Source organism: Primulina eburnea, chromosome 12 (assembly GCF_022965805.1).
Source record: "Primulina eburnea isolate SZY01 chromosome 12, ASM2296580v1, whole genome shotgun sequence".
NCBI classification, from domain to species: domain Eukaryota; kingdom Viridiplantae; phylum Streptophyta; class Magnoliopsida; order Lamiales; family Gesneriaceae; genus Primulina; species Primulina eburnea.
In genome coordinates, this window is record NC_133112.1 from 35,316,377 (window position 1) to 35,460,555 (window position 144,179).

Genomic DNA, 144,179 nt, shown 5'->3' on the forward strand with positions numbered 1-144,179 from the left:
TTGAGTTCGCGTACAACAACAGCTATCATCGTAGTATTGGTATGGCACCATTTGAGGCGTTGTACGGGCGACGTTGTCGTACTCCATTATTCTGGGATGAAGTCGGGGAACGACAGGTAGAGGGACCGGAGTTAGTCCAGCAGGCTATAGATAAGGTTGCAGTAATCAAGAAGCGGATTAAGACTGCTCAGGATCGACAGGCTAGTTATGCGAACACAAAGCGTCGACCTCTTCATTTTCAGCCAGGTGAGAAGGTGTTTCTCCGAGTTTCGCCTTTTCGCAGGATTTTGAGATTTGGTCTCAAGGGTAAGCTGTCTCCGAGATTTATTGGTCCATTCGAGATACTGGAATGTGTGGGAGATTTAGCTTACAGACTTGCGTTGCCGCCGTACCTATCAAGTATTCATGATGTGTTCCACGTATCCTTGTTGAGACGTTATGTAGCAGATGAGTCGCACATCTTACATCCATCTGAAGTTCAACTTGATACGGATTTGTCTTACGTGGAGCGACCAGTTCAGATTCTAGATCGCAAAGATAAGGTGTTGCGGAATAAGATCATTCCTCTTGTCTTAGTGCAGTGGCAGCGTCGAGGCACTGAAGAAGCCACTTGGGAGTTAGAGAGTCGTATGCGTTCGGAGCATCCAGAGCTCTTTTGAGTTGTGCTTTGTATAAGTTTGTGTTTTCAGTTGTAATCATAGTATCAGTTGTATTCAACAACAATTGAGATGTATTAATGATGTTGTTATTTCATTTTGTTCATTCTCTAAGCCTGATTTCGAGGACGAAATCTTTTGAGGGGGGGAGAATGTAGTAGCCCGAATTCTAAATTGGGTAATTAACGGAGTAATGGTGATTAAGAAGGTTTAAGGTGTAATTTTGGCTATGGTCATGATCGGACGGACCGAAGAGGGTTCGGAAGCACCGAAGAGTTCGGACGATCCGAAGTGTAGTTCGGTGAATCCGATCATAGGTGTCAAGTGTTGATCGACACGTCATTTTCCATGCATGTTCGGACGGTCCGAAGTGTATGATCGGAGGATCCGATCATGAGCTGTCAAGAGCCAATGGACACGTAGCGTTCGGACGTTCCGAAGTGTTGTTCGGAGGATCCGAACATGGCCTATAAATAGTGATCGGATTTCCTCATTTTGACTTGCCAATTTCTTGAGTTTTGCCTCATAGTTGAGAGGATTTGGAAGGTTTCTAGGGTTAGTTGTTGGTCGAGCGATAGCCAAGAGCTGCCAGGAGTAGTAGCGTAGCGGCGCCTGAGTTTCAAGGCAATCGACATCAAAGGGCTGTCGACGGACGAAGGTAAACCCTAAACCTTTGGTAGTACTAGGGAGTACTGGTTTTGCTAGTCGAGCATGGTAGTATTGATTGAGTATGCTTTTGATGCGTAGGCTTGTGCTAGACTTGATTAGCGGTGTTGCGTAAGGCTAGGCTTGCTGTGATAGAGGTACGAAAGTACTATCCGAGATATCCTGGTTGAGTATACATTCTTATATGTGTTGCATGAGTATTTGCTGCATTGTTATATGTCATATGATGCATGCTATTATGTCACGAGTTATGATGCATATTGCATATCATGTTGAGCCGTATCTCCTTCGAGATAGCCTTTACTGTTGAGCTGTATCTCTTTCGAGATAAGCTATATCTTGGGGCCGCTCAGCCCTGTCTTGTGGACGCATGGACACCGAGAGTACACAGTGGCCGACGGGTCGGGAGGGCTTCGGTGGTCCGGGACATTTTAGGTCCACGTCTGTCTTGTAGTGGATGCAGTGACCCAGAGGTTGGACCGCGCGGCACTATCCACTTGGCGCCTCTAGACTGAGCATTTTGAGATCCTTTGTGATTCCTGTTTCTTGACTACCCTGGTATCATATCATAGCATGTGCATTTCATATAGGTTTGTATACTCATACTTTTGTACTGGGCGTTCTTATCGCTCACGTCCTCGGTTTTGTTTATTCTTGGACACCCCATTCCCGCGGGGCAGGCCTCAGGTTGGATGGCTCAGGAGGAGCAGGAGGAGGACGTTGAGTAGCTGGTTGGTTTAGTTTTCAGTGTTTTCCATTTGATTCGATATGGTTGTACTGGATATTTCATTTTGAGTTAGTCTAGACTTCGATTTCGATTGGGTTGTATAACTATTGTTGTTGGCCATATTTCCGCTGTTATCTCTGATTATAATTGATTAGGTTAATTGCATGCTTAGTTTTTGATTAGTAGGTGATTCTGGAACGGGTCACTACAGTTACTCAAGTCTCCTGGCTACCCGGGCTCTAAAGCGGTGATAACCCGAGAGAATACATGATATCTTCCGGGGTATCACCACTTAACATGGCGAATACCGATGAAAAAAATGGTGCGGGCCCTTAACTTGCCCATGGTGAAGGAAGATGATCGTGCTAGAAATATAACATAATATTGAACTAAATTCGATCTTGATATGAACAACATAATATGTAAAGATTGATATGAAATTAAAGGCAGGGACGTGTTCTAACTTCTAGCAATCGATATTGAATTTAAGATTGCAATTAAATAGATCAACAAATACGGAAAACATGAATATTCTAAACATTTATCCAATTGCATAGATTGTGTGTTTTTGAATAAATGCATAGATTTAGATACCACGTGTGTCACTATTTATAGATGTTCTATGACAATTATCGAGAGAGTTTGAATTGATTGCTACTAAATTGAGATAACTTGATGGTATTTATCCGAGATATAAAAAATCAAATTTCAAAATATTTATCATCTTAATCCACATAATATTCTCGATTTATCTTTTTTAAACACGAGACGTCTCTTATATTTATTTTAATGAAATATGTTTACGACAATTAAATTATTTTAAATACTTTAATAAAATAATCTAACAGATCAAGTACTTTGGGCCGATTGTGGACAAGGAGGGATTCTAACCCCCGAGACATTGGTTCGTAGCCACGTGTTCTAATCCTCTTAATTACAGGCCCCACCTCGTCTCCATAAGATCTGTTCCTGAGAGTAACATAAAAAAAAAGAAGAACTTTTCCTCTACCCATTTATTTCGGGTTAAGAAGATGTGAAAGATTGTTAATCACTATAAGAACGTGTGTTTCGAGGTGTGAAGGCAATATTCACTAAGAAGCCATGAAAGAAGATATCGAAAAAGTGATTGTAAGTACAGTATTTTATGTAATAAGAGTTTTAAAATGTTAATTATTATGTCAAAAGTATATTTTTTAATATATGTTTATTTGAATGAAATTTTTTTTAATGTCAAAAAAATATTATTTTTCAATGTATGGATAAATTGAGTCGACTTGTCACATAGATATTGAGTCCGTTGAACATGAGATCTCCTCTACTAAATGTTTAGGAGGGAGTCTCATGTGAGACCGTCTCACGGATCATAATCTGTGAGACGGGTCAACCCCACCCATATTCACAATAAAAAGTAATATCTTTAGCATAAAAAGTAATACTTTTGTATGGGTGACCCAAATAAGAGATCCATCTCACAGATACGACCCATGAGACCGTCTCACACAAGTTTTTGCCAATGTTTAGACAATATATGAATATCATAATATATAATTACAATAGATTTACTTGACTTTTTGTTGAAATGTGGTAGATTTTCTTTATTTTGACCATTAATGCATTTGACAATCTTTTAAATTGTGATAATTATTATAAATAAAAATTATCATAATCCAAAAGAAAATATATATTAATTCTTTGGGATGGGCAGTGTGCATCACATAATTTATGGGGGAAATAACAATTAACACCACTATGAAAAGCCAAAAAAACATAAAATTAATTTATATGAAATTACTAATCTTTTAAAATCCTTTAAAAAAAAATCAAGCATAAAATCTCTTACAAAATTATGCCTGATTTTTAAAAATAGAGTAAAAGACGTTCAGTTTCACATGAGTTTATGTATTTTGATACTTCATATGATTTTAGATAGTTATTCCAACTATATAAACACATGACGCGTAAAAATAGACACTTACTATATATTTTAAATTTAGGTGAAATCTCGAGTTTGAAATCCAATTTTAACAAACTTATCCACCTAATAGAAAACAATAAAAATTATTTTTCATTTATAAATATCATAAAATATATTTTAATAAATTTATAACTTATCCACCAAAATTACTATATTTTAATCACTTTGGAAAATTTAAAAATTATCATATTATCTATATAAATTACAAATATGTTTAATATTGTTGTATCATTATTTTTCTTTTAAAAAAAACTCACATTATCTTAGCAATATTACAAATAATAACAAAATAATCACATGTTCTTAATACAATTATCTGTAGTTTTGTTCGAGAATGAACTAAAATCTAAAAAAAATTGCCCACAAAAAATAAATAGTGAGTCTCATGTGAGACCGTCTCACGGATCCTAATCTCTGAGACAGGTCAACCTTACCCATATTCACGATAAGAGTAATACTATTAGTATAAAAAATAATATTTTTTCATGGATGACCCAAATAAGAGATCCGTCTCACAAATACGATCCGTGAGACCGTCTCACACAAGTTTTTGCCAAAAATCAACTATATAATCGCACAATGCAACTATATAATCACACAATGCTTGCAATGTAACATTAATATAAAATATTTAGCAGATATATCAAAATCATGAGATATTATTATCATAGATTTACGTGATTTCTTTTAAATGGTAGGTCCACTTAATTTTTTTTGTTGGGACCAAAGCATTAAATGATTTTATAATGAGTATTACGACAATCTCTTAAATTGTTGTAATAAACAAAGATTACGAGAATCGAAAACAGCTATAAATTCTTCGGATTGAAGGTGTTCTCTCACAAAAAATTATTCTAAACACAAGTTAGAGATTTATATTAGATTATTTTTCCAATCGTTATCGATTTTAAATTACGATGACTCGACTTGGGAGATCATACACACAACGTTAAAGGACGATGCTAACTAGATCCGTTCGTGTCCACGTGTTCAATCGATCATCATCTGATTGAAAAAAATTGTTAACGGTAATTTCATGATTCACGATTCAGCTTCATTAGCATATTTATCAATGTATTTAATCCACGATCAGATAACGCATTTTATAATTCGTACCAAAGGGTCGTCAACCACGTCAGCAGGGACACGATCAGGCACTGAAAGGCAGAGAAAAGCGGACGTGGGGACTCGGTTGATAATAATTGTTAACGATAATTTCATGATTTTTCACTACTTCGACAAAGGTCGAGATAAAAATTATATAGACATATTGTAAAATAGCATCACCTAATTTATGAAATCACTAATTGTGTGATCCTCCCATAACAAAAATGGCAGATTAACATATTTGCATGACCTAACGCTGTCACAGCAGCAGTTGAGCCAAGAAGTGAAATGGCAACTGCTGCGTTGTACGGTGAAATGTGAAATTTACCCTCGTAGATTCTCAAACTGACGCAAGAAAAAAAAGGTCAATTTTGCGAACGAAAAAAACCTCAATTTTCTGTGGGAATCCATGGCATTTTCGAGTAGTGGTGCTCCTTTTCACAAGCTCAGAGACCCACCACCCACCAACTCCAACCGTTGGATCCATCGAATCTCGAAATCTTGACCATCCGCTTCTTCCGGCGCGACTTCCAACGACCTTTTTTCCAACCACCTGCTGCATCTCTTTCCGGGTTTTAATGCAGAAAGCCAGGCAAAATCCAGAGACTCCAAGAAACTCTTTACTGTCTTTTTCTTCTTTACTTTTTACTGAATCCTTTTACTGCCCCCATCATTCATTTTTGCATCATCAGTCAGTGGTTGCCTGCTTGGGTCACTCTCGTTGTTATTGAGCCAATTTACTCACATTTCGGTGGATACATCTGATGTTTTCTGGGTTTCATTTATGGCTACTCGATATACTGTAAACCTCCTCCATAGCTGGAATTGGTTTTCTTCCCGGGATTTTCAGTTTTCAGTTACGATTTGATGGACCCATTAATCTATTTTTTATGATTACTGGTTATGATTTTACTGATTTTTTTTCTGATCAAGGATCATTGGATTTTTCATGATTATTTTGTTTTTTATTTTGTAGGGGAAGGTGAGAAAAACTGGGATTGAGCACTGGTTTTTTTTCTTCTGAATTTGGTAATTTTTTGTTCTGCTTTCCTGTTTGGGAGCGTATTTTCCCCAGTTGGTAATCCAGGGAAAACGCAGGGATGAAAATGCTGCTATTTCTCTTTAAAGGGAAAGTTTAATTAATAATTTGCCTTTTATTAATGTCAGCATTCATCAGCATATATATATGGTCTGAATTCATATGTTTTCACTTATTTCTAGTCAAAAAAATATTAGTGTCCATCTCTATACTCTTGTTTCAACACTTTTTTTCTGTGACTTCTGTTTAAGAAAAAACAGAATACGTGATGTCTAAATATGAGAGCCATTGGTTCTTGAAATACATGTATTTGTAGGAATGGTGTCAGTGCATAGAATTCGGACCAGAGGGCAGGGGTGACCCGGGCGGAGTAGGAGCAATTTAATGTAATGGGGTGACAAGATTGAATTTTCAGAAAACTTACATTATTACTTTGGATATAGTTAAGAGACAGTGTGGACGCAAGATTTGATAGGGCGATGAAACTTGAATTTATTTTTTCCATGTGTGCATTCATCAGTTTTGAGTTAGTTCTAAGGTCCTAATAAATATTGTCTGAATTCTGAATTTGGTAAAATAGAATTTTACCTTTTATTTTTCATGGTGAATGGTCCTTCGATAGCTGGTGTTTCTATAATGCTTGGCTTTCACTTAAAGGACCACAAGTTTTTAAAACGTGTAATCAGATACCTATAAAAGGAATCTGCTTGATAAGCAATTAGTTTACTTGTGTCACTCTGCAGGCCAAAAACTGCAGGTGGATAGTGCTGAAATCGCAGTTCTTTCGTTATGGAGATTGTGATGCACAGTGACGAAGGAATCTCGAAGAGGAAGAACATATATGAAAGCAACCATCCATTTGATCCAAATCGTATGTCTCTTTTCTAGCCTATTTTTCCTTTGATATCTAATTCCCTACTCCATGATTTTTAATTATTTTTTCAAAATTGACGTCTTTGTGATTCTATAGCTTTTGAGGCATTTTGGTGTGATTCATGGCACCCTGTGGAGCGTTTGAAAGTTAGGGATGGAACTTTTTCAACGCATATTGTTTTCAATGGAAATGTAGTGGAAGATGACATTCCAATGTCACATCTTCGTGTAAAGTCAAGAAAAGCGACAATGTTCGATTGCATGGCATTTTTAAGACAAGGAGTTGATATATGCGTGATCTGGACTCCTGGCAACTCAAATAATGAAGACGACAAAAAAGATGTCGAGCCCGTAAGTACAATTTTTTCAATAGACAAGTTGTTTTCTGGTGTTATATTGTTATCCTGATGTATATGTCATAGTCTAGAATTCAAATGTGCTTAGCTTTTTCAGAACGTGCAATATCATGGCAATGTTTGGTTTTATTTCTTGCAATTTCGAGTTTTGTATATAAATGCTGTTTTGGAGTTTGTACAGAAGAATGGAATGTATTTTTCGTTTTGTTTTTTCAATGTGATATCTATTTTAAGTTGGTAATGTGGAATGTAAGGATATATGAGTTGATCGACGTGACAATCATATTTATTTTGTTTCTTGATTGTTTGTGAGGTACTTTCAAATCATAAAATATAATGTATAGACTTGTAGAATATAATATAACAATAGAAAAATTATGAGGTAGGATAAAAATTTGAATTGTATGTTCGAATATATGAAAATTCGATGAACTTATATTTTTGGAAGGTTATATAGAAGGATACATCTCTTGCCTCGGGGATATTTTTCGTGAAAATAGCTAGTCTCTTTGCTCTATTCAAGTCACTATTCTCTTTGTGGTGTAGGTCTGGATTGATGCGAAAATAAGGTCTATCCAGAGGAAGCCTCATGATACTGAGTGTACTTGCCAGTTTTATGTCAGCTTCTACGTCGACCAAGGCCCGGATATCATTCTGGGAAAAAAACTTAGTAAAGAAACAAGGTTGTTGAATATTGATCAGATCTACGTTCTTCAGAAACTCGAACAGAAACCCTGCGATGTTAACTATTTTCGGTGGAGCTACACTGAGGACTGTTTTTCACTGCAGAGGGCTAAACTGTTTATAGGGAGATTCTTGACCGATATTTCATGGTTCCTTGTTACATCTATTCTTAAGCGAACGGCGTTTGACATAAGGTCTTTACTGAACCGCATTGTATACGAAATTTCTGAACATAACCGGGAGAAAGATGAAAAGAATCCTCAGAGTCATTTTTATGTCTTGAATTTCAATGTGGACAATGAGATCTTGACCCCCGTAATTTTAAAATTTGATCCAGAAGCCCTTGATGACGGGTCCGATGGACATGAAAATGAATCATTGTCTTTATATGATTTAACGGAGTTACGGAGGTCGAAACGTCGAATCATACAGCCAGATCGGTATATGGGGCCTGGTGATCTTGATTATGACTTTGTGGGGACTAGCTTAGGCAAAAGCAAGAGGAAAAAGTATGATGTTTTCTCGGACGAAGACGAGTATGATGACATACCCCTAGCACTTTCGGTTCAGGCTGATGATGAATTTCAAAAACATGGTGGTGATGAAGATTGGGTTAGGTCTTATAAACGAAAGATGTATGGCAGTATGAAATCGAGTTTGTCTAAGCATCCTCGAAAAGAATTTGTAACTGTAAATAAGGGAGCTCAACGAGACCAACATGCCTTCACGTCCTCTGGCACAGCTGCAGAAAATGATTCAGATTTTGATGATCAAGATTTTCCAAATTTCAAATTCCCTGAACACCAGACGAAAAATATAGGAGAAATGGTATCAAAATACTTTGCAATGACTGATTCGGCATCTGCACGTAAGAAGAACACATTTGATTTTAACTTCAAGGAGGTGGAAAGTAGTCGTCGTGGGGGAGGGAAGGGCTCTCGTAAGCACTACCACAGGAGAAATAGTGATGCTGTTAGTTTAACGAAGGACTGTGTTTATGTAAGAGAAAGTATATATGATGTGAGAAGTTTTAGAAAGGGTTCGGCAAGTGCACAAATATGCCGAGAGTTGATCCGTAGATGCATGATCAACATAGATGAAACTCTCAAAAATGAACCAGAGCAGGTCCCTGTGGTTGATCAGTGGAAAGAGTGTCAGTCGATGAAAGTACCGAATAACATAGAAAGAGTGGAGGAACCTGTAGCCAATAATGAAGAAGAAATCTCGGAAATCGACATGTTGTGGAAGGAAATGGAACTTGCGCTGGCATCATGGTTTCTCCTTGATGATAACGAGGTATAGTTTTACAACCTTGATTGGTGCTTGTACTAAACACATGTAAGTTGCTGTCAATGTTCGTGAAATTTTTTTACAGGATACTAATGCACGATCTGGTCCTGAAGATAAAAAGTCGAGTGAGAAAAGCGAACACATCTGTGAACATGATTTCCGGCTTAATGAGCAAATCGGAACTGTTTGCCAATTGTGCGGATTTGTGGAGACTGAAATAAAGGATTTCTTACCACCATTTGTGAGTCAAGTTTGGATTTCGCATACCGCCTTGATGCCAACTTATTTATTACTGCCCTAGATTTGTTATAACATGTGTATGATGATTGGCTAATTGAAGCCGAATCATACAAAATTGCTGTTTTAAAAATACTGCATGGTAAATTTCGTTTCAAGCAATTGTATCGAAACTTATTTCACATCCTCACTATTTGTTTTCCTCTTGCAGTCATCCACTGTACCCTTGAATTCAAACAAGGATCAAACTGCAGGTGACGACGATTTAGAATGTAAAAGAAGTGAACATGGTGAACTAGATAATTTTTGCATTCCCGCTTCCTCGGTCACTCCTTCGGTTGAATGCCAAGGAGAAAACAATGTGTGGGCCTTGATACCCGAGCTCCAACCTAAATTAAGGTTCCACCAAAAGAAAGCATTTGAATTCCTGTGGCGAAACATTGCTGGTTCTTTGGTGCCATCCCAAATGGAAAAGAAGAAAAAGAAAAGGGGCGGTTGTGTCATTTCCCACACACCCGGAGCTGGTAAAACTTTGCTCATTATTGCTTTTCTTGTAAGCTACCTGAAATTGTTTCCAGGATCTCGGCCACTCGTCCTTGCACCAAAAACAACACTATATACATGGTATAAAGAAATAATAAAGTGGAAGGTACCGATCCCGGTTTATCAGATCCATGGTGGTCAAACATATAAAGGCGAAGTTTTGAAGCAGAGACTGAAGTTAGCTCCGGGCCTTCCTCACAATCAAGATGTGTTGCATGTTCTCGACTGCTTGGAAAAGATGCAGAAATGGCTTTCTCATCCGAGCATTCTACTAATGGGTTATACGTCTTTCTTAACATTGACTCGTGAAGATTCGCATTACGCCCATAGGAAATATATGGCTCAATTACTGAAGCAATGTCCTGGAATCTTGATACTTGACGAAGGGCATAATCCAAGGAGCACAAAATCGAGACTTAGGAAAGGGTTGATGAAGGTTAATACGAGGCTTCGTGTTTTGCTTTCGGGTACGCTGTTTCAGAATAATTTCGGTGAATATTTCAACACCCTTTGTTTGGCTAGACCGGTTTTTGTGAATGAGGTTTTGAGGGAGCTGGATCCCAAGTACGAGAAGAGAAACAAAGAGCGACAAACACAGTATTCTCTCGAAAACCGGGGAAGAAAGCTTCTGATCGATAAAATATCCAAGAAAATCGATTCAAATAAGGGAGAAGAAAGGGCACAAGCTTTGAAGACTTTAAAGAAACTGACGAGTAAATTCATAGATGTTTATGAGGGAGGAAGCTCGGATGGACTCCCTGGTTTACAATGCTACACATTGATGATGAAATCCACCAGTCTTCAACAAGACATCTTGTTAAAACTTCAGAATCAAAGACCAGTGTACAAGGGATTTCCGTTGGAACTCGAGTTGTTAATAACTCTCGCAGCAATCCATCCTTGGTTGATAAAAACTACATTGTGCTCTCGTAAATATTGTAGCTCGGACGAGCTGGACGACCTTGAGCAATATAAGTTTGATATGAAGTCAGGTTCAAAGGTCCGATTTGTCATGAACCTCATTCCGCGATGCATAATGAGAAACGAAAAGGTGCTGATATTTTGCCACAACATTGCCCCAATCAACTTGTTTCTACAGATATTCGAGAGGTTTTACGGGTGGCGTAAGGGTCGAGAAGTGCTAGTTCTCCAAGGTGACATCGAACTCTTTGAACGTGGTCGAGTAATGGACAAATTTGAAGAGCCAGGAGGGCCATCAAAAGTCATGCTCGCCTCGATAACAGCTTGTGCTGAAGGCATCAGTTTGACAGCTGCATCTCGGGTTATTTTACTTGATTCTGAATGGAACCCTTCGAAGAGCAAGCAAGCAATTGCTCGTGCTTTCCGACCCGGTCAGAATAAGGTCGTTTACGTATACCAGCTGCTGGCAACGGGGACGTTGGAAGAAGAAAAACACAGCCGGACGACTTGGAAGGAGTGGGTTTCAGATATGATCTTTAGTGAAGAACATGTCGAGGATCCATCCCATTGGCAAGCCCCGAAAATCGAGGATGAATTGCTGAGAGAAATCGTTGAGGAAGATAGAGCTGCTTTGTTTCATCGGATCATGAAGAATGAGAAAGCTTCGAATTTGATTAGAGGGAAAGATAAGCTCAAGAAAATGTCAAAATTCAGTGACTGAGAGATTTATCATTTTACAATAAAAGGAACCCTTTATTAGTTTATCTAATGTTTTTTTTATGGGAAAAGATTGGAGAAATAACTCTTCTTTAAATTGTTTTTAAAAATATAAAATATATTTATGTTTTTTTTAGAAACTTTTCTTCATTAACTATATCTTATATTTAGAAATATTTATTTTGTTGAAAAATAGTAAAACTAAACTTATCATAAACATTAACAAACATTAACAAATAATCTTATATTATATCATGAGAATTGGTATAATTGAGTCTTGAATTCAAGACTTAAATCAAAACTCGAGGAGTTGATATTGTTTAATTTTATGATAGACGGCGTTTATGTCAATATCAGATCGATCAAAAAAATAGTTTTGAATATTGTTTTTTAAGGTTCGTTTTTTCGAACGTAAAACAAATAACAAGTTTTTCGATTTTGATTCTAATTTCGAGACCAAATTAAGGCGAGTCTAACAATATATATGAACATTGAATGTGGTATTTGTCTGGATTAAAGGTGGATTTTATATATTTACATTATTTATATTTATTAGAAAAAGAAAAATTAAAATTTAGACGAATTAATTCAATGTTATGAACGTATAACCCACATGAATTGTACAAAAAATATCAAAAAACACAAAATTTTATACCTAAAAATCTATGAAATAAGAATTATTTAAAATTCCATGTTATTAATATGCTTGTATAAAAACTAAAATTTTGCATATATTAATTAAATTGAAAAATACTCCATTTAAATTTTGTAATAATATAGTTTTTTAATAAATGTTTTAGTATTACTACCTCTTGAGTTAAATGTATATCACTTAAATTGAGTTGTATATTTCTCTAACTAGGAATGATTACGTGCGATGCACGTAGGTGACTAATAATGAAAAATATAATAACGAGATTTAGATAATTTTTCAAATCGTTTGAATAACATATTGTTTATAAGTATTTATTAATCTAAATATATCAAAACACAAAAAATAAAAATACATGATGACGATAAATCAAATATATTCATTTATTTATGTAACATTTTTCAATTCGCGTGATTATAACATATTGACAGTTCTATCAAATTAATAAAGATATTTTTCATCCAAATATTATTCACAATGAAAAAACAATAAAAATATAATTAATAGAATAGTGAATATTACTAAAACCAAAATCACAATATATTTAAATGAAGTGCATATAGCATTGAAAAGTCACATAAATAAATAAATAAAACGTTAATGAAGCAATGGTGAATGAAAGAGTAACTAAGTAAATTAACAATCAAACTCATATCTCACTTAAATAAATAAATAATTAATTAATGAAGTAATGGTGAGTGAAAGGGTAACTAAGTAAATCATTAATGAAGTAACGATGAGTGAAAGAGTAACTAAGTAAATTCATAATTCAAACTCATATATTTATAGATAGTATAGAAGTATAGATATAGATATAGATATAGATACAATTCTTTTATTTTTAAATTAAAAAATTTCCAGAAAACATTACAAAAAAAATCCGTAAAATCCGAGGTATAATACGTCGGAGACTCGGAGTCGAAAGTGAATCCGGGGGAGTTTTCCTGGATTGTTATAAATATATAATTTCTCACTTTTTGTGGTAGTTTCGATTTTTTTTTTTCATTTTTGTAATATTTAATTTAATATATCTAATTTTCTTTATAAATAAACCCTTAAAAGTTGAATCCTCACATATTTTTTTCACACACACACATATATATATATATATATATATATATATATATATATATATATATATATGTGTGTGTGTGTATTGGATATGTATTTTAAATGATTTTTTAGTTAAAGTGTTCTTACACACAGATTAAAGTGTGTTTGGAAGTACCATCAGGGACGGACTCATCCCAAAGACTGGGTTGAGCTCCAGCCCAAACTTGATTTTTGGTCTTATTTAAAAATTTAGATGGTTTTTTTTTTAAAAAAATTTTAGCCCATTTTAGCCCATAAATTTAAAAAATAAAATAACATTGAGTACAGCACAAATTTTAGCTCACATTTTAATCCAAGAGTGAGTCTCATGTGAGACCGTCTCACGGATTATAATCTGTGAGACGGGTCAACCCTACCCATATTCACAATAAAAAGTAATACTCTTAGCATAAAAAGTGATACTTTTTCATGGGTGATCCAAATAAGAGATCCGTCTCAGAAATAATACCCGTGAGACCGTCTCACATAAATTTTTACCTTAATCCAAATTTTAGCCCACATTTTAATCCACAAATTTGTAGCCCAATATCGAAAATTTTTCTGGCTAGATACCTGAGTACCATAATTCTATGTATGTCAAGTTATCGTTGATCTTCCCGCCAGAACAATTCTTGCACAGCTTCATGTCCAGCATCTCCAATTATTACTGTACATTACTGAAGCAATGCTGCGAAATTCAGAATGTAAAACAAGCGAAAAGACTCCATGGTCGAATGATCAAATCCCTGAAAAACCCAGAAACCTTTTTGCTGAACAACCTCATCAATGCTTATTATAAGCTCAAAGAGATCAAGTATGCCCGCCACGTGTTTGATAAAATTTCCAGGCCAAACCTATTCTCGTGGAACACCATTCTTTCCGCTTACTCGAAGTCTGGGGACATTCGAAAAATGGAAGAGATATTTGGTTTGATCCCAAGAAAAGATGGGGTTTCCTGGAACTTAATTATTTCGGGGTATATAAAGTGTGGATTGAGTGAGAAAGCGTTGGAGACTTATAAACTGATGCTAAGACACGGGTTTGAGTATCTGAATAGAATTACATTTTCCACAGTTATCGTAATGCTGTCGAACAAGGGCTGGTTTGGTTTGGGCGGGGTTGTTCACGGGCAGGTAGTGAAATGCGGATTCAATTCGTACGTATTTTTGGGGAGTCCATTGGTGGATATGTATGCAAAATGTGGTTTAATCTGTGAGGCAAAACGTGTGTTTGATGAGATACAAGAGAGGAATGTGGTCTTGTATAATACAATGCTTATGGGTTTTTTAAGGTGTGGATTGTTGGAAGAGTCAGAAGTTATATTCCGATGTATGCCTGAGAAGGATTCGATTTCCTGGACAACAATGATTACGGGATTAACACAGAATGGGATGGACAGAGAAGCCATGGATTTATTCCGAGAAATGAGGTTGACGGGATTCGACATGGATCAGTTTACTTTTGGAAGCATTTTAACTGCTTGTGGAGGTCTTTCGGCTTCAAGAGAAGGGAAACAGATTCATGCTTATGTGAATAGAACTGATCATCTGGATAATGTTTTTGTTGCCAGTGCCCTTCTTGATATGTATTCAAAGTGTAGAAACATCAAATATGCAGAGCTATTGTTTAGGAAGATGGGATCCAAGAATGTTGTTTCTTGGACTGCTATGTTGGTAGGATATGGTCAGAATGGATACAGTGAGGATGCTCTTCGGATATTTTGTGAGATGCAAAGAAATAACATTGAACCAGATGATTTCACTTTAGGCAGTGTGATAAGTTCTTGTGCCAGCCTTGCCAGCTTGGAAGAAGGAGCTCAGTTTCATGTTCAAGCACTAGTCTCAGGATTGATTTCCTTTACTACAGTCTCCAATGCTCTTGTGACGCTGTATGGCAAATGTGGGAACATAGAAGAGTCCAAACAATTGTTTGATGAAATGAAATGGAGGGATGAAGTATCTTGGACTGCCTTGGTATCAGGCTATGCGCAGTTTGGGAAAGCCACTGAAACGATTGATTTGTTTGAGAATATGTTGACTCATGGTCTGCAACCAGATGGAGTTACTTTTATTGGAGTTCTTTCTGCATGTGCTAGGGCAGGATCTGTGGAGAAAGGTCTCCAATATTTTTCATTAATGACAGAAAAGTATGGGATTAGGCCCTTTCTTGATCATTATACTTGTATGATCGATCTATACAGTCGAGCTGGACGATTAGAAGAGGCAAAGAACTTTATTCTTAAAATGCCTTGCTCTCCTGATGCGATTGGTTGGGCTACATTACTGAGCTCATGCAGAAATCGTGGAAATTTGGAAATAGGTAAATGGTCAGCGGAATCTCTTCTCAAACTAGATCCACAGAACCCCGCTGGATATGTATTGCTCGCCAGCATATATGCAGCTAAAGGCAAATGGGATGAGGTGTCGCAGATTAGAAAAGGAATGAGAGATAAAGGTGTTAGAAAGGAGCCAGGATGTAGTTGGATCAAATATAACAAGAAGGTGCACATTTTTTCTGCTGATGACAAGTCAAGCCCGTTTTCTAATCAGATATATGAAAAGCTGGAAAATTTGAATGATAGGATGACAGAGGAAGGATACGTGCCAGATATGAGGTCTGTTTTGCACGATGTAGAGGAATCCGAGAAATTAAAGATGCTGAACCATCATAGTGAAAAGCTTGCTATTGCATTTGGTTTAATTTTTATCCCTCCTGGACTACCCATAAAAGTAGTAAAAAACCTTCGCGTGTGTAATGACTGCCACAACGCGACTAAAATCATATCAAAGATCACAGAAAGAGAAATACTTGTAAGAGATGCTGTACGGTTCCATTTATTCAAAGATGGAAAATGTTCTTGTGGAGACTTTTGGTAGTGGAACTTAATCGTATTTCAAAAGGTGGCAGTGATCATATGTGCAATAGTTATCCGCATCATTTAAGTCAGAACAAGAAAAGGTAGCCTTTTCTGAACTGATGTTGGGGTTGGAGATACAGGTGTGTTATTATTAGTATTAACGTTTTGGTCATTGATCGCCGTTTCTTTTAAATTTATCATGTTTCTTAGTACTTATTCGGATTTTGATTTAGTAATGTGGGGTCTGGTAGATTACTGCTTTGGGGGCATGGCTTGATGAAGGACATATAAAACTCAACAACTATATTTGTTTCTTATTTTAAATGTTTATATACCTGTTTTCATCTGGTGTATAATTTTTAGCTGTTTGGTACACATTCATTTGGTTTTTGTTTATTTGGTCTAGACAAAACATCTTAATGTTTAATGAAAACTTTGTTCTTAAAATCAAGATTGATTATCTGGGAAGAGAGGAAAAGAGTAGGGGGAAAAGGAAAGGAGGTAATTTCCTGATCCATACCAATGTACTTTCTGATGCAAGATCTTTTTCTCCCCTATGAAATCTTCACTTGGAATGTAGTCCTGCAATTTATTGGTTACGTACGGTGTTTTATGCTCTTAAACTATAAATTAGATTTTTTGGGTGGATTCCATGATTGAGTCTTGTGCTGCAAGATTCTAATGGCTAGTTTTGTTCCTGCAGATTCATTATGATTCAACTGGGCTGGTGCTCTAACTATCTCCGAGATACCTGCAGTTGACAAGCAAACGTAGAGAGAGCGCTGAAAGTATTGCCAAATGAGAATTTTCCGATGATCAAGTAAAAAAACTGGATTTTCTAAGATAAGGGGTTTTTGCAAGTATGCTGATTAATGTAAATGAGACATATCTATCTATATAAACAAACTGGTAGGAATATCTCAGATTTTCTGGGATATTAACTACCTATGTCAGGTGGCGATCAGTTGAGCAATGAGTTGTCCCTCTCAGTCAACCTATTGATTCCCCTTTGGTGTAGGATATTTTCTGCGGTCTCAGCAAGTCAGCTGCCATCTTTTATTGTTAGGAATTTGGTGACTCTTTGGCAAGATCGGCACTTGGGGATCGGGTAGAAGGAGCCTGCTAGGTGCCAGGTCGACTGGTCATTAACCATACTCCATTCTTAACGGATCGGTGATCCATCCCCAGGTGTCGAGAAAAGAGAGAAGGAGATGACCTAGCTGACGCGTTATGTGGGGGCACCCAGCCGTGTCAGGGTATCAGCTGGCATTTCTGTTTCTTTCTGCCTATAACCATAGGCATTGTTGCTGTTATTGATCAAAGGGCTCCATTACAGTGCTCACACTAGTTCAGTCAGCAATCTGAATGGTAAATCTTAGCATAAACAAGTCGTTTTACAAACTTTTTAGACCCACTGATATAGGCAGAAAGGTTGTTCGTTGTGCTTGCAATATGATATCATTCCAACTCATTTATGTTGTTTTCGGATGTGTAAATTTTGTTCCCAGCTTTTAGAGTTCGTTTGGTTGGAAAAGGGACGGACCAACAAAAGTTATTTTAAAATAAACCTTAAAAAAGTACTTTTTGAGAAGCTAGAAATTATGAATTTTACGATCCATTTCTACTTCTGTTTAAAAATAAAAACAAAATCACGACATTTATTTAATTATAATTATAAATTATAATATCTGCTCTACTTTTTTAAAATAAAAACACCGGCAAAAGCTGAATCAAACTGACTCCAAAGATTGTCTGCTTTTCAAAAATTAAAATCCCAACTACCAAACAGGTAGAATTTTTTATACCAAATTAAATCGGATTGGTTTACTAGGTTTATCTCAATATTGCTTGACTATAGTTTGTCCATGCAAATGTGAGATGCGCAAACCGCTGAAAATTTAGCCAAAATTGATGGTACAATCATCTGTTCCGGTAGTACCTTGATTGATTTATTCTGATTGTCCAGTGTTCAAATGTAACATTCGCCTCCGTTCATGTTCTTGATAGTGGATGCACGCCGTTCCCGTTCCCGTCCTCGGATAATGTTATAACAGTAATATAACATAAGAACCTCAAGGATGATATTTTTTTAGGGTATTTTGTTAATCATTCTGTGATGTATTTCAAATATACTTGCGGAGGTTTTTTTATATAAAAAAAAATGGTTTACCAAGCCGATATTCCCAAATACCCCTATTTAAAAAAAGAAATGACTAGCCGGAAGTAAATCAAATCTACGATCCACTGAAGATAAACATGCTGGTAGCATTCTCAAAGTCTAAATGTTACTGCATTCGCTACAAAGAATGCAATCATCTTATCCAAGAACTTGACCACCTTCTTTGACATGGGTAACAAATTAGAACCAATTCTACAGTTGTCTCACAAGCATGAAGCCAGGACCCAAAAAACATACTATGGACTAAAGAATATGCATCGCATAGTGGCCAATGCTCATCCATCGAATTGATCTGTGAAGCTCGTATCATTTCCATCCTTAGCAAGTTTTCAGATTTTTGTAACTAATCAAAAATTGACTGGAGAATAAGAGCTCCTGTAACCCACTGAAGGTCCTCTGAATCTTCGAACCAATGAGAAATACAAACTCTGGAAAAAGGGATAAGAAAATTTAAGCATGTAGGTATGTGTGTGTATAAACATAAAGTGATAATACATAATTTTAAGACAGAAGTCTCATAGCAGAAGTACCTGTACTCTCTGCGGTAAGCTAGACCAAAATTCCAAGTTGGGAATGACCTGTCGAACAAGTTATATTAATTTCAACAGAAGCGGTGTATCGACTCAAACTGGCTACGTGCAAAACTAATTTTTTATATCACGAGAATATGTGCTCCTGCAATTGGTAGAAAGGCTATGTTTTATACACACAACATCGAGCATAAAGAATGCTGCCCCACAAGATGATGTTCAAAAGGTGAAAAACAGGAAGCCTACTTTCCCTTGGTAGGCACAAAATATAAATCCAGAAAACGATGAACGAGAAATGAGAAAAACTATAAAAAAAATATAGAGAAACTATACTTCACCTAAAGGGCGTAGTAAAACAAAACAGATGCATGCCAATAATCAACATACCGTTCTCCTCGGATAACATCATTAAAAGCAATCATTTTGGCATGCTCTTACAGATATTTTGAGACTCGTGAAAAAAATAATAATATGATACTCAGGAAAAACAGAGTCCGCAATAATAGAAAGTTATGGAGATGCCACGTACATCTATACCACGAATTCGCAGGAAGTAGTACCGGTAAACTGCACCAGCCAGCAGGTAAACTCCAAAGAGACATAAGACTCTGAAAATTAAATTAAAAAGGCTACACAAACTTTTATTGAAAGTACAAAACTTAAAAGATTTTACACTCAAAAGCAATACATGATCATTAAGGTACCAAACCAGCCCAATCCACTACCATGAGACGATATAATCTTGGCACAGCCCGATGGATGTTTCAGTTCTGCAGTCTGTCAAATAAAGGAGTAAAAAACTTGGAAACTACAATTATTCATGCATGCATCAGGAATAATTTACCCAAAATTAATCCTCTAAAATACTGCCGTCCTTTTATATGAAAAAAAATCAAACTACTTGACAAAAAACAGTGTCGAGTTGTAAAGTTTTAGAGTATGAATTTCCTAATAAAGGAGGTGTTGTGAACATATAGAACTGTAATCACAATCCTAAAAATCTGGATATCATTATGATATTGGTCCACTGATATTCTCAATATGGAGAATAATAAGAAAAGACAACTGTTCCTTCCCAACAGTTATAGTAGAGAAGGGACAATATTAGAAAGTGAGGCTATAGTGAGAAACGATTGGGTCCACGGGATTTTTTAAATGCTCTCTTCAATTAAATGACAATCTATATCTCCCACAACTATTATTAGCTCATCTACTACTTCTCAACCTTCATTTAAGCATCCATATTCTCAGAGAATTTTTAACACGAGGGACATGTTTATTCTAGGAGAATTTAGTCTTAGGGACAATGTTTGTTGCTTTTAAAGGTATGTGACAAACTTGTGCTACCAATTCCACCCTTCCACAGTCACACTTTGCAGTTTGAGTCACCCGAGTTTGAAGTGAAGATTGAAGGGTTATATCTGCGCATTACAGTAAAAAAGTTCAAGCCAATGGCATTTTAAAAGGACAATGTTATGTGTCGGATACTTACCATAAGCACAAAATAAACACTTGGCGTTGTGGAGTTTCCAATTCACCAAAAATGAATTATGCAGAATTAACATAAAGTAACATATGCTCCTATCGAACTAAGTCATTACTGTTGCAAAAGAATTTAACTGAACAAGTAAAGATGCATTAGGGAAATCAGCAACTGCACAATTACTGAATGAAACTCCACATTATATTCAGAAGCTTACATAATCACAAAACCCAACAGTTTCAAATGTCTGTGGAGCCTGCGAAATACCAATTTGAGGGCCAGAAAGCCAAATTAGTTTGGATAGAATATAAAGATCTCAGACAATGTAATAACAGAAAAATACCATACTTGGACTCCATTTGATTTACATATGACAGATACCGAGAGAGAACAGTTATGCTTCGGGCCATTATTCGTCATCTTAACAGTGATCCCCGTATGAGGGTTCTTTCTATCTGTTACAAATCAGTAATTGGGGAAATAAGTTGTTATGTAATGAATTTTCTCAACAACATCAGTGAAGACAACATTCAGTTCAAGTGTTCAACCAATAAGTAAACATATAGCCATGTTGGCCGTGAAATCGCCACTCTAAAAAGGCTAGAAAGCATTCAATCAAATCAAGAAAATTGGGTTCCTCTCTTATTTCTATTAGGAAGGATGAGAATACGAACTGACCGATGACATCCATGAGCATGGTCGATGAAAGACCAAGAGTTGTACATACTGGATAACCTACAGGAAAAGTATCAATCTGAAATCAAATTTCTAATAATAATTAAATAGTTTAAGTCTTGGCATAAGGAATTATAAATTTCATTGCATACTTCTTGTCAGAGTGTATCTTAGAAATTGCAAGCTCAAAGTATGAAATCAAGCGCGTGAATCTTTAGATTCCATGCTTGCACCATATTAATATAGCATTTTTTCACAATGCAACCTTACATTATTTTCTACGGCAGATTTCCACAGCCGAAAATACATTCTTTGCAAATCACACACTTCTACAGAATCTTGTATCTAATTCTAATATCCCAGTCCTTTTTCAAGAGCAATCTCACCATTTTTTATGAAAATACCAATTTCTAGACAAATTTTTTTAAATCAATGACAATTTTATTTTATATATTAAAGAAGTAAAGAATTAGAAAATTTACTAGAACCCAAACAAAAATATTTTAAAAACAAAAAAAAACCGCATTAGTTTTTTTTGCCTCTAAAAAACTCATTTTTTTATCGCAATAAAATATCCCATTATAGCAGATTTTGGCAATAGTTTTTCTAAATTTCCCTTGATTAAAAAACAAGAGTTTAATTAAAAAAAATGTGATTGTTAGCAATAAATATTTAAATAATAATAAATTTTACATGATTAATTGTATGTAAAATAATATATAGTTAAATTAAAATAAATAGATTTGAATATATAGCCTATTAAAATCAAACTTCAAAAAAGTAAACTATAATTGATTCAAAATAATAATAAAATTTTATCATTCCACACCAAAATGTAATAACATTTTAGAGTCAATTACTTGATTTTTATTGTATTGTTAAGTTTTTAATAACTAAAGAAAATAGACTGTATTTATATAACTTAGCAAGCATACAATTACATCTTTTCAGTGTAAATATTATGACAACAGTGTTTTTCTTTTCCAAATAGTCATGCATAGCTTGTGACCAATTGCCACCATATCGTTTTCAACTAAATAAATAGATTGTAAAGTCTTTTATAGGGTTTTAGGTAATATTTCAAAATATTTAAATATATATAAGATTTAGTCCTTGATTTATTTATTTATTGAAATTGTGAGTCAAATAGAAATTCATGAAATTGAGGGGCTAAAAATTGAGGTTTAGATGCATGATTATGCGAGAGGTTGTAATGCACAAAGGATATAAATTTTCACGGGGGAATCTGCCCAAATGAATAATCTGATCAGATGATTTATTGTGAAAAAACGCTCTATTTATATGGTGCAAGTTCCAAAAACCCATTTACCTTTTCAACTAAAGATCAAGTCAATATCAGGGAAAATGGTGTCATATATGAAATGAGGACGGGTATATAACCATTTTGACATGACATGAATTAACTGTTTGTGCTTCTATAAATATAGAGAAATAACTAAGTCGGGGCATTAAAACACTTGTATTATTTTTCATTTCTATTTCAGGGATCACCACAAGAGATAAAGAAAGTATAGACCACCCAACTTTAGAAGTCAGGGATATTATAAGTGGATCTCGAAAAATATTTGCTGCCTTGGCACAAATTTGAGTGGCCTCTTTCAATTGTTAAAACATTATTTTATTCGCAAACCCAGTGTACAAGTTCAATGTCATCTAGTAGTCAGATTTTCCTACAATTAATAAGATTAACATGCTAAAGTAGAACTTGATTTATAAGTGTTTACCTTCTATTTTGTTAGACACAAGTGCACTGCAGCCCATGCCACAGCGTGATGAACCACCGCAGTCCTACACAAGTAAAGATTGTACTTTCAGCAGATACTCACTTTTCTGTCTTCTACGCCTAAATTGGAATGATAAAAACACATGCCCAATTTGGTGACGCTGGAATAACTTATAAGGTTAAGACAAACAGGGAGAATAACAATAATTTATAGTAAAGTGTTTCAAGAAAATTATGACATTCCAAGTAATATATTCCATATTTAGTTGAGCTTTTATATCTGGTGATTACCACAATTTCAGTAGAATAATCAGTTCCTTGAAGCACTGATTTCTATGCATTTGAAAATTTGATTCTTCAGTGGTCTCTCACCAGATTGCCATAAGTGACCCAATGCATATCCAATCAAAATGAGCTCTGTTCGTCAATTTTGTTACTATTCCCTTCAACTCAGTCAGACATGAAATTTACAGTGGAAAAACTTTCCAAATTGGTCTTGTTTTCAAAAAAGCACACCAAAAGAGCAGAAACAATGACGCAGTTCAACCAGGGCGTGGCAAATCTCGGGTCAAAAGAAAGAAAATATAATCCAATTAAACCAAAACTATCGGCACAAAGGAGTATAATAAAACAACTATATTTTTAGAAAGTTCTCACCTTACAACCAACACACATAGGAGGATCATGGTTGAATATCATCGAACCGCAAAGCTGCTCCAAATAGATGACAAAAATTGCATCAAATGCCAGAAGTATCAAATTCAAAACTCAATCATTATCAAGCTATTCTTCTATTGTTGGGGCAACCAAATACCAATCTACTGGATTTAGCACATAAAACCATTGTAAATCACAGCTAAATCGTGCAGGATAAAACATGAATATTTCTAACGAAAGCAGCAGAAAATTTCATAGAATAAACATATAAAAACCATATAGAGACCTGATAGAGCAAACCTGAAACCAGAGCACAGTCCCATTAGCTGACACTTTATAAAACCTGACATACAAAATTACCAAATAGGTAAATCAATAGCTGAACAAATTTTAATGGATAGCCCCTTTTCTCACCCATTTAAGGTGTTATTTAGCACTCAATGCGCCAGAAAAAAGGTTATCTTTGAACAAAATCCTCCACCCATCTGACTCCAAATTCCAAACAAGTTTCCGAGTATGATTATATGGGCTTATACAAATATGCAAGTACATCATACACAGATTCAGGAATTACCCATCTTCGCTGAGGATTCCATGGGGAAATTTACGGAGAGGAGCGGCCAAGCTGTAATTGTACAGTTTTTTCTTATCCTTAACACTAAATTCACACAGAGCTGACACCGAATCGAGGCAGATTCCGTTAAGAATCGTTGTCACTAAGACCAAAATGAGAAACTGCGGATTCAGAGAAATGCTACCAATTTTCATTTCTGCTCCAAGAATCTCATACTAATTTTGATGATTTACTCCCTAATACAATCTTGCTAAATAATCATTTGCTGAGCGAAACGAATCCAGAAAAAATTTCATCCTGAAGCAAGATCAAGATTTTGAAGATGCCATTTTGGTGCCCCATTACGCGAGGATCCCAACGGGCTTGCAATATCTCACAAAAAGGCCCAAATCGGTTTTTGAAGATGCCATTGTGGTCGAAGTGCATTGATCTCGGTCGAATCAAATCGGTTTTTGAACAACTGTATTCAAGCTCCAATATTCGAAGATGCTTAAAAATTATTTGGACAATCACATGAAAATAAAAGTCTAAATGGTTCTAAATATATTCATTTAATATGAAGCATATCGTATTAATAAATATTAAAACTCACGGACTACTAATAAATTATCGAACCAAACAATTTGGGTTTGGATTATGTTTAAAAAAAGTCGGGTGTATAAGATTTTGGCTCGAATTCAATTATTTCTAGTACAAATTAAATAATTTTGTAACCAGTCCGATTTGTTTACTCCCTATAAGATCCATCAAATTTTCGATTCGACATTTTTCTCGTGACCATAAAAGTAGGTAGGTTGAATTACAATTTTAGTTACTCGTTTGAACCCTGTTCAAAACGGTCCAGCTCGTTTCGGTTGCGGGGCGAGGCCGAGTTTTTTAAAAAAATATATATATAATCTAATTTTTATTATTTTTTGTGAACAGTTTATCAAGACACTTACTTTTAAAGTATGCATTTTGAAAATTTAAAACTAGTATTTGATTTTTTAAAAAATTTTACATTTTATTTTTCATATAATTAAATTTCTATTTATGTTAATCATATTACTTGGACATATGAGTTTTTATTCACAATATAATAAGAGACATTAAAATCTTATAGAATTTGTTTCATTCTATTTTGATTATTTATTATCATATAACATTGCTAATATTTTTATTTGAAACCTCCTTAACCCGCCAAATTGATGAGTCGGGCTGGACTAACTCATTTGACAGTTCTACCATCAATTTGATGGTTGACATACCTTCTTAAAGATTTTCGATATTAAGTCTAACAGTATGAGAACTGCAACATTGTCAAAAAACATCGGAAAATCTTTAAAATATAATCCATATTCCTCTAATATTAAATATATTAATTGTAAAGTATTTTCGATCATACATCAATCACTAAAATCTCTACAAACAAACAATCTTTTATGTCTAGTCCAAGATTGATGAATGTAATGATGAATAAGACCCATATAAAGGCGGATGTTTTATTCGAGTATCGATTACCCGACCCAGCCCCACATGGTAGTAGGATCGAGTTCGAATATTATAATGGGGTTGGTATCGGGTTATCGGGTATCGGGTACCAGACAATTTCGTTTTAGGAAAAATAGAGAACGTCTCTTAAATTCCAAATCCGTAACGTGTGGGGGGTTTATTCAAGCAATTTTTCTCTCCGCCTCGCCCACTCCACAGCTGGACGCCTGGACGGGTAGCATAGCCCCCTTTCCTTTCTTCCATGCTTCATAGTGGCTAGGGTTTTTAATTGAATTTCAATCTTTGCCTCTCCCACTCCACGGCTGGACGCAAACCAGCACTGAAGCAGAGGAAGACGGACGCGAACCAGCAGAGCTGTCTCGCGGTCTCCCGTTAGCATCTGGGTTTGCTTCTTCCTCTAATTTTGTCATGAAATTTATCTGATTTCTACTGTGTATAAAAAAATAATATAGGGCAAATGTTATATATAAATATGAATTTGCATATATAATATATTGTGGTAATGGATGAGTGGAATTATTTAAAGTGGTTACACCGTTGCTGTAGGAAGTAAATTTAGAGAAAGGGTATTGGTAAGATGAAAACGAAACGCGAGGACCTAGAAATTGCTGTGGATGAAGAGGGAGCTGCAAAGAAGCAGAAGCTAATTGAGCAGCCCTCCTTCCAACTTGCATTTGAAAATCCGCTCCTCCCGCTTGCTTCTTATGATGACGATTATGAAGATGAAGAGGATTATAGACGAGGTCGTGGTGGCATAGAAGATGATCAAAATGGACGCAATAATAATGAGGTGGGGGATGAGGAGGAAGAGGATGAAGAGGAAGGAGATGCTAAAGGAGGCCATATAAAGCGCAATCGCACTGTTGAAGTAAGAAGGGACTGTCCCTATCTTGACACTGTTAATAGACAGGTAATAACTAATAATAGATTGGTTGTCGCTCTGGTTATCAAGCATATTCTGTTTTGGTATAATTTGGAATAAGTACCCGTGGTTGCGATTGATTTTCAAAGTCATAGCTGTAACGGGGTGAAATTGATTATTATTAAAACTATCAGTATTTAAGTATCTGCAGGCATAAATTTCTGTTTACGGTGAGTTTGTCCGGTTCACAATACTTTATCATATTGCATTTTATATTCTACCTTCTTAGTGTGTTTATTGTGCATCAACACAGTAAAATAAATGAAAAAATCATGTGAATCCCCTTTAAATGTCTGATTCCTTTGTTCTTCAAACAAAGATGTTGATTTTTTATTTTTGTGAGAATTAGCTTTCAGGCAGTAAACTGGTGTTTTGTGGTTTTAATTCTAAAATTTTATGCCCTTAAAGTAGTTTGTAAGTTCTTTCATTGTTTAAATACATACTCTTAAGAATTTGCTGTTGGGACCTAGATTTGGTTCAGGTTTTAAGAAAAAGATATTCTTGATCAAAAGGTTTCTCAAATCCTACATTGTTTAAGTTGAGTTGGAAACTTTTTTATCTGTGAAAGCAAATAAAGTACTTGGCCATTGACTCCAAACCTTGAAAACTGGTCGCTGTTGAAATTTTGGTAGAGTTAGAATACATTGTTCTGTTAGTTTTGCCTTCTGCCAGGCATGAATTCAATTTTGGATTGAATGGATCTTGTTTTGTTCTCAGGATTGTTGCTTCTGACCAAACTAAGATCATCTTCATTTCCTTGAGTTCAGAAAAGAGTGTGCCAAACTATACTTTAGTCGTGTGGTTTTCTTTTATTGGCTTGTAAAATGCCAGAGTGTACTTGAGTATGCATGGATTATTGACCTTTCGAGGATTCTAACAAAAATGACTATGCAGCATTGGTCCGATGAACTAAGAAATTGAAGTACAAACAAAGTACTTGAGTATGCATCGATTATTGGCCTTTCGAGGTTTCTAATAGAAATGACCATGCAGTATTGCCCTAAGTACTTTGTTTGTACATCAATTTCTTAGTATTTCGTCACATTCAATAAATGCATCATTTAATGGTATGATTTACCATATAACTTCTGTAGTTTGCTGTCTGTGGGCAATTTTTGTTTCTGAAATCAAATTCTTTTTATATCTCCAGGTTTTAGATTTTGACTTCGAGAAGTTTTGTTCGGTGTCTCTTTCAAACTTGAATGTTTATGCATGTTTGGTTTGTGGGAAGTATTACCAAGGAAGGGGACAAAAGTCTCATGCATATACTCATAGTCTTGAAGCTGGACATCATGTATACATCAATCTTCGAACAGAGAAAGTTTTCTGTCTTCCTGATGGATATGAAGTTATTGACACATCGCTGGATGATATTCGGCATGTTCTCAACCCAAGGCATGTTAGTTACATGATAGATTTCTTTGATTATACTTATTCTATTCTTTCTATGGGGCTTCATACCACCCTAGTGTGTTTCTCCAACTAAAGGGTGGTGAAATTTTTTGGAGCAAATTTACATTTAAAAATATGGAGGTTGAAGTTTTATGTCCAATTGTTTTTTTCCTATTTTATTTGGAATTGCAATTCTTTCGCCTGTCATTTTGTATTTTCTTGAATTCATCTTTTGATTTTCCTGTATGATTTAACAGGTTTACAAGAGAGCAAGTTGAGCAGATTGACAGGAATAGGCTGTGGTCAAGGGCACTTGATGGTTCTGATTATCTTCCTGGAATGGTATTTAGCTTCCCTTTTGTCTGTGTTTTTACCTAATCATTTTTTTGCTGTCCTGCAATAGATTTTTTTTTTGGTAGTTTTGAACTTAATCTTTATTAATTTGTGAGTTATTTGTAGGTGGGGTTAAATAACATCAAAGAGACCGATTTTGTCAATGTTACCATTCAATCTTTGATGCGTGTTACTCCACTGAGGAACTTCTTTCTTATCCCGGAGAACTATCAGAACAGCAAATCACAACTTGTTCATCGATTTGGAGAGCTGACGCGAAAGATCTGGCATGCAAGGAACTTCAAAGGGCAGGTTTGATTGTGCATTCATATTTGACAAATTTTGTCAACGGCCTGCATTTCCTTATTATGCATGGATTTCCTAGGTGAGTCCACATGAGTTTCTCCAGGCAGTTATGAAAGCTAGTAAAAAACGATTCCGCATAGGTGCTCAGTCTGATCCAGTTGAATTTATGTCATGGCTTCTTAATACAATGCATGGAGATCTTAAAAGTTCAAAAAAGAATAGCAGCATCATTCACCAGTGCTTTCAGGTTTATTTTGACATTTTTGGCTTTTTTTCTTCGAATGAAATATATGTCCTTTTCCTTTTTCTTGTTTACCCTAAATATTTGTTGCATGAATGTTTCGTGTAGGGGGAACTGGAGGTTATCAAGCAGATCCCCACTAAGTTTATTGCAGGGAGGAGAGATAATGAGAACAGGCAGAATAATGAGAGTGGACAATATGGTGGGAATGACGTGGATAGAGTAAACCTGGAGACAAGCAGAATGCCTTTCTTAATGCTTGGGTTGGACTTGCCTCCTCCTCCTCTGTTTAAGGACGTAATGGAGAAAAACATTATTCCACAGGTTTTATATTTAAATTGATTTTGTTGCTTGAGCATTTTTTATATGGTCCTGAACTAGAGGCAGTATAATTATTGAGATAAACATTTAGGAATTGAAAATTGAATTAAATTCTTTGTTTTTCAAGTTACTCTTTGATCTGTCGCATTGCTTTTTTGACACAAATGCTAGAATTTACTTTTGTATTCCTTTTAGCATGCCATCTGCTTGAGCTATATCCCCTTTGCATATTTTAACTGCACCAAAGCAATATTGGGGTCTTTACTTCGTCTAATTTGACTTTGTTTTTTGAACAAATTGTCTAATTTGACTTTTGACGTTAATATAAGGCCTAAGGGACAGATTGGGTGTCTTTTCTTTTTCAATCAATGAAAATATGCTTGATTTCTCTACTGTTGTATAGTGATGCATCTTTTTCTATGGACTTGTTACTATAACATCTCATCTTGATTGGATTGTGTAATCTTGCATATTGACTTATATTTCCTTCGACAACTTGTGGAATTTGAACTAACCTGTCATTTAAATTATGGTGTCTAGGTTCCACTTTTCAACATACTCAAGAAATTCGATGGCGAGACTGTGACAGAAGTTGTCCGGCCTCGTATAGCTAGGATGAGATACCGTGTCACGAAATTACCACAATATATCATACTGCACATGCGTCGATTTACGAAGAACAACTTCTTCGTAGAGAAAAATCCTACCCTTGGTAAGTATTTATGTCCCGTCCTATCAATGAAGCTACTTTTCAAGTAGTGTGTCTGGATTTATGATCACTGGCTAACTAATACGATGCTAATTGTATAAATTTTGCATCTATCCTGTCGGCTGGCCTATACTTCTGCCTCCATATTACTAGTACAAGTTCCTTGTATTTCTGCAAGCCTTTTGTTTCTTTTTTTTCTTCTTGTGATTTAATTCGTTGGAAGAGAATATGCCCTCCATCTATATTTTTGGATGTTTGGTCATCAAGCGGATTCCTAACTTGTTTGTGCTGGTTTCTTAGTTAATTTCCCTGTGAAGAATCTCGAGCTAAAGGATTACATCCCTCTACCCGCCCCCAATGAGAATGAAAGGCTACGCTCCAAGTACGATTTGATTGGGAACATTGTTCACGATGGCAAGCCAGGTGAAGGATCCTATAGAGTGTTTGTGCAGCGGAAGTCAGAAGAACTATGGTACTATTTTGATTGCTTTTTGCTTTTTGTTTCGTAATATAGAGAGAACACTCGGCATATCTAGTCTTTAACTCATCTCCTGCCTCATCAGGTATGAGATGCAAGATCTTCATGTTTCTGAAACTTTGCCCCAAATGGTTGCACTTTCTGAGGCATACATGCAGATATATGAGCAACAACAATGATCTCTATGGTGGCCCAAATTTTTTCTTTTTTTGGGTTGTTTTGTCCCATCGACGGATATAAGACGCTACTATTCGCTAAAAAATGTCTAAATCCTCGTAACCTTATCTATTATTAATGTTTCTAGTTACATGCCTATGTATGGATTCTTCTTTCGTCATTTTTCTTTTTTTAAGTTTATATGGCAATCGAACCTGTATACCTTGTCTTTTTGTACACACTGAGGTAATTTTTCAAGTAAATGCAATAACCTGCAAATCAGGACGTGAGTCATTTTATGTTATATGTTTACTCAATAATGTGTTGGTAAGGAGAATCTAACACGTGATCAATAATCAAACATTATCTATTTCATCAACTCGAATGTCTCACATTACAATTTTAATTGAGATAATACGCGGCCGTTATCTTTTGTGTAAATGTCAATGTAGTAATCTGTAAGTCACGTTGATCGCTTAAACTTTACTGAGCAAGTTCACGTTGATCGTTTAAACTTTACTGAGCAAGTTCTGTCAAGCAGGTTCAAGTGAAAAGACAGAAGTTAGAGAATTCGAACACGAAATCTTTCTGTAAGTGTACATATGGTTTTAATGTAACATGTGTGGTGTGTTGGTCATGGTCGAACATTTTAATTAGGGACATCGGGGCAACATTGAAGTCCTGTGAGCGAGAATGTCATAGGCAACTGCAGAATGGTTCATATTAAATTGAGTCAATTAGTAGCAGCATAATTAGTGTTATTAAGAATAGTAATAATTTTTTTTCTATTATTTATATGATTAATATTATTACTTCATTAATTTAATATTATTACTAATTAATTAAGGAATTAAATGAATGAGATGTTCTAGTCTATTATTTGAATATAAAAATATGATTGTTAATAATTAATAGAGCTGAATCATCGTCCAATCCTTGAATGCCTGCCACATTTAACCCACTTGCTTGACCAACATTCCAGATCCTATCACTAAAACGACATCGTATTATCAGAAAAAGCTCACGACGTCGTATCTTCACCTCCTCTTTTTTGGAAAAAGTAATCCACTGTTCAGTTTATATAAACAAACGGAATCGACTTTTGTCTCTGTATTACCCGCTCTTTCGAGAATTCATGTGAATGGCGATTGCTCCCTTTTTTGTATTCATTGTTGTGCTTCTGTTGATCTCCGCCGCTGATTCCGGTGCAAATGCGGAAGGAGATTTCGATGTTCGACGACATTTGTCAACTGCCACCAGGTAGCTTGCTGGAATTATGACATTGCATGATTGTGGAGTTTTCAGTTTGGTATTTTCTGATTTTGGCATTTTTTACCTGGAGAAGATCGTGCTTTTTTGTGTGAAAAAGTAATGATGTTGGTCAGTGGATTTGTTAGTGTAATCCTATGGTAAGGCGGACTCATCTGGCTTTCTGGAGAACGTTTTTCAAATGTCGATTACGTTGTCTCGTAATTGGGATTATTTGTTTTGGTGTTAAAATTTGAATTAAAGGAGTGGTTTTGTTATTTTGATTTGACTTTTTGGGGTGGGGATGTTTCTTGAAGCAGCTTCTGATCTGGAAACTTTCACTTTTTTCTATTCTGTTCTGGAATATTTTTTTTTTTTTGTACATTGATTGACTTTGGTAACTTCTATGCAGATATCACGTAGCTAAGGAGATTTCTAAGAATTCATTTGTGCCATCAAATTCTCTTGATCAGTGCCAACCTATTCACTTGAACCTTGTGGTAATTCTCCTTCAGCTTTTTCAACCATTTTTTCAATTAGGATATATTTTACCTAATTGACGATGTCTGCATGCTGCAAAATATGTGCATTTTCTTCATTTTTTAAAAAAAAATAAATAAATATGCACACATTTTCAAGTTTTAGCTTTTGTTACGATTACATTCTTTTATAGTACATTATCTGCTAAATGTATTGGGCCAGCACATTGCTGTGATGACCCTAGTTTGGTTATTTAGGTGTTATGCTAGATACGCCAAATGCAGTGGTTTGGCTAGAGTATTATATTACCTTATTTGACTTACCCTTCGAAAGGATTATGTTGTACTATGTGATACTGCTTGCTTTATAGATTAATATTGAGAAATGTACTGGTGAAACCACTTTGATGAGTGGATGTGTGCTTTTTAGCACTCGTATTCTTGCACTTTTACATCAGCGTGTGATTCCATGGTTGGGTTGGCAGGCAAGACATGGGACCCGTGCTCCTACGAAGAAAAGATTGAAACAGTTGGAGGCTTTTGCCACTCGTATAGAAGCCCTTTTGGGAAAACTGAAGCAGGAGAAATCATCTGTTCAGTATATTCCCACGTGGTTATGGGGATGGAAATCTCCTTGGACAGGAAAGCACAAGGGTGGAGAGTTGATCGGTAAAGGAGAAGAGGAAATGTATGAGTTCGGTGGTAGAACCCGAGATAAATTTCCGGAACTGTTTCATGAGGATTACCACCCTGATCTATATCCAATTAAAGCCTCTCAGGTTTGTCATTAATAACTCATTTAATTATGCCACTGGCACATGAAACTTGTAGTTGTAATTCAGTTGTGCCATTTGCAATGTATTTTAGTTTCTGCTGCTTGCAGACAGGTGGAGAATCACATGAAATTATTTTAGTACTATTTAAACTCATCCCTCCAGTCTTGTTTTGTTTTCCCGGCGTACCATTCCATTTAGTTTTCTGAATAGCATCTGCTATGAGTATGTTTTCAGTGCCTTTTCATTTAGTGGATTGTTTGTGTAGGTTACCATTCATGTGTTCTGTTTATAGGTTTCCCGAGCCTCAGCTAGTGCTGTAGCATTTGGAATGGGGCTGTTTAGTGGGAAAGGAAATCTTGGTGCAGGACGCCATCGAGCTTTTGCTGTAACCAGTGAAAGCCGTGCTAGTGATAGAGTTCTGAGATTTCATGATTGCTGTCAAAACTACAAGGTACAGATTATTTCATTTAATGAAAAGTTTTACATTCAACCATTAGAATATGTGGATAGTACAACTACCCTTTCCAAGGTCTAGCATGTAAATCTAGATATTTCCATGCTTTTCAAAAATATTTTTGTTCAAAGACAGAGAACTATAGCTAATGTAATTGAAACGAAGGAAATTTTCAATGTTATCCATTATAGTCCTTTTCACCTCGTAGGTTTAGAAGTTCCCGATTCAACTTTGGGATATCGTGTGTTTCCTTTAAAGTTATCTGGTTTTACTCGAACCATGAGCCACATAACATTTCAGAAGACACTTTCTGTATTAGTGTTTTAAGCCAGCATGATAACTAAGGCTAATCACGGTCCGGTTAGACAGTATTTCAATTATTTTAAACCAAATTGCCATATATGGTTCTGTTTCAAATATTTTTTAATTGTGGTTCTTTAATTAAAATTCAATTCATGGTTTTGGTTGGTTTCGGGCGGTTTTGAGCTATTATTCGTTTTTTTTTTAAATAGAGGGGGAGATCAACAAGTAGAAACCAAGAAAAGATTAATTCATTTTTTCAGCATGCAATTAAACAATGTGAGTAGTAAATATGACTCATTTAATGAAATTTTTTTTCAGCCTTATTTAGCACCTAAAGTTAAATTTCCACTCATATTTCGTTTGTGCATATAAAGACGTAAATGAGATTTACTTCGGCCTCAATGGAGTTCAGGTCTTAAATAAGTTTTGCAAGAGTTGAGAAGCTATCAAAATTTGAAAGTTGGGAGGAAATGAGGACTAATAAAAGATGTAGAAACAAGTGGAAAGTAAGTTTTGTTTAGTAACTTAGATTTATGTTAAATATAAAATTACAAACATGCTAGGATCATTATTAATAAAATAACTAAATTTATTGAATTATATGGGCTTTTCTTCTTCAAATTACCACCACACAATTGCATGTGGTGCGGTTTGAGAATTTTTTTGAAATTGCAGTTTTTCAATTTGAAAAAAATGGATATAATGGTGTGATTTGGTTTGGTTCGGTCGATTTGAGCAGGTTTTTGAGAAACTTTTATAACCCCTAATGGTAACAATGAATTTTAACTTAGTTGATTGATGATTTGACCACATCATGAAGTAGATTTTGAGCTGTAGGTGTCATCAAAAGCATAGGATGGGATTATGAAGGCAAACTTTGTAAATTATTTATAATCCTAGGTTCGTTTTGGATGAGGTTTTGTATTTAAAAGATGGATCTCAAGTTACTTTATTTCGGGAAGATAAATTGTAAGCAAATGAGAAGGAGAGAAAAACATATGTTCCTTCATATCTTCCCTTCATACAATGTTCAGTCTTAAAAAGAAAGAAAAAAGTCTAAAAAGGTAAGAAATTACAATCCCACATGTACTGGGATTTAAATCAATCAATTCCCAAATTGATGCAATTATTAATGAGTAAAAGTCTCCTAGATTTATGAACAGAAATCCATTCTAATACTATGTATAATTATAAGTACATAAATGGTGGGAGAATAATTTGAAATCCATAATTCAGAAGTTCCCAAACAAACAGAATGAATTTGGAATAAATTTGAAATCATTTGGTTTCATATACCGCGGTCCGAACACATCCCTGGAGTATTTCTTTACAACAATGTCAGCAGTTGAACTTCTTTAATACTGCTTATGCTAAAATGTCTGCTTTTTTCTTGGACTTCATCTCACAAGATTATTGGCAATTTGTACTTTTGCCCCACCTAATATAGTTGATGATCAAGGGCTCAACACCTCATGGGACATGGATTGCTTTGATTTCATAGATTTGATGGTGAAATTATTGTCATCACTTTCAAACTCAGGAATCAATGCTCAATAGGAAATGATCAACTAGCTATTGTAGGGTTGTTTTGACATAAATTTTTACTGGTGTTTAAATGCTGTCATATGCTTTTACGTTCCAGGCTTATAGGAAGAGTCAGGAACCATTTGTTGAGAAGCTCAAGGAACCCATACTAAATGGAATAACTCAAGATCTAGTTACTCGTTGGGGTTTGAATTTCACAATACAAGATGTATCATCACTATGGTTTTTGTGCAAACAGGTAACAGTCTTTTTTTCTTCTTTTTTATGTTTAGGGGTCCACTAAGCCATTAAATAGTTGTTTTTCTAGAAGAATTCCATTGCAACTCTTTTATGGTTGATTTGAACCAGGAAGCATCCTTGCTAAATACAATTGATCAAGCCTGTGCACTTTTTAGTCCATCCGAGGTATTTACACTTTCTCCCGTTTTATCATGAGAGATTAATTTGGTTTGATATATGTACTTTCATTTAAGAATCTGGCTGCTTGACTTTATTATGTTTTTCTATCATTTGTATGTTTATCATAATTCCTCTAGAGCATTATCATGAAAAATCCGTAGTTTATCATGACGCTAATTTGTGCTTCTAGGTCGGTTTGTTGGAGTGGACAGATGATCTAGAGGCATTTATTCTGAAGGGCTACGGCAATTCATTAAATTACCGAATGGGAGTACCATTACTTGAAGATGTTATTCAGTCGATGGAGCAAGCCATCAAGGCTCATGAAGGTGCATTTTCTCCTTCTCTTTGACCTATTTTTACAATAGGAGGTGTGGGACTGGATTTTTAGATAATGTGCAAGGATCAATTCATCTAAAAATTATTGCGAACTAGTAAAATAATAATCTGTATCATCAACAAAAGTTAGGTGGCAGGCATTTGTGCACTTTGATTTGTTTGAGGAATTTGCTAATTGAGCCACTTTTTACCCATCAAGGTGTATGTATGGTCTTTTTTCATAAAAACACATCTTATTGTATCCAATCATCAGTTATACTGTCAGTCTCTGTGATTTATGGACAAGAATTGAAGGTATTAGCTTTTGTCATTACAATTGTTGCAGATAAAGTAGTATCTTAGCCAACATGTAGGATCTGTGGGCCATAAGAATGCGTGTGCTAGTGATTCACTGTTATTGTAAGTTAAGTTTGGAAAACAAAAGAAAGTTACATTACTCTAATCCTCATTTTTCTGTAATATTGGGAAGTTGAGAGTTCGAGTTATGATCAAGGAACTGGATTTTATATACAAGGTTGAAATATTCATTATGCATCCTGCCTTACCTTCATTCTTAATGGAGACTTTGTCGAAATAGTATCATTGAATGGCTTGTTTGTGGAACTGCATTTTTACCCAACGGTGGTACATATTGGAATTGGCTTACTTGAGTAGGATGCAGTTTCTTTGTCTGGAACTGGAAGGATGTAAGAGATCATGAAGATTCATTTTGCAAAATAGTGAATTGATTATGTAGGCATTTAAACAAATAATCCAAGTTCCATGCTTCTCGGGTATCCCCTCTAGAATGTGATTATAATCAGTTGCAACTTGCAACATTTCTGCTTTATGAAACAGTTTGATATCCGTACAGAGGTGGTCCCTGCATCCCTCTAGTCACATGTTTTTCATGTAATATTTCAAAATGCTGGATTAACGCAAGTAGCATGTGTTTTTCAGAACCCAGTTCCAGAATTCCATTTATACTTTTTTCTTGACACTATCGCTTAAGTTCTTTGTCAAATCAACAATATCCATCTATTGGAGAACAGTTTTATTTATTTTAGTGCCTTTCCTTGTATTAATTTTAGCCCTTTTCTTCTACTTCGTAGATGGGATTGCTCATGGAAACTATGAAATGGCTCGACTGCGCTTTGCTCATGCAGAAACTTTGCTTCCATTTTCCTGTTTGATTGGGCTATTTCTCGATGAATCTGGTGAGAATGTCCTGTAATTTTTTACATGTTTAACCTTTCTTTGGGGTTATTTATTCTTGAGTTACCTGATTATCTGTCATATTTTCAGAGTTTGAACAAATACAAAGGGAACAACCTCTACAACTCCCTCAACCCCCACAGAAGAGAACCTGGCGTGGCAGTACAGCTGCCCCTTTTGCTGGAAATAACATGCTAGTTCTGTACAGCTGCCCATCCAACAACTCAAGCAAATACTTTGTGCAAGTACTGCACAATGAACACCCTATTCCAGTGCCGGTAAGGTTGTCTATATCCTATGAAATGGCATTTTAAAAAGGTCCACTATTTTCAAAGTGTACATTTGTGCTTTTTTGTGAACACGATACAAATCGCATCTTGAAATAATTCTTATTTGACCATTATTTTCACTCCTCTATTGATGGAATGATGCAGCCTTTATAGTCTTGCCTTCAACTTAATTGCTTCTACTTGTCTTGAGCATTGGAGTGATCCATCTTTTTCTTTTTGTGCAAGGGTTGTGACAATTCTGACATTTGCCCTTTCGAGATGTTTAAGGTATGATTTCTTTGACTTCTAAATTTAGATTTTGCTCCAAAGAATGATCATAGCAGCCAGACTTTCGGTTCTAGTTTCACGCACTGAGCATTTTCTATTTTATGCATGTAGATGAATGATAAGTATTCCTACGCAAACGTGGGATGTAAGATCTGAAAATTACTTGTAGTTCTCAATCCATTCACAAAATATAACCTTCTATGTGCGCAGGAAAGGATAGCTGCTCCTCATTTAAAGCACGACTACAATTCTCTTTGCAGCATGGACTCGACGCAACCAGAAAAAATCGTCCCAACCAGTAAGTTTACACATATACTAAGTTGGATTTATCCTTCTAAAAAAGATGAGCTGTAAATTTCTGAGTAGATCCAGTTTTGTTATTTCTGTCCTAGACTCATAGGCAACAGTTCCCACCAACCATACATTGTATAGACAGTCTTGTTTGAGAAATTCCAGTTCCTAACTAGTTGTGAACTCTTTGTTTTTCTATGCACTATAGTCATGATGAGAAAATAATTTATTGTAATAAATTTTTAAATTTTTAAAACTTTTATTATTTTAACATCTTACTTTATATAAAAATATGGAAAATCAATAATTAAGGATTAAAAATCTTTATGTATAGTAACACTAATTAAATATGGTAAACCAGATTATTGAATCAACTGACTTGATTTAATATATGTTAGAAGTAAATATTTTTATTCCAAATCAATTGGCGTGAAGCAATGGGTTAAATAATATTAACTCGGTTATATTCTTTTCTAATTCGGACTAGGACAATCATTCGATAAAATCCTGCGTAACCATTTCATTTTGACAAAACCTCAGTCCAGAAAATCTGAAACTGATTAAATCCGGTCTGATAACATGTCTAATTTTGTAGTCGATATTACATCCTGTATTTTTTTAACAAATATTTCATTTGTTCGAATTCACAGTTTGATGTAAAGAATTAGTCCATGTCTCTAGACGTTCATTAACTCAACTCATTTTTTTCTCACTTTTTCAAAAACTCGGATAATTAATTAAACATTAATTCGTCAGTTTCTGGTGGACACTATGGTATACAACAATACATGATACAGTAAACGCTGGTTAAATTTTTTAACAAAACCAATGATTCAAAATACCTCCTTACTTTAGAACAGATCTGATTACTCAAAAAAAATTTTACACTACTCCGAAAACCCAAGAATTTGGAAATCCAAGCAGGGAAGGGAATGCGGATGCTGAAATGAAAGTATACAGATTCCCATAATCTAAAATTAAGAAGTTCCATAATAATCCTCAGTGTACGTCTAATATCTCCTTCAAGAATTTGTTAACAATAAAAAGCCTCAACTTTCTCATACGGGTGGTGCAGTTCTCAGTCGCCTGCAGTCATGTTCAAAGCTTCACTGGCAAGTTGGATACAGTTGAAAGATCTATTTAGTCTATTTACAAAATTAAAATCTTGCTTACAAGAAAGAGTTTCACCCATCTAGCTTCATACTTCCTCAAAATGGTTGCCAAGGCCCGCAAAAGTCGGTTCAAGCCTTTTGTTGTTCATCTTTTGTTTCGTGTGAGTAGAGTCATGTCATCTATCTACATCCATGAAGAGGATCAGGCATGGTTGCTGACCATTTCTAACCACTCCAGAGAAGCAATTCCATTGACTGAGAAGTTACAGTGTGCTCATGGAATGGTTGCAGATATTCCAAGAATATTTATACCTTCAAAAGAATCATTTTACATCTTGACCATTCGAGCATCAGCGACGGAAGAATTAAGATCTTCTCGAGACTGGGATCTTCTACTTTGGAGACGCATTTGGCTACCGTGGGGAGTTCGGTATGAACTAAGATTGGTGTTATCGAATTGCATCTGTCCTAAACTGCCGGATGAAAAACTATGCCCTACACTGCTGGACGAAGAGTATAGTGATGGCTCAGTAAACTGGATGCCACCACCTTCACCACCATTGAAACCAAGTCCAAAATTTAATGGTCGTTGTTGAGAGCTGGCAACTGTTGGACTCAATGGCATCTTAACCCTTCCATCCCCTGAAACATTTTTTTTAGGAAAACATACAGAAGAAAAATATAGGCCAACTCACAAATGACTTTTTTGCCAATTTAAAATGAAAGGAGGAAAATCTAGTTCGAATTAAATTCAATTGATGTCTGATGATATACTTACCTTAGATAACTTAGATAAACTTAAATTAAATTCATGAAGGACAAAACTTAAAACAAATAAAATTTTAATTTATTAAATTTCCGGACAGAAGTTGCACCAACACGGTCAAGTACAGTTGGATGTAAACTTCTGCTACGCATGCATTGCAGTGTTTCACATGTCACTCACTATTTCCCAATAAGACTTTAAAGTGCGTACCACGCGGTCGGCATTTAATCAATATAGCAAAATTCAGTATCAAGTGCAACACGAGTTTTTGAATGATTTAAGTATTTGCATAGGCTTGTTGGAAGTTGAAACTGGGTTTGGATCTAGAGATTTTGTGGAAACAGACTTCTAATCTATATTCAATTTGAGTCAATTTGAGTAAAATTAAATATCAACTAGCAAAATATCTTGAGCAGAGTTGGATAGCATGAATAAAACAAGCGAATGGATATCTAATCAACAAAGAATATACACTTGAAGTATGGTTGGTAAGTATATTCTTGTTGTTTTCCTTCATAACCTAACAAAAGAAAAATGATTTTCTCCCTGTGTACATTAAAGAATAAAGATCCAAGAAAATCATAACTGCTGGACAAAGTATCAAGAATAGTGGATTTACCTGTATTGATAGGACTCCAGCGCTGAAACCGGAACGGAGCTGGAAGATTAAGAACTGATGCGGTCGTCACGCTATTATGCCTGAAAAGTGGGAGATATGACTTCCGGAAAAACTTTGGCATCCACCAATTGCCAACACAGGAAAATGCACAAAGTAGGACAAGTAATGAAGCAATCAAAATAGCAGAAAAAATATATGGATTCATCTTCCCCCGCAATAATCCATAGCCAAGAAATTTTCCCCCATATGAAAATGCTTTTCCAGCTTCAAATAAAGCAACCCCAAGTGTCCAAGTAATACTTCCAGAATCAACAATTACATGGCTGTCAGTAATATGCAATCCTTCTCTCAAGAGGAGCACGACATAAGGTGCCCTGAAACAATATTGTTCGATAAAAGGCTGAGGAATGACGCTGTTTTTAGCAACATTCCATGTTTTTTCACAAAATTCATGGCCCTTCTCTAATACATCATCTAAAGAGGCATCCGTCTTCAAGTTGAAAAATCGGTACACCACATAGAAGCCAGATAGAGCATAAAACTGACCAATGGGGCGAGGCAGATTTTCCTCAAGTGCGCAAGGCTGCAGCTCACAATCCATTCCAGAACTATGATCTGACCATTCAGACAAATTGACAGAAACTTTAGCCAGTGCAGTACACTCGTCCCATTTTGGAGCTCCGATAAGCTTAATGGGAACCCCGGCCTTTCCTCCTTTACCTGATTTTTTACCTCCAATAGAAGGACTTCCATCTTCTGGGCGAAATGATAAACATCTTGAACAGGAGTACTGCTCTTTATAACCAGACTGCAAACAAGGATGCTTAATTTCAATCTTTCCACTAACCAAATCAGCATTGGTAATCTGAGGATGCTTCTTGAGAAGGTGAGCAACAGATTTGTCAAATGCATCGTTAAGCCCATACCCAGCGAGAGAATAGGCACTTAAATGATGTTTAACAGGGCCAATGCTCAATTTTAAGTTTGCATCATGGTCGTGTTTCTTTCCTTCAAAAGTGACCTGCAAGGATGAGCCACCCAAGTCAAGCGCACCGTATGTTTCCTTCTTAGGAATGGATCCTAGGACACCCGTGTGATAATTTAACGCTATCCACCCATAATAAGCTTCCTCCATGCCAGTGATAATTTTAACCCACTCCTTTTTGCACGAAAAGGGAGAACTCTTGAGAATCGACCAAGCATTATTAAGAATCCATTCGGAGTCTGAATTTGGCAGCCTGCGAACTCCGGCAGTGGCATAGAGGAAGAGAGAAGTGGTCTTATGTGATTCAGCAGGAACTTGTTTCTCAGCCCATTTGATAAGAGGATTTATTGCTTCTCTCAGCCCAGAGATATTATGCACCAGTTTGTCAAATCCAGGTTCAGTTTCCATTCTGTTGTAAGCTCGCCCTTTTTGTGTCCTTTGGAAACCTTCGGGCAATGATTTTAATAAAATAGGAGGATTGTTAAGTTTTTTGGGATTAACAGATGCCTCATATACATAAACACGGGTTCCAGTGCTACCAGAGTCCAGCACAACATAAAACTTGGATGTCCCTCTAGACCAGTTTGAGTAAAAAAAGTTAACAGAATAAGCAAGACAGCCAAACAACAATAAACACAAGGAAATCCAGATAACTCGCACCCACTTTTTTCGACCAAATGTGACTCCTGGTGCTGCCTTCTGTTTCGAGAAACTCAATCCACCATTTTCTCTGTTCAAGAAATATGGATGTAATGCGTGGCCTGAACTCTTTGCTTCTCCAGGGTTAATATCGCCACCTTCTAGATCAACTCGTCTATAAGCAGAAAAATCTTGAAGGGAAGATGAGAGTCTCATATTAGTTTTTGTCTCTGAACTGGATAAAGTATGGCCATGAGGGGAACCAGGAATAGGTGGCAATCCAGGTGATTTATATGAAACAGTAGAAGCCCTTGAGGCCGAGAAGTGAGTTGCTGCATATGAAAAAAAATCTGCAAATTTATTGAATACCATGTTGGGGGGAAATACAAGCAGCAATCCAACTCGACGATCTTTTGTTCCAGAAATGGTCGTGTTTCTCTCTAGCTAAAACACAATAGCAGACTTGTGTTCACTGTTTGGAAGTCAACAATACCAAGAACTAGTTGAAAAGAGGGCGAGTCCTGCAGAATTAAGTGGTAAGAAAAACCAAATTATTTGATGGGACAAAACATAAAAGATCAATGATTAAAACAATTCACACGCAAATGGTATTAATTTATGAATCAATTGCAAAATGCTGCTTTGGAGTAGGGAACATAGTAAGTAGCAAACTTATAGGATCAGGAGATCTTTTCTGCATCAAAAACACCACAGTAAAGTTAAATTTCGGTCCTTCAGAAATCCATTCCCTATCTCTCGTATCCAAATCTTAGACATGCTTGAGAATTTCTAAAATCATATACTCATAGAATAAAATGTATAAATTTTTTTAAGCCCGTCCTCAGGACCTCAACTAAATTCTTTAAGTTCCACCTGGTTGCAATCCCACTCCATTAACACCTTAATTTCATAATTTGTAAGAACAATAAACATCAGAATCCACACAGCAAATCACACATTCCCCCATCAATTTCCACAATGGAAAACAAATTGCACTCCAGTAATTCACCACAACTTCAACATCCAATCCGATTCCGAATCATAATCACCCAAATGGGACAGCCGACAGCAAAAAAAAAAAAAACCCGCATATCTTCAAAGCCAACCACGATAAATCACTCGACAAAACATGAACATAAATCAACGAAACAGTCGCCAGATTATATATAATAATCTGGGCAGCCAATATTTTCACTCACCGTCAGATCATAAGGAAGCTTGAACACAGATTAAAGACCGCGCCTTGTGAGAGAAAATCCATCCTTTGGATCCAAAATTGAAAATGGGATTTCTATTTTCAGACGAATCGAAGAAACAAAACCAGACAGCCTCTCTTGGGTTTGAATTTGTCGCACCGAACACAAAGTCTAAAACCTTTTCTCATCAGTTTTCTTGGTTTTGTTTCTGTTTTTGTGTTTTTGGTGATGAAGCACACCATCTATTATGTATGTACATATAATTTATTAAACTTAATAATAATATTTTTAAATTTTAAATTTAAATATATTTCATTGATTTAAGTGAGAATTTGATTATTTTAGATAGTTAAGAATCAATTAAACTAAGAGTGACTCTCATGTGATATCGTCTCACGGATCTTAATCTGTGAGACGGGTCAACCCTATCTATATTCACAATAAAAAGTAATACTCTTAGCATAAAAAATAATATTTTTTTATGGATGATCCAAATAAGAGATCCGTCTCACATATATGACCTGTGAGACCGTCTCACACAAGTTTTTGCATTAAACTAAATATCGATTTTTTTTTCTTTTACTTTATTTGAAACTCTGTCATTATATATATATATATATATATATATATATATATATATATATATATATATTTGTCTACATAATAATTAAATATCGATATTATAAAGTCCATTGAAATTATATTTGTAATTGAAAATTGAGATTTTTCATTTATGAGTTATGGTTTTGATTCAATTAATAATTTAATTTAAGATAAGAATTTGATGCTATACATTTATTGCATTTAAAATAGATATTTTTAACACTATTTTCTCATTGGTTGAATTGTATCTATCTATTATAAAATTAAATATGTAAAAAAAAAAAAAGGAGAGATTATAGGCCGAACATAATACAAGATTGAACTGATCAAAGTAATTTACAAATAATTAGTTATTATATTAATAATTTAATTGTGTGAGCGAAATTCTGTTTCATTGAAATTTTTTTTAGTAGGTATCTTGTGAGGCGGTATCACGAATCTTTATCTATGAGATTGGTCAACCCTACCAATATCCACAATAAAAAGTAATACTCTTTGCATAAAAAGTAATACTTTTTCATGGATTACCCAAATAAGAGATTCTACCCACGAAATTGATCCGTGAGACCGTCTCACAAGAGTTTTTGTATTTTTTTTTTTAATTTTCATCGAAAATATTAGTTGTATTTCAAATCAGCTAAATCATTTATGCATCATAATTAATATTATATCCTTACCAAAAAAAAAATATTATAAAATAACGTAATAATTGTATTTAAGTATTAAGGGAAAAGAAGGGAAAAAATGGAAATTTGGATGACGAAAAAATTAATTTGTATGATAAAAAAAATAAGTACGTTATTAAAATGTCTATATTTATTTAAAAAAAATTAATTTTGGTTGGTGTTAAGTTTTGGAGGAGAATTATTATAACTATTATTTTTTGTTAAATATTAAATTTTTACTCCAAAAAATATTGTTGTTTTGGAGGAGAATTATTATAACTATTATTTTTTGTTAAATATTAAATTTTTACTCCAAAAAAATATTGTTATATTACCTTTTAAAAGTGATTCCGGACAGGTAGCATCAACAAAATGTAGTTATCCTCTTCTTTTATTTATTTATTTATTTAAAAAATATAGTCAATACCCCAGCAAAGACGTTCCAAGTGGTGTGTCCTAAATTAATTATTTATCAAGAAAATTGAGTCAAGCAGACAATACATTGCTCAGTTGAACAAGTCTCCGCCTAAGTTTCAATAGTTTCAATTGCTATTGTTGTTTGCTCCCTCCTAAATCCTAATCTATCTAAATCGAATCGACATTGATTTCGATATCAATTGTAATATTCAGAAAGTGTCATTTTACTAAAATCATAACTAATGACGTTGATGTAACTTTTAGATCGATGAATTCGAATTCGTAATAACAAATCTAATTTTTTGTTTGTATAAATCAACTTAACAATGAATTTTGAATCTCAGTAAGTTATATTTTTAGTCATTGTGATGGATTTCAAATAATTTAGATAGATTAGGAGGGAGCAAACAACAATAACAATGGTAATATCGAGAGACTGTGATTTTCCTAAAATTATAATTAGTGACGTTGATACAACTTTTAGATCGATGAATTCGAATTCGTAATAACAAATCTAATTTTTTGTTTGTATAAATCAACTTAACAATGAGTTTTGAATCTCAGTAAGTTATATTTTTAGTAATTGTGATGGATTTCAAATAATTTTTCAACATAAAATCATTTCAAATTATATTCGATTACGCTATTGACAATAGTGATTATCAAGGAAAGTCCCAACTATACACGACCTAACTCACGAAAAATATTGAATCCGTCGAAAGTAGCAAATCAATGGCATTGCTCTGTACAAATTATGTAAAAACGATACAAGATAAACAAAGGTGGTAGATTTTTTTTTAGGTAGAGATATGATTACATTTAATTTTCAGAGGTCTAGGTCTCAAGCAAGTGGGAATTTTTATAAGTCTAAATCTTGATTTATTAGCCTTACCTTTTGGCATTAAAATATAGCATTGACCGTTTATGGTCTATAATTATGTTTTAAGTACCAAAATTGAGAATGTATATGCTAACTTGTCTACCTAAAACCAAGTTACCAATATTAATCACAAGGCTTGAGATTATCCTATCATATTCTATTATCTATTTTATTTATATTTATATATATATTATTAAACTCGAGCATATTATACTAACTTTGGTATATTCAAGTTATATCAAATTATTTTTTTTACAGTTTTACCCTTCATATTATATGTTAGCTAACTTTGTTGTGAGTTTATTAGTAATTTTTATAAGAGTGAGTCTCATGTGAGACCGTCTCACGGATCATAATCTGTGAGACGGGTCAACCATATCCATATTCACAATAAAAAGTAATACTCTTAGCATAAAAAGTAATACTTTTTCATGGGTGACCCAAATAAGAGATCTGTCTCACAAATACGACTCGTGAGACCGTCTCACACAAGTTTTTCTCTTTTTATAGATCTCTCTATCTTTTTTTCAATTTTTTCTCTAATTTATCTCTGATTTATCTAAAATTTCAAATGGTCTCATTAAATCTTATTGAATCTACAAGTATCATATCTTAATAAAATTATTTTTTTACACGTAAAAACTATCAAACACAAAAAAAATATATATATATATATATATATATATATATGTATCACGAAATGCTAGTATATATTGAATGTTGAACCACATCGACTCTAAACTAGTTAAATGAATAGTTCGAGACGGATATCGAAATTTAATGAGCCTAAATATGCATTTGGAAGTTTTAAAAGCTCTACTCAATCAAGGTCGAGTCATTTATAAATTATGGGCAATAATTATTAAGTAATAGGTGCTTATATCTTATTGTAATAGATATTTATATTGTTTAGTTTTAAAATTGATTTTTAAGAAGAAGCCCGTCTAGCTCAGTTGGTAGAGCGCAAGGCTCTTAACCTTGTGGTCGTGGGTTCGAGCCCCACGGTGGGCGAGTTTCACGTATATATATATTTTTATACTAATTTCTCAGTCTTTTAAATTTTGCTTGATGTTTATATGATATATTATATGATGTTTGATATGAGTTTAACTTGCTTGATTATTTTTGTTAATTATTTATTAAAATACCCTCATGATATATTAGTTAGTAATATATTCTTAAAATGATTGAATAAATAAATAAAATATCTAGAATTAATTGATTTAAAAAATTATAAATAAAATTTAAATATTATATTAATTATTAAATTTTCATTAATTCCAATTTTCGGAAAAAAAAATAAAAAACCGATTAATATTATAAAAAATAATTAAATTTTGATAATACTATAAATATGCATTTATTGTGATAATTAAAATATTAATACAAATTTGAATAATAAAAATGGTTAATAAAAATTATAATATTACAGTTAAAATAATATAATAATAAAAAATATGATCAATAATAATTAAATTATTTATAATATTAGTCAAATTAAAAATTACATTTAAATATTATTAAATTTTTTGAATCTATAATTATTTTAAACTTTAGAATATTAAAGAAAAATTTAAATTAATCAAATATAATCCCTTCTCCCCCAAAGGATTATATAATCATCCACATGAGAATAATAATGCATATAGTGCGGGCCGGGTGTGGGCTGAACGGACCTATCACAATCTTAATCATGCACACCAAACACATGATAAGTGAAGGATTAACAATCAATCCCCCTTGTCATGCACACCAAACAATGCCAAGAGATTTGACAGTATTATATATTAGTACATGTAATTATAATTATTTTTATATATTTACAAATTTAATAAATAATTATAGAATTCAACGATTAAAAGAGAAAATATAAAATAAATAATCAGACATGTATAAGTAAAATTAAATCTAGCCAACCATGCACCTCCATCCTTCCTCCATTGATCAACAATTATAGAATTCAATGATTTAACGGATGAACTTTCTACAATCCAATGAACCAACCAAGTATGAATGGGGATAGTCCGGTCCTCGAATTCCATCTTCATCCTCGTACTCATTCTGATTTCGGTTTTTTCACCCTCCCCGAACCCAAAATCACAAGGATCAAATCCTTATCTTCGCTTTCATTTCCATTTCAAAAATATTAATGCTTCAAGATGGAAACGAGTTTGGAGATTTTCCGAACCAAAACTTATTATTTATTTATTATTATAAGTGATAATATTAATATTAATATCTGTGGGGACCCGGACACTAATCAAGTTCTTAATCATCATTGGGACTAATTAATCAATTATAAAACAGGGTCTAAAATTTTTTTCCTTTTTAAAATGCGGAGCGTAGTGAAATCAAACCATATATACATATCAGTATATAAAATACAAGTCCTGTATCACAAACATTTATTCAAACTAGAGTTTGACAACTACTATCAAGTGTTCAACCCTATCTCTAGTCCAAGTCCGGTGCCACCACTCTAATCACGATCTCTCTCTTCATCTCCTGGACCCTGATCCTGTCCCACCTGTTGTCAAGTACACATACAGACACGACAACAGCCGGATAAACCGGTGAGAATATACTCCCAGTATAAATCAACGAAACATGCAATCATATAAACAATATAAAGCATGTAATCAGGTAACAGATATATGTAACAAAGTCTGAAACATAATCAATATCAACTGTCGACAATACTCGTAGCTACATCATTCAGACTAGACTCAATCCTAGTCTAGGGATCCCGATTCCAGAAGTTGGCATGCGTATATCGACTAGCAGTAATAGAAAAGACTCCAGTTCTATCCACGCCGATATAGTATCGATCAACAGTAATAGAAAAGACTCAAGTTCTATTCACATCGATACGGTATCGATTACCAGTAATAGAGGAAGCTATTATTCTATCCACATCAATATAGTACCGATTAACAGTAATAGAAGCAACTCTAATTCTATCCACATCGATATGACATCGATTACCAGTAATAGAAGAGCTACTAATCTATCCACATCGATACAATACTGATTAACAGTAATAGAAAAAGCCACCATCCTATCCACATCGATAACCAAACCTCCAGTGACAGTCTTTGGCACATCCGCCAATACACAATCTTATGACATCGTGCAATGTGCCCGTGGTGATCCCACCACTAACGGCACTTCTGTCATAAGATTACTCATCTAATACCCGTAATCTATAACTCAAGAACACAAGTATATCAATCAATCAATGCAAATATAAATGCAATAAAGTAAAGTATGTGATTTAGGGAAACCCAAGTCTAAACCGACTCGAGTCCATCTCCCAATACCACATTGACTTATACCTTTCTTTCGTCGGTTCCTGGCTCAGTCGATATCCTGAACTCACAATCTGTCTGGTATGGACAATATCAATAATCTCATATCAATATACGAGTCAATTCCATAACAATCTGATCAATCTGGATTTAATTCAAAATCAACGGTATAACGGTACAATTTTAATATCCCCGTCAATACCAATTCACCAGATAACAGTTACAATCTATAACCTATCTCCAATACATTCTATAATCAATCCATAATCCATATCTGTCTAAGATCAACTGATTAAACACTGAAAATTCATAACAATTCCATAATCAGTCTGTTTCTTAATCTGACTTCGATTCTACGATGTCTAACATATCAAGAACATCATATATGAATCCTATTCAATTCTGACAATAGCATAATTTCAAAGCATGTCAAAACGTAGCAAAACTTACGTCAAAGTGTAGCCTACGTTGATAGGATTACAGTACTGCAGTCAGATTTGAAATCAGACGGACATATATTGCACGGTAGAATTTTGAAATCAAAATCCCTCGGCTTCCAATTCTTTTCCTCTGAGATTTACAAATTCTGTATGTATACATATATATACTCGTGCATGCACATGAAACGTGTCAGCTTGAGAATTCGTGCATAGCCTCTCGCGTATATGCGCTCATTGTTGCCGCGCATATGCGCGAGACCATGTCTCTGCGCGTGCAACACAACTTCGCCTCGCGCATATGCGCGCATCTATCGGCGCATGTGCGCGAGGTGAATTGCATTTCGGGGGTGGCTACTGTCTCCTTCGCGGCGCGAAGCCTACTGCATGGTCCGCGCAGGTGCGCGCATTGGTCCGCGCATGTGCGTGAGTCCTTCGCACAAATACACACACTTTTCACACGTACTTGTATTTCATGTCTCGATTAATCCTTTCATAATCATATCAAATTATATTTCAATAATTACAGATTACTAGGATTAAATTTCCGGGCATTACATTTCTCCCCCCCTAAGATACGATTTCGTCCTCGAAATCACAAGCATTCAATCATATCAAAAAGGAGTATATATACATAGAAACTGTATCAGGAATTTACATCAGTGAAACAATGCGGGGAATTCCTGTCTCATATCAGATTCAGTCTCCCACGTAGCTTCTTCAGTGCCATGACGAGTCCATTGAATTTTCACCAAAGGAATCGTCTTTGTTCTGAGCTGTTTCTCTTTACGATCAATAATCCGGATCGGTTTCTCGACATAACTCAATGTCTCATCCAGCTCAGTCTCGTCTGGCTGAATAACGTGAGAATCATCAGGGAGATACTTCCGCAGCATCGATACATGAAAGACATCATGTATCTCAGACAATGAAGGCGGCAAGGCAAGTCGATAGGTACGATCTCCTATCTTCTCGAGAATCTCATAGGGTCCGACATATCGTGGAGACAATTTTCCTTTCTTGCCAAATCTGACAACACCTCTGAAAGGAGAAATCTTCAGGAATACTCGGTCTTCTGCCTCAAATACCAACGGTCGTCGTCTGAGGTTGGCATATTTGGCTTGTCTGTCCTGGGCTGCCTTCATTTTTTTCTGAATAAGTTTCACTTTTTCAGTCATATATCTGATCATGTCAGGTCCAGTCTCAGGAACTTCAGAGATATCATCCTAGTATAGAGGGGATCGACATTTCTTTCCGTACAATGCTTCAAATGGTGCCATCTCAATACTCGTTTGATAGCTGTTGTTATACGAAAATTCACAAAGTGGTAATGCATCTTGCCATCCAGTGCTAAAATCAAGCACTACAGCTCTCAGCATATCTTCCAATGTCTGAATCGTACGCTTTGACTGTCCGTCAGTCTGTGGATGATATGCGGTACTAAGATGTAACTTCGTACCAAGAGCTTGCTGCAAACTCTGCCAGAAGTGCGAAGTAAACCGAGGATCACGGTCTGAAACAATCGACTTCGGCACTCCGTGCAGTCTAACCACTTCTCGAACATAAATATCGGCCATCTGATCATATCTATAGGTCATCTTGTATGGAATAAAGCATGCTGATTTGGTCAATCGATCAATCACGACCCAAATTGCATCACAATTTCGGGAGGATCTCGGTAATTGTGTCACAAAATCCATGGAAATGTGATCCCATTTCCATTCAGGAATGGACAAACTCTGTAACAATCCTCCTGGTTTCTTTCTTTCAGCCTTTACCTGTTGGCAATTCAGACACTTGGCTACAAATTTAGTCACATCAGACTTCATTTGTTTCCACCAATACTGTGTCTTTAAATCATTATACATTTTTCTGCCACCAGGATGAATGCTAAAACGACTGTTGTGCGCTTCTGTCAGTATTCGCTGTCTCAAATCCGAAACATTCGGCACAATAAGACGATTATTCACATACAAAATACCATTTTGAACCTGGTATTCCGATCGATGTCCAGCTCTGACCATAGCAATCGACTTCTGTATATTCTGATCACCTTTTTGAGCTGCTTTAATTCTCAAAATCAGCTCTGGTTCAGCTTGAATAGTATATAATCTTATTGGTCTCCGATCTGTCTCAAATACTAATCCAGACAAACAGCAGTCTTCAATTAAATTCAAAACACCTATAGTCGACAAGGATAGTGCACATACCTTTCGACTCAGTGCATCAGCTGCTGCATTTGACTTTCCCGGATAGTATTTAATCTCACAATCAAAGTCCTTCAATAGATCTAGCCATCTCCGCTGTCTCATATTTAACTCTGATTGCGAAAACAGATATTTCAAGCTCTTATGATCAGAATAGATTTCAAATTTCTCACCGTATAAATAATGTCGCCATATCTTCAGTGCAAAGACTATGGCTGCCAATTCAAGATCATGAATTGGGTAACGAGTTTCATGGGGTTTCAGCTGTCTTGAGGCATAAGCAATCACATGCCCCCGCTGCATCAAAACACAACCCAATCCTTGGTAAGATGCATCACAATAAACTACAAAGTCACCAGTACCTGAAGGAATCGTCCACACAGGCGCACTGGTCAATCTCTTCTTTAACTCAAGAAAACTGGTCTCACATTCCTCAGATCAATTAAACGGAGCATTCTTCTGAGTTAACTGTATAATAGGCTTGGCAATACTCGAAAAATCTTGGATAAAACGTCGGTAATACCCTGCCAAACCCATAAAACTACGAATTTCTGGCACAGATGTAGGTCTTGGCCAACTAATCACGGCTTCAACCTTACTGGGATCAACTGATATACCGTCTCCCGATATAATGTGACCCAAAAACACTACCTGTTTCAACCAAAATTCGCATTTTGACAATTTCGCATACAACTTTTCAGTCCTCAGAATACTCAGCACAGTCCTCAGATGATTAGCATGTTCAATCATATTCTTTGAATAAATCAATATATCATCAATGAATATGATAACAAAATCATCCAAATATTTCTGGAAGACACGGTTCATCAATCCCATAAATACCGCCGGTGTATTCGTCAAACCAAATGGCATGACAATAAATTCATAGTGCCCATACCTGGTTCTAAATGCAGTCTTTGAGATATCAGAGTCCCTGACTCTCAGTTGATGGTATCCAGATCTCAAGTCGATCTTGGAATACACAGATGAACCCTGCAACTGATCAAACAGATCATCAATACGAGGCAAGGGATATTTATTCTTTACCGTTGCCTTGTTCAGTTGCCGGTAGTCGATACAAAGTCTCATCGACCCGTCTTTCTTCCTCACGAACAGTACTGGAGCACCCCAAGGAGATACACTCGGTCTGATATATCCCTTGGCCAGTAAATCCTCCAACTGTTATTTCAACTCTTTTAATTCGATCGGTGCCATCCGGTATGGAGCTCTCGAAATCGGAACTGTTCCTGGCATCAATTCTATGCTGAAGTCTATCTCTCGAATCGGAGGCAATCCAGGAATCTCGTCTGGAAAGACATCAGCAAATTCACACACCACTGGCAAGTCCGCCAATGATGGGCTCGACTTCAGTAAATCAACTGAATATACCAGGAATCCATCCGCTCTTTTCTGCAATAATCGTGTCATATTTATTGCAGATATCAAAGGGATTCTGGCTCGAGAACCCTTACCGTAAAATTTCCACTCTTCAGCCATTTCAGGTCTGAAGCGTACAATCTTGTGGAAACAATCAACTGTAGCTCTATACTTGGTTAACGTATCGATACCGATAATACAATCAAAATCAGATAAACCAAGCACAATACAGTCTAACTCAATCGTATGCCCATCGTACTGCAGTATACAAAATTTCACAGACTTCACTGATATCAAACATGTCCCTAACGGAGACGAGACAGATACTACAGTAGCTAAAGATTCAACAGGCAATGCATGTATCAATGCAAATCTTTCAGAAATAAACATATGGGATGCACCAGTATCAATCAATACATATGCAGGATAACCAGAAATAAAACAGTTACCTGCCACGACATCATCAGGTGCATCCTGAGCTTGCTCCTCAGTCAAAGCAAACAATCGGGCCTGCTGTTTAGGAGGCTGGCTCGCTGTCTGGCCCCCTCCTGGCCTCTGCTGTGACAGAGTAGACGGTGCTGGCTGAAAGGAATGCACGGCAGAGGGTCGTCTCCCTGTCTGAGCAACTGATCCAGATGACTCAGCTGCCTGTGATCCCTGGCCACCTCTCTGTGGACACACTCGAGCAAAGTGTCCATGCTGTTTACAGATGCGGCAGTTGCCGAACACTCCTCTGCACTGCTCTGTGGAATGCCTTCCTCCACAGGTGCTACAGTATGGTCCTATATAACTCTGGCCCTGACTAGTCTGTCTAGAGCCACTCGAACTAGAGGAGCTACTTCCAGCTTTCTTGAATTTCTTCCCCTTAGCCTTCAGGAAGTCTTTCTTCCCACTTCCACTACCACTTTCAAATCGAGGAAATGGTGGAGGCATCTGTGAACTCGGTACCGAAGGCACAAACGAAGCCTCTTTCTGTCTTATCAATCCAGCTTCGGCTCCCTTGGCTCGGTTCAAGGCATCGGTAAAATTGTTTGGCCTTCCGGTATTCACCAGGGTAAAGATTTCAGGATTTAGACCATTTATGAACTGGTCTGCAACGGCCTCATCACTCCCAGCCACATGAGGGGCAAATCGGAGCAGAGTAGAGAACTTAGCCACATAATCCTCAATGTTTAACTGGCCTTGTTTCAAGTTTGCAAACTCGGCTCCCTTGTCCTTCCTATATGAAACTGGAAAGAACCGTAGATAAAATTCAGTCTTAAACACGTTCCAGGTAATGGCCGTACCTCGTAATTCCAAAGCCCGTTTTGTCGTGTTCCACCAGTGTTTAGCCACGTCATGCATCTGGTGTCCGATCAGTTTCACCCTCTTTTCCTCAGTATATTCCAAAGATTCGAACAACGATTCAATATCGTCCAACCAACTTTCACATTCCACGGAATTCTCCGTCCCTTTCAAAGTCGGTGGATGGAATGACTGAAATCTTTTCAACAATTGCTCCATTGGAGTAGGGGTCACATCCATAGGAGGATTCGATGTACTTCCCTGTTCTGGTATCCTTCTCGGAGGCATATCTGATAATCGAAGAGGTTAGTAATTCCAAATACCACTTACCAGTTTCAATCCTCCTCGGATCATCTTACAGCTGATCCATTCCAATAATATACAATACCATATCAATATCAGATAATTCAGGTAGCATATATTAAAACAGGAATCATGCTAGCAATCAAAAGCAGGAAAGAAAATCAATCTACCCCGCTCACTAGCTTCTATCTCAGTCTAAGGGATCTATCGCTCTGATACCACCTGTTGTGGGGACCCAGACACTAATCAAGTTCTTAATCATCATTGGGACTAATTAATCAATTATAAAACAGGGTCTAAAATTTTTTTCCTTTTTAAAATGCGGAGCGTAGTGAAATCAAACCATATATACATATCAGTATATAAAATACAAGTCCTGTATCACAAACATTTATTCAAACTAGGGTTTGACAACTACTATCAAGTGTTCAACCCTATCTCTAGTCCAAGTCCGGTGCCACCACTCTAATCACGATCTCTCTCTTCATCTCCTGGACCCTGATCCTGTCCCACCTGTTGTCAAGTACACATACAGACACGACAACAGCCGGATAAACCGGTGAGAATATACTCCCAGTATAAATCAACGAAACATGCAATCATATAAACAATATAAAGCATGTAATCAGGTAACAGATATATGTAACAAAGTCTGAAACATAATCAATATCAACTGTCGACAATACTCGTAGCTACATCATTCAGACTAGACTCAATCCTAGTCTAGGGATCCCGATTCCAGAAGTTGGCATGCGTATATCGACTAGCAGTAATAGAAAAGACTCCAGTTCTATCCACGCCGATATAGTATCGATCAACAGTAATAGAAAAGACTCAAGTTCTATTCACATCGATACGGTATCGATTACCAGTAATAGAGGAAGCTATTATTCTATCCACATCAATATAGTACCGATTAACAGTAATAGAAGCAACTCTAATTCTATCCACATCGATATGACATCGATTACCAGTAATAGAAGAGCTACTAATCTATCCACATCGATACAATACTGATTAACAGTAATAGAAAAAGCCACCATCCTATTCACATCGATAACCAAACCTCCAGTTACAGTCTTTGGCACATCCGCCAATACACAATCTTATGACATCGTGCAATGTGCCCGTGGTGATCCCACCACTAACGGCACTTCTGTCATAAGATTACTCATCTAATACCCGTAATCTATAACTCAAGAACACAAGTATATCAATCAATCAATGCAAATATAAATGCAATAAAGTAAAGTATGTGATTTAGGGAAACCCAAGTCTAAACCGACTCGAGTCCATCTCCCAATACCACATTGACTTATACCTTTCTTTCGTCGGTTCCTGGCTCAGTCGATATCCTGAACTCACAATCTGTCTGGTATGGACAATATCAATAATCTCATATCAATATACGAGTCAATTCCATAACAATCTGATCAATCTGGATTTAATTCAAAATCAACGGTATAACGGTACAATTTTAATATCCCCGTCAATACCAATTCACCAGATAACAGTTACAATCTATAACCTATCTCCAATACATTCTATAATCAATCCATAATCCATATCTGTCCAAGATCAACTGATTAAACACTGAAAATTCATAACAATTCCATAATCAGTCTGTTTCTTAATCTGACTTCGATTCTACGATGTCTAACATATCAAGAACATCATATATGAATCCTATTCAATTCTGACAATAGCATAATTTCAAAGCATGTCAAAACGTAGCAAAACTTACGTCAAAGTGTAGCCTACGTTGATAGGATTACAGTACTGCAGTCAGATTCGAAATCAGACGGACAGATATTGCACGGTAGAATTTTGAAATCAAAATCCCTCGGCTTCCAATTCTTTTCCTCTGAGATTTACAAATTCTGTATGTATACATATATATACTCGTGCATGCACATGAAACGTGTCAGCTTGAGAATTCGTGCGTAGCCTCTCGCGCATATGCGCGCATTGTTGCCGCGCATATGCGCGAGACCATGTCTCTGCGCGTGCAACACAACTTCGCCTCGCGCATATGCGCGCATCTATTGGCGCATGTGCGCGAGGTGAATTGCATTTCGGGGGTGGCTACTGTCTCCTTCGCGCATATGCGCGCAGTCACTTCGCGCATATGCGCGAAGCCTACTGCATGGTCCGCGCAGGTGCGCGCATTGGTCCGCGCATGTGCGTGAGTCCTTCGCACAAATACACACACTTTTCACACGTACTTGTATTTCATGTCCCGATTAATCCTTTCATAATCATATCAAATTATATTTCAATAATTACAGATTACTAGGATTAAATTTCCGGGCATTACAATATCAGTATTAATATAATATTATTAATAATATTTTAAATAATTATAATAATATTTTTATTATTAATATTATTTTCGAAACGGGTGCAATGATAGAGATAATATTCTCATACTTGTCCAGAGCTATTTCGAGGATTATAACAAATCTCTAACTCGAACCCGAAATAATCAAGAATCCCCGTCTCTTTTTCGGGTTTTCCCATGAGACCTTGAACTCGTGGAAAAAATTGTAATCCTTAAATATGAATTACGAAGTGAAGCACCAAATGATAAGGAAGCTTGTTCGCGAAAGCTACTCTCCTCTAAAAATCATAAGAATTCAAGAAAGAAATAGAAGAAAAAAAATGAAATTCATATTAGAAGTTGTGAGTTTGGTGTTACAATATCCAAATGGGATGATATCAAGCAACCATTTCTAGTAAATAAAGTGGTTACCTGCTTGGCTCTCGATAACACTCAGTCGAATCATTACTTTTATAGGCCAAATTGAATTATTATTACTTTTTATATATTTTAGGTACACTAATTTTCCAAAAAATTTAATCAATCCCTTAATTAATTCCTGGCTCCGCCTCTACACACAAACGCAACAGAAGCAAGTTCTATGGTCAATTCAAGAAGCCACCAGAATCTTTGTTAAAATTCAAGCGAGTTTCTCCTTTGTTGAATTGAAAGTAAATATCACAGTGAATTGTTGAGAGACTGTAAGTCTGTAATTCTATACTTTGAATATAAAATCCGGTTGAGTGTTTCGTGTGGATGTAAAGTCCAATTCAGTGGCCGAATCACGTAAATTATACTATTATCATAAAAAAATTTGTGAGACGGTCTCATAAATCAATTTTGTGAGACATATCTTTATTCGAACCATCTATTAAAAAGTAATAATTTTATGCAAAAAGTATTATTTTTTATTATAAATATGAGCATGGTTGACCCGTATCACGAATAAAAATATACGAGACCCTCTTACAAAAGACCTAAAACGACTTGGAATACTCCTTCTCTCTTTTCGTTCCTTCTTGTATATTTTTTTTTTCTGTTTTTCCTAAAATAAGCTCTACCTTTTCTCCATTAGGGGTGAAACCCTTTCTACTTTCCCCAAACTCACCCCACTGGTTTTGACTTCTAATATTATTTTAAAAGAAAGTATTAGTGATTATTTTCAAAATTATTTAAATAATCTGCTACTTTTAAAATTTATATTTTAATTTCCTTATGATGACAATTTCTCCTTAGTTTATTACAAAAGTTAAGATATTAAACTTTTGCATATATAATTATAATTCACTCATTATTTTTACACATACACATTTTTTTAAAAGAGAAACACACCATTTCATCAAACATCAAATAAGTAAAAAAACTAACTTAGTAGATACCGAAGTAAATTGTGTCTAATAAGTTTTTTGACTCACTCTCTCTAAAATATTATATTAATTTTTATTTAATTTTTGAATTATGTTGTATCAAAATCGGATTTTGACGCCGGATTTTGTTTGATTAGATTCACTAGACAAAATCCAATCTAAACAGGATTTTGAAACAAAAATCACATTTTTTTGCTCAAATGTTGTAAATGATAGCCAATAAAACTAACGATCTAGCCGTCGTTATCTTCGAAGTTCTTCGAAATGATTTTTTGAACATCTGAGATTCATGTCTCGTACCCATCCAATCTCGAACCCGGACAATACTGAACTGACACTAAAAAATATTATATAATCAATCCATTGTCCGTGCTAACCCACCTAAATAATTAGAGATTAAAAGCAAAAAAAAAAAAAAAACAAAATTGCTTCAAAATAATGACGCACAATCTGGAAATTACAAATCTAATAAAGACAATCAATTATTGTCAGCAATGTTGGCCCCATAATTGACATTTCCACTTCTCTTTGTTTCTTCGTCGTTACCATCACGATTTATTTTCCATAATTACGCATAATTATCGTCAACATGAGATTATCTTCGACTCGAGAAGAAGCTTTCTCGAAAATTTAAAAACACTAATTTCAATTCACAAATATTCATGCAAATTGGATTCCCAAAAAACCCTTTTCACCATATTTAATTTTATTTGTTTGGTCTGATTTTGAAGGCAATCAAAAGTCATCATTCATGGAATTTGATCAGGTGTTCAGAGACCAGACAAAACAATTAAACCAAACCGAATCACATGGTTTGGATTGGTTTTAATATCATTTATACCAAAAAATTTACTTTGATCAAGTTTTGGATACACTAAATCGAACAAAATAATTTCAAACCGATTATACTAAAACAAATATTATGTAATAGTTTCTATTAGTTTTGCGTGATTTTTTTTGGATATAGAAATATATTGTTTGATTTTTAGTTCGTATATTATTAATGAGTATTGTAAGGGGGCGTTTGGTACGGATGATTAGGTGTGTTTATTTTTTTTAACCCACCTAATCACATGTTTGGTATGAGTGATTATTTAACCAAGTCGATCCCTCCTATAAATGATTAGGTTATATTAGGTAAGTTAAAATAATACTTCCTCACCCCCTAGGATTATTTATCCCACTCTTAATTCATCATATTTTTCCAATTTTACCCTTCTCCTAAATCCAAACTCACCACTACTTCCTTCTACCGACCGTCCACCGCCGCCGACCGACCGCCCCCGCCACTTCCGGCCGATCGTCACCACCTCCGGCCGACTGTCACCGCCTCTTGCGGCCGACCGCCGCCTCTTCCGGCCGATTGCAATAACCTCCGGCCGACCGCCGCCGCCCCTTACCGCCTACCGCCGCCATCGCTTCCGACCGACAGCCGCCACCGCTTCTGGCCGACCGCCGACACTTCCGATCGGCCGGCCGCCTCCGTCGACCGACCGCCGCCGCTCATCGCCGCCGCATAAATGGAAGGACAATTTTGTCAATTCATCTAAAAATTATTAATTATCACATTCTTATCCATCATACCAAACACAATATTATTTTATCATTATATATTATATTTCTACTCCAATCATTTTTTTTATCATTTATCTCTTAATCATTTCATTATCGTATCTTCCAAACCAAATGCAGCCTAACAATACAATTATATCGAAAATGTATTATTATAAATTTTAGCTCAAACATAAACATATCTCTTACAGAATTTTGTACGTTGTATAACTATTTTTATTTATAATATTTTACTTATTATCATTTTATATATTTTTTATGATTAAATACAATTTTCAATCAACTAATATCAATTATCAGTTGTTAACTATGAAACTCAAACTTTAAACTGAATAATCTAAACAAGATTTGGTTATAAAAAATTAAGAGTTTGGGTTGGTTTGAAATTTTATGAAGACAATATTTGATTCAAAGTTTATATACAACCGAACAAAACACAGGTTGAACACCTATGATTCGACTCATTTGCCAATTGACAAACCCGAAATTTATTTGTTTATGGTCGCGCGAGAACTCTTTCTTCCGCCCTGTGGTTCAACTCTGTAGTCGTTTTGCATTCGTGGGGTCGTGTTAGATTTCCCATGGAGTTTTTAAAAACATTAAAAAAACATAAAAAGTTGCTTTCCAATTCTAAAAATATATTTTTTCACTCCCAGTGAGTCAACATGGTTGGTTGGCGATTAGATGATCTTTTCGAGAAGCTAGCTCTGTTGCCTACAACTGGTACTTGATGCACAACATTTAAATGGAAAACAGTCGTTGGCTTAATTTATTTTGGTCTTTAATCAATGCAATGGAAGGGCTTCGGAGATCTCAAAGTTACCTGTTGGCGGCAATACCTATGTGCTTTCTTTTTCTGCTGAACTCAACTTTTTGTTGGTCTCTCAATGATGAAGGTTGCTTCAATTCTACTTGGTTTTTCATCTTTTCTTTCTGCAGAATGTATCAAAGATTGTATTTTTATTATGTTTTTATTTTGGGTTTTTAACTTGTGATTGTTTTTTTTTTGTTTGGCAAAATTAGGTGTGGCCTTGCTGAAGTTTAAAGAGAAAGTGGTGACTGATCCATATGGGGCCTTGTCGAATTGGAGATATGAAAAAGGAGTGGAAACCCCATGTTCTTGGGTTGGAGTTGGGTGTTCAGAAGGATATGTTGTTGTTCTGTAAGTGTAACTTTTCCATAGTACTCATCGTTTTTATTATTACGATGCAAGTCTCTGTCTTTTGGTGCAAATGAAATTATTCATAGATTTATATGCATATCTTTGGATTGCTTTTAGATGTTTTTTTTTATATCTGATCGTGATTTTCTTTCCTGATTTAATCGGGGATTCAAAAGATTTTCATGTATCATTGAAAAAGTGATGCAGAAGTTGGTTGCACACATTTTGTGTGCATGAAATGGGATAAAAAAACAAGCTTTTTCGTGAATTTGAAAATCCTTTAGTAATGCCTGTGAGGCTGTGACAGTTTCTAACCTTATTTCTCTTTTGTGGATTTGGCAATAATAAATGTAATACGAATTAGGCCTGGATTTTTTACCCAATTCACAGCTTAGTAAAAAATAGAATCATGGTTTTGAAAAGAATTTATTTGATGAGATTGGATTTGGATGTTGCAAATTCATTAGTGTTTTTAACGTGCTGTGGTTTTCTTGATACTAATCAATGGGGCATGCATAAAACATATAACACAAAAGTTGAAATGATTAGTTTTCAACTTTGCATGAAAAATATTAATATCCATTTGATATTGAAGCTACTGTGAAAGAAAATAGCAAAAAATAAAATCAATCATTGTAAACTAATTTTTAGTTGACAAGATTTTATATGGATATTTTGGTAAATTCAAAACACGACAAACCGAAAGACAAAAATCGATGGGTTTAAGGTCCTTCTGTTTGATATAGAGTAATGGATTCATGGGAAAAACTTAGGTGTAAAAACTGGATACTTAAGTGACCTAACTATTGTCTGCAGGAACCTGAAAGATCTCTGCTTGAATGGCACTCTATCTCCTGATATTGGGTACCTGATTCGCGTTAAATTCATGTAAGATAAAGCTGAATTTGTTCCTGGTCGAATATATCAAAGTTTTTTTGTAACTGCAAGTTCTCGGCAGAATTCTGCGCAACAATTCTTTTTCGGGTGCCATCCCAAGAGAGATTGTGGATTTAAAAGATTTGGAGGTACTAGACCTGAGTCATAATAACATCAGTGGACAGCTTCCATGCGGTCTTGGCCACAATCTTTGTACAGGAAAACTGTAAGTATTTTACAGAACTGACTCCTTTAGTGAAGCTGTTCATGATTAATAATATGTGTTTTTCATGTTACAGTTTACTGGACAACAATGAGCTCCTTGACAGAACACAAAATGAGATTTACGAACCTGAAAAGCTATCTAAAGTTCAAGCAGAGGATAGGTCCAGTACCACATGGATATTATCTCGCAATAGTCTCCTTGTCTCATGGTAGTTTTGTTCAGCACATCAAAGCTTTTATGCATTCCATAATTGATCAGTGTTCATATTTTTAAATTATCAATCTATTTCCTCCGACAAAATTGTTAAGGAAATTACTTGCTTATTGAATTGTCTGGGACATTTTCTTGACAATTTGATAATGAAATAGTGAGGAATATAGTTTTTTTTGTAAACTTCTACGAGCTTTTTTTATACTTAAACCATGTTTTTGCCGATGTTCGTTAGGCGCTAAGCTTATTACTTGTATAACATGCCACTACCTTATAAGAAATATTGCCAGCATCCTGGTGAAAATGTTGTATTTTATCTAGTCTGTTATGATCAAGTGCTTGCCACTAGGCCCACTAGGCCAAAAGCTATAGTTGTTACTCACGCACGCATAACCCGACATTTCTCTCCAAGAAGTATAAAAATACGCTTCTTGGGAGACTTGAACTTATAAACTTGCTCTATTACCATCTGTTAGGATTAAGCACTTGTCACTAAGGCAAAAACTAAGGCAAAAGCTATAATTATTAGCCAAGAAGCAACTTTATTTTCTTATACCCTTGTTAGTACAAATTGCACCTACTTGGATGCTAATGGGTCGGGCTATTAGGCCCATTAATCCGGAGAGATGCATGTCTGTCTGCAGGTGCTATATCATATCCCTTGGAGATCGGTATTCTCATTTCCTTACCGTTGGCCCTGTTCCCAGCTGAGACAATATTATCCGTTAAGATCTGGTGTCACTCTTTCACAACCCATCTAGCCAACTAGATCAAGCGGCACAAATTCACAATGTCAGCATCTTGAAACTCGAGAAATTCCCTGAAGGTCACTCATACTAGTATTAGTCTCATTCATTCACGCTTAACCCAACACAGTCATTCCCAAATATAGAACATACAATTATGATTTCTTTACATGCCTCATCGCGTTTAAGATACTTATATTTAGAAAGCTAGGAAAAAAGAACGATAAATATTGTTGGTTGTGTTCTAGAAATTGGCCTAGGCAGCCGCCTAGGTGCTAGGCGCCGGCTGACCACACCTAGAAAGTGCTAATCGACCAGCCTAGGCGGCTAGGTTGGACTTACGCGGACGAAAAGTCTTATTTTTTGGGTTTTTAATTTAAATTAAAATTTCAATTAAAAAAAATGAATTTTTTTTAATAGTTTCAACAAAAAATCCGATTTGTTGGCGTGCCCTAGCATACCAAATTTCATCTTATTATGTTGATACTGTGAAATCCTCCTAAAGACACTAGATGCTGGTCTTGCGCCCGACTAGCGTATAGTGAATTTTAGAACCTTGATTATTGGTTAGATATTAATACCTCCTTAACACGATGACATTGACTCTTCCAGTAATTTGGGTTAATCGTTTCCATAACGAGGATGGACACGGAACGTTTTCAAGCCTATTTTATAGAATCGGGCTTGTGGGGGTCAGTAGGTCCGGAGCATAACAAGCATCCGTCATGGTTGAGGTTCAATTATTTTCATATTTTTTAACACCATGTTAGCATTAATCATTGTAGGCATTCAAGGCAAATGGAGAATATGAACTGGCGAAAATTGTTACATGAGTCTCCTAAACGAAGGCTCGAATGGTTTCTTCCTTTTCCTGTTCCTCCACCTCCTCCACCAGAATTTGTGATAATCAGTGCACCTCCTCCCCCTATTTTTTCTTTGTCCCCACCTCCAATTCCTGTTCTGAATCCAGTTTCGCCGCCATCCCTGTTGCCTCATGACAGACATGTTTCTCCGCCATCATTCTATGTCCCAGCAGAAAGGCCCAGTGCATCAAACAGAACTTCCAGAGAATATCGCCATCAACTACTTATAGTTACTTCAGCCATTGGAGGGTCTCTATTGCTTGTAATTTTCATCACTGGCATACTGTTTTGCTCTTGTGGGAAAATGACTCCTGTCAAGCCATGGGCTACGGGAATAACTGGACAGCTGCAGAGAGCATTTGTCACCGGTAATTGTTATGATTTACGAATATGTCTCTGCATTACTCTACTTCCTACATCGAAGATTCACCATGTATATATAAACTCTCTTCTTTGGTGTTTCAGGGGTTCCGGAGCTCAAAAGATCTGAACTTGAGGCTGCTTGTGAAGATTTTAGCAATGTGATTGGTTCTTCATCGGTTTGTACCATGTATAAAGGTACATTATCGAATGGAGTTGAAATCGCAGTTGCCTCTATTGCAGTGGCATCTGCAAAGGAGTGGACAAGTAGTCAGGAAGCCCAGTTCAGGAAGAAGGTATCCTTGATTTCTTGGTTCAACTCCTTTTTAGTTCTTAAATTGTAATTCAGTTTTTTATTTCAAATGTCTATTACGTCTCTTCTCTAATTTGTAGTACAACACATTATTTTTAATATTTAAAACAATAAAATTATGATTTATTAAGCATACGCTCGTGTTCGGTTGTTAGTATTTACTATTTACTAATCAAGAGACTATTAACCTTTGTTTTCTATTGCATACGCACACCCTGTATTTACAAAACTACCGTCTACAAATGGTGTAAACCTTATACAAGCATGTCATTTAGAAATTTCATTACTTGGAAATACTCATCTTTCTCCTTTTTTGTTAACCGGGTTAAGGTTTTTCTTACACCGGACGACTTTGCATATTTTTGATGCTACGTGATGCATGATCTTTGTTTTATCTTTTTCAGATTGACACCCTATCGAAAGTGAATCACAAAAATTTCGTCAACCTTCTTGGATATTGCATGGAAGATGAGCCTTTCACCAGAATGTTGGTGTTTGAATATGCTCCCAATGGAACTCTCTTTGAGCATCTGCACAGTAAGCTGTCATTTCTTCAATTATAATTTTTGTAATGTCTAGGTTGGCAACTTTTTTCAATTGATTTCGAAATTTGATTCTCTTGCACACAAGAAGAAAACAAATGAACATTCTGCACGGCTTGATGGTGGCCCTGCCAACTTCGGTGGTTGGGAAAACCCCGATCCGCCAAAAATATAAAAAAAAATATCATACATAAATCATTAAAAATAATATAAATATTTCAAAATTCATCAACCGATAATCATACATAAAACACTTCATACAATTCAAAATCAATCGATCATGTATAAATCATTATAAATAATATAAATCTTTCAAATTTCATCAAATATACATACACCATTATAAATAACATAAACATTTACAAAACATGTCACCCATACATAAATCATTATAAATAATATCAAAACTTTTTTTAAAAAATTGGAAGGCGGTTCCACTCCCGCCCCAACCCGTAGCCAAAGGGGCTGGCTCATTTTGACCTGCCTTCAAACGGGCCATAACCTGCCTATTTTTCATGGCAGGACGAGCTGGCCCCATGGGGCCAACCCATTTTGATGACTCTAATTGTAAGTTGTAACAAAGAAGAAAACAATAGATAATTGAATCAAATTAGTTAATTTAATTGCTATGTTGTAAAAGCCATTCTCGACGGATATTCGATTTTCAAATGGCACCTAAAAATGGTGAATTCTAAGCTATACTTGCAGCAATAGTATCTAGAGCTAGTCCGATGCCGAGTAACATGTTCACAAGTGAGAGACACTTGGTGACCTTGCTTGAAAGCATGTGAGCCAACTCCCAAGGGTAGGAAGGTAGAGTCTGGACAATCGATGGATGGATTTCGAATTATATAGCACTTGAATGGGAAGTTACCTTCTAGAGGGGTGACCTCTATAGTTGTAGACTCCTTTTTGCATGAATCAGGGAAGAAAAAAAATTAGATCAATTTGTAATATTTGGTTATAGAATGTGAGTGAACCGTTGGTTGGAAATGCTGAATTTCTGCAGCACACGAATGGTCAACGAGCTTGTTAGCCATAGCCGCTGGTGGCACGTCAACTTTTACAACATCATGAAGATAGATTTAGTATTGGTGTAGCCTCATTCTTGATAAAATACCTTATATTTCCTAATTCTTTAAATTTAATCCAATTCTTGCGTCTTCTGCAGTAAAAGAAGCTGAACACCTGGACTGGGCGATGCGATTAAGAATCGCAATGGGTGTTGCATACTGTCTTGAGCACATGCACCAATTAACACCGGCATTAGTCCACAGGAACTTGACTTCCTCAACTGTATATTTGGCTGAAGATTATGCTGCTAAACTATCAGATTTCATCTACCAAGACGACGGAAGTGCAATTGACTATGAACCAACTACTCAGAACAATGTTTACATCTTTGGTGTTTTACTATTTGAGATGATAACCGGTAGGCTTCCCCACTCGGTTGGTGGTGATTTGCTTCCAAACTGGGCATCGGATTCTCTTAGAGTGCAAAATTTAAGGGAAATCTTAGACCCCACTTTAAGAACCTATGACGAAGAACAACTTCAGCAGATTGGTGATGTGATCAGATTGTGTACAAACCCGGACCCGAGGGGAAGACCGACGATGAAAGAAGTTTGTGCGATGTTGAGAGAGGTAACGACGGTTGGGCCAGATGAAGCGGTACCGAAATTGTCACCTCTTTGGTGGGCAGAGCTTGAGATCGTCAGCTGAGGCTGACTGAAAATGTGAAGTTGAATTTTGTTATTACATGCTTTTTTCTTGAATGTACAGGGATAATAGATGGTGGAAAGTGCGTAGAAATCTTCTTTTGTTTTTATTTTGCTAAGTTTTCTATATAGATCATGCCGAAATGTTCGCAGTGAAGGAAGGAATCAATCTTGCAAATCAGCTACATGTTTCAAATTGGACTATTGAATCTGATGCCAAGACTCTAGAAAATGCCATACATAATCTCTCTTTTTGCGATAGATGATCCGGTCGCTGCGGAACTTCGAATCCAGTGTAATCGTTCGGCAGGTGCTGTTGTTCGACATTGTCCATGGTATGCAAATCAAGTTGCACATGTGCTTGCTTATCAGTGCATGAGATTGAGACATAATATTGAATATCAGGAAGTCATTCCTTTTTTTGTAACTAAAGCTGTATATTTGGACTTATCTTGTTAATAGAACTTTGTTTTCAACATACATATAGTTTTGCGTCTATTAACTGTGTCCATTAATGATAACACAAACTTATTGAATATGATGAAGTATTTCAAAATTGTATATCCAATAGATGAATGTTACTTTTTTTTTATTGACACGACAACATATCAAATATATATATATATATATATATATATATATATATATATATATATATATATGATTATTATATTATAGTTTTTAAGTATTGTTTGAACAATGTTTAATTTATTTTAAGAAAAACAACAATACAATTATATAAAATATATTTATAATTTGTATAGATAATTAGTTAATTTTTTTAATATAAGAAAGTGTATGAGATATCTATATTAATTATATATATATACTATCATATTAAGTTTGAGACATCTAAAATAATTAACTTTGATATCATGGTGAATTTTTTTAAATCTAAAAAAAATACTCTTTTGCAATTATAAAAATACTTTATTTTCATTTAATAAACAGTATTATAAAAATATATTTTAGTAAATTTATGTATTTCTTTATCACTATCACATCTATTTTTCAAAGTTTAAAAATAGTAAAACATTTTCTTTAATCTTTATCTAAATTTTTGAAATTTTTAAATGATTGTATCATTCCTAATATAAAAAAACTATTATAAAAAAAATAAATTAAAAATGAGAAAAAATAACACAAAAGATTTCACATATATGCACGTAATACATGCAAATGATAAGTTGTAAATTTATCAAAATAAGTTTTTATAATAATTTTTATTAAATAAAGAATGATAATGATAGGATCAATTGTGTGATAATTATTGAGCTACAATAGTTCGGTTCTTAAAATACTGAATACTGATGATTAAATCGAATTTGGTTTTCAAACCAGACGGAATTAAGAAACTCAAAATAATTTTTCGTAAAAACTAATTAAATATTTTGGTAAAACATTTAACAGATATGTAAGTTGAATGTGTAAAAACGTTTTGGTTGAAGTATTTTATCAAAAATTTGATATATCATATTTGATATTTGAAGAATTAATAAGATGCTTCAATAATTCATCTTAAGTACAACAACAATAAATAAATATAACAAAATAAAGATGCAAAAATTTGTTTATGGTTGTTGGGAGAATAACAACTCCAACGTCATCCATTCTCCCGCTTAGAAAAATATCACTAGAAAACTTTAATTTATACAACTCTTTTACAAATTCATTTCAACGTATGACTTATTTCTTGTCTAATTGAAATTTTTAACATATTCGATCATAGATCGCAATCTCACAATACACATAATATTTAAAGTCTCTTATGTCAAGACTACAAACACAATCTTTAATGTCTTTGTGTGAATACTCACTCACCTAAACTTTGAAGCTCAACTATCATGTATGTGTGAGGATTTAATCTTTTACGGTGTGGGTATATATATATATATATATATATATATATATATATATATATATATATATATATATATATATAGACACACACACCTGAGCATGCTCTCATTCTAAGCAATTTCTTGATGTATGTTGCTCATGCTTTATCCTCTTCCAAAGCTTGTATTTAATATTCAAGTTATTGTATTTATAGTCTTTAACAATGATATGAATATTTGAAATAAGAATATGGTCGCCGAAAAAGTTTATGATATTTAAACAAAGAAATAATAGATTTATCAATAATCGATTCACCAAATAATGCATATGTATCTATGAAAAAGTGAAAGAAATAAATAGATTTAAGAAAGCAACAAAAGTCAATCACAAATTTACAATAATTATATTTTCTTATATGATAATCTAATATGTAACCTATATTTATATTCCTATTATTTTCTACAATAAATCCAACAAACTCATCGCTATTAAATACTGTAACAAGAAATACTGTATCGTTTATTGCACAAAGTTTTACTCCTATTTATTCGAGTATGTAGTTAAAAGATAAAATGAAATTTTACTTTTTTGATAATCTATTTTATCAAATTTAAGTCTTAATAATGTATCTTTTATACTTTTTTGGTAATTCTATTAGTTTTTCTCCAGGAGTATTACTGTGACACTGTATACGCTAGTGTCGCATCACTGTCATGTCAAAAACAAAATTGAAAATGAAAAAAAAATATAACAAACTAAAATTGAAATTTGCAAAGAAGAAAAACGACAAATATAAAAAAGTAAAAATAATGCAGATAAAAATATTCAAAAAGGTAAATGTTTTAATATATGTTAGAATGTGTATGTTATTATAAATATTGAATGTGGCCATCACGTTGTCAAGAATTGGGAAGCAAAATTCTTCACAATTTAGTAGCCCCCACGTATAATCCCACACACCAACTATATATATATTTGCCTCAAATACCAACATTCTTCACACATTCAAACACCAATCTTTGTTAGAGTCCACGCACCTACCTCAGGATTCTATACAAAATGGCAAGCGTCCATTTTCTTACAGCCTTCCCTTTTCTCATTCTCTCATTGGCTCTCGCATCAACCGCCGTCGCAACAGCCCCGTTGCCGCCCAAACGGGTCGAGAAACCGGTGGATGTGGTGGTGGAAGGCACGGTCTTTTGCCAGTCCTGCAGCGACTACGGAACGTGGAACCTCAACAAGGCCAAGCCCATCGAATCAGCCATAGTCAGCGTCATCTGCAAAGATCATAGGAACCGAGTAAGCTTCTACAAGGCGTTTCAGACCGGTAAAAACGGCTACTTCTACGCGGTGCTCAAAGGGTTCCGAATGAGCCGCTCTTTCTTGGATCATCCTTTGCATGCCTGCAAGGTGAGACTGGTGTCTTCGCCTGTTCCGAGCTGCAACCTTCTCACAAATGTGAACTATGGACTTTATGGCGCGCCCCTACGTTACGAGAATAAGAGATTGGTTGGGAGGAACTACCAGGCCGTGTTATACGCCGCGGGTCCGTTGGCGTTCCGCCCCGGTAAATGTGTTCCTAAGGCAGAACCTTGAGTTGATCATTGAAATTGATGAGGATGTTCTATTCCAATTTCCTGTCCTTTTTTCAAGCAATCCATTTATATAATTACTTAACATTGTGAATGTAATCTGTGAATCGGGCCACGCCTAGAATTCTTGTCGGAATGCTACTTCTTGAGTTCAATATCAAAATTTCCCGAATTTAAATATGTAAAAGAAGATAATGAAGAGAAATCTATGAAAACTTAAGATAATATATCATATTTGGTTAAATTATATATATAAAAAATAGACAATGCGATTTCCGTACTCTATATTATCAAATTTTAGCTTTAATACACTAAAGTTGCGAAGTTCGTACAATTCATTAAAAGGTTCCTAAAAAGTTTAGAGCGAGTCTAATGTGAGACCGTCTCACGGATCATAATCTGTGAGACGGTCAACCCTACCGATATTCACAATAAAAAGTAATACTTTTAGCATAAAAAGTAGTACTTTTTCATGGATGACCCAAATAAAAGATTCGTCTCACAAATACGACCCGAGAGACCGTCTCACACAAGCTTTCGCCAAAAGTTTAAAGTTGACTTTAAATTTCATTATAATTTTTTTGAATACATAATCTAAATTATATAATATTCAACAATCTAAAGTTTCCCATAGAAACCTATACAATTTTACATGGGCTTTTGGCATCTAAATGTTTACGGATGATTTTTACAATATAAATATAAATATAAATTTCCAAAAATAAATCTAAACTCAATATACGAGATGTGTATCTACGTATATTTAATCAAGCTAGTTCAGATTTAAAATGTCTAATATATGAGAACAAAGAAGTTTCAACTAATTGCCTACATTTTATATTGTGACTTTTTCTCATCACAAGACTAACAAGCAATTTTGAGACGAGATATCAAGTTCGAGAACTAATTATAACAAACACTTTTACCAACTAAGAAAAAAAGAAAAACTAACACATGGGATTAAATTCACTTTACTATAAAACAGATTTAGCTAAATCGAGACGTCAATTGAGACAGTATTTGAAACATCCGGAATCGCAAATGCTGAGTACATGTGAAATCTTTTTATAATTTCAATGGCGATTAGTCATTAATAATCATCTCATTCTTATGGATTTGGAGGACGAAGGTTAGAAGCTTTTAAGGGTGATATCTTCAAACAATAGTATGTTAAGAATATTGCGATAAAATCGAAAAAAGAAAATTATCAATGATATCTCACAAGTGGACCCATCACATGTTAAGCCCAACGGAAGCCCGTATCCATGAAACTGGGTCGGGTCCATTGGAGTTTCAATAGGCCCAGTGTGGGCCCAGAAAACCACAGGAAAAGCTTTTCTTTTTAATTTATATATTTGTGTTGAAATAATATATTTTAATATGGAAAAAGTAATAGTTGAATATTTGAATGTTGAAAATAAGAGTTGTAAAGTTAGAAATTTGTGTGTGATGATGTAGGTAATGATGTATTTTATTTTTGGATTATGTGTAATGAAACTCTATAAATAGATCTCTCATTTGTGAAAAAAATCACAATTGAGTAGAGAGAAAAATATTATAAAGTGTGTAGTTTGGTAATTTTGAGAGTTTGAGATTTTTACTTTTTACCATAAATTTTTACTTTTTCACAACACGTTATCAGCACGAAGCTCTAAAAGTCCTACATACTTTTCCAAGCTCCAAACAGAAGAAAAAGGTAACAAAAGTAATTATATTTATTTTACTGTTATTTATTTATTATGTATTTATTTAATATACATATAATGTTATTATTAGAAATAATAAAAATAAATTTTTAATAAACTTGTTATAAATCCTGGGAGGATGTTAAGACGACATCTCACACTCCCGGTAAGGGATACGACAAGTATAAAAGCCTATAAGGTTTTAAACAAAATAAATTATGACACTCATTATAATATTATGATATGATATACATAATTATTTAAACATGTATAATATTATATACATCATATTATTACCATAAAATTATACAAATACATACATTTATTTTTTTGTACACCAACGGTCATAAACGGTAACAAACGGCTAGTTTTTGGCCTATAAATATCATCTCACAAACACATTCAATCACTCCAACTTTCTCTTCTTCTCTAAAAATTATTCATCATCAAATTTTTCGAAGAAAAAAGAAGATGGCTTTCTCAAGGATATTTTTAATTATTTTGGTTATCATACTCACGAGTCTTGTATTTATCGGAGAATATCCTCCTCGTGCGTTTTCTTTATTTTTACAAATACTTGTACTTGTTGTTTATCCGTTACTTTGTATTGCAATATTTATTAACTAATAAAATGCATCGTAATTTTTTTTAGTACCACCATGTCAAATTTAACAAAGCTCGAATTTATTGCGCTCGACATCACGGGAAAGAATTATATGCCATGGACTCTAGATGTAGAAATGCATCTTGAGTCATTGGGTCTAAGCGAGACCATTAAAGAAAATGGCATATGCACGTCACAAGAAAAGGCAAGAGCCATGATATTTTTGCGTCGACATCTCGACGATGGATTGAAATGTGAATATCTGACTGAAAAAAATCTCATGACTTTGTGGAAGGGATTAAAAGAAAGATTTGAACATATAAGGGAAGTTATACTTCCGACCGCCCGGGATGAATGGAATACACTGAGATTCCAAGATTTTAAAAAGTCAGTGATTACAATTCGGCGATGTATAGAATAATCTCGCAATTAAATTTTGTGGACATGAGGTCACAGAATCTGAGATGCTTGAAAAAACATTTTCCACATTTCATGCATCAAATATTACTTTACAACAACAATATAGAGTACGTGGATTTGCGAGATATTCTGAGCTCATCGCCTGTCTTCTTGTGGCGGAAAAGAACAATGAGCTATTAATGAGAAATCATCAGTCCCGACCCACTGGATCAACAGCATTTCCCGAAGTAAATGCTGTAAGTAAAAATGAATTTAAACCTCGGAACCAAAATCAAATTCATAGACAAGATTTTGGTTGAGGTCGAGGTCGAGGTCGAGGTCGTGGACGTGGACGTGGAATTGGCCGTGGTCGTGGTCGAGGCCGTGGTTTTGAAAATGATAGAGATAGTTATTTTTATAACTCATCTCAAAAGAGCGTCCCAAACCATCCACAGAAAAGGCATCATGAGAATACAAGTATTAATGAGAATCACTCAAAAAGATATGAAAGTTCTTGTGACAGATGTGGTACTCCAGGACATTGGTCCAAAGTTTGTCGAGCCCCTGAGCATGCATCTTTGTAAACTTTATAAAGAATCATTAAAGGGGAAAGAAAAGGAGACCAACTTCATTGAACGCAGTGACCGTTTGAGTGATTCAACTCATTTTGATGCTGGTGATTTTATGAATGTTTTCTCTGGAAATGATCAACATGTTGGTGGGATAGAAATGAACAATTTTGATGCTACAGATTTTCTCAATGATTTCTCTGAAAATGAACAATTTAATGGTAGAATATAAATGTACAATAATTGATTTTTCATGTATTCATGTAATAATGTTTTATTGTATAATTATGATATGTGTTATATTTACATATGTATTTTCAGTAATTTTATTTCATTGCATATTTTTTTGAAGTTCAAATATGGAAAATGCTATGAGCAAAGCTGAAGTTTGCATACCCGATAGTGGTACAACGCACACTATCCTCCGAGATAAAAGATATTTCTTGGAACTAAAACCAACAAAAACAACGGTGAATACAATATCAGGTCCTGTAGACTTGATTAAAGGATGTGGTAAAGCACAATTTTTGTTACCTAATGGTACAAAATTTTTGATCAATGATGCTTTATATTCACCACAATCGAAAAGAAATTTGTTGAGTTTTAATGATATATATTCCCATGAGTATGATACTCAAACAATGAATGAAGAGAATGAGAAATATATGTGTCTTATCACATATAAATCAGGAAAGAAATATGTGATTGAAAAACTACCAATGCTCCCTACTGGATTGCATTATACACATATAAGTCCCATTGAATCAAACATGGTAGTTGATAATTCTTCGATATTAACCAATTGGCATGATCGATTGGGACATCCTGGTTCAACAATGATGCGAAGAATTATAGAAAATACACATGGTCATCCACTGAAAGACCAGAAGATCTTTCAGAATAATAAGTTTCAATGTAAAGCATGTTCTCTTGGAAAACTTATTATAAGACCATCACCAGTCAAAATCCAAACTGAATCACCAATGTTTTTTGAACGTATTCAGGGTGATATTTGTGGACCAATCCATCCACCATGTGGACCATTCAGATACTTTATGGTATTGATTGATGCCTCCAGCAGATGGTCACATGTATGTTTATTGTCAACTCGAAATGTTGCATTTGCAAGATTACTTGCTCAAATAATAAAATTGAGGAATCAATTTCCCGATTATACAATCAAGAAAATTAGACTTGATAATGCTGGTGAATTTACTTCCCAGACTTTCAATGATTATTGTATGTCTATGGGAATCATTGTTGAGCATCCTGTTGCTCATGTACATACACAGAATGGATTGGCTGAATCATTGATTAAACGTCTGCAAATTATTGCTAGACCAATGATTATGAAAACAAAGCTCCCTATTTCTATATGGGGACATGCAATTTTACATGCTGCTTCATTAATTCGCATCAGACCAAGTGCATATCATAAATACTCCCCATTGCAGCTTGCATTTGGTAAAGAACCAGACATTTCTCATCTGAGAATTTTTGGATGTATGGTGTATGTGCCTATTGCACCACCACAACGAAAGAAAATGGGACCTCAAAGAAAGGTTGGAATTTATATCGGTTATGATAGTCCATCAATCATTCGATATCTTGAACCTCAGACAGGAGATGTGTTCACAGCACGTTTTGCTGATTGTCATTTTAATGAGGAAATCTTCCCAATGTTAGGGGGAGAACAAAAACATACCGAAAAAGAAATTACATGGTATGTATCATCATTGTTACATCTGGATCCAAGAACAAAACAATGTGAAAAAGATGTACAACAAATTGTACACTTGCAAAGAATAGCAAATCAAATACCAGATGCATTTGCAGACACAAAAGGGGTAACTAAATCATATATACATGCTGCAAATGCCCCTGCTCGAATTGAAATTCCAAAGAAACAAATGGAAGATACTCATGATGTCATTAAACACCTGAAGCATGGAAGGCCATTCGGTTCCAAGGATAAAAATCTTTGAAAAAGAAAATTCATAGAGAAACACGATGATCACAAAATAAAGAATGATGTTTCTGAAGAAACACATGATGATCACAAAATAGAGAATGATGTTCCTGAAGAAACACATGATGATGCAAATGTTCTGTCAGAACCACAAACTGACGAGAATCATGAAATCTCTATCAATTACATTAATACTGGAAAAATATGGAACCAAAAAGATATAGATGAAATTGATGATATATTTTCTTATAATGTGGCAATCGACATCATAATTGATAACGAAGATCATGAACCAAAATCTTTTGGTGAATGTAAAAATCGGCAGGACTGGATAAAATGGAAAGAAGCCATCCAGGTTGAATTGGATTCGCTAAATAAACGTAATGTTTTTGGACCTATAGTCCTTACACCTGAAGGTGTAAAACCTGTTGGATACAAATGAGTTTTTATTCGAAAGCGAAATGAGAAAAATGAAATAGTAAGATATAAAGCTCGACTTGTTGCACAAGGTTTTTCTCAAAGGCCTGGAATTGATTATGAAGAAACGTATTCTCTTGTGATGGATGCAATTACGTTTCGGTATTTGATTAGCTTGGCGGTATCTGAAAATTTAGAAATGCGTCTTATGGATGTTGTTACAGCTTACTTATATGGATCACTTGATAGTAATATATATATGAAAATCCCTGAAGGATTTAAGATGCCTGAAGCACAAAGTTCAAAACCCAGGGAATGTTATTCTGTGAAATTACAAAGATCATTATATGGGTTAAAGCAATCAGGTCGAATGTGGTATAATCGACTAAGTGATCACTTGATGAAAAAGGGATATGTAAATAATTCAATATGTCCTTGTGTTTTCATTAAGAAAACAACATCCGGATGCGTAATTATTGCTGTATATGTTGATGATTTAAACATCATTGGAACGAATAAGGAAATTCAAGAAGTTGTGTCATACTTGAAGGAAGAATTTGAAATGAAGGATCTTTGAAAAACCAATTATTGTCTGGGTTTACAAATTGAACAAAAAGAATGTGGAATGTTTGTTCACCAGACAAATTATACAGAAAAGATCCTTAAACGTTTTAATATGGATAAAGCAAATCCTTTAAGTACTCCAATGGTTGTTAGATCATTAAACATAGAAAAGGATCCATTCCGTCCATGTGAAGATGATGAAGATATTGTTGGTCCAGAAGTACCATATCTAAGTGCCATCGGTGCCCTTATGTACCTTACAAATTGTACAAGGCCTGATATATCTTTTGCCGTGAATCTGTTGGCAAGATTTAGCTCATATCCCACAAAGAGACACTGGAACGGAATTAAACATATATTCCGTTATCTACGAGGAACGACAGACTTGGGACTTTTGTATTCAAAAGATGCTAATCCAAGTATAATTGGTTCTGCCGATGCTGGATACTTATCTGATCCACACAAGGCACGTTCCCAAACTGGATATGTATTTACTCGTGGAGGCACTGCAATATCTTGGCGTTCACAGAAACAAACGCTCGTAACAACTTCATCAAATCATGCCGAGATTATTGCACTACATGAAGCAAGTCGTGAATGTGTGTGGTTAAAATCAATGACCCAACATATCCAAATTTCATGCGGATTATCATTTGATGAGAAGCCTGTGATACTATATGAAGATAATGATGCATGTGTTGCTCAAATGAAAGAAGGATATATAAAAAGCGACAGAACTAAACATATTCCTCCTAAGTTCTTCGCATTCACCAAGGAGCTTGAGAAGAATAAATGTATTGATGTTCGTCACATTCAATCAAGTGAAAACTCATCAGATCTCTTCACAAAGGCACTACCTACGTCAATATTCAGAAAGCACATATATAATATTGGGATGCGCAATCTACGAAATTTGTGAAGAGTTGTTCGTGTCAACATGAGGGGGAGTTCACGTGACTGCACTCTTTTTCCCTTACTATGGTTTTTATCCCAACGGGTTTTTCCAAGTAAGGTTTTTAACGAGGCAGTACAAAACACGTAATGAAAACATCATCGTATCATGATTATCATCACAAGGGGGAGTGTTGAAATAATATATTTTAATATGGAAAAAGTAATAGTTGAATATTTGAATGTTGAAAATAAGAGTTGTAAAGTTAGAAATTTGTGTGTGATGATGTAGGTAATGATGTATTTTATTTTTGGATTATGTGTAATGAAACTCTATAAATAGATCTCTCATTTGTGAAGAAAATCACAATTGAATAGAGAGAAAAATATTATAAAGTGTGTAGTTTGGTAAATTTTGAGAGTTTGAGATTTTTACTTTTTACCATAAATTTTTACTTTTTCACAACAATTTGAGAATTATTTGACAAGTATTTGAGGTATTACATTTTCTCTCTCTTTAGAAAAAATTACCTCGAAATTTAAAGTGAGTGTCCCACATATGTTCATACAAGTTAACATAAACAAATAAGTGAACCTAATGCATGTTTTTTCCTTCTCTTGATTTTTTTCATAAGAAAATCAATATATATATATATATATATAATGTATAGAATTTTTAAAAGAAAAGATCTAGATCAGAAAAAAAATGCATTGGAGATGTTATGGTTGAAGATCTATAACCAGAAGATCCAAAAATAAATATATCATATATATTTTTGTTTTTAATTATATTATATTGTTGTCTACACTGAATAAAGATCCTAACTCCACTTCTAAGTCTGTTGAGAATCATTAGTGGGGAGCAGGGAAAGATGTTTGGGTGGAAGAGCTCACCCCATCGAATTAATTTTAATGAGCAAGAAAGTTATAATAATCTAAATGAACTATACCTAAGAGTGAGAAGTTAGGAGATGGATCAAATAGGTGGAGGTGCAACGGGTAAACCAAAGAAGAGTAAAGGTAGACTTAGAGGAGTATGGGTGGGGGGCTCGCCCATAGATGCCGGGCTCCTATCAGAGGCTTGGTCTAGGCAAGCCTTAATACGCGTGGTCCCCTACTTTCCATATATGGTCTCCTACTTTGTACTTGTGATCTAAAATATTTTCTGATTTAAATATCATATTTGAGAATTTCGTTATTCATTAACTATACTGATATCTTGGCAGTGTTCTTAGCTGTCTTCTCACATATATTGGATATCTGACTTGCGCGTCCGAGGGCTGCATAATGACAACCTCCGATTCTCATTCTAACGGTTTTGTATGTGATTAGAGGCCTAATCCAGGATCGAAATCTTGGCTCAGATCAATTTCAATCATGGGGAGCGGATCATGTTTAGTGAGTATCATTCAACGAATGGAATCATGTTTCATAAAATACGGCATTTTGGGCAGATAACATTGTCGCTTGTTTGATGTGCCAAAGCGGACAATATCACAAGTGGGTTGGACCATGACATTTGATATCAGAGTGAGGTTTGAGCAGTGTGTGGCGCCGCACGATGTGACACGTTTTAAACCCGTGAGAAAATCATCTCCAATCATCACTTTATTTTAGTATAGGTTTTATACTATTAATAGTGCAATTTCTGAATCAAACACAAAAGGCATCTCTAACCCATCTGTATCGAACTTTACCTAAAAGGAAATATTCTCATACTATGATAATTATTTCTTACAACAGTTCTTGATTTATTCTATCAATTATCTAATTTCAAATATGGTAAAAATAATTTACACATTCTCAAGAAAATCCTCATCATTTTATAATTTTAAATTGTTCCGATGTTTCTTCCCCATAATTTTTATTGGCTTGTTGAAAATATTTTACTAACGATTGTTTTTCCTTTCAATTGCTTATTTGGCTAAATCTTGCTCTAGGCTTTTTTTGTCTTGGTTTTTTGTTTTTTGTATATATATATATATATAATAAAATTAGCAAGTTGATTGTGTATGTATATATATACATACATAAAAGAAAGTTAGCAAGTTGATTGTTTATTTAATTTGAGACAAACCAACCAAAATGAGATGCCAAATGTTTTAAAAAGCATATAATATATGTTAAAATCTATAAATATCTTTGTTGAAAAGATTGTGCAGGTGTAGTCAATATCTTCATGGGTCTACTGTCATGTGCGACAAATTTACACACTACACAGGAAAATATATTTCATTATCTTTCTATAAATTTTTTTTTTGTTTTATAAATAATATGTTGTTTTCTTTATACATAAGCACACATTTCAATATCTAATGATAATTAAAAAATATGATTATTAAATTTTTCTTCATGTATTTTATATAATAAGCTTGTCAATATAATTAACTTCACAAAATTTCATCACTATAGCTTAAGTTAAATTTATCATATCGTTTTTTTATATAACTTTTGTCGAGGATGAACAATAACTCTAATGTATTTCTTTTTTTAAAAAAATTTTACTCTAATTATATATTTTTAAAATATTGCATTATATCTTTGAGGAAATAAGCGATTCATTAACACCCAAATTTGTCAAAATTTTGAAAGGAAGCTTAAAAAAAAGACGAAAAAATATTCATGAATATTTTGTGAGATTAGAAAACTATGATGATTCTATGGAAGATTTGAATTTGCACTTTTTTCTTTAATGCAAAACAAGTTGGAATTCTGATGTTTAATGAATGAAAATTAAGCAAATAAATCAATGTATTTGATTTTAAAAAATTCGAAACGAAGAACGAAGCTTAATGAACGAATATTAACTTCGGTGGTTCTGAATAAAACTCGAAAGGCGCGCACCTGCCGAGAGCGCTCGGCAGCGCGCGAGCGGGTGCGCCCAGCTTCGTGTCTCTTCGAATTTTCTGATGTTTTTTCATTTCCTTGGCATTATTTGATGATTGTGGTCAGTTACAATGGCCAAAGGACACCACTATGAATGAAAGATCATGTCCTTTCACATGAAAAACATTAAGTGTTGATTTATTGAAAATCAAAAAATACATACACATAATTTTTCAAGCATTTGCGTATTGTCTTCTTCCTTCTTCTTCAAGATAGAGTTCCATTCATTTGCTTGTGATAGAACTTGAATATTTGAGTGCTCATTATTCAAGAGTTGTAGTTGTATCTTGAGAGAAGATTGCCACTAACCTTAAGCACATTGTGAGAGCCATATTCTTCTTAAGGAAAAAGTGTTCACCACTTGCCTCTATAAAGCCATTTAATTTGTTTTCTTCTTGCTTCTCCTATCAAATTTGAATACCACAAAAACAAAACACACAGTTTCATAAGTCAATTTTGTGAGATAAATATTATATTTGAGTCAATCATAAAAAAATATTATTTTTTTTTATTGTAAATGTAATCAGAATTGACTTCTCAAGGATAAAGATCCGCGAAACCATCCCTCAAAAGACCTACTCTTATTTTTATATTTATCAATCAGGTCGGCTAATTCTAAAAAAATATTTATTTATTATTATAGTATTATTTGGTGTTGTTATCATTTGTTCATATATAATACCATCATTGTTATTAATACTATGAATATTAAGACCACTTATTATTTTTCTGAGTAATAATAAAAAATTATTGTAGTAAAAACAACAATATTATTAACAGTTATTGATAGTAATAAAAAATAGCTAAAAACAACAGCAGTAATAAAGAACAATACACATAATAATAACAATAAATAATATAACAATAGTAACTATAGTAATAATGATAAAAACAAAAATAATATAATATGCCAAATAATATACGAATCAAGTATTCTAGTATTTTTTAGAAAAGAAATTGGTTTTTTCGACCATGAAGACACATTTGATTGTTTAATTTGTATGTTTATTACAAGGAATTTATTATATTTACGTTTCCATGCAGAGTTTACTAATTTGATTTCAATATTTATTTAATTTGTATGTTTACGTTTCCATGCAGAGTTTACATATATAATTTGATTTCAATATTCCCCACTTATTTGTTTACTTGAGTCAAACATGAAGAAACTTGCCGAAAACCTTGCACAAATGTGTGAAAAATTGTCTACATTTGCTTCTAAAAGATGACAAACACCCAATGAATCTAGCACATATGGGATGAGCCCATATGAAAAATAAGAAAGACATGTCTTGTAGTAAGTTGATGCACAACAAGCCACGCTAAAAGAATACCAAAAAAAAAAAAGAAGAGAGTTACATAATTTTTTGGATATACGTTAAATTCAGTCAACTTGTAAAAACATCTGCGACATATTGAACAATCAGATCAATATGTAATTATGTCAGCTAGTTCCCAGGGAAGTGAACTAATTGTGAACGACGAGATCTGTTTTTAGGTCATTGAAACAATGTCTGGATGAAGAACAACAGCCGTTGTTTTCTAACGTACAATATGTGCAGTTTTCTCACGAAGATCGTGGTAGAATTCTAACCGTTGGATTGGACGAAAAATTGGATATAATATTTAGAACGTTATTGATACAATTCGAACGGTGTAGATATTATTTAGATTTTTTTCTCAACGGGAAAATATTCTGGACAATGGCTTTTAGATGTGTTCTTCAAATAATTGGACTACTATTTATAAGAAAATGCAAGGGTTGATTCAGCCATGATTATGGTCATAAAACATGTCTTTAATGATCACAAGTTTGTCATAATCCAGCGCCATAAATTAGCTCGCATGAATTAACTCTTTTACTTACAAGTTTGATGGCTGTCATTATTCTCCAAATTGAGGTCATGTAAAATCTGAAATCTTGATCTTAACAAAGTTTTTTTTTCCTCATCAAAACCTATTTAATCATATCATCATCTCTTTATATATATCTTCGTTTTATGAAAAATGATCACGCCGTAAAACGAGGCTGGCTCAAGTACTAATATATTTTTAATGTTTAATTAGATCGGGTGAACCCTAATTCTAATCCTTAGGAGACGTAAGTTTTAAAGTAATTTTGTCCTGAACGAACAAAGTTTTTTTTTGTATTTCAAAACCGATGTAATCATATCATCCTCACTTTAAATATATCATCTTTTTAAGAAAATAGTTAACTCAAATTAATATAGAAGTATATTCTAACTCATTATAAACTATTTTAAACTTTGATTTTTAACTCATGTGAGACAAATGCATTGCAATTTTGGAATGAGTGAGGAAAAGGAAAGTTTCTCAGTTGCGGATAAAGATCAAACTAAAAATGTCCATTTTGGTATGGTGAGGATATTCATCGAATCTGGATCGTTAAAGCTATGATATTTAAAAATAAAATAAACATTTATTAAAATATGTTTTTTCGATATTTTTTATTAAATAGAGGTGGAAATTTATATAATTAGAGAGGTGTATTTTAGATATAATAATGACTGGACTATGTCATGGACGTCGAGAATAATTTAATCAATGATTTTAATTGTAGGATGGATTAATAAATAAGAGTAGGTCTTTTGTGAGACGGTCTCACATATATTTATTCGTTAGACGAGTCAATCATGCTCATATTTACCGTAAAAATCAATACTTTTGACATAAAAAATAATATTTTTTAGATGTGGCCCAAATAGGATATCCGTCTCACAAAATTGACCCGTGAGACCGTCACACATGAGTTTTTGTGAATAAATAAATGAATATATCTTATGAGATAATCTTACATTTTTATATTCGAGAGATGAGTCGACTTGATCTATATCTAGAATAAAAATTAATATTTTTGGATTAAAAATAATACTTTTTCATAGAGCGAGTCGGTATGAAATCCATCTCAAAAAATGATCTATTAGAAGATTTCATAAGAGTTTTTGTGTAAATAAAATATATAAATATTATTAGTTTAAAAATTTATCAAATAGTCTTTAATTGATAAAACAAAATTTTCTTTAAATAAAAGTTTATCTAAAATAATATAAAAAAAACAAATTAGTTTATATGATTGAGCAAAAGAAAACAACAGACATGCTGTTTGACGATCATTCTCAAGGGATTATAGATCCGCATTAATAGCTTCACGAATTTCGAAGATAATTTAAAATTGGGATAAAAATAATAATAATTGGCAGAAGAAGAGTTGGGGGATTGAGTTTACAGGTTGTGTTTGGAAAGTGAATCTTGCTGACCAAACCCACCCTTTTTAATAATCTTCACAAGAACTCCCACAATCCACTTAATTATTGCAGCAGTCTCAACAAAAATCACAGATTTTCAAATATTTGTTTTATTATCTTTTTAAATTGGAGATTTAAAATTTTGAAAACTGTGGAAAAATACCCTTGTCTCCATGTCTCTCAACCTCGACTTTTTTTTTTCAATTATCGAATATGAGACTTGATTCGAGCGAAATATTTAAAATATATTATTGAAATTAGTGTGCTTGAAATTCATTATAATTATGTTCGCAAGAATTAATTTCATTCCAAATACAAAACCTGAGTGAGTTTATAAATTCGCGTCAATTTTTTTACACATCTGGAATACTTATCTCAAATAGTATAAAGTTAACTCTAACTTCAAAATAGATTAAATTACACATCATTGTTTAGACATGAGCTGCTAATACTGGTAAATATTTTACCTGTACTAGCATATGCATTAGCTATGCGCACACACATATATTATAATAAGAAAAATTATATTTTTAAAATTATTATAATATGTATGTTTGTCTTTTATGATTTGTGTCTTGCATAATCGTTGAATTCAGTCTACTATATCTTTCTATTTTTCACAATTTTATTCATTTTTCTAGGAGCATGTCGATATGACATTGCACATCTTATGCAATGATTTGCACCACTTAAGGAAAAAGACTAAACTTTTCAAAAAAAAAAAAATTATACTAAAACTGAAATTCGACGACGAGAAATTTAACCAAAATTATAAAGATAGAAATATATTGTAAGATTATAATGTTCGAATATATAGAATTACATCGACGTAGCATATACGAAATGTTTTTAAAGCTTCAAACCCCATTTTAACTCTATCCCTTTCGGCTCGTTGTCACAAGAGGAAAAGGGCCAATTTTTGTGTTGCCTTTTGATCGGACGGCAGTGAAATATTGGCAAGACGCTCGTGAAATAAAATTTTAAAAAAAGTTATATTTTTACAACTTGAACATGCAAACTTTTATGCTGTTTTTGCAGCCCACATTTATTTCAATCGACAACACACACGATCATAGAATTTTGCTTTGCATTAACTGGAATTGCATCACTTTTGTTGGTATTTTTTTATATATTACTGCGTACATTTGTGAATACCATAAATGCATATATTAATTGAATTATAATTTTTTTTTAATAAATAAATTTGGAAAAATGAGGATTACTTTTTACTATTTTATCCGTTATCTTCCTCCATCTATTTTTGATAATGTAAAGGTTAGTTCGGTGACTAACAATATATAGAAACATTAAGTGGGAGCTTTTTTAAGGGATTAAAAAATGTAAGAAAGTGATTGTTTATAAATTATTTTTATTTTTCCAGATATTTTGGTCCATTAACTTTTAATTTTCAAATATTTTGGTCAAATTATAAATGAGACATCTAGCAATTTCAACAATTTTAGATGTTATTTCAGCATTTTTCAATATCATATCAGTGTTTTCCGGGGCAACTTCAGTGTTTTCTGATATCATGTCAGCGATTTGATCAAAATAGTTGAAAATTAAAAGTTAATGTACCAAAACCAAAGTTTGAAAACTTAATTGACCAAAACTTGAAATTGAACAAGATAGTGAACGAAAAAAATTATTTTCCATGTATATTAAGGCGAAAATTTTGTTAAATTTCAAAACAATAGTAGAAAATACATATTATGACGACACCAAAAAATTAATCTGCTAGCAAGATGCTCGCCAACAACACGCAACCATTAATTTGTATCTCAATGAATTATTGAATTATTATATAATGGACAAAGTTAAAGTCATCGTGTGGTGTGGTGTATATTATTTTAATACCATTTTTAATAAGATTTTATAAATTTAAACTATAGTCAATTGAGCATCGTGGAATCTTTATAATGTTTAGTTTGTTTTTATTGATAAGAGTTTTCAGAAAATATTTTCGGGGAAATGCGTTGATGAAATGTTTTTCAAGGGATAAAAATGTGTTCAGCATTATTTTCCGATAAGATAGTATTTGCATTAAATGTTAAGATTAGGTTTCTTGTGAGACGGTTTTACAAATCTTTATCTGTGAGACGGGTCAACCCTACCGACATTAATAAAAAATAATATTTTTTCATAGATGACACAAATAAGAGATCCGTCTCATAAAATACAACTCGTGAGATCGTCTCACACAAGTTTTTGCCATATATTAATTCATATAATTTTTTATTTGTTATATACTTATTAAATTATATTTGAATTGATAGTTGTTTGGATAATGATTAGAAAGTGACACATATTAAAATAAAAGATTTTATAATAATAGAAATGTCTTCAGAAAAGTTAGAATTGACGATAAAATCTTGAGTATGTCTCTTGTGAGATAGTTTCACGAATTTATATATATAAGAAGGGTCAACCTGATCCGTATCTTCTATGAAAAACAATACTTTAGACATAAATATAATATTTTTTCATTAGTCGAGTCGGGTCGGATATCTGTCTCATAAATTGGACTCATGAAATAATTTTATATGAGTTTATGTGTAAAATTTTATTGAACATTGTGAAAATTGATTAAAGATGTATTATAAATTTAATATTTTATTATTTTTTTAAAAAAATGAAACGAGACAGAATCAAGTTTGGGTATTTGAGAGGAAATTTTCATATTGGGATCAGTGAGATTCTAGCATTTTGAATACTACCAAGTCCAAGAGAGGACAATTATCTTCACTTGACTGTTGTGACTTTTGTCATTTCTCCGTAGGTCAACGAAATCATGTTACCATGATTTAAAATAATACAAAATATCGCTGTGATAAATAGGAATATATACTATATTAACTGAAACATTAAGTCTACCAATATTTAATGATGTCTATTTAATAAAATATTTAAAAATTATTACTTCATGGATCTTGAATTAGTTCAATGCCCAATTCTTATTAATGCGTACTAGTTTAGAGAACTAACTTTTTCAGCCAGAAAAAAACTCAAAAATCGTTTAGACGCGCATATATTAGCTTTTTTTAGCACATTTAGTCCGACTTCTGCCATAGTGCTGATATATATGGCGTACAACGTTATTGATATGATGTCGAATATTACTGGTTACATCAACTTAAATTTAGAAGTTGATCAATATTAAATCAATATATATTGAAGAAGCCAATTAAAACCTCTATTATTCTTATTATTGTTGTTATTTTTGTTGCTTAACCTAAATAAAAAATGTGCAGCTTTCATGTAAAACCCTTGACATTAAATGCATTCACCTGCCATATATGTTCGCAAACCCCCTAAAAGAAAACTGCTAACTGTTCAAAACGTGAGCTAATAATATATATGCCCCATCTTTTGCTGTGAAAATCAAATTATATATTTATATTCATTCGAAACATTATATATGTATATATAAATTCGACATAAAATTTAATATTTTTTTCATTTATACTTCTATTTGTTAGCTAGGAGTAATTAATGGTATATATAGATTAAATTACGTTGCGATTTTTTTATGTTTATATTAAAAGCGATTTTAGGGAGAAATATTGTCCAACATTTTCGGTATCGGATGTATGTAAGACGTCGTCATTTTGACTTATAAGGCCTATACATACATGCATATATATAAAAATACAAGTAGAAAAGAATAGTGAGATGGAAAATTCTTGTTTACATTCCTAACCAAGGGATTTTTCATTCCCATTTCTAACTACTTTCCCTCAAATGTTATTCTTCTATCCTCTCAAGAATATACTTAAAGCTCCATCTACTCTCTTCCCATCTAAAACGAATTTGGATCAAATCAGATCATTTCTTGAAACTGAATAATTGAAGGGCTTAATTTTTTTATGGATTAAAGACCAAAATTCTTTGTGCATATGCAAAAACCTATATACCACAAATTCTGAAGATATCAAAATGGAGGATTCCAGGAAAAGTCCTCAATTCCAGACTGAAGGAGATCATGAGGATGAAGAGTATAAAAGAGATGAGTCAGTCTCCAATAGCAAGCCGACGAATGGCAACAGCTCGAGCAATAGTACGGTGGAGGAGAGTGGCAAGAAGGGTAACCGTGGATCTGTCAGGCAGTATGTCCGGTCGAAAACCCCTCGTCTCCGGTGGACACCCGAGCTCCATATTTGCTTTCTTCATGCTATTGAGAGACTAGGAGGACAAGAAAGTAAGATACCTAACCCTAGAATTAGAATTATATATTTCACTTTTATTGGAAGTTTGACTTAGTTCCGCTAATTTCGCTGTGTTTATTGTTATGATTTTCAAAGATTAAGAATGTAAATGACAACTATATGTGTGTTGTTTGATGATGCATGTTTTCTGGTGCAGGGGCAACACCTAAGTTGGTGCTTCAACTGATGAACGTTAAAGGCCTTAGTATTGCTCATGTCAAGAGCCATCTTCAGGTATTTTGAGCTCTTAATACTATTGCGTTCGGCGACCGGTGTCGGAGTAGGAATGTTCGTCTCTCAAATATTGAAATTCCAGTTAAATTCATACACAATATTTCTAAATTTGAAGTCTTTTTGATCACCCAACGCAATAAATCATACATCTTAATTACAAACTTCACGGATCTGGCTACATGAACTTCTCTTGACTAAATTAAATTTAGTATGATGCTGATTTTTTCAACATATCTTTTGGCTTTTGTGATTAGATGCACAGAAGCAAGAAGATTGATGATCCCAATCAAGGTACATAATATATATATTGCGCAGTGCAAGAATTAGGGTTTGAGCTCTTTGATTTATTGAACTTTAATTTTGAGGAAATTTTGTATTAGCAGTTTTATCGGAGCAAAGACTTTTACTTGATGCTGGTGATCGCCGTATCTACAAACTTAGCCAGCTTCCCATGCTACAAAGTTGCAACCAAACACCGATATCAAGCTTTCGGTATGTGAACCATCACTGTTTCTATTAAAACTTGGCTGTATTTTATCAATTGGTCTATTTGTTGTTATTTTATGTCGGCTTTAAATTCGGGTGTATTAATGAACTATATTCTTTTAGTGAATCATTTTAAAGTTTTTTAAGGATACAATATGTCACTTCTTTCATCAGAAACAGAAATTTGATATTCAAAACCCGACTAAGCCTTGTTTTCTTGCAGAAATTTGATATTCAAAACCAGATTAAGCCTTGTTTTCTTGAGATGTGATATAAGTATTTTCTACATGTTTGCAGATATAGGGATTGCATTTGGGGTAGCAATTCAATCTATAGCCCTAAAGGCTTGGCATCATCCAACAATATTATAAGAAATGGATCTTATGGATCATCTTCTTGGAAAGTTCTCGAAAAATACAAAAACAATATTGAAACCTTTATGAATCAAAGATCCTCGCAAACCCAAATGGTAACGAGCTCGACTAAGCAAGATTTCGCTCCAAGATGGCGAGGTGGAGGACGAGAACACGATGATGTCCATGTTCATAGTCCTCTTCCTTTACTCAAGAAAACACCAATGGCTCGAGATGAGATCAGCACCTTGAAGAGAAAGTTTTCGCCCGAGATAAATCTTGATCTCAACCTATCCCTAAAAACGACACAAGTAAACGAAGGAAAACATGGAAACGAGCTTGAACGATGATGAGGTTGATAGCACCTTAACTCTCTCCTTGTTTTCAACACCTTCAAAATACCAAATTAATGGAGACAAGAAGAATGCAAAGATGGCAAGTACTTTAGATCTGACTCTATGAATGAGACAAATTCTAAGTGAGATTTCAAGTACTTGTTAATGTCAACGGATAGATCATTTTCAAGGTAATGTTTGCTGTTTGTTATATGTTTGTTAACTATTCGTGATTTGTGTGCAGAGATCTATGGATATACAATTTAATTTAGACGATCGAGCAATTTTATTATTTAATAAACATTAATCTTTTGCATCTGCTACTGAAGTATAAAAAAGGGGCAATGCAGATCTTTGTCTACTGCATATTTTTCTACTTATTGCATGTTCTTGCAGGAAAGATGTTAGGATTTATTAAAATTTGAACTCCTTTTTTGCTCCATTTTTTGACAATATTTTACTTTTACTAACTCGCTAGCTAATCATATGTGTATTAGCCGCTAATTATATGTCCCGAATTATTTTCTCAATTAATTTAGTTTTTATCCTTTTGTTCCATTTTCATCAATGGAAAATGCTACGGGAACGTTTAGGAAGCACTTTTTTTTGTAGTGTTTTGTGGTTTTGAGAATGTTTAGGACAACTCCAACCGGACGCCATTCTATGGTTCAACACTAGATATGTATTGTGTTTGGTTCGGAAGTTAAGGGAAAATAGTTTTCTTTTCTGCTAACTTGTTCATTTTGGGTTTGGATCCACTAAATTTTCAAAGTTTTGTTTTGATACACTAACTTTTAGTTTTTAACTATTTTGGTTCAATTATGGATGCGACATCGAAAAATGCTGACGTTACTTTGTAATTAAATGTCGACATAACATTGAAAAAATCTAACGTGACATCGAAAATCGTTGACTTGTCAATTGTCACGTCAAGAATTGGACCAAAATAATTAAAAATTAAAATTTGATGTACCAAAACCAACATTGAAAAACTTAACTGACCAAAACCCAAAATTGAGCGAGTTAATTGACTATAAAAATCATTTTTCTGTAAATTAATGGCAAAATTTTATGTAAAACTTGGGCTAAACTAAGGTGTTGGTTGGAGATTATTATTATTATTATTATTATTATTATTAAGAAGGAATTCAAACACATATATGACAGTTTTATATATTGTGAATTCGTTAACTTTGTTGTTATTTTAATTCTTTAATCAAATCACACAATTATACTGAAATATTTGCAATATCGAGATTGATTTTGTAAGAAAAATGTGGAAAAAAAGAGGTGAAATCACATGCATTTGATCTCAGTGTTAACAACGTGTTTGTCATTTTGCTCTTCCTTAAGCAAGTTACGTAGGACGTTTTGAAAATGTAAAAAAAATTATTATCATACGTTATTTTATTTTTATTTTTTTTGTGACAATCGAAGGGCTTTTTTTCTTTGGGGGACAAAACCCTTAGACATAGTTTGGTACATGGGATAAGAGAGAGATTGATAAATAATCCTCCTTATCTCATGTTTGGTACATTTTTAAAAAGCCCATGATAATATCATAGGCCCTTGATAAATAATTTTTTAGAAGGATAACATATCCCTTCTATTAGGTGTGATAATTTTAGTTTAATGATAAAATACACTACAAATGACTTAATTACCCTCAATTTATAAATGATTTTTATAAATCTATGCTAGTTGGTATAAATTAAAATCAAATAAATATTTTATTTATTTTTATATATTATATAATATGATAATTATATAAATGAATTTGAGATAATTATATAAATAATTTTTATAAATCTCTATAAAATTATTAGTATCACTCGATTAACCTTAAAAATTGATATTTGACTTGACTCACAAAATCAAGAGCTCAATTATCATATTATATAATATATAAAATTAGGTAAAAATAAATAAATCGTGCAAGCACTATCGACGCATGAACATATAAAAAATATGAACTCAAGCAACAACTTTGAAATTATAAAATTTATTATGATAAGGTTAATTTTGTCATTACAATCTAATATATAAATTTAATCACTCTTATTAAAATCATACCAAACATTAAATATAATATCATACCTCTTTTTTATCCTTAACTTATCCTTATATTATATATCACATGTTTATCCTATCATGTGTACCAAACTAAGTATATCCAATATCGATAAAAGTATTATCGAGCTTAAATAAAAGTATTGGAAAATAGTATTTCATGTATAAACATGATAATTACTTGTTATAAACCTTTTAATAATTATTTTACATAATATAATAAAGCTTAAATTAATTTAACAAACTTTCAAATAGTTTTTTCTTGACTATTATACCTAGTATATTTTTATAATAACATATGTATTTGTTAAGATTGTCACTTGGACCTAACTCAACCCCAAAAGCTAGCTCAAGGAGGGAGGATTGTTCAAGCCCATATATACAACTCCAAGGTTATTTATCTAACCGATGTAGGACAATTAACATACCCCTCTCACGCCCATGAATGAACATCTGGAGTGTGGAGTTTACAAATGACCTAATTATGGGCAGAACGAGTGACCTAATTATAGGCATTCCAACACATAACGGTGGAATCCAGACTCTGATATCATGTTAAGATTGGCATTTGGACCTAACTCAACCCCAAAAGCTTGCTCAAGGGGGGAGGATGGTCCAAGCCCATATAGATAACTCCAAGATTATTTATCCAACCGATGTGGGACAATTAACTATATTGACATGAGATGATGAAGTGCACAATTATGAGTGTTTTTAAATTGTAGAACACATCGATTTTTGTGGATATACAGTTATGTAATTATTTAATTTACTTATCAAGTAAGTTAATAGATTTAGAAAGGAAAAAAACCTATATTTTGGACGTATAATGCTAGCAATTTCTTCTGCATTGAAAAAAGGAATCTTATGGAATTGGTTGCATGGAAAATTTTTCTTACTATTTTGTATGAATTTTCCTTGGTTTATTTATGCATTCATATTTTTGTGTCCACACAATCAAGATTAGAATAATATTTATAATGAGATGATATTAGAATAATATTTCTATAAGTTGATGAGCTATATTTTCAATTTAGTATAACATTCATAGCAAGATTGTAATAAAAATTGTGAATCATGACAAGATAATCAGAAATTAAAATATTTAGATGAAGATATCTGTTCAACAATAGCTGTTGGACTGAGAGCAAAGATCTCTGTCTAACAAAGAATTTTGCTGTAGTTAATTCTCAATTTAAACTATCAAATTAATATACAAAATTCCAACCAAATATAGATTTGTGGGAAATTTGTAATAATCATCATGTAACTTGTCTTCTTTTAGTTTTTTTTAATATTGTAAATAGTCAAATTTTGGCTCCTATAAATTGTTTTTTTTTCCTTTTTGGTCATGATATGACGTTGAATTTTCGTTTTAGTTTTTTTTATCTTGTAAATAGTTAAAAGTAATATTAGACTCCGATCGGACTTTGACCTTGTATGAGATTAAAAAACAAAATATGTTAAGTGCAGGATTGTTTTTTCAACTTGTCTGAGTCAAAGGAGTTAAAGTTCCGTGTAAGCAATATCAAAGCTTTGAATCTTATTAAGAGAGAGATCGGTGTTGGATGGGCTTATGTATTATGCATTCGACTTGACTTAGTTTTAGATTGATTTAGAATAATATGACTACAACGGGTTATTATTGTTGAGATTATGGACTAATGTCTAACTTTATCTCAAAAGCTAGCTCAACTGAGGATGATTTTTCAAGCTGATGCATACAATTCTCAATAACTCAATTCAACCGATGTAGGATATATAACACACAACTCATGTTAAAAAATGAACAATTGGAACTTGAATTTACAAAACGTTAGCAGATGGTCCATAAGACATTCTAACATATTGTATTTAGTCTGATTTCCGATACCATGTTAAGATTATGAATTTGACCCAACTCCACTCAAAAAACTAGCTCAATAGGGAGGTTTATCCAAGTTCATATTGTTGAAATACCGTTTTCTCACACACAAACCACATCGGAAGTTAAAAAAATTTCAAAGAAATTTTTTTTTGACAATCAAAATATTCTTAAGTATTATAAGATTCAAAACACACGTAGGATGTTTAAAATTATTTATCTTTGTGTTCTAAACGTTGGACACTAAATCATTCCGGATTTTAAGCGGAGATAATTTTCTTGTAAAACTCTAGAAACAATCAATTTAAAGTAATGTCATTCTTCAATCGTCTAAATAGGTCTATGACTGAAGAATGTGTTCTTTTTTTAATTCACACTACTGAATAAAAGAGATCATCAAAAGATGGGAGAACCCATGGCGGCAGCATAGTTAGGCGGCGGCGATGTACGGTGGTGGTGTAGAGGTGATCGGCAGAGAATTATTTGAAACAAAAGAGAGGGCCGATTTTATTTTGTGTTAAAAGAGAGAAGAAAAAAATTTAGCATCTTAATGTGACATGTATTGTCATATTTATAATTTTCTGCATTAAGTTAGAATTATATTAGGTTTATAAAGTTAGAATCCTAAGATACTCTTATTTGGGAGTCGTGATCTCATGTAGTATTTTTAAATTTTGATAGTAATAATATAATTAAATGAAGGATCGTGTGCTCGTACCTTGAGGTACTTCAAACACTATATTTTTCAATGAGCTGCAATAGCTCGTGTTCTAGGAATGTTAACACTCATGAATTAAATCGAGTTTGGTTAAAACACCAAGCGGAATACTCGAAGTAATCCTTCGTGAAGAAAGCTACTATATTTGAAAGCCTTTTAACTTGTGTAAACTGAATAATTGAAAAGCAGGGAATCAATTTTGATATATATCAGTTCAGTTATGGTGAAAACTGAAGTGATGGATGCACTAACTGATCAAATCAGTTTGAAAACAATAGTTAAACAATAAAATACACAAGATATGTTTATGGATGTTTGGAGACTTCAAATGCTCCTACGTCACCCCTTCTACTACCTCGGGTAGGATCCATTAGAATACTTTGATTTATACAACTACTTATACAAACTCACTCAGCTTAGGACTTACACTACTGCCTAGTCTGAATTTTTAGCCTAGGCTGAAGGTAGCACATTTCAGCAACACTTGTTTAACGTCTGTATGTCAAAGACTACTTACACAAGTTTTACTTCTTTGTGCAAGACAATATTTGAGTGGTGGTGTGTGTGCTTGTGTGTGAGAACTTGAACAACGAATACATAGGGAAGGTGTTCTCACACACTGAAGGAAAACGAGCTTCAAACTAAGCTGATATATCTTTTGTATTCCCTCTGGACTGATTGCTTCTTAAAAGCTGATGAGCAGTAAGCGTGCTCTTTTGTATCTTCACTCACTCTCTTCTTTTTACTCTCTTATGTTCGTCTTCACTGATCTTCTATTTATAGGCGAGAAATTGATTGTACAATGAGACTCAATAATTGTATCAGTTTTAGTTTGAATTCGTTCCTTGAGATTCGTGTCTCAACTTTTCCGACACCTATTCAGGATCCTCTCGACTTTAATCTTTGCTGCAACGTCCATTATTGTACTATTCATAGTACAAATGCTTTACTCAGTACGCACGCTGGATTACATTGAATAAGCTTGTCGTGTTCTGTAAACTGATTGATTCCTAACTGATGCTCTAAACTGGTCTTGAACTGGTTCGGTGAAATCAGTTGGCTCGTCAGCTGGACTGATTTCACTGATTCGGTTGAACTGGTCAGTTGGGCTCTTCATCAGTTGAGCTCTTTATATCAGCTGACCGGACTTCTGAAGGTCTTCTGTTGAATCACTTATCAACTGATCAATCAGTAGAACTGTTCTTTTATATAACAGTTGGGCTGATTCACTTTGGGCAATCAGTTGGCACATTCAGTTTGTTCTCCGAAAGCTTCAGTTTAGGCTTGATAACCGATCAGTTAGAAGCCTGATCAGTTTCAGCGTCCTGCGCATTTAGGTAAATCATTAGAAACAAAATAACAAGTTTTGTCATCAACAAAATTAAGATTGCAAACATGAAATGTTTCAACATTAAATAATTATGATTTAATTAATTAATTCTAAACTCATCTAGAATATTACAAGATAATTTCACATAGTAGTCAAAACTGTTTAATTAATATTAATTAGCATATTTATATTTACTAGTTAAATAATTGTGAAATTTTTATAATAATCTCGATCAACTGTTAGACATCACTGATGTGACTAGTATACAAATCTCGTTATTATAATGAAAAATAAAAATTTCAAAGATTAAATTTTTTCACGGACTCATTTTTTGCAGCTGCCTTATAAAATATTTTATATATTTTTAAAATTAATTAATATATTTTTTAATAAACCGCATAGACGCTGTCTAGGCGGCCGCTGAGGCACCTAAGCATTAAATGGTGGGTGGCCGTCGCATATCTCTAGTTGTCACGTCCCGAAATCGAGACGCTCCATTGACATTGTTTAACAATTTAAAATCGCCAAACAACAAGCTATGTAGTCATAAAATAGCGAAAATCCAGTTTATTACATAAATAAAAAATGTTTTTTTAGTGCAAAAACACAAATGCGGAAGAAATAATATAATGAAAAATAAAACTAAAACCGATGTTTGAAACTTCATGTCTCGACTCGATCGTAAACCTCAAAACATGTGTTGTTCATCTTCTTCCAATTGATTTTCATCCTTATCTGGAGAGAGAAGTAAGAAGGTAAGTGTTTGGCAAAACATTTAGCATGCACGGGCCAATCGTATGTAAGAATATCGAAATATACATATAATTTGAGTTCAAATGTGACACGTCGCAGAACGTGTCGCAACATTATTCAATACATGATACAAATAAAAATTGAAACATGACATCAAAAAACATATCATAATTGAAGCATAAACTTATACAAAACACTATTATTTATCCATGATATACTGATTAGTCTCTAATTGTTACTCCTTTAAGGAGACGAGACCATATATCAGTTATTATACTCCACCGTATCAGTGTCTTATCTTATCTATGCAGTTTACATGAGTATACACATAATTGGATAAACCGTAAGATATTATTAAAATAAAAATTATATAGAACATCTAATGATTACGAGTTATTTTTATTAAAGAATATAAAAATTCATCTTGAAATGAGACAATAAATGTGCATTTTGTATTATATCTCGACATTAGAGCATTTATGGGTCGTGGCACTTTTGGTCCTAAATATTAATTTCGTCAAAAGCCCAACTGATAATAAGAAAGGGCGACTCGAAAAGTCGTCATTCATTTTAACTAGTAGAAAAATTAACTATTATGACAATTACGTGGTTCACCGCAGATATCTTATCACTCATATGAAAACATTTTTTTGTCCACTTAGAAAAGTTATTAGACTCGTTGGTTTTCTTCCCCACATATACTTGATTCCCTTTGCACACATCCCTATCTTGCCTTCATTGCTAGTGGACACATTATCTTGAACAAAAAATCTTCAAATTTTACATACATTATTATAAAAAAAATTATCTTTGATCTCCCAAATTAAATACATTAATTATTAGATTATTTAATTAATTTGGTTTCCAATGGTCCACTATTTCTAGTAATTGTAAGTGTTAGTATAGCTATAATGATACATTTTCAACCTACCGTTGCCAACGGAAATAAAATCACGTGTTCTCTATTTATAGATGAGTAGGTCTCTTGTGAGACGGTCTTATGAATATTTATTTGTGAGACAAGTCAACTCTACCAATATTCACAATAAAAATAATACTCTTAACATAAAAAGTAATACTTTTTTATTGATGACCCAAATAAAAAATCCGTCTCACAAAATAGGACCCGTGAGACCGTCTCACATAAGTTTTTACTTTCATAGATTACCAAGATAATTGTTGGGATGAAAATTTTTTAGCTTGTAACTAATTGATCAATAATCAACTATGTTTTTTCTTATCGTTACCACCAATTACAATATTTAATGTATCAGAAAAACTATATCATAAAATTAACGAACTAAAATTCAAACTCCGAAAAATCCATAATCCTATCATCAGATAAGGTCGGAAGATATCTATCTAAGACTAAATGGAGGAATTGAGAATCTTTAAAGATCATATATGATCCATTGTCTCTTGGCGAAGGACAAGGTAACACCAATATAAGCAAGTGAAATGTCGAAACGTGCACACCCCATTTTTGGTGCAATCAAGACGTAGGAGACCAAATTCTATAATACGAGTCCTATTTCAAAACAATATATGAATAAATTATTTTTATATAATTATATATATTCTATAATATTAAAATCAAGAATTCTAAAGATGATTATTCATAATATTTCTTGATAATTAATAAGAGTGATTATTTATATAAGATAACTTTTTCTCTCTTTAAAACCTATGGTATGTTCAGAATAATGATGATATGGTAATTTTCTGACCACACACCATGATACCAAAATTCGTTATTCCGACCTCTCATTTATTAAAATATGAGTGAGTCTCATGTGAGACCGTCTCACGGGTCATAATCCGTGAGACGGGTCAAACCTACCCATATTCACAATAAAAAGTAATACTCTTAGCATAAAAAGTAATACTTTTTCATGGGTGACCCAAATAAGAGATCCGTCTCACAAATACGACCCGTGAGACCGTCTCACGTAAGTTTTTGCCTTAAAATATAGGCAAAAACTTGTGTGAGACGGTCTCACGGGTCGTATTTGTGAGACGGATCTCTTATTTGGATCATTCATGAAAAAATATTATTTTTTGGCAAAAACTTATGTGAGACGGTCTCACGGGTCATATTTGTGAGACAGATCCCTTATTTGGGTCATCCATAAAAAAATATTACTTTCTATGCTAAGAGTATTACTTTCTATTGTTAATATCCGTAGGGTTGACCCGTCTCACGAATTAATATCCGTGAGACGGTCTCGCATGAGACCTACTCTTATTTTTTATGCTAAGAGTGTTACTTTTTATTGTGAATATGAGTCGGGTTGACCCGTCTCACAGATTAGGATCCGTGAGACGGTCTCACATGAGACCCACTCTAAAATATATATATAATAAATCGTTGTTTATTTTAACGTCGTAGAAGATTTAACACCGTCTTTATGGTAAATTGAATTATAAATAACATTGATTTAATTAAAATCATTTAACCAGATCTTGTAACTAAATTTTACTATATTATTATTATTATTATTATATGTTTGGAGAAATAAACTTGATAGATGAGACACAATTTTGCACAGTTTTTCTCCATCTATAAGCAAGTAAAAGGTCGAAACGTGCTCACCTTATTTTTGGTGCAATCGAGATGTATGAGACCAAATCATTTTAATTTAAAGGCCTTTACTCTAACGTGACGTCCTAAAATCTTGATGTTGATCGAATGAACAGGACATTCAAACCCATAACATAGCAAAAAATATCAACTAGATCATACCGCAATTGCTATCGGATATAGTGAAGAGTATTTGAATTGATTAAGAATAGGTTACAATAGACTCTCGTAATAACACGTGATAATTATTTTTATTTCCGTATAAAGTGAACGAATACGAAGTTTTTGCTATAAATAGAAAGTAAAAGAAGTTATAAAATGTGGGATTTGATTGTTTAGGCAAGCAAGTGAAAGATCAAACGTGCTCACTGCATTTTTATTTTTATTATTATTATTTTGTGTGTGCAAAGGAGGTGGAGACTAAAACAAGCCAAGTCAATATATATATATATATATATATATATATATATATATATATATATATATATATATATATATTAGACAAACTAAATCGATAATATTTTTCTATTATGCATTGAACATTTTTTAATTATTTGTTTGGCTTATATATATTATCAAATTTAAGTTTTAGTATATTATATTCAATTTTGACAATTTTAGTCTTTTATTTGGCAGTTTCGAACATTGTTCCTCGTTATTGTTAACAAGACATTGTATACAACGCTAAATCGGTACCATACGGTGAAAATACTAAAATTGAAAAAAAAAAAAATCATAAACATACAAACATGCAAAATCACGCTTATAAAAAAAAAGCATGCAAAATCACAATTATAATTTTCCCATACATAATATAATATAATACTTTGCAGCCTAAAATGTAATCTCATATATAACAAACCAAATGATGGGTTAATGGTCAACAATCAAGTTTAATAAAATAATTTAATAATAATAATATATGTTCTTTTCGGGAAAATAAATAAGATAATAAAAAGCCTGATGATATTGTTATATTATATGAATAATAACCAACAAATTTTCAAACAATAAATTAAAAATTACTAAATGGGACTACATACTTATAGACGCTTTCAACATGAAAACCAAAAAATTAAGATATCCAAAGTATAGTTCACGTTTCAATAACTTTGCAATCAGGAAATTTTGAAAATATCGAGATTATTTGGCTAGTATAAGCGATGATAGGTTCATTTTTTAAAAAAAAAGTGATGACAGGTACAATTTTATACTTAAATGTTATGTGTTTTTAATTTGGATTTATGTTAGTTTTAAGCAGAGTTATGTGTTTGTTATTTGTTTTGTGTCATTTGCGGGAATTAAGAGAAATAGAAGTTTTATAGAGTGAAAGAATGTCCGAAAGCAATTTAGAGATGAAAAGGATTATAAAGGTGCGAGGAAAATGCAAAACAACAGTGAAAATACGAGGAATAGGCGCCCCAGCGCCAGAAGATCGTGAAAATAAAATTTAATTCGGGCACTTGACGCCTTTACGCCAGTGGTAAAAAAATGTAGGTACATCATGTTAAGATCAAACGCTTACCACTAGGCCAAAAACTATAGTTGTTAGTCAAGAGTCAAGACATAACTTTATTTCTATACAACCAGCCCGCCACCCGTCTTAACCCACCATTAAGCGGGGCAGGGCGGGGCGGGACCGCCCGCTTTTTTGCGGGCCTCTAAATGGAAAACCCAGCCCAACCCACTTTGGGCTGCGGGTTAGGCGGATCGAACTGCTTATTTTTTTAAGAAAAAAACGTTAAACAATATCGCAATAAACATAGACGAAAAATATAATTCAATCAAATAGTTTCATAAGATACTTAAAAACATCGAAATAAGAAATTAAGAAAGCATACAACATAGTCCATAAAAGTAAAGTGCTTAAACCAAACATGAAAAAATGAAACAAATACTACAATTGATGCAATTATAATGTGAGACAAGATTGAGACATGGAAGAGAACAAAAATTCGAGAAAAGAGACGATTATAAATTTTAGAAAATATTATGTGTTCAACAATACACATAATTAACAAAACTTCCGTCGGGTCCACAAAATTTCATTGCAACTCGTGGGACTTCAAATGAAACCGCTCTTGGGTTCACAAACAACTGCTATGCCTAAAGCTTTAAACTTTCACATTAAGCATGCATGATTCAAGAAAGCACATCTCAACAAAACGAATAAATTATCAACCTCCAAAGAAAAGAACCAAAAACTGCGGGTTTATACAATGCAAACGGAAATACCGGAGGGCGATGCAAACTTTAAGTTCATCAATCCTTATGTGAAAAATGCATTAAACCATTAACTATTTGATTGACTGGATTAATTTGAGTTAAACACTACAGAAAAGGGAGTAGAGCATAATATCTTCAAAAAAAAGAAGAAGCACGGAGATTCAGATTTTACCAGAGTGATGGAGGAGAGGCGCATGAGAAAAATAAGGAAAAAATAAGATAAGATATTGATGGAGGCACATGAGACTTATTTCAATTTTTATATAAAACTTGAAAATATAAAATTCTACCATAATTTTGCGGGCCAACATTGCTTGGCCCGCACCCGTCTTGGCCCGCAACCCAAACAGGCTCAGCCCTTTTGGCTCGCCTCCAAATGGGCTACTATTTTATCAACCTAACCCGCTCAATTTTTATAGCGGAGCAGGCCAGAAAGACGGGCTTGACCCAATTTGAAAAGTCTAGTTGCAAACACAACAAACAAATCTCTTTTTATCAAGCTAGAGTCAGGCGATGGGCAAAACACTGCATAATTTTTTATAATTTCAAGCAACCATCTCTTCTACGGAATCTGCAAGTGGGCTTATGGTTTTAAATATATACATGTGTATTTGAAAATTCGATTGATATGATATATTTTTCAATTCGATATATTTTAGTCATCATTTTGCTTCGCTTCGATGTGATCACTGGATTAGAAAACATGTTTGAAATTATTTGAATACACTTTAACATTTGCATTTGAGATGACAAAGAAATTTTTGATATTTGACAAGTTTGTTTAAGGTCCTGATGTGGTGGGATATAATAAATTTTATCATGGTATCGTCTTTAATAAAATTAAAAATTAGGACTGATCACTTAACCATGAAAATAATATGATTTTCAGTTCTATTTATTTCGTTTTATTCTAATTTTGACATACTTATATTTCGAATCATAGAAATATATATGTACTTTGTTATTCGTTATGATCGATTGGCTCTCACCTACTGAGTATTTCACAATACTAACACCTTACTATCCTTTCCTAGATCAGAACGAAGAACAACAAGACGCTGATGAACAAGAGATGTTCTTGGGCTGGTGACCAATCCCGAATTTATGTCTTAATTTCCGCTTTAGTTCTTATGTGATCATCTTCTGCATATTTCATATTATTATTTTTATCATTGTATAGACAATGTTTTTTTTAAATAAGAAAGACTTATTTGGTTAAATATTATACTACGATGTTTATTGTTTCAATGTTCAATTGTTAAACAATGTCAGATGTCAACATGTCTCGATCTCGGGTCACACACAACAAGTGATTATTCAACAAATCATCTATTAATTAATTCAAGTAATCATAATGAATAATCATGATTTTGTTGCATTAAACTTTTATATATCATCTAGTTTAATTAATTTAATTGAATTACAAACTAATATCAATTAAATACATATGGTAATATATTTTATATTTTGACCTTTGTTTTTGGACTCGCATTATGAAAACTAATCAAATGTTTAGTTTTCATCGCCGCCGTTTTGCATGAGCAGTTGGAAAAAATAAACCAGACTGTGGTTCTCTTTTTCGCCAACGAAAATATACAAGGAAAAATACCTATTTAGATTGAAACTGAGAAATAAAATCTCAAGATAAGAAATCAATATATGGGCAGAATCTGCAGCGACGGTGGCTGGTGAGCAAGGGGCGGAGCCACGCTGCTTTTCACCCGGGCTTCCAAATAAATTTTAAAAAATTGATATGTAAAATTTTGTATAATTTTAGATAAATTTGGTATTGGCCCGGGTACATAAATTTAAAATATTAAAGGATTTTAGAGTTTAAAATTCTAAACTGGATAGAATCAGATTTCTGGCTCCACCACTGCTTGTGAGTGCCGACAGCAATGCAATAGTGGCCCAATTAGGATTGGTAAAAATGTAAAAATTAACATAAATTGTTAATGGTAAAATGGAGTGATTAGTTTTAGACTTAGGAAATCTCCAACTCATTATTTTATCTAACATAACACTAAATTCAAAACAACGTAATTTCTGCGCTAAACATATTGTTATCCTATAGCTTTGCTCCAACTTAGGACAGAAAATAGCACTCGGTGGTAGCAAGAAACTGGACACAAAAATAACGTACGATTGGAGATGGTCTCATTGAGTGGATAATAAATTTTCGTTCAAACACCTAACCTACCCACACTCTGTACAATCTTATAGATGTTGATACTTACAGGAAATTTAGAGTCCGTTTCCAGCGAGTGTCACTAGTACAGACGCAAGATTTTGAAATTGTCCTGAGCCTGAAATCACGAAAAAGACCGTTAAAAGGGGGCCAGGAGGGTGTCCTGGCGTAGTCCCTCCGACGCTCAAGTCAGTGACTGAGGATATATAAGACGAGCAGCTAAGAGTACTGCTAAAAACAATATATTGAATGAATCAACCGTACACTCAAACCTATATTTATAGGAGAATACCTGGACTCTTGGTGGGCCTGTCCTCTGTTTGGGCTAGAGATGGGCCAGGAGTAGTGGGTCCATCCATAAGATATCATATGTGTACTGGGTATTCCTAAACATTGGTGCACAATGCATTGATGAATAATGTTTTAGTGGTGGTGCGGCAGGAGACATGGGCGGTGTCCACGGTGGCCCTCCGCCGTTTGTTGCATTTGGAAATAACAAACCCCAAGTGGCATTATTTTCTTTTATTTTTCCTGTCACTTTTCTACCTCTTACGTCTTGTTGAAGTGACAATTTAATTTATCCCGTTCCGTTTCAGTTCCTTTTTTTTTGCTTTTCGAATATAAATTTCTTGAATTTGTTGTTTTATATATGTTCCCTTTTTTCAATCGCAGCATCTTTGAATTATTATTTGCTTTTTCAGTATATATACAGTTCCCGCGATTGAATATACTGTTCTAAATCATTAACTATAATTTCATGCAAAATTTCAGTTTTGCTCCATTTGAGTGGGTGAGAGTTTCACTTTATCATTAACTTTAATTCCGGCACTGTTCTCCTCTCTTGTAAATTATTTTATTTTGCTTACATATAAATTACCACTTTTTACAGATAAAAACGAACTATTTGTAACAAGCGTGGTCGCAATTTATGTGATTTGTAAGCATACTTTTGCATTTCCTAGAAAAAAAATGTGTGTTTCCTAGCTTCTCGCAGTATTGATTCAGTTGGTATACATAGAAAAAAAATAATGGAAGAGAAATTAAATAATTTTTGTCCATGAACTTCTCTGTTTTAGGTTTTGGTTCACTCAATATTCAACTTTTGGTTTTAAAGCAGTAATTTTGATAATTTTTTTTGTTTTTAGTCATATTTTGTCAAGTGCTGGCATTGTACCGGAAGTTATCGATATGACACCAAAAAATACTAATGTGTTCAACGTCATATCAGTACTTGAACCAAAATAAACAGAAATTAAAAGTTAAATCACCAAGATCAAATTTTGACGAGTTAAGATTATAATAAAAAATGAAATAAGTTAATGTACAGAAAAAGTTGTTTTCCCATTCACAAAGAAAAATATACATATATTTATACTATATATTAGACCACATTTTTTACCGGTATGATATTATGAATAAATAATATCAAAATAATATTATTATCATACCACTTAGTGGTATGACCAAATTATACCAAATAATATTAATATAACTAATTAATAATTAAAAAAACATAATTATTTATGCAGTATAACATGTGCAGGCAGAGGATATATAACTTTTAAAGCTGAAACCGTGGTTCGGGGAAAAATGAACATATTTATGGTCACGCCTATGAGAGAAAAATAAATAGATAAATCAATTTATTTTGATCATACATTAGGCAATATAGGTAACTTAGGTTTCCATTTTGGGAATGGGAACAATTTTTTTTAATGTAATTTTATCATTATATAACAAATAGTGCCAATAATGATTCAACTTGATATTATTATTATAAAATTGTAGGTGTAATATAGGTTTCCATGTTATGCATATCCAGTTCTAAGTAGGGTTATCTTTTCTCGTGAAATAACTTTTCTCGAATCAATTTGATATATTGTGAAACATCTCATCTATACTTTGTGCATGAACTATCATTTCCCATCATGCAGCCTGATAAGGACAATTAATTGAATTCCTTAATTTTAATTTCCATCAATAATTAATGAAGTTGGATATATAAAATTTTGTGGCTTTGTGAGCCTTTGTGTTTGGGGTTTTAAATGAAAAACTAAAAATGGGATTTTGTGTTTTTATTTATTAAAATTAGTTTGTTTTAGAGAACGGAAATTTTTTTTCTTGTAAATTGTCTGATTTTATATTTTCATCGTCTAACTTCTCAAAGTCCTATAACTTGGTTTTTTTTTTTTTTTTTTGCAATTTTCCGCATGAGCCTTGACATTACACCGAAAAATACTGACATGTCCGGAACCACATCAATACTTCGACAAAACAAGACTTAAAACCAATAAAAATCAAAGTTTACTATTTAATCAAGAGGGCATGAGTTATTGAATCTTCTAGGTCTTCAATGATGACAAGGCCACAATCAAAATAGAATAAAAAAAATAGTATTATTATTATCAATATCCTACATCATCTTTTCACCAAAATGTTGTATAAATAACTTTTCAACGAAGTGTTGAGTATTTCATAAATTTGAGAAGTCCTCGTGTTCATACATTAATATTTTGGGATTGAATTCCCATTGAGTTCATACCCTAATTTTGATGCTCTCGTTGATAATCCACGTAGTAAAAGCACGAAAATCTCATAACAATCAGACATACGGGATCATGCATTTTTCGGCTCAATGATAGGAAAGGACTATCATCGAGTTAGTATCGATAATATATCAACAATCAACAACATTTATGTTTGAAAGATTTATCTTGTCACGCCTCGAGCTCGGGTCCGCGCCGTGACTGTACAATAGGCCCCTGTAGCAACTACTTCGTATTCGTACTCGCTTTACGAAAATGATTAACCCAAGTTGCTATAGAAGTCTATTGTAAGTCATTATAAACTCATTTTAAATCTTTAATTTTTGGGACAAGGGTATCACATATCTCACATAATCAATAAGATATTTTTTAATGTGGGCTCTAGTATTTATAAGTGATAAATTATATATGAACTAATGTATCAAAGAAAGGTGAAAAATGTAAATTCAGATTTTGATTTTTTTTTATAAAAAAAAAAGAAGGAAATAAATTTGATATAAGGTTTAGGCTATAAAAGTGGGGGACAAACATTATTATAAGCATATACAAAAAGAGCCTCCATCCACAATGAAGAGTCATGAACCTCGTTCAAGCTCTTCTTGTGCAGCCTGCAAATACTTGAAGAGAAGATGTAGCCCTAATTGTCAATTCGCCCCATATTTTCGCTCCGACGAGCCTAAGAAGTTCGCCAAGGTACACAAAGTTTTCGGGGCGAGCAACGTTAGCAAGATCCTCAATGAAGTGCCGGAGGATCAGCGAGAGGACACGGTGAATTCTCTTGCCTACGAGGCGGAGGTGAGATTGAGAGACCCCATATACGGTTGCATTGGGGCCATAGTCTCGTTGCAACGAAAGATGGCTGAGCTGCAACATGATCTGATCGTGGCTCGAGCTCGACTCGCTTGCTACTATGTTGAACAACAAAGTAGTTCATTTTTAGATGACGAGCATGCTAGTTTGCCTCCATGTTTCGATTTCCCCGAGTCGAATTTCGGCATCATGGAGACCTTCAACCATAGTTCTATGCCCGTCGTCGATCAATTTAGCCCATTTCAATTCCCTTAATGATAATATATGATGCTGATCATATTCAAATATGTATGTTATTTGGGTTTTATTAATAATATGTAAATTTAGGATGTTCTATATATTTATTCGCATGTATGGATGGAACTTGATTTTCAAATTTAAAATCAACAATATGTAATTAATACCTCCTAATTTTTTTTTTTATTTCTTTTTGGGTTTGTAACTCTTAAAATTCATAATAGTTACTAAAAACTGAATTTCTGAAGAAATATATGAGTTCAATTTTTAAACAATCTATCATTTACTCAACATTTTAAATTTGTAAATGAAATAAACTTTAAATATGCTATTTGTGGAATATAATGTTAGAAACCCTTTTTCTCCTTTTTTTTTCTACCATACATGTGCATTTGAAAAGGTGAGAAATGGGTTGAGTCGATGCTACATGTGGGGGCACTGCTCTCACATGGTTTAGATGGACAAGATTCACACACATATGTGATTTTAAAAAAATGAGTGGATTTCATGTATGTGTGACTAAGTTTGGGCCATTGATTCTATCATGTGGGTAGTAACCCTACATATAGGATGGAATCAACCTGAGAAAGGAAATCACTACGATATTTTTAATGTATTCAAGATATTTTAATCAATACCCACTACATAATATTTCAAGTAAATTAATTAATTAAATTTCCCTACATATTTTCCAAGTTGTACATTTAATGCATACAGCACAAGGGGATACAAGAACCTCATCTTTGTGGTACAAAACAAAAATTTCATTTCAAATCAAATCAACTCAAAAGAAAGCTTTATCGTATAACTATTTAAGGGTCCCTACATAGGGATGTTTTGCCTTTCATTTTTTTTTCCATCAAAGGTCATCTCTAAAGATTAAATTATATTTATATATCTATTAATTAATCAATTTCCTCTTCTTTCTTTCTTCTTTTTTTTTTAATCACCATCAAATTAAAATTAATTGTTTTAGCTAATTTAGTACCCGTTTTCATTTTGTTGGAAATTAAGTTCGAGCTTTTAGATAAACTTTTTAATGGCTTCAGCAAAGCTATATGTAGCCAGATATTTTGCTTAAACAGATGCAGTGAGACGGCCATCTCCAATGGTAGCACCACACCAACACCAATGTGGTGCAGTAAAAATGCTCCAACCCAACTCCATAATTCACACTACATTGGAGCAACTCTAAAGTTGCTCCTGAGTCCTAGCTGCTGCGCCAAATTTTACCTTTTTTTAAAATTTAAAAAAATAGTTTTAAAATTGTTTAGTTTAATTTATTTATTTTATATTTTAATTAAATAATAAATTTTGATTTTTAAATTTTTTAAAATTTAAATAAATATTAAATTAATTTTTAAATATTTTCGAAATATTAATTATAAAAATTCAAAATTTTAATTTTAAATCTACAAAAATAAAATTTTAATAAAAAATCGAATTAAAAAGAGTACAAATTACGGAAGATAAACAACAAATATGACAAACAACAAATCACAAAAATATCTTTTAGTAATAGGTAAATCGGATATCGATCCTCAAATATCTTCGAAATAAAAAAAAAATTGTCATTATCAGCTTCAACTCTTTTTCGCAAAATTTTTTTTGTTGAGTTTTAGTGTACTCAAGATCAATAATTTTGCTTAAATCTTTGTGTAAAATTCTATCTTCTCTTTTTTTTCTTTTCTTTTTCGTGTATATTTTTTTAAAGCTCATAGTTTTTGTTGTCTTTTGACAGCTCCATGTTTCAAAATATTCAAAAACCCATATTATTGTTCTTTCATTGTATGTTGAATTGGATATATATCTTTGTCTCTTTTCTTCTTTAATTTGGATTTTTCACTATTAATTGGTCTTTCAGAGCTGTCACCGAAAACAGTTATTAATAAATAGTTATTAGAAAATAGAAACATTAATATTGAAATAAAAAAGAATATCATGATAATATTCGATTGTATCACGAAATGTAGTGCAATATGTTGAAAATGATTTGATATAACCCTAATGTAGTTCAGAATGTGGTGTAATGAGTTGAGATACCTAATACCATATAGAAACAGTTTTGTTTCAAGTACATCTATCTAAGAAGATAAATAAAAGTTGCTTATACCACAAATCATTGACAAGCTCAACCAAAAATAATCACTCAAAAGAAAAAAGTGCTCAAAGAAAAGAGCTTTACATTACATTACAACTTGACAACAATTAAAACGCATGGTTGACTACTGAAACTCGATTAGGAATTATACAGCTAAGATATAACTACACATTTCAATAAATACAAAATAGATTATAAACTTTGGAAAAAATTTCACTTGAATCAGCCAAGTTTCAAAGCTGATCTGAGGGGAAGGGACGAATATCAGCAGATTTCATCTTCCATATCTTGACTGATGCAGTGATAGTTGCTGATGTAGCATTGTTGAACAAGAAAACTCGTGCTTCTGCATTAATCGCTTTCGTAGGATATAGTCTTGATGTAATCACTGTTCTTCCTCCTTGAGCAAAACTCTCCACGATGGAGTGATCGACCTGAAGACGTACGTATTTTCGTTAGTTCCTTGGATTTAAACTAGAGAAACGAGGGTAGTAGTAGTACGAGCACATACCAATGATCTCAGGGAGAATTTTTCACCATCAAGAACCGGCACTTTGCTTCCATAGACTATTTTATCGACATCGTGCGAAACAGATGATCTAAACACAACGTTGATCATGGTCAGTAAATGTGGTAAGGAATCGTGAATCATTCATTTGTGGTAACACTAGGCGCAGATAACTATACCTCAACTCATCAGCGCAAAAATGAGTCTCCAGCTTCCCATTAGTTCCTTTGCTAACATAGAAATAGATAGGTGTTAGTTCTGATAGCTTATCGTCTGCAAGAACCACGATCCCGAATGGTCCTAGCGTCCCCCGGTTAGCAGCACCACCACTTGTGGGGCAGTCATAGCTAACATCAGCTCCGTTCATCATTTCTAAAGTCTCATTGCTGATTTCAAATGTGGCAACAATGTCCAACTGCAACGTATCCAAACCGTTTTCCGCTAAGTTCTATAGTTTTTGGGAATGCATATATGTTGTAACACAATTCCTTGATCACTAGGACATTGTACAAACCTGTGATCCCGAGTCAATCTGGAGTGGCGTGATCGATCCCGGACCAAGATTCACGGTCGTTAAACTCAACACTGTCCGATCTCAAGCTCTCGACTTCTTTAACTGGCCACTGAAGTATGTTGCTTCCTGTCTTTTTGTCAAATACCACGGTCCTTGGAACAGACTAAGATAACAAAAAAACATATGATTCGAGATGGAAAATGTGTAAAAATAAAACATTAAAAAAGATGGAATGCTAAATGCATGTTACCTGAACACAGGCCCAACCTTTCAAAATATCAAGATCTTCAGCATCAGTTTCTCTAATCCATCCCCACAATATTCTTCTCTCTTTGTTTTGGTCAAAAAATGTCTTTGAGGCATAATATTTACCATAATCATATCTTAACCCAATACCCACATCCAATTCCGGGTCATCGGGTATCCACTTGTTCTTCAACGGATCATAGGTTCCAAGCGCATAATAATCATTCTTGTCATCATCCAAACTAGCTTTCATTACATGCTTCACACCCGGCCCGTTAGCCGACGTGTCCAGACCATTTGTCTCAGTTGTCGAAATCGGGTAAAAGTCGATGCACTCCCACATACCTGTACCGGGGACTTGATGCAAGTAACCACTCAACAACTCATAGTTTTTGAAGTCTTTTGTCTCATAAACAATTGAAATACCCGTTTTGTTCCTCATCGACCCAATCGTGATCCGCCACTTTTCGTTATCCGGGCTAAGCCAGGCAGTGGTTGGGTCTCTAAAGTCCTTCAAACCAATCCCTGGTGGAGGGACAAGGACCGGATTAGCCGGGTCCTTGATCCATCCAAGAAGTAGAGGATCTGATAAGTTGGCAGGGTATGCGAGACATTGCACCTGCACGAGGTCGTACGTGTCTCCGGTGTACAAGATTACGATCTGACCATCAGGTAGGATCGTGGCCGACCCGGTCCATACTCCGTTTATATCATACCATTGATCAGGGACCATTGCAAATGGTAGGTGCAACCAGTGAATTAGGTCCCTTGATACTGCATGGCCCCATGTGATATTGCCCCAAATAGCTGCGTCCGGGTTGTATTGGTAGAACAAGTGGTACCATCCTTTGTAGAATAGTGGACCTGTCATGCGAAAACAATATGTCACATTATGTAAATACAAGAAATGGCTTCCTATAACCCATGAACAAATTTAAGTTTACTATTCCTGCAGGGCTGGACCAGAGGCGAGGCCGTAGATATGCTCTCTTCGAACTCGATTTCGAAGAGGGCAGCAAAATATTTTAATCTTTAGCTAAATATGATAACTGGGCATTGAACCAATATAACATAGCACTAAAAGAAAGAAGTTATACGAGTTAAAAGTTGATCGAAGACTAATCCTGCTCAACTATGCCACAAAATTATAAAATAGATTGTATATGTGATCATCAATTGATAACAAAAAGATGGTTCCATTTCTTCTTTATTATGTATCATGATCTTTTATTTGTATCGATACTCCACGGATTAATTTAATTTTTGTTCAGATTAGAATTTGGGTTTAACTTCATCTCTAAAGATAGTTCGATGAGGAGGATTGTACAAATACATATATACAACTCTCAATAACTTAATACAGCGGAAGTGAGATATCTAACACATCCACCCACGTCCAAGAATGAACAACTGGAGTATGAAGTTTACAAGACATTAGCGGGTGGTTCATAAGACAGTTCTGTTGGAATTTTGATGCTTAATGAATGAAAATTAAGCAAGTAAATCAATGTGTTTGATTTGGAAAAATTCGAAAAGAAAAACGAAGCTTAATGAACGAATATTAAGTTCGATTGTTCTGAATAAAACTCGAAAAAGTTCATCATATGTTGAAAGAACATAAATCGAGTAGTCGGAACGTGTAAGGGACGGAAAAGAAAAAAAAAACTCGGCATGAACAGTAGCCGGCGCGCACATGCGCGCGGAGCGGCGCGCCTACCTGGTGCTCTCGGCAGGCGCTCCGAGCAGCGTGCGAGCGGGCGTGTGCCCCTGCGCGCACAGACGCGTCCCTTCGGGTTTTTTTGAATTTTCTGATGTTTTTTCATCTCCTTGGCATTGTTTGATGATTTTGATCAGTTACAATGGCCAAGGGACACTCCCTATGAATGAAAGATCATGTCTTTTGCATGAAAAACATAAAATGCTTGATATTTTGAAAATCAAACATAACATACACAACATACTCATCTTTTTGCATCTTCTTCTTCCTTCTTCAACAAGAGAGAGTTTCTTCATTTCCTTGTGATAGAACTTGAATATTTGAGTGTTCATTATTCAAGAGTTGTAGTTGTATCTTGGGAGAAGATTGCCACCAACCTCTAGCACATTGCGAGGGGCAAATTCTTCTTAAGGAGAAAGTGTTCAACACTTGCCTCTACAAAGTTTTATTCTTTGATTTCTTCTTGCATTTCTCTCACTTTTGAATACCCGAAACAACAAGTTCAACACATAACGGATGAGTCTGGTATCTGATATCGTTTTGATATTAGGATTTTGGTCTAACTCCACTCTAAAAGTTAGTGCAAATTACTAGAATTATTCAGTTCCATATATATCACTCTTAATACTTAATCCAGCTGATATAATAAATTTAACACACATCTCACATCCAAGAATGCATAATTGAAACGTAGAGTTCACATGACATTAGATTGTGACTCATTAGATAGTCTAACACATATCTATTCATGGATTGATCTATTATTATTGATATTATATTGAGAAAAAATTAAATTTAAATTATTTCGGAGGTGTGAATCTTACATATTTGATGTTTTGACATATGTATATGTGTGTGTCCTAAAGATGCCTTGATGCTAAAGGACAATAATAATTGTAGAAGTGCGCCTCAACTGTTTATCCAACAATAACGCAAATCAACATCAATCCCTCAATTGTGGCCCAATTCATGACACAATTGTTATTATACTATTAAAATTGTAAGAGTATTTTGAATATCATATATAAATTGACAAAGTTTTTTCCCCAGTAAAATGGGAGTCGGTGAGTTACAAATCAACTTCCATTCTATAAATAGACAAAATTGGACCAAAATTGAGATTAAATAAAATCGAAATCGAAATCGAAATCGAAATCGAAATCGGAACATAAAAAGTGCTTGTTGAAATAAAATCTATACCACATATAAATATTAATGAAATTATAACAGTTTTATCATTATCGAATTCGAGATTAAAATTAAAATAAAGTTTCTAGAAATGGAGTCATTAAGTCGTAACTCATTTTCCATTTCCAAAAATATATAGCCTAAACCTGACCGAATCACAGCTAAAGCAAAACTGGAATTAGATTAGAAAAAGAATAGCTCTATTGTGAAGACAGTGTCATGAATCTTTATACTGTGAGACGAGTCAAACCTACCGATATTCACAATAAAAAGTAATACTCTTAGCATAAAAAAATAATATTTTTCATGGATGACTCAAATAAGAGATATATCTCGCAAAATACGACCTGTGAGACCATCTCACACATAAAAAAATAATAATTTTCATGGATGACTCAAATAAGAGATATATCTCGTAAAATACGATCTGTGAGACCATCTCACACAAATTTTTGTCATAGAAAAAAAACTTATAATTAGCAACAAATATTGATATTGAAAAAAAAAATATATTGATGTTCTATACATATTTTCTATATATACATATTTTCTCATTATTTTATTTTATTACGTTTTTGTAATTATAACTAGTCATTTTCAATTTACAATCAAAATTCAGATGCCTATAAAGTATAAAACTATATTTTAAAGAATTCAAAAGTCTTCATTTTAAAAAATAAATAAAATGAGAGGCCTATGTTATTGCACTAAAACGTGTGGTTTTATTACTTGGACGTGTCGTAAATTAACTGACCAACCAGTCAATTTTAAGAATTATCCAAGTCAGAGGTAAAAATAATAATTAAATATTTGCAACTTCTTTATCAATAAGATATGGATATAGACTAACTAGGGTTAAATATACGGATAGAATTAGCTTCCAATCTACCTGGATTATTACTGTATATTCTATATCAGTTTATATTATCTTTTACTTTCATAATATATGGATTTTTTAACCTAGTGTATCAGTTTTTAAAAAAAACTTTTCAACTTCAAAAAAATCTTACTAGAAATTGTCTTAAGAGTTAATTTTATAAGATTGGTCTCTAATCTAAATCGATTCATGAAAAAATATTACATTTTATTATAAAAATATTATTTTTTATTTTAAATATGAATCAGATTGACTCATCTACGAAAATACATATGTGAGACTGTCTCATAAAAGACAATACTCTTTCGGCTTTAAACTTCCCAAAAGTATTTCATCAGTCTCAAACAAAAAATTAATTGTATTTGTGTACTTTTCATGATAATCATCGTTACTTTTTACAAATTTTAAAGTCGGACAGCAGAGTTTAGGCTTGTGTTTAGACAGATAGATAGAAATTTGATTTCGAAATGGAATTTAAATCAATCTAATTTTGAGGGTATTTAAAATGATGAAAATTGATAATAAAAATATCTAAATTAATAGAAAGTGAATCTGGAATTTATTTAAATTAGAGTTATATCCACAAAACTTAAATAGAATCCAAATAATGAATTTAAATCTGATTTCAAACAGACAAAGTTTTTTGCAATAACTTTGTTTAATAAACAAAACAAGTTGAAGAAATGAAGAAATTGAATAAAATAAGATTGAGTTTCTTGCAATAACTTACCATCAGGATCTGCCGGAGGAAACCACCAGATTCGTCAGAAGAATTAGCCAGAAAGATCGTCACAACCAAAAAAAAAATGAATACTTGAATTAGAATCATATGCTGTTGATTTTTATTTTTTAATTTATTTTAAAAATAAAAGAGAGTAGACCGTACCATTCATCCAATTCTTCTCTGGTTGAAAATGGTAAGCTGTCGTCTGCCAAGACAGCATCTCATTAGTCCACGGAAAAGTCAATCCGCCGCCGACCCGCCGGTAACCCTTCTCCGACACCCCTTGAACAATCCCTCTTGACGGCGGCTCCGTCCGAGAACTCTGCCGAGAGAAATCAGCAGCTGAAGTTGAAGAGTTTGTTTCTAAACCAGTATCCTTGGTCAAGAGAATTATGGATAACAGAAGGAAAGGTGTGAACAGAATAGAAAGCAAGAGATTCTTGGATCTCCGGTTATCCGCGGCGGTGGAGGAGGAATGGGGGCTGGCGGGGATGGGAGCGTAGGACGTGGCGCGTTCGAGATCATATGGAGAGGCCATTGGTGGCATACTGGAGCAAAATGACCAATTGGAAGTTGGAATACAATTTCTACATTATTTTGTATATATGTGTGTAGCTCAAAGGTCGTGGTTGGCAGACAGTTAATTTTGTTGAGTTGGAATTGTGTCAGATAATATTAATAATGAATTCAATGTTGAAGAAGGAAATTTTAGAGAATTGTCTAAATTGATATATATATATATATATATATATATATATATATATATATATATATATATATATATATATAATATTATATTTATTTTTTACAATTAGATATTTATATTTTAAAATATGAATATAATTGGATATATAAAAAAATGTATTAATAAAAATATTCTTTACTTTTATCCGGGTGTTGAAATTTTGTAGTAAAAAAATTGAGTGATGGGTTGTAAAATATAATTTTTACTATATAGATATATAAAATATGTAAATGCCGATGCTATTCCGTTATGTATTTTTATATCAAACCGACAAAAGGGTTTAACTTTGTTAACTATCAGAAGTTTGTTTCTAAACAGTTTGATGAAATTATGTTGATATATTAAGAGTATTAATCAGCTGAAGTGGAATTTTACAAGATGTTGTATTAACTAAAATTTTCTAGTGAAATCTACATGTTAAATTCAGGTTTTTGTGTATTTTTGTTAACATAGTTCAGAAGGCTCTTTTCGCATTTATAAAATATTTTTACTAGTTGTTTAATTAGTGCACCCAATTTATCGAGAATCCTTCCATTTTTAAACCGGTTGTACTCATTTTTTCAATCCATAAAATTTTAAAACAGCTTATTCAACTCTACTTCTATAACCTCATTTTCAATTATAATATAACTCAAATTCGAACTGAAATAATTTTGTTCAACAGTTCGCAAATTGGTCAGGAGATTTGATGTTATATAATAATTTATTGAATGATCTTTTTTAAACTTTTTGAACCTGTATTATTTGATAAAAATTAGTTACAATAGCTCACAAATACGTTTGAGTTTACATATCATTTTTATACATAATCTCAAGTTCAATACATAAATATAGTGACCTTGACATATGTGGTGTTTTTTGTATCTCTACTTCAATGAAGTTATAACTATCAGTATAATGCTATGCTGCTCAAATATTTGAAGTCATAAAACAACTCAGATGTCATTTTTGTTCTACCAATAGATGATTACTATTATTTTAATGATAAACATGATTTTATCTCTAGTATTTATATATATTCACCTGCCAAGCAACTAATCACTGTGATTCATGTTGTTTCATAATTTTATTCAAAAAAAATTAACAGTTGAAAAGATTGTATTTTGATCGCCGAGTGAGTATCATGTAAGATCGTCTCACGGATCTTAATCTGTGAGACGGATCAACCCTACCCATATTCATAATAAAAAATAATACTCTTATCATAAAAAGTCGTGGATGATCTAAATAAGATATTTATCTCACAAATAAGACTCGTAAGACCGTTTCACACAAGTTTTTGCCCTTGAACAAAAAATTATGAGTGTTTGTTTACCAAGAAGCTTTTTGAATGAGGGGCACGTTATAAAAATGTAATGCATCCAAAATTGATGCAGACATATCACATGTAAAACTACATTTCTAACCTAAATTTTGAAACTTTAATTTATTACTATATCCACGTGTATCTGTCTATCTACATATGAAAGAAAATTAGGTGCAAACTCTATTATGATCATTAATGTCAAGACAAAGTAACTAGCTAATTGAGTCTCTCGTTTTAATTTCATAACAAAATTTTCAAACTTTTATATATTATTATGATCATTTTTTAACTTGTGTTAGGAGTGTTACGCCAAAAGTTTATAACTGTTAAAAGAAACGCAAATTATGTCATGTGTCACTTTAAGAGTGTAATACTGTAAAACATCACAAACGTCACGGTTCAATCATACTCCTAGAAAATGCAAGTATTGCACCTCCAACACTAATCATTCAATACTTGCATCTCAACAATCATCGTCCAATAATTACACTTTTTGTAATTCATAATAATACAACATATGACATTAGCTCTTTAATATCGATTTTGTACCGTTTATTGTTTTACTAAAATTATAATTGATGATATTAATATAATTCATATATTTTAAATCATATAACAACGTATCTATCGTAACAACAAAAATTATTGCTCTTAGACTTCTTGCACCGCGACATTTAATGCCAAGTGACGGATGACATAAAGGGCTGCACCTACCGTTTTCTAATTTAAGCAACTGTTTACTTAAATAGTCGCCAATTGGCCACAGTTAAGCCTGAACGGTTTTTCTGGTAGTGATATTATACAAAGAAAATTACATAATTAAATTAAAATAAGTAGCCATAATTAATCTATAGAGCACAATATATATGTTTGAGTATTTTAAAAAGACAAAAACTTATGTGAGACGGTCTCATGAGTCGTAATTGTGAGACGAATCTCTTTTTTGGTCACCCATGAAAAAGTATTACGTTTTTATGCTAAGAGCGTTACTTTTTATTGTGAATATAGGTAGGATTGACCCGTCTCACAGATTATGATCCGTGAGACGGTCTCATTGAGACTCACTTTTTTAAAAATTCGGCATTTGGTGATTTACGATTATTAGTATCCTTACGCAGGGTTGTATATTTGTAGAATTTATTTATTTTTTATGATTTTTTATTTTTTCTATTTTAATTATTATTTGGATTATTATGGTGTAATTATACTAAATATGTAATTTGTAGGAAATAATTTTTGGATATTAAAATTAAAGTGATTAAATATTAATCTGTAGGAGATAATGTGAATATTTGAATTTCTTGAGGGAATATTTCGTAAAAATCATTCGGTGTAACAAAGTCACACCAAATTCTATTAGTACATTGAGTTTTTTTTTTTTTAATATGATATTATTATATAATATAGATATTTTAAATTATCATTGGCCAAAATAATTATTGTGGCTGATATATTTTTAATTTTTAGAAAATCGATCAATCAAGTAACAAAAGTACTTGGTACTACCAATCGAGACATGATAATTTGCGTGTATATATTTTTAACCTGATAATTATTTTTATTAAGTTTTTAATAATTATTATAATTATCGATTATTTATGGTATATTCAAGGGTAAAATATTATTTCAATTATTTTTAGAATTTAAAAAAAAAATAGATATGAGATATGTAGTTATAAGTAGGTAATAAATATACTAAAATAAGGTTTTATTATAAGTTTTTCTTCGTACTCGAATAGCATAGATTGATTGAATTCGTATCCATCAATACCAAAATTAGTATGTGTTATTCAATTTAATTTATTATGATTCTGATTATTAAATTTGATTATATTATGTGAATAATACCAAAATTAGTGTGTGTTATTCGATTTAATTTATTATGATTATTCGATTTGATTAAATTATGTGAATAATTTGAGTCCCGACAATCTACAACCTTCTAACACGTGGTCCATGTGATGGGGTCCAACTCTCCTCGTAATAATTTATATTATGGGTCCAAGTTGGCAGTACAATAATGCAAGGAAATTTCTCAAATAAGGGATCTGAAAAATAAATGATTCATCCATGAGAACGACAAAGAGAAAATATAAGAAATATTTACTAGTAAAATATTAATAATATCTTTATAATATGATATTAACTGATTAAATATAATTATTTTGATTATATTGTAAGTTGATTGAGTAAATAATAAGGTTTAAATCCAACTAAAAGTATATTTTGACATAGCTTAAAAATATTATTGAGAAAAAAATATATAAATGCAACCACTAAGTTTTTTTCCACATAGATTAAAAATATTATTGAGAAATCAAATTATAAATGCAAATTTTTAATTCATTTTTATTTGATGATATTGAGAAAACAAATTAATGAAAAATGAATACAATTATACATATTAAATATAGGTATTTTAGTAAAAGAGTTATTAAATATAGAAAGCAGACTAAATATATTTGACAGTCGGAAAAAAATGTAGATTATATAATAGCAAAAACTTGTGTGAGACGATCTCACGAGTCATATTTGTTAGACGGATATCTTATTTGGGTCATCCATGAATGTATTATTTTTGAGTTAATCTCATGTGAGACCATCTCACGGATCTTAATCCGTGAGATGGGTCAACCCTACCCATATTCACAATAAAAAGTTATACTCTTAGCATAAAAAGTAATACTTTTTTCATAAATGACCCAAATAAGAGACATGTCTCACAAATACGACATGTGAGACCGTCTCATACAATTTTTTGCCATTATTTTTTATGCTAAGAGTATTACTTTTTATTATGAATATGGGTAGGGTTGACCCGTCTTACAGAATAAGATCCGTGAGACGGTCTCACATGAGACTCACTCATATATAATTGGGACAGAATGGATATAAAGCAGATATATTTATAGATATTTTTCTAAACTTGTTGATAATTGAACAAGAATGCTGGGGATTTGGGAGAAAGATTTTGATCATTTATTAAAGTTGTGGAGGTTTGAAGTCAAATATCTCGAATAATAATTAATTAAAGGAGGGCAACCGTCAAATTAATAAGATGATAAACGATGAGAGGATAATGCGCCACCTCAATATTGGCTTTTCGTGTTCAATTTGATTTCTAATAATTTCAGGGGAAATTGCTCCTAAATCTCTAAACCCAAACTTAACTTGTTCCTAACTCCCTAGCCATCAAAAACTCTCTTTTAACTCCCTAAACCTATAGAATTGACAAAACTACCCTTATTCTCTATTTTCTTTAATTGATCCTCCGCGCTTCACAAAATGGTATCAGAGCATGGTTAATTTATTTCAAACACGAAAATTTTATTATTACTAGTAATTAAATGTATGAGAAGGAGAATTTCGAAAAAATTATGAATCCGAACTTTAGTTCGAGAAGAATAATTTACAAGAACTATTCCAATATTTTGGAATATACACAAGTTTATCTAACTATTGTTAGATATCAGAAACAGGAGAACAAAAGAAATTTATCTCCTGATGAAAGACAGCAGTGTTTGCAAAACCTTGCATACACAAAAGGTAGACTCTTACAGGCCGAAAAGACCAGATCTTCAATGATCTGTTAAATATGCCAGGGACTACCATCCAGCTCGAAATTGAACTTATTTCCCTAGAAATAATTCAATTAGAACAAGAATTACAGCGAAGTACATGCTTCACTGAACTCAGAACGAAAGGTATGCGTTTACAAGGTTTAAAGAACCGTAAAAACATACTTCAAAATCTACTCAGAAGAAATTCTTCAGAGAACAATGGATCTGTATAAACAGAAGATCTACGAAGGGAAGCAACAGCACCCTCAGGTAAAAATTTATGATTCAGAATAATAAATTTCTGGAGATAGTACCAGACTCCTCTAAGCTCTCTCTGGATCTTAGAGAAATACAGAAAACGGTACAAAATTATGGCAATATGCTATATTATGTACCTCAAAAGATTGAAAAGGTCCTAGAGAAACAAGAAGAAATTCTTGAGATCTTAAAGGATATTCAAACAAGAATACAGAAACTAGAACAACAACCAAGTTCTAGTAGAAGAACTTCAGGAGGCTGGTTACCACCATCCTTTGGTACCGAACCTTTGTTACATCAACAAGGGAAGGCCAGAGTGGTGTCAAAACCTTTAACTGAAGAAGAAAAGATGATCAATCTAATCAAATCTGTCTCAGAAAAGAAATTGATCTGATGACAACTTTAGAAAGGATTGGTTTGGAGGATCTACAAGAGCTTGCGGAATCTTTCGCAAATCTCAAAGTAGTAGATCTAAAGATGAATACAGCAGTAGGTGAAACACCACCTGCAATAACCTGGTCATCTTCCCAGGAACCACCAAGGGAAAGTATGGGATCTCATAATATAAATATGAGAGAATCTCAGACTGATTTCCATACTGGTGGAGGATCACACCCAGCGGGAACAAGGGCAAGGAGAACTCAAATCCCTTTGCACCAAACACCCTATGGGAAAACTGTTTTAGATCCTATACATCCTTACGGGGTTATGCTTAACCTTGATGTATTGGACTTCAAAAACAGAGAAGATCTCATAGACGATTGGACATCTGCTATGAGAATTGCAGCAGGAACACTTGATCTCAACAAAGAAGGATTCATTAAACTTTTGGAAATGAGTCTTATGGGATCAGTAAAAATTGCTTGGGACATGACTTCAGCAGACATGAAAGAGTCAGTCCTAGTTGGAGAATCTCTTAGTGAGATCGCTGGAAAGATGGCTACCCTATTCAAAGCACACTTTATAGGGGTAGACTATTTCAACAGTCAAAATACAGAGAAGAAGAAAAAATATACTCAAGCTCTGCATAGTCTTGAATTACATGATATATGTTTGGTAGATGAATACATTATGTTATTCACCAAATATAGATGGAATTCAGGAGTCGAAGAAGATATAGCTATGCAGCTTTTCTTCGCAAAAATGCCAAGCCCGTGGAGAGAAATGCTCATAGGGGAATACGTACCTGGTAATCCAGATACATTGGCAAGAAGAGCCTCTTTCCTTAAAGGGAAATTAGCAGAATGGTGTCACATGGCAGCATTACAAAAGAATTACAAACGACTAAGGAGTATCAACAAAAGAACTCCTTTGTGTTGTAAGGAAAATGATCTTCCAACAATTATTGGAAGTAAACCACAGAAACATAAAAGGAAAAGTTTTAGGACTCATCCTTATGCACGAAGTGGAAGAAGTCCTTTGAAACCAAGAACCGTATGGTCTAGACAGAAAGCCAGATCTTATAAATCTGGACAAAGAAGCGGACCATCGAGAAGTAGGATATCATCCCAGGCATCAAGTTCATCTCGAAGCACAGGAAGAACACCTACAAAGAAAACTTTCAGAAGAGCTCATACTAGAGCCAATGAAAGTTTCAAGGATTGTAATTGCTGGACATGTGGAGCAAGAGGTCATATCTCGACCAATTGTCCAGAAAATGAGAAAAGAGGTATTAAACGTTTTGATCCTACTCCGGATATTGAAGAAGCAGTTTATTACCAAGATCTCATTCAAGTATACCAATTTGAGGACATTGCCTCAGATGAGAGTATATATGAAGAAGAGGAAGTCTTAAGTCAGGAAGAATCTGATGGAACAGAATCGGAATCTGACTGAAGACGAGGTGTTTCGACACGAAACACATGAAGATTTGTCTGGGTTTTTTAGCCAGACAACAATATCTCATAACATGGTTCAAAGAATCATGAGAGAAAATCCGAGTCTACAGAGATATCAAGGTTTCTCTGCAGGACAGGTAGAAAAGTTCTTAGGAAGTCTTGGCCTAAGAAACAGAAAGCATCATCTAATCTATAAAGTTTCTAGAAGGGAAATGGCAATCCCAATGGAACTTACAGGAAATAGAATGGAGATGCAGTTAATTCCTTCCGAAGAAATAAAGGAGGAATTACAAAAACTCAAGATAGAAGTAGCAAGGACTATGTCCTGGATTCATATAGGAGCAATCCAGATTATGATAAAGGCTACTTTCAAAGAAGGGATAGATTCACCAATTGATATCGCCATATGCGATAAAAGAATGGGGAATCTACAAGATTCAGTACTGGGAACAATCTCAGGAAACCTCTGTGCAGGAAAAATTGTAGGAGTAATCTATCCAAGGATAGCCTACAACCTGGCAGATCGAGATTTCAGCCGAGCCTTGACATTACATCAGAACTTCAAGGAAAAAAGGTTGATGAAGGAAGGCAATAGACCATATTCTATTACCTATCAGATTTCATATGCTCTATCTAATACACATCATTCTGAATTGTTTATTAGAAACGAGTTTATTGAAATACCTGAGATATTTGGAAAAGTTGCGCAGGCAATTTATCCAGAAAGAATTGAGTTTCCTTTAATACAGGAAACAGATATCCAGATCCAAGACAAACCGATTCTACAGAGAAATCAAAGTCTTAGACTGGAACCAAGAAGACTATCCTTTCAAGGAGATAGAATTACAAGTTACAGATGGGATAAAAAGCCTGTCATAGAAACCCAACAGGAGTTGAAAAGTTTTTCTACAATAGGAAAGCTCAGATGCCCAGAAGGTTGGAAGGAAGTAGAAATAGTATTTGATATTACAAAACAAAGGAATCAATTTCCTTGTAATTCAATATACTATTTGGAACAACCGATGATAGGAACTTACCAAGGACTGATTAATATCGGAGAATTGGAGGTTCATATTCAAGGAATTCCAGGAAAAGAATCAGAACGATTGATTCTTGGGCTAGAGTTTCTCGAGGAACATAAACCTTGGAAACGTCTAGAGTATGGAATGGAGTTTATGGCAGAAGATAAAATGTGGAAAATCCAATGACCACAAGTCCATTCTCCATATACATTCCAGTAGGAATGTTGTATGAACAATATAAGGCAGAATACTTTGCTGCATATATTGATTCAGGTGCTGGAATATGTACAGCAAAACGAGGAGTTTTTCCAAATAATTTGGAAGAAGAGTTACCCAAGATTGCTGGAAGAGATTTTTCCAGAAGAATCTTAATCTTATGTAAAGGGATTAAGATGACTGAAATCATGATTGGCGGTGCTGGACAAACACCTTGGTACAAGGTAAAGACACCACCAATTTATTTTCATGATACAGGAGCTGACATATTGTTAGGAAATAATTTCCTACAAATGTTCAAGTCCTATACACAAGAAAATGAGACTAGAAGATTAGTGTTCACAACACCATGTGCCCACAAAATCATAGTCCAGAGACTTAGGGAGGCATTTTACAGAAAATTGCCAATCCAGTTTCGCAGCAAGCGTGGTGATTCAGGAAAACTTCTGAACCCAAAAATGAAGGATTCAAGACGGTTTGGAGAAACAATGCTCCAGTTAAGAGCAGATAAGGAACTCCAACCAGAAGATATAGAATGCCTTAAGATAACTCTACACACAAATGAAGTAGAGTTTGAATCTAAGGTATCACTGGAAGATGTCAAGAAGAGGATCAAAGAAAATTATAACGAAGATCCCTTGGCATGGTGGGACAGAAATCAACTCAGGGCTTGCCTTAAGATCAAGGAAGGCAAAGAGTATGAATTTGTCCGTTGTAAACCCATCCCAATGAACATCATTGATCAGAGGGATATGCAGATTATAATCAAGGAACATTTGGACCTTGGATTAATCAAAGCAGGTATGTCACCATATAGCAGTCCAGGTTTTCTGGTAAGAAACCATGGTGAAATTAAACGAGGAAAACCCAGATTGGTTATTAATTATCAAGAAATTAATAAGATTCTGGAGTTTGATGGGTATTTTATACCTAGTAGAGAACACTTGATTAGTTGCATTCGCAATGCCAAGATATTCTCTAAATTTGATTGCAAGTCTGGATTCTATCAGATTCGGATGCAGGAAGAAAGCAAGAAATTCACAGCTTTCTCCACACCTCAAGGACATTATATTTGGGAAGTATTACCAATGGGATTGGCTAACTCACCCCAAATATTTCAAAGAAAGATAGATAATCTTTTCAAAGATTATTTCAAGTTTATGTTTGTTTACATCGACGATGTTTTAATAGCATCCAAAGATATGAATGAACATGTTAAACATTTGGAGATTTTCTCTAATGTTTGCAAGAAAGAAGGACTGGTTTTATCTGAAAAGAAAGCAGTCATTGCTACAAGAAAGATTGAATTCCTCGGAATTGAAATCGATGAATCAGGAATAATTCTGCAAGAACACATAGTAGAAAAGGTGCAGAATTTTCCAGAGAATCTCAAAGACAAGAAACAACTTCAAAGTTTTTTAGGGGTTGTTAATTTTGCTGGGATGTTTATTAAAAACCTAGCAAAACACAGGAAGGTGTTCAGTCCATTATTGAAAAAGGATGCTAGATTTATATGGACAGACGAACACACAAAGGGACTTATCCATTTAAAGAAGGTTTGCAAAAATCTTCCAAAGATGGCTATTCCTCAAGACGAGGATGATCTGGTATTATATACCGATGCCAGTGATCATTGGTGGGCTGCAGTATTAACAAAGCTCACACCAGATGGAGAACAACCATGCAGATATTGTAGTGGGTTATTCTCAGACGCAGAAGCCATAAGATGGCATATCAACGAAAAGGAATTTTATGCAGTAAAAAGGGCTTTTGAAAAATGGCCGTTATTTTTACTTGCAAAGAAATTCACTTTGAAAGTTGATAACACTCAAGTTAAAGCCTTTTTGAGGAATATAATTGAGTCTAAACCGGAGAAGGCTAGATTATTACGATGGCAAGCTTTATGTCAAAATTATATTTTTGATATTATGATAATAAAATCTCATGAAAATATTCTTGCAGATTTTTTAACAAGAGATGGACAGCATTGACATTGATGCTATTATCAAGATGCAGAGGCATTTGAGGGAACACCTTGAAATGCTTCAAACCGAGTTCAACAAGTTAGCTGTTAACGCAGAAGTTGCGGGAAGGCTACAACAAGCTGATAAGAGAATTGTCTCTGATCGAATTACAGGATGTTTACAGGCATATACTCAGTTATGGTCTGTAACGCAAAGGCCTATCCTCCAGGGCATTGAGAGACCACTGGTTTCTCAAATGGAGAGTTTTCGAGTACAGGACTCTATACCTGTAGCGGGGGATTCAAATACCCCTTGCACAAGTGTTAAGTCGGGATCATCACGAGATGAGTCGGCTGAAACAAAAATTGAGACTCCTGATCCTTATCTTGAGTCCTCAAGTCAACCCTTCACCTCGGGGATTGAAGAGGGAGAGATCAACCTTAAGCCTCGTATTGACAAAGGCAAAGCTAAGGTTGGTACTAATGAAGGTGTAATTTCTCCATTCCAGGTTTATCAGCAGAATTGGGAGAAATTAAAAACACGTATTGGCATTAACCCAGCTACAAATAGGGTTGATGTTTCAGGAAAATATCCAAGGGTATGGATGAAACCTAATTCATATCCCAAGGAGGTTAAAGCTTGGTATGAATTTGGGGCTCTTGCCTCAGTTTATACTACATCACCCAGCTTTCCGGAAATCTCAGGTTTACCAAAGTGGATCCAGGAAGCTGTTCACGAGACTTGGGCAAACAATGATTATTTGTCCAGAGGAGATGTTTTGGAGCTATACTTCTTTAGTGCAGCACCAGAACCAGCAGGGAAAGGTTCTCACGAAGCCTTTCATTTCATCAAGCTAAGGAGGCCAGATTCAAATATCCAGAAATTTATCAAGGACCCTCCGACAGAAGAAACACCCCTAGTGTCTTCAATGACTGAAGATGACATTTCTACCAGAAGAGCTTGGGGTATTTGGGTCTGTCTCACTGAGATGGACAAAGTCAAGTTTCCGTTCAAATTCTACAATCATTCAGGGAACGGATCATTCCTGTTAAATACCATGACAGGAAAAACAACAAGTTTTGCAGAAGATCTATTTGAAAAGAAAAGAAATCTTTTGTGGAATAGCAAGCTGCCGGCAAGTAAAGAAACTCGTCGGAAATTCTGTAATATGGCACATGTAGGAAGATGGTCTGAAAACATCTGTCCAGAATGCCAAAACCAGAAGGAACCGGAATTTGGTAAAGGATTCAAGCTGAGATCTGATCGGAAACACTTTACCGATACCAGTACAAGTGGGGAAGGACCACATTCACGATTTCCTCGAGGAAGCCGAAAGCCAAAGATTCCTCGACAAAATTAAAAGGGACATGTGACCCTCCACTACAAAAGCAGGACCACTACCATGTGAGTGGAAGAAACAAGACAACCACTAATTAGTGGTAAAGGACAAATAGACCATCAATAACAAATGGTGGATGACTCAGCAAGCATTGGACACCAATCTAAAAGGAATCCAATGAATAAAAGTAAATTAACTGGTCCCGAAAATTCATCCATAAATAAGGACAGAAAGGAAACCAGTTAACACACCAGAACCAAAACTTAAAATGTATCGTGTATATTTGAAAGTTTTGAAAAGAAGAATAACATACAAGAGGAAAGAGGCAGAAAGCTCTTAAATGGTTAGTAAATCATTTCAAAGAGTATAAAAAAGATGAAATTACTGCCGATATCCTGGAAACTCATCGTCAATGGTATCTAAAAGAGATAAAGGAGGATGAGAAGTTGATGTCAAGATTAATAATCTAGACAGGGACCCCTCAACCACCAAATGGTCCCCAATGCAAGCTGTAAAGGCTTATGAAGATTTGAAATCCGAAGTTCAAATCCGAAGGAACCTTCTATAAATAAGGCAGAAAGAAGGAAGTGAAGATCATCAAATATTTTCTCCATTTCTTTCATACAAGGTTGTAATATTTTCTTTCAAGTTTTATGTGTGTTAAGAGTTCAGCTACGATAAGTAGCTAAAACAAGTTTCTCCTCCTCTACAGGAGGTTACTATGTAATAAATAAATGTTTGTGTTTGAATAAAAGAGATCTTTGCTCTTAGCCCCTATCATGTATTATTTTCAAAAATTGATCTTTTGCTGTACGCTCTAAGGTAGGAAACGAATTAGAGCTGTGCTAAGTATTGCTGAAGGAATCTGCTTAGTAACCATCGGTTGCGATCGTGTGGTTGGACTGTGAGGAGCAGTTCGTAAAAAACGGTGGATATAACCCGGTGGTACTCTAGTCAAAAAGGTAAAAGATTCAATTTATTTTACGGAAGCATGATGGGCCTTTTACTACAAAAAAGAAATCAATTATTTAAAATAAATATATAAGGGCAAACTTGGAAATTTGAGGGATATGGGGAGTTGAAACAAAGTTTTAATGGGGTAGGGAGTAAAGAGGAGGTTGAGAATGGAAATAGGGAGTTTTTGACAATTTCCCCATAATTTCATGAATATTCAAGTGTTTTATATTTGTGTAATTTGAGTTTTTGGTATTTTAGATTAATATAGACATTTATCAATTTTTTTTAATATATCATCAATTTTTTTATTCCATCGATTTTTCTCAATTAAATTTTATAAGATATGATAGATAATTTTTTTTAATTTGTTTATCCATCATTTAAAATATATAAAAAAAAAAATCATAGCTATAACGAATCTTTAAAAATATTTATTCTGTTAAAAAAATCATAAAATTTTAAAAAATATTATACATAAACTACACAATATGTTATATTATATTAATATCATATCATACACACACGTATGCATTGCTAGTTCTTTCTTCTTCTTCTTATTAGTATTTGGAATAAATATTCAAGTATATCAAATTGAATTGTTTTTTTAGTTTTTAGATAGATTAGACATTTAATACATTATCCAGCAACTTATTTTGTTATTATTATGATCCATGGACATAACTATTCAAGTATATCAAACTAGTTTTAAATTTGTGTAATTTGGAATTTTCTGTTCTAGATTAGACATTTAATATTTTATCCAGTAAATTTTTATTGTCTATACAATATATAATATCTAAAACTGAGTGTTTCTCGTTTTACTAAAAGTTATAATTGGTGGTAACGGCGCAGTTCAAATCTTTTAAATCATACATCAACTCAAGCACCACGTTTGAATTTCTCTTCCCAGAAGAAACAATTATTACACACAACAATCTTTCTTCAACTAATTGCACTTCTTGTAATTAATTAGAATCGAACACGTGACCTTTACTCTGATATCAATTTTAGTATCAATTGTTTTCCGCTTTACCAAAAATTATAGCTGGTTGTAAGGATGCAACTCAAATCTTTTAAAATTTAAAACAGCTCAAGAACCACATTTCGATTACTTAATCCAGAAGAAATAATTATTACACCCAACATAATATATAGACATTATAGAGAGAATATAATATGATGTAATTTTTAGAATCCTCATAATACTGATTTTTCTTTTTTTACCCTTCTTTCTGTTTTTTCTTTTTTCTTTTTGCATGAAAAATAAATTTATATAAAAAATTCTAAAAAGTTATCAAAAATAGATTAATTTAATTTTTTATTTCAAGTTTTTTAACAAGAGTTCTTATATAAAAATAAATAAAAATGACTGAACATGCATGCAAGTGCACGCAAAAGCTAGTTATTATTATCGTTATTATTGTTTTTGTTATTGTCATTATTGGTGTGGTCGTCATCTCTATCATTGTAGTAATAATATTATTATTATTTTTATTATTTAATAAAAAGAAGGATCTAGTCATAAAACATTATTATCATCATGTGGATAGAAATTAAGGATCAAATCGTTTGACATGGTCCAGTTTGCTACAAATTTTGTGAATGTAGGCGTGTCGGGTATAATGTGTCGAATTGAGGGAAATAGGAGAAAAAATCCAACTCCTAAGATCGAAAACGATTGTGTATATCATTTTGAGGCAAAAATTTGTGTGAAACGATCTCACGGGTCGTATTTTGTGAGACGGATCTCTTATTTGGATCATCCATGAAAAAATATTACTTTTTTATGCTAAGAGTATTACTTTTTATTGTGAATATCGGTAGGATTGATCCGTCTCACACATAAAGATTCGTGAGACCGTCTAATAAGAGGCCTACTATATATTTGACCGTTTATTCTAATCTAAAGTCAATATTAATACTGCCTAAACAAGATATTTGAATGAAAATGAAATATAAATTCCTACTTTTTTTTATTTTTTTTATTGTTCTTTTAATTTGTCGAATAATTCTTTTTTTTTTTTGGGCCAGATTAATTGAGAACTATTCCATTGCTAAAAATTATTTTTCTAGTGTTTTGTATATGATATCATTTCCCACGTCGTCTAGATTTAATTTCTTTTTATTCTCAATAGCCCATTCGATTCTAAGTTTTTCAGCTATATGAGGTTCATCTTTTGTAATAGCAACTGTGATGTTAAATTTCATAATCTTCGTCGGTTCATCAATGACAAACCACATATCATCATCTTGAACAGAAAAGTATGTCTGCATATGAATTTTTCAATCATAAAATTATTCTCTTGTGAATATTGAGATCTTGCTAAATAATATCGTTTTTTTTTTTGAAGTGGTCAGAAATCGAAATACTTTTCTAAATAACCTGTTAAATAATTTTGTTGTTTAACTTTGTCGAACAATTTTTTTTTTTGGGGCCAGATTAATTGGGAACGATTCCATTGCTAAAAATATTATTTTCTAGACTCTTTTACATAATATCATTCGTCATATCGTTTACATAAAACACACACCATACATCAAATTCAAAAAGAATGGTGGTAATTTTTATAGAATTCTCTCAAATATAGAAAATTATAAACAAAAACTGGTTTGATTTGAGTTCATTTTTAAATAATTAGAATTTATTCATAGCCCAATAATATGCTTGGCTTTACTTGTAATTTTTGTGAGAGTACTATAACCTTGTGTTGGACACGTCAGTAATATCTAATTTATATCAGCAGTACCAAAGACTTCATGTCGATAATACATATAAATGATTAAAAATAAAAACAAAATAGATTAAACTACAACTAATTTTTAACCAATTAAAGGATAAACCCAAAGTATATTAACGATTTTCCCTATAGACATATCACATCTGAGAAAATTGTTTATATCATGGTTAGTGTCACTCTACCTATTTTAATAATTTAATTTGATATAATCCAGACATTTATTTCTTCGAATTAAGTTAATTAATTGAGGGAGCTTATCTAACACTTACAATACCTTATATTATTTAAATGATTTTTTATTCATAAAATTTAAAATATAACTACATTTTATTAATAAAATATTAAACATCGCAAACTATAGAACATAATAATTTGGCTCCAGTTTGACTCGAAAAAAATATGAACATGTTCTGGTCGAGTCGAATTCGATAATTTCAAACACAAATTAAATATTTTTCGAGTCTACTCACTCTCAATCTCTGTTCTGTGTGAAAGAAAATTAGTTCTCCAAAAAATCAGATCAAGCATAAGGGTGCAGACAAATCATGTCTACTCACAAACTTATAAGTTGGTTTGATTCGTTTGTATCCCTTTTTTTTGGTGAACTATATTTAATTTTCCATCCACACTTAAAGAGCATCAATTCTCTGGTTCCTTCCATATACATATTAGGACATTGTTTTTTTTAAAAAAAATTATTGGTAACCTTTTCTTTTTTTAAACAAGGAGAAGTTGATGAAAAATTCTCAATCAAAATATTTATTTGGGTTCACTCCTTATCCACAAAATTATGGTACTATGTCATACAAAATGTGGTACACTTCATGTGGAAATGTGGTACTAAAAAAGTACCCAGAGACTGAAAACAAAAAAAATCGATGGCTGGGGACTAAAAATCAACTTCCCGTTAAAACAAATAGTAAACATTTATATTAAATATAAATCTTATTTACAAGTACATGGGCTATTCACGTGCTTTATTTCTAAGTAAATAAGGTGGTCCATGGGCCTTTGTCTGATCCATAAGTTAAAAATTACTTTCTAAATTATTTTTAATTTTTCAGAACATAATATAAAAAAAATTCTAAAATTTGTATTATCATACATGTAACATTATAGTTATAAAAGATTAATGGAATGGAGATGACAAATCCGACTCGAAAATAAATTATATAACTACACAGGAACCGCGTGCGACTCGTCCGTAATAATCAAACTAGACCGAAAAATAGCAAATCAGATTTCAATTATTCTAAAAATTATATTTCAAAAAATAAACTGAATTTTGTATAATGATTATTTGAAATAAAAAAACCGGGAATTTAAGAATGATAAACCGGGCAAAAAAGCCGAAAGTAAAATATCTAAAGATTGAGCAGATGATATTTTGCATTTGCCTACACCATCCATCCATTTGTCTGTAAGCCTTCGAACTCCATTTCCATTCAGCTGCCCTTTTCAACTCAACGAGAAGATCTTAATGGTCGGCTCGTAGAAGAAATTACTGAAATTCTTTCGTTTTCATGGCTGTTTCGATGAATTCAGTCATCGGCTTCCACCCCCTAGTATGTCTTTCTTCTCTTGTTGACCAACTTTTGTGTTCTTTCTTGTAAGATTCTTAGATTTTGTTGTCTGGGCTGGTTTATTTCCCTTTGGTTTTATTATTGAAATATTTAGTGTTTACTTCTTGTTTTTCCATTATCTTGGGTGTCTGATGCATTGAATTTTGTTGGATAAGAATGTTGGACGGTTGGTCATTATTTAGGATTAATGTATTCTTGATTTTGTTCTTTGCTTGAGTTGTTAATTGTCTACATAAGTTGGATAAATAACCTTTGAATGGTACATATGGAATTGGACAATCTTCTCTTTTGAGTTAATTTTTGAGTTGAGTTAGGTCCGGTTTCAATTTTAACATGTTATCATAGCCCGGATTTCACCGGTATGTGTTGGACTGCCCATAATTAGGCCATCCGTTCTGCCCATAATTGAGTCATTTGTAAACTCCACGCTCCCCCTTGAGCTAGCTTTTGGGATTGAGATAGGTCCAACTTCCAATCTTAACATGAGTTAAGCCGATTCTTTTCAGATAGGTCCAACTTCCAATTTTAACATGAGTTAAGCTGATTCCTTTCAGCCAGAAACCTATTGCGAGCAGCTCCTTAGAAAAAATGATCGTTTTATTAATTATCGAAGGTTAGACACGGGGCAGGTGTTGGTTAAACATATTTGTTTCATCCAACTTTTGGCTAAAGTTATACAAAAGATTTGAGTTATAAATCATTACATTAATCGTATTATTAATTTATTATCTCTTGATCTTATGTCTTTTACAGTCTTATTCCACAAGTCAAACAATCTCTTAAGATTTAATGTTTATCCGATGGATGAACTTCTGAATTCTAGACTTTTTTGTGGTATATGATTGGTCTTAATACTGATGCTTTTCGTATTGGATTCGTGTGTTGTGACAGTCGGATCAAACTTGAAGTAATACATATTGATGTAATATATTCTTTTGGATGCTAGCATATGAAGATGTCTAATTGTATTCTTTTATATTGTTTGTAAGGCAACATTTGAAAATAAAAACCGGCAATCGAGGGGTTGAAATTTCAATCTGAAGCTTTTGATCTTCTGAGAACACTGGTCATGACAATCTGTAGGGTGTGGTGTGATGTCGTGGACTTATCACATACATACGGTTGGCTGTGATGATGTCGTTTCTCTGGTGGATTTCTCACAGATTTGACATTTGAAATAGAAATTAGAATGGCTATCTGTTTATATTCTTTGTTCAAATAAAAGAATCTTCGTGATTTTAGACTCGTGCCGGATTAGCAAATTTAGATTTGCTGCTTTACTCTGGTAATGTGGAGTTTTTTTTCCTGATCAGACATCCGCCTCTGCCCTTGTTTCCTGTTCGGAAGTCCACTTTGCTGCCCGTGGAAACCAGAGAGTGACTCTCAAGTCCACAGGGAAGGTGCACATGACAGAACAACCGTGATAATATTGATTTTGAACATTAAATATTATCTACTAATCGGGACTTAAGAAATTAGAAGGAGAATTTCTAGGCTGTTTACGTACTTGGAAATTACCCGAAAATCCTAGATACTAAAATTGTGTTATTCACATCGGAGTAGCTTAGGCTTGAAAATGATCCGAGAAACCAAGCCAAGCCAAGATCAGAACATTGGTTCTTTAAATTTTTAAAATGGTGAACTCCATACATCAACCATACCGGGAATGCCTAGACTTTATTTAAGCCTGGAGCATTTGATGGATCTTGAATTACATTGTATCATTAACCATGAGCAGATTGTTCAATTATGAGAATTTTTTGTGGTTCATGCCTTCGGCATATTCGCTATTTGATTCTCAAGATAAATACCTTTGGATTTATAGTACAGTTAGCATGTTCAAGGATAGCTTCATTCAATAGTTGGTACCGCCTCATAAGTTTTGTGCTGGCCTTGCTTACAGTTTTTCCATTAGCCTCTTTGTTACGCTTATCTGCTTGGAGTTGCATACTTTTCATATAGTTTCTACTAGATTAAACATCCATGGTACACCACCATTAAATATTACAACATATTCTGAACAACAGCACTGTTTATTTGATGGCGTATCAACACAAACAACATTTTACGTTATTATGTTTCAGACAGTTAATATCATGCATTTTCTCATAATTTATAGATGTCACTGAAAGCTTATTACTGGTTTACTCTTGATCTTATCTGCATAAAACTTGATTCCTAACATAATAATAATGTGAATACCAAGCTGAAATTATCTTTCTTTTCTCCATACAAAAGTTGAAGGCTCGCTACCAGCTGCTCACGACAGCTAATTCTAAAGAGTTACCACTGAAGACTACATTTGTCTCGTCTGCCTCCAGTATGATTGGATCAAGAAAATTTCAAAACGGAAAAAGATCAAAGTTCTATCTTTTAGTTGCTGAAGGTGATCAAGTTTCCATATCAACCAACGAAAATGATTCTGAAACAATGGAAGAATCATATTCCAGTAATGGGTCCTCTAAAAATCCTGCATTTGTAAATTCTTCAGCAACGGAAGAAGAAGCTCGACCAGTCGACAAACCTGGATTGACAGATCAAATTTTTGAGGATTCTAAGTCATCAATCGGATCCAAGAACCTGAACCTGGATACATCTGAATCCAAGTCAAACTCGACCGTGAAAGGATCCCCGTTAACAGCAAGAGAGAGGCTTAGAGCAGCCAGGGTGCTGAGCCGCTACACAGAACCAAAGCCACCTAAACTCGGGCTTGGGAGTAAATTACTCGAGGCTTTGCAAGAAAGTGATAAAGGGAAAAAACGCCCTGGTCTTCCTCAAGCACCTACAAATATGTTAGATGACAGCAAAAGGGGATTGCCGAAGGGGGATTGGACTATCAATATTATTCCAGGCGGTATGGACGTATTTCTCATCATCTTTTCATTTGTCTTTATTAGCTCCGTGATGTTTGCAACGACATATATCGTGTGGAAAGTTGGTGCTATTCATTTTAATGAATACTAAGGTTCTTTCAATGTTCCTTTTGGCCTTCTCTGACTCGGAAATAAGAGGAATCGGGTTGCAGATTTTTACATGTGCTTTTCTTTCCCATATTTGCGATTATATTGATATGTATCTACTTGATTGAGAAAAATTAAGCTCGGCCAATTTTTGCAAATCAATATTTTTTTCAAATTATTGTTCATAACAGTAGAAAATACAATTTTGGTCCTGTTATGTGTCCATTTTTCATTTTAGTCTAAAACATTTTCAATTCGTACTTAAAGTGGAGTAAGTTGGTCATTGTTTTGGCTTTTAGTCTTTTCTCATTAGAATGTTGACATGACATCCAAAAAACACGACGTAGTGCCAGAAATTGATGATCTGCACCGAATATTGTTGATGTGGTGCCTAGTGAGAAAGAACTGATAGTGAGAACAACGATCGACTTACCGGATTAATACTGCCAACTAAAAATGATAAATAAACAGGTTACATGATCACAATGATAGTCTTGTCATGCTTTAATTCAGCTTCGGGTAATTCTTGGATTATATTGATTGCAAACTTTCCGTTTTCTCAAATGCATGAAACTTGTACATTCTGAACTTTGCTGAGCTTTCGGATTGTCGAGCTCCCCATGCTCAGTTTTGCCACATGGATTTTTTAAAGAAAGTATAACTTTTCTACTTGCAAAAAAGAAAGTACATATGTATATATATAACGTTTTCTTGTTATTTGTCTACTCAGGTGGATCCATGCTTAAAATTTTAACACTCTTAATTGCACTTATTCAAACATTGATCTTTGGCATGTGTGGTTTTATAGTCATTGGATTGTAAATCGCTTTAAACAGGTAATATATCTTTACTATTTAATTGAAGTCTCCAACCCTTGAATATTCATTTTGGTCATTTATGTATTCAGACTAATTTAGGGGTGGGATTGGGTAGGGACCCGTCACGTAACCCTCGTATCCAATCTCCCTCCCAATTAAAATTGGGAGTCGTTTTTTTTTTCTCTTGATCCCGTACCCGACAAGTGTTGGGATCCGAATGTTCGGGATCTTGAATGCTTTGGGATCTCGTGGGGTAGGGATATCATGATATCCCAAAAAAATTTAAATCCCTTAGGCTGCGTTTGGTTCGAGGGATTAGGAGTGATAGACTAATTTATCCGGCCCAATCAAGTGTTTGGTTCAATTTTAAATAAATCTACCTTATCCCTCCTAGGTATGATTAGGTTATATTAGGTAGGTTAAAATAATACCTACTCACCCCTAAGATTATTTATCCCACTCTTAATACCTCCTATTTTTCCGATTTTACCCTTCTCCTAAATTCAAACTCACCACCATTTCCCGCCACCGACCGCCGCCTCCACGGCCGCCGCCGGCCAACCACAGACGGACCGCCGACCGCGGCGAGCACCGGCCGACCAGCGACGAACTGCCGACCACCGGCCGAACACCGGCCGACAGCGGTTAGCGACGGTTTGTCAAAAATAGCGACGGTTTGTGTAGAAAGGTTTGTCAAAACACCGTCGCTATTAGCGACGGTTTGTTTATAAAACGTCGCAATTAACGACGGTGTGTTTAAAAAACGTCGCTAAATGTCTAATTTTTAGTAATTAAAATAATTCAAAACAAGATCGGCGACGGTTTCTAAAAACCGTCGCTATTAGCGACGGATTGTAAAACCGTCGTTATGAGCGACGGTTTTTGAGAATCCGTCAGTAAGTTTCCGGTTGACCATTTCCGCCGGCCGCCGGCCGCCGGCCGCCACTGTCGCCGTCGCGAAGGGGAAGGGCAATTTCGTCTTTTAATCAAAAAATTCAAAATTATCCTACACTTAAAAATCTTACCAAACATAATATTATTTTACATCATATATTACGATTCTATCACAATCATTTTCTTTATCATTTACATACTAATCATTAGTTTATCCTATCCTTCCAACCAAACGCAGCCTTAAAAGCTACAGGTTCACATAACAGAGGTTGTGAGAGATGGAGGTCGGCGTTCCGTGCACTGTAGTGGCGTACACCGTACACGTGACTGGTTGTGCGGGAAGGTAGATGGGGGAAGATGGTGGTGCCGAGAAGATGGAAGGTGTTTGTTAAGGATGGAGGCGGCATAGAAGAGATGTGAAAGAAAGGGAAAACAAATAGGTTTAGATAAACAAAAAACAAAAACAAAACAAAAAAACAAAAACAAAACAACATAATTTTGTTTTTTTAAAAAAAAAAATTAAAAATTAAACAACATCAGAAATGTTTCTCATATCACACTATTTTTAAGAGCATCTTTTGCATGTAGGGCCAAAATATTTCAAAAAAAAATAACAGGAGATGTTTTCTAATAAGGCGTGAAGCCGTGAATGTGAAGTGAAAGACAAGAATGGAGAAAGTTTTTAAGAACCTAGTCTTCTGCTGTCCTTCGGTCTTCTCTCAGTTTAGAAATTGAAAATGTCAATTATAAATTTATAATATTAATAATAATATGAAATTTTAATAATATTCTTTCGAGTATAGACGGGAATCCCGTCGAGAGGAGATCATATGCCCGACCCTTATCCCAAAATTAATCGGAACGTGGAAAATCCCAAACAATCGGGTCGGGAAAAAATGGGTAGGGAAATTTTTGGGGCCGGAACGAGACATGATTCTGGTTAGGTCGGGATTTTCGGGTTTTTTGCCACCCCTAGACTAATTTATCTTAACTATTTTTCTAGAAATTTAATAATTAAGGTGCAAAAAAATTTGTGCATTAGGAAAAGATTGGGACTTAAGTTTAAATTCTTATTATGTTAAGATTGAGACTTGAGTTTAACTTCATCGCAAAAGCTATTTCAAGATGAGGATTGTCCAAGTTCATAAATACAAATCTCAATAATTTATTCAGAAGGTGTGAAACATCTAACGAAAACTTCTCAATCTTCTCACTATCTCATTATCTTAACATGGAATCAAAAACTATAATTAAATTCAAATTTACAAAGTTACAGTTTATTCCAAATAATGTTTATATTTTAGGCTTAACTCAACCATAAAAAGTTAATTCAACTGAGGATTTTCAAGTCTATATAGACAATTCTCAAAAACTTAATATAGTCTAGGCGTGCATGTGAATCAAGCTACTCATGATTAGGTCGTGAGCAGCTGTAAAACCTTGACTCATGCTTGATTTGACCGAGATCGAGTCGAGCTCGACTTTTTACTCGAGTCGAGTTCGAGTTTTAATTATTTCCAGTCGAGTAGCCGCGAGCTACTCAAGTAGCTATATGTTATTATTTTTAAAATTTAATAGTATGTGTGTCCGTATAAATATAAATTTTAAATTCTAAAATTTTGCTACAAACACTATCAAGCTATTCGAGTTCGAGCAACTGGATATTTTAACAAATTGAGCTCGAACTGGAAAATTAAATACTCAATCAAGTTTGAGTCGAGATCAAACTTGCAAGATTTAAATCAAGTCGAGCTCGAGTACCCTTAATTCAGCCAACGGAGTACTCGAGCTCGACTCAACTCATTTGTACCCTTAATTAAGCTAACGGAGGACATTTAACATACTATCACGCTCAAAAATAGACATTTAACATATCATCACGCTCAAAAAATAGACATTTAACAAACGATACGTGACATCTAACAAAAACTTCTCAATTTATCTTCAGAAATTATAATTAAATTCAAATTTACCAAATTAACTTTACTTCTAGATAATTTTTATATTTTATTCGCATACAACACCTATACTCATTGCACTATTATTAATCATAAAAACACTGGCGGAATCTGTTTCGCAAGACGGTCTCATTTTTCATAAAATATACATCCAAAACTTTACACTAATTTCTTAATAAAAATAATATAATATTATTTCTAATTCCAATACAAAATTTTTAGACCATGATTTGTATATATGAGCCTACCCTCCAGAAATTTTTCCCGTAACATAGTTGTATCATTTATCACAGAAAAATAATAAATGTAATATATATAGGAAAAAATCTAGCAAATTAAATAAAATTCGTTATTATCATCAGACATCAAAAATATTTTTAAATTTGAAAATTACGTTTTAGAAAAAAAAAACGTCTGTGAAGGATAATTTTTATATTATATTGTATGATAAAAAGCTTATTGGGGAAATTTCATACACTATCACTAATAAATCTCGAGATTGATGATAATCTCATGAAAATTAGATTTATTTTTACAACGGTCTCACAAATTTAGATCGTGGAACGGGTCAACTCGATTTATACCTGTAATGAAAAGTAATATTTTTACTATAAAAATTAATATAATTTTTTTCTACTCAAATCATCATATATTACATAATTTACTTTTGACATAAAAAATAATAATTTTCTTTAAATCAGTATTTATTACACAATGTTTTTTCACAACATAACTAACAAAAACATTATATTTATTTGTGAAAATAATAATTTAGACATAAAAGTAATACTTTCCATGGGATACGTTGGGTCGATGATCCGTGTCACAAAGTTGATCTATTATACCGTCTAACATTAGTTTTTGTGAAAAATGATCTATCTACTCCACATGTTTCCAAATTTTGATAACACGTATCTCTGAAAACATGTATAAAAATTGTTTACATGGCCAAGATTTGAAAACATTGAAATGTGTGTGCTTAATATTTGAAAACACGATAAGTTAATAATTTATTTTTTTAATGAGAGATTTTCAATATGGAATTTCACTAATATAGTATATATAAATAACCCAATTTTTTTTTTTACAAGAGGTATTAATATTATTAAATATTTGAAGCTGCATTTTCTAGAGGTATGGGGTTCTACTTCCCAACCTCCACGAAAGTAGTTTGAAGATAATAAAGGAATGTCAGTTTTGACATACTGCTACTGTAAATAACTCCTTTACTCCATACCCATCTCCTCTTAAATTCCAAATACAATTCCTCATCTTTTCCTAAATTTGTAAAAAACAAATTCCAGATTAAAAATGAAAAGTTACGATTTTGATCATCTATATTTACGTCTTTGCGTTGTTGATACTCGTTAACGTTTATGCTATATTAATCTTTCACTTGATATTTCAGCTTGAAATTTGAAAACAAGTGAAATTTAGGCTCATTCCTTTTCATGAATAATATTGACAATTTTTAAAAAATAAAAAAACAATGATTATTTTTCTTTTTTTAACTGTACCCATGTCTGTTAGAATTAATATAATTATGGGCTGAAATAGTGTAATAACGGGGTAGATATGTTCACCATTCTTTCTTGCATTCCTTAAATACATAACATGATTGAACTCTTTTTTAAATAAATAAAAAAACTCATTTGTACTAATGTAAAGATACATACATACATATTTAAATTAATGGATTTTATCTCCTTTTTTAAAAAAATCAAATTTCGTAACATGTCCATCTACAATTTGCAGGCGTGATAAGATTTTCTGGAAAAAAATCCTAAAATATAATAGAAAAATATTCAAATATTAAGATATTCTTGCCACTTAGAATTGAAAATAAAATCTTGTGTCATTAAATTTTTTGACTTTACGGTAGGCAAAAACTATTAAGATGTTTGTATCCTTATTCTTTATCAATTTCAAGAATTTACAATTTTTTTTAGGCAAAAACTTGTGTGAGACAGTCACCGGGTCGTATTTTGTTAGACGGATCTCTTATTTGAGTCATCCATGAAAAAATATTACTTTTTGTGCTAAGAATATTATTTTTTATTATAAATATCGATAGTGATACCCCATGGATGAGCCCACTACCCCTGGCTCATCCCTAGTCCAAAGGGAAGACATGCCTACCAAGGGCCCTAGCCCAAATGGAAGACAGGCCCACCAAAGGCCCAGGTATTCTCATATAAATACCAGGTTTGAGTGTTCAGTTGACGGATTCACTATATTGTTTTCAGCAGCACCCTTAGCTGCTCCCCCATATATCCTCAGTCACTGACTTGAGCGTCGGAGGGGCTACGCCAGGACACCCTCCTGGCCCCCTCTTAACGATCTTCTTTGTTATTTCAGGCTCAGGGTAATTTCCAAACCCGCGTCTGGATTAGTGACACTTGCTGGGAGCGGACCCTAAATTTCCCGTGAGTATCACTTGGCGCCGTCTGTGGGAAGTTTGAGTTAAGACGTAGATATGGTAGGTAAGAGAGGGAGTGGAAGAGCTACCTCAGCATCATCACGTCCTCGGAGAGGACCTGAACCATCTCGTGCTGAGACAATACATGAACAGCCGCATCTTGAGACGAGACAGGAACAACCTCGTCAAGAGACAAGAACCGAGCAGCCCCTTCACGAGGCAAGGGTCGAGCAACCCCGTCCCAATGAGAATGTGGGGAACTTGACCCTAGAACAGTTGGGTCAATTTATCACCCGGATAGTGGATGAGGCCATGAAGAGGAATCAAGAGTCTATGTTTGCAGAAGATCAGACCGCTCGCCAGGAGCGAGAGGAGAATGTGGAGGGAAGTCAGAGTAGGGTGGAGGAGACGCGACCCCGCCCAAGTGAGGAGAATCCGGAGATGGAAGAGATGTGGAGGGAAATACGGACGCTGAGGCAGCAATTGGGAAACAGAGATGCAGCCCCCAAGAAAGGAAGTCCTTTTTCCCTCGCCATTTTGGAAGAGGGGCTTCCTCCAAATTTCCGACAGTCAAACGTTGGAGAATATGATGGACATACGGACCCCGAAGAACACTTGGGGAGGTTTGAGAACACAGCTCTGTTGCATCAGTATTCAGATGGAGTCAAGTGCAGAGTGTTTCTGGGCACTTTGGTGAGGTCAGCCCAGCAATGGTTTAATTCCTTGCCGCCCAACTCCATACGCTCTTTTGAGGATTTCTCAGCTGCTTTCTTGCACCGATTCGCTAGTAGCAAAAGGCACCAAAAAAACTACTTGAGTTTGTTTGTAATGAAACAGCAAGAGGGTGAAACTTTACGGGAGTTTGTCCAGCGCTTCAACAGCGTAGCGTTGGAAATACCAGCGGTCACTCCTGACATCATGATAAGTGCCTTTACCCAGGGACTTAGAGGAGGGGAGTTTTTCAAGTCGCTGGTCAAGAAGCCTCCGTCGAGCTATGATGATCTGTTGGCTCGAGCTGAGAAATATATAAATCTTGAAGATGCCCAGCGGCATAAGAGAATGGAGCAGCGACCTGGGAGGAGTGGAGTTGAGGGAGCGGAGAGAGGAGGAAGGAAGAGGGGCTCAGGGGAAAGAGAGGAGATTAAAGCTAGGGACAGAAGACAATTCTCATCACATGTTCCTCTGGATAGGAGTCGTGACGAGGTGACGGAGGTGAGGGAGCCCGAGGAGAGCTGGGAGAAGTCGCGAAGGGCTAAGAGCAGTGCTAGATTGCCTTCGCGGGATAGACGAGAAGGATCCTCATCCAGGAGTCGACAGAGGTCTCGCTCGTCTCCTAGACGTGGTCAAGGCCCTCCATGGGTAAATCAGAGGGTCGGGGAGCAGAGATGGGAAGGTCGAGGTCAAGATGTTCCTCAGGGACCCGTCGAACCGAGGGGGGGAATGAATGAGGATAACCACCCTACGAGAGGAATGATTCATATGATCTCGGGGGGTGCTACTGATGGAAACTCTGGGTAAAGCTCTAAAAGAGGCCTGAGAACGCTTACCACCTTAGAGAATATCTTTACTTCATTTTTGATGTATTTCGTTCCTGAATTTGTCTTACGTTATCAGTTGATATTCAATAAAATCAGGTTCCTCTTTTCAGTTCATGAATGTTGTTGTATTACGAGACGGAAGGAGAAAATTTTTATTTTCCTACTAAGGCATCGCCTAGTAGAGGAGCAGAGTTAGAGGACGGGGAGAAATTTTATTTTTCTACTAAGGCATCGCCTAGTAGAGGAGCAGAGTTGGGGTGCGGAGAAATTTTATATTCCTGCTAAGGTATCAACTAGCAGAGGAGTTAGAGGGAAGAGGTGGTTGATTTTTATTTTCCTGCTGAGGTGTCACCTAGCAGAGGAGTTAGAGGGTGATGGTGTTGATTTTTATTTTCCTGCTCAGGTGTCACCTAGCAGAGGAGTTAGCGGAGGAAGGTGGTTGATTTGTATTTTCCTGCTGAGGTGTTACCTAGCAGAGGAGTTAGAGGGGGGAGGTGTTGATTTGAGGTGTGACCTAGCAGAGGAGTTAGAGGGGGGAGGTGTTGATTTTTATTTTCCTGCTAAGGTGTCACCTAGCAGAGGAGTTAGCGGGGGAAGGTGGTTGATTTTTATTTTCCTGCTGAGGTGTCATCTAGCAGAGGAGTTAGAGGGTGATGACGTTGATTTTTATTTTCCTGCTAAGACCTGGCTTAGTAGAGGAGTTAGAAGGTGGAGGTGTTGATTTTTATTTTCCTGTTAAGACCTGGTTTAGCAGATGGGTTAGAGGGTGGATGTGTTGATTTTTATATTCCTGCTAAGACCTGGCTTAGCAGAGGAGTTAGAGGGTGGAGGTGTTGATTTTTATTCTCCTGCTCAGGTGTCACCTAGCAGAGGAGTTAGAGCGTGGTGACGTTGATTTTTATTTTCCTGCTAAGACATGGCTTAGCAGAGGAGTTAGAGGGTGGAGGTGTTGATTTTTATATTCCTGCTAAGACCTGGCTTAGCAGAGGAGTTAGAGGGTGGAGGTGTTGATTTTTATTTTCCTGCTCAGGTGTCACCTAGCAGAGGAGTTAGAGCGTGGTGACGTTGATTTTTATTTTCCTGCTAAGACATGGCTTAGCAGAGGAGTTAGAGGGTGGAGGTGTTGATTTTTATATTCCTGCTAAGACCTGGCTTAGCAGAGGAGTTAGAGGGTGGAGGTGTTGATTTTTATTTTCCTGCTCAGGTGTCACCTAGCAGAGGAGTTAGAGCGTGGTGACGTTGATTTTTATTTTCCTGCTAAGACATGGCTTAGCAGAGGAGTTAGAGGGTGGAGGTGTTGATTTTTATATTCCTGCTAAGACCTGGCTTAGCA

The 144,179-nt window shown here is 34.0% G+C and overlaps 12 protein-coding genes and 1 non-coding gene across 22 annotated transcripts; 10 read left to right on the forward strand and 3 right to left on the reverse strand.

Annotated features, from left to right (window-relative positions):
• Window positions 1–5,375: 5,375 nt before the first annotated feature.
• On the forward strand, window positions 5,376–11,891 carry LOC140806527 (SNF2 domain-containing protein CLASSY 1-like). 4 transcript variants are annotated; one of them, XM_073163080.1, is made up of 7 exons: window positions 5,376–5,987; window positions 6,108–6,160; window positions 6,914–7,041; window positions 7,141–7,394; window positions 7,946–9,379; window positions 9,459–9,614; window positions 9,822–11,891. In XM_073163080.1, exons 3-7 carry the CDS (start codon window positions 6,960–6,962, stop codon window positions 11,793–11,795), a joined length of 3,900 nt encoding a protein of 1,299 aa, XP_073019181.1. In that variant the 5' UTR covers window positions 5,376–5,987; window positions 6,108–6,160; window positions 6,914–6,959; the 3' UTR covers window positions 11,796–11,891. The 4 variants fall into 4 exon arrangements, with proteins under 4 accessions (XP_073019181.1, XP_073019180.1, XP_073019183.1 ...); XM_073163079.1 differs by having other exon boundaries at window positions 6,928–7,041; XM_073163082.1 differs by having other exon boundaries at window positions 5,376–5,723.
• Window positions 11,892–13,555: 1,664 nt separating this feature from the next.
• On the forward strand, window positions 13,556–17,924 carry LOC140807731 (putative pentatricopeptide repeat-containing protein At1g68930). Of its 2 annotated transcripts, XR_012112750.1 has the most exons (3): window positions 13,556–13,659; window positions 14,105–16,532; window positions 17,096–17,924. XR_012112750.1 is itself a non-coding variant. In XM_073164693.1 (2 exons), the coding sequence occupies exon 2, from the start codon at window positions 14,126–14,128 to the stop codon at window positions 16,409–16,411; it is 2,286 nt and encodes a 761-aa protein (XP_073020794.1). In that variant the 5' UTR covers window positions 13,556–13,659; window positions 14,105–14,125; the 3' UTR covers window positions 16,412–17,089. The 2 variants fall into 2 exon arrangements, 1 of the variants encoding a protein (XP_073020794.1); XM_073164693.1 differs by lacking the exon at window positions 17,096–17,924 and having other exon boundaries at window positions 14,105–17,089.
• A 692-nt stretch (window positions 17,925–18,616) lies between these two features.
• Window positions 18,617–24,645, reverse strand: LOC140807280 (uncharacterized). Its single transcript, XM_073164069.1, has 11 exons — window positions 24,235–24,645; window positions 23,961–24,003; window positions 23,661–23,714; window positions 23,005–23,068; window positions 21,263–21,319; window positions 20,933–21,039; window positions 20,802–20,840; window positions 19,790–19,878; window positions 19,631–19,709; window positions 19,102–19,149; window positions 18,617–18,999 (listed from the first exon to the last, which is right to left on the reverse strand). Exons 1-11 carry the CDS (start codon window positions 24,426–24,428, stop codon window positions 18,919–18,921), a joined length of 855 nt encoding a protein of 284 aa, XP_073020170.1. The 5' UTR covers window positions 24,429–24,645; the 3' UTR covers window positions 18,617–18,918.
• A 1,215-nt stretch (window positions 24,646–25,860) lies between these two features.
• Window positions 25,861–30,865, forward strand: LOC140807368 (uncharacterized). Its single transcript, XM_073164180.1, has 10 exons — window positions 25,861–26,108; window positions 26,272–26,635; window positions 27,798–28,042; window positions 28,297–28,381; window positions 28,499–28,684; window positions 28,758–28,925; window positions 29,028–29,243; window positions 29,781–29,952; window positions 30,250–30,421; window positions 30,513–30,865. Exons 2-10 carry the CDS (start codon window positions 26,303–26,305, stop codon window positions 30,604–30,606), a joined length of 1,671 nt encoding a protein of 556 aa, XP_073020281.1. The 5' UTR covers window positions 25,861–26,108; window positions 26,272–26,302; the 3' UTR covers window positions 30,607–30,865.
• Window positions 30,866–31,560: 695 nt separating this feature from the next.
• Window positions 31,561–38,343, forward strand: LOC140808141 (uncharacterized). The gene is made up of 11 exons (XM_073165173.1): window positions 31,561–31,843; window positions 32,244–32,331; window positions 32,796–33,089; window positions 33,379–33,537; window positions 35,486–35,626; window positions 35,737–35,793; window positions 35,978–36,116; window positions 37,218–37,322; window positions 37,411–37,598; window positions 37,836–37,877; window positions 38,088–38,343. The coding sequence occupies exons 1-11, from the start codon at window positions 31,725–31,727 to the stop codon at window positions 38,229–38,231; spliced, it is 1,476 nt and encodes a 491-aa protein (XP_073021274.1). The 5' UTR covers window positions 31,561–31,724; the 3' UTR covers window positions 38,232–38,343.
• A 1,037-nt stretch (window positions 38,344–39,380) lies between these two features.
• On the reverse strand, window positions 39,381–43,709 carry LOC140807125 (probable apyrase 7). 2 transcript variants are annotated; one of them, XM_073163829.1, is made up of 3 exons: window positions 43,489–43,709; window positions 40,666–42,810; window positions 39,381–39,922 (listed from the first exon to the last, which is right to left on the reverse strand). In XM_073163829.1, the coding sequence occupies exons 2-3, from the start codon at window positions 42,659–42,661 to the stop codon at window positions 39,609–39,611; spliced, it is 2,310 nt and encodes a 769-aa protein (XP_073019930.1). In that variant the 5' UTR covers window positions 42,662–42,810; window positions 43,489–43,709; the 3' UTR covers window positions 39,381–39,608. The 2 variants fall into 2 exon arrangements, with proteins under 2 accessions (XP_073019930.1, XP_073019931.1); XM_073163830.1 differs by lacking the exon at window positions 39,381–39,922 and adding an exon at window positions 39,929–40,566.
• Window positions 43,710–46,988: 3,279 nt separating this feature from the next.
• TRNAK-CUU (transfer RNA lysine (anticodon CUU)) lies at window positions 46,989–47,061 on the forward strand. The gene has a single exon. It is a non-coding gene; the product is annotated as a tRNA-Lys (tRNA).
• Window positions 47,062–60,719: 13,658 nt separating this feature from the next.
• On the forward strand, window positions 60,720–67,731 carry LOC140807559 (probable inactive receptor-like protein kinase At3g56050). Of its 2 annotated transcripts, XM_073164467.1 has the most exons (10): window positions 60,720–61,121; window positions 61,249–61,387; window positions 62,204–62,275; window positions 62,346–62,489; window positions 62,563–62,697; window positions 64,216–64,676; window positions 64,774–64,964; window positions 65,386–65,518; window positions 66,695–67,259; window positions 67,374–67,731. In XM_073164467.1, exons 1-9 carry the CDS (start codon window positions 60,971–60,973, stop codon window positions 67,243–67,245), a joined length of 1,977 nt encoding a protein of 658 aa, XP_073020568.1. In that variant the 5' UTR covers window positions 60,720–60,970; the 3' UTR covers window positions 67,246–67,259; window positions 67,374–67,731. The 2 variants fall into 2 exon arrangements, with proteins under 2 accessions (XP_073020568.1, XP_073020569.1); XM_073164468.1 differs by having other exon boundaries at window positions 60,722–61,121; window positions 64,231–64,676; window positions 66,695–67,729.
• A 2,372-nt stretch (window positions 67,732–70,103) lies between these two features.
• On the forward strand, window positions 70,104–70,801 carry LOC140808390 (non-classical arabinogalactan protein 30). The gene has a single exon (XM_073165516.1). It carries the CDS (start codon window positions 70,140–70,142, stop codon window positions 70,674–70,676), a length of 537 nt encoding a protein of 178 aa, XP_073021617.1. The 5' UTR covers window positions 70,104–70,139; the 3' UTR covers window positions 70,677–70,801.
• Window positions 70,802–87,606: 16,805 nt separating this feature from the next.
• Window positions 87,607–89,834, forward strand: LOC140807612 (uncharacterized). Its single transcript, XM_073164553.1, has 5 exons — window positions 87,607–88,120; window positions 88,285–88,361; window positions 88,616–88,652; window positions 88,745–88,853; window positions 89,145–89,834. Exons 1-5 carry the CDS (start codon window positions 87,859–87,861, stop codon window positions 89,548–89,550), a joined length of 891 nt encoding a protein of 296 aa, XP_073020654.1. The 5' UTR covers window positions 87,607–87,858; the 3' UTR covers window positions 89,551–89,834.
• A 16,505-nt stretch (window positions 89,835–106,339) lies between these two features.
• On the forward strand, window positions 106,340–107,028 carry LOC140807541 (LOB domain-containing protein 21-like). The gene has a single exon (XM_073164439.1). The coding sequence runs from the start codon at window positions 106,379–106,381 to the stop codon at window positions 106,874–106,876; it is 498 nt and encodes a 165-aa protein (XP_073020540.1). The 5' UTR covers window positions 106,340–106,378; the 3' UTR covers window positions 106,877–107,028.
• A 1,952-nt stretch (window positions 107,029–108,980) lies between these two features.
• Window positions 108,981–115,380, reverse strand: LOC140806927 (beta-fructofuranosidase, soluble isoenzyme I-like). Its single transcript, XM_073163483.1, is given in 8 exon segments — window positions 108,981–109,393; window positions 109,471–109,558; window positions 109,647–109,882; window positions 109,982–110,035; window positions 110,037–110,144; window positions 110,232–111,091; window positions 114,740–114,748; window positions 114,896–115,380. Coding segments are annotated over 8 exon segments (1,941 nt in total). The 5' UTR covers window positions 115,281–115,380; the 3' UTR covers window positions 108,981–109,192.
• A 16,679-nt stretch (window positions 115,381–132,059) lies between these two features.
• LOC140807331 (uncharacterized) lies at window positions 132,060–135,293 on the forward strand. Of its 4 annotated transcripts, none has more exons than XM_073164140.1 (3): window positions 132,060–132,241; window positions 133,573–133,659; window positions 134,504–135,293. In XM_073164140.1, the coding sequence occupies exons 1-3, from the start codon at window positions 132,200–132,202 to the stop codon at window positions 135,221–135,223; spliced, it is 849 nt and encodes a 282-aa protein (XP_073020241.1). In that variant the 5' UTR covers window positions 132,060–132,199; the 3' UTR covers window positions 135,224–135,293. The 4 variants fall into 4 exon arrangements, with proteins under 4 accessions (XP_073020241.1, XP_073020243.1, XP_073020240.1 ...); XM_073164139.1 differs by having other exon boundaries at window positions 132,061–132,241; window positions 134,498–135,293; XM_073164142.1 differs by lacking the exon at window positions 133,573–133,659.
• The last annotated feature ends 8,886 nt before the right edge of the window (window positions 135,294–144,179 follow it).

What these genes read in the sequence shown, in the direction of transcription:
- LOC140806527 (XM_073163080.1), top strand. Translation starts at nt 6,960, where the DNA reads ATGGAGATTGTGATGCACAGTGACGAAGGAATCTCGAAGAGGAAGAAC. An exon ending in ACAAAAAAGATGTCGAGCCC is followed by an intron (nt 7,395 to 7,945) that starts GTAAGTACAATT and finishes TTTGTGGTGTAG; the next exon opens with GTCTGGATTGATGCGAAAAT. An exon ending in AGGATTTCTTACCACCATTT is followed by an intron (nt 9,615 to 9,821) that starts GTGAGTCAAGTT and finishes TTCCTCTTGCAG; the next exon opens with TCATCCACTGTACCCTTGAA.
- LOC140808390 (XM_073165516.1), top strand. Translation starts at nt 70,140, where the DNA reads ATGGCAAGCGTCCATTTTCTTACAGCCTTCCCTTTTCTCATTCTCTCA.
- LOC140807331 (XM_073164139.1), top strand. Translation starts at nt 132,200, where the DNA reads ATGGCTGTTTCGATGAATTCAGTCATCGGCTTCCACCCCCTA. An exon ending in TCATCGGCTTCCACCCCCTA is followed by an intron (nt 132,242 to 133,572) that starts GTATGTCTTTCT and finishes TTTCCTGATCAG; the next exon opens with ACATCCGCCTCTGCCCTTGT. An exon ending in CTCTCAAGTCCACAGGGAAG is followed by an intron (nt 133,660 to 134,497) that starts GTGCACATGACA and finishes TCCATACAAAAG; the next exon opens with TTGAAGGCTCGCTACCAGCT.
- LOC140807125 (XM_073163829.1), bottom strand. Translation starts at nt 42,661, where the DNA reads ATGGTATTCAATAAATTTGCAGATTTTTTTTCATATGCAGCAACTCAC. An exon ending in CTGGAGTCCTATCAATACAG is followed by an intron (nt 39,923 to 40,665) that starts GTAAATCCACTA and finishes AAAATGTTTCAG; the next exon opens with GGGATGGAAGGGTTAAGATG.
- LOC140807541 (XM_073164439.1), top strand. Translation starts at nt 106,379, where the DNA reads ATGAAGAGTCATGAACCTCGTTCAAGCTCTTCTTGTGCAGCCTGCAAA.
- LOC140808141 (XM_073165173.1), top strand. Translation starts at nt 31,725, where the DNA reads ATGGCGATTGCTCCCTTTTTTGTATTCATTGTTGTGCTTCTGTTGATC. An exon ending in CATTTGTCAACTGCCACCAG is followed by an intron (nt 31,844 to 32,243) that starts GTAGCTTGCTGG and finishes ACTTCTATGCAG; the next exon opens with ATATCACGTAGCTAAGGAGA. An exon ending in CACTTTTTAGTCCATCCGAG is followed by an intron (nt 35,794 to 35,977) that starts GTATTTACACTT and finishes TTGTGCTTCTAG; the next exon opens with GTCGGTTTGTTGGAGTGGAC.
- LOC140807612 (XM_073164553.1), top strand. Translation starts at nt 87,859, where the DNA reads ATGGAGGATTCCAGGAAAAGTCCTCAATTCCAGACTGAAGGAGATCAT. An exon ending in GATTGATGATCCCAATCAAG is followed by an intron (nt 88,653 to 88,744) that starts GTACATAATATA and finishes TTGTATTAGCAG; the next exon opens with TTTTATCGGAGCAAAGACTT. An exon ending in ACACCGATATCAAGCTTTCG is followed by an intron (nt 88,854 to 89,144) that starts GTATGTGAACCA and finishes ACATGTTTGCAG; the next exon opens with ATATAGGGATTGCATTTGGG.
- LOC140807731 (XM_073164693.1), top strand. Translation starts at nt 14,126, where the DNA reads ATGTATGTCAAGTTATCGTTGATCTTCCCGCCAGAACAATTCTTGCAC.
- LOC140807368 (XM_073164180.1), top strand. Translation starts at nt 26,303, where the DNA reads ATGAAAACGAAACGCGAGGACCTAGAAATTGCTGTGGATGAAGAGGGA. An exon ending in CGGCATGTTCTCAACCCAAG is followed by an intron (nt 28,043 to 28,296) that starts GCATGTTAGTTA and finishes ATGATTTAACAG; the next exon opens with GTTTACAAGAGAGCAAGTTG. An exon ending in AGAAAAACATTATTCCACAG is followed by an intron (nt 29,244 to 29,780) that starts GTTTTATATTTA and finishes TATGGTGTCTAG; the next exon opens with GTTCCACTTTTCAACATACT.
- LOC140807559 (XM_073164467.1), top strand. Translation starts at nt 60,971, where the DNA reads ATGGAAAACAGTCGTTGGCTTAATTTATTTTGGTCTTTAATCAATGCA. An exon ending in AATCTTTGTACAGGAAAACT is followed by an intron (nt 62,490 to 62,562) that starts GTAAGTATTTTA and finishes TTCATGTTACAG; the next exon opens with TTTACTGGACAACAATGAGC. An exon ending in AATAGTCTCCTTGTCTCATG is followed by an intron (nt 62,698 to 64,215) that starts GTAGTTTTGTTC and finishes ACACCATGTTAG; the next exon opens with CATTAATCATTGTAGGCATT.
- LOC140807280 (XM_073164069.1), bottom strand. Translation starts at nt 24,428, where the DNA reads ATGAAAATTGGTAGCATTTCTCTGAATCCGCAGTTTCTCATTTTGGTC. An exon ending in CTATGTGTGTTGGTTGTAAG is followed by an intron (nt 23,069 to 23,660) that starts GTGAGAACTTTC and finishes TTACTTGTGTAG; the next exon opens with GACTGCGGTGGTTCATCACG. An exon ending in GCTTACCGCAGAGAGTACAG is followed by an intron (nt 19,000 to 19,101) that starts GTACTTCTGCTA and finishes CCCTTTTTCCAG; the next exon opens with AGTTTGTATTTCTCATTGGT.